The sequence below is a fragment of the Sus scrofa genome, chromosome 1 (assembly GCF_054392235.1).
Source record: "Sus scrofa isolate SSC_HxYL_T2T_F1_AM1 chromosome 1, Sscrofa_HxYL_maternal_Yorkshire_Landrace_v2.0, whole genome shotgun sequence".
Taxonomy (NCBI): Eukaryota; Metazoa; Chordata; class Mammalia; order Artiodactyla; family Suidae; genus Sus; species Sus scrofa.
The window spans coordinates 16,522,936-16,651,955 of record NC_139383.1 but is presented as its reverse complement, the minus strand read 5'-3'; the positions used below and the strand labels follow the sequence as shown (position 1 = coordinate 16,651,955).

Sequence of the window (129,020 nt, the reverse complement as noted above, 5' to 3'; positions counted from 1 at the left end):
TCAAGGCAGAGCCACAAGCAAACATGAGCCGCATCACTGCCCTGCAAGCTCCTTTTCCTCTGGTCCTGCTCATCTCTGGAGCCCCTGAGACAGGAGTGATAAGGGAGAGGGATGTGGTGCTGCCAGTAGAAAAATTAAAGTGCCTTCTCTTCCAGGGGCAAAACCTTTCCAACCCACACTGTTGGAGAAAAAGCGAATTGAATTAGCGAAAACTTTGATTTCTAGCAAACTTGCAGAATGATGCAATTGTATTACTCATGAAGGAACTTGTAATATACTTTGGTTATTAGTACCAAGCAATACTTGATAGTGGGACTTAGATGATATCTGATCATGTGCTGAAAAGAGTATCTTGAACTCGCGACAGTTCTTTGTAAAACGCACACAGCAGCTTGCGTCAATGGTTTCCCTACATCTGCACTTGCATCCCATCGCAGGAACCAAAGGAATTCTTTTTAAGATAGATCATGTATTTCCTCTGCTCAAAGCCATCCAATGGCCACCACCTCATTCAAAATAAAAGCCAGAGAGGGAAACAACTTAAGTCTCTATCCATGGATGAGTGGATAAAGAAAATGTGTGTATATACATAACTTAACCATGAAAAAGGAAATCTTGCCGTTTACCACAGCTTGAACGGACCTTGAGACCATTACGCCAAGTGAAATAAGTCGGACAGAGAAAGACAAACACTGTATGAGCTCACTCATAGGAGCTGGGAAAAAAAAAAAAATGAACTCATAGAAAGAGAACAGATTGATGGTTGCCAGAGGCAGGGGTGGGGAATGAATGAAGGTGGTCAAAAAAGTAGAAACTTCTGGTTACAAGATTTTTTAAAAATGTCCTGGGATATAATGGTGACTATGGTTAACAAGCCTGTATTGTATATTTGAAAGTTGCTAAGAGAATAGATCCTAAAAATTCTCATCACTGGAAAAACAAATTTGTAAACTATGTAAGGTGAGGACATTAACTAGATTTACCATGGTGATCGTTTCACAGTATATACTCACGCTGAATCATTATGTTGTATGCCTTAGACTCATCCAATGTTATTTGTCTATTACATCTCAATAAAACCAGGGGAAAAAATTTTTTTAAAAAGCCCGAGATCTCATATGACCTTCAGTAGATTAGCTGAGGATCCTATGGAACCTAGAGCTTCCTACTTGGGGCCTGAGCCTGAATCCTTCAAGCTCCGCAAGTGTGGAGAACCAGTTCTGCAAGGTCTAAGCAAAGGGTTTTTACTTAATCACCCTCTGTATCCTCTCCGCATCTTCTCTGTCCTCCCTCCTTGATTTATTTTTGGGGGCGCACCTCGGCATATGTGGTTCCAGGACCATAGATCAGATCCATGCCATAGCTGCAACCTACACCACAGCTGCAGCAACACTAGGTCTTTAACTCTGTGCCAGGCTAGGGCTCCAGAGACACCAATCCTGCTGCACCACATCAGGAACTCACTCCAGTAAATGTTTGACAACATGGACTAATTAAGTTCGTTCCCCAGTGCCTTGGACCACAGATTGAACTCCATCACATTAGCATCAAAAAATTGCTCCTTAATCAGAAGTCCATGAGCCCTGAACAAGTCAAGATAAAAAGCACAATTGTAAACTGAGTGACTGATGCAATTAAAGTTATTAGTAAGTAAGGGCTTGCCTACAAAAATAAAGCAGCAAGATTAAACAATGAGACTATGACTGGTAGCAATTCCAGAATTTTTGCTTACTTTAAGAGCATAAAATTAACTAAATAGATTTGTTTAAATAGAAGATGAACCAATTATTGAATTTATTTTTGAAAGAACTGATCTGTGTTTTTGGCAGTGTTCCAATAGATAAATTAAGAAGCCTAAAATTTACATATTAAGAAATCCAGGTGTTCCCGTGTGGCTCAATGGGCTAAGGATCTGGTGTTGTCATCACAGTAGCTCAAGTCGCTGCTGTGGTGCAGGTTTCATCCCTGGCCTGGGGACTTCCACATGCCATGGGTGAAGAAGCCAAAAAAAAAGAAAGAAAGAAATCCAGCATATTTCCATCTTGGAACAAAAGTACCCTTGAAGTTTCTGCAAATCAATATACTTTAATTAAACAACAATAAGCTTATTCAAAGTTAAAGTTATTTCATAGCTAATCATATGACCTATTTCCTTGATATTCTTAATTAAATTCCTCTGTTTTTCTTTAATAAAAATATAGAACTCAAGCTAACTATGAAAGTTTGCATTGTTACTCAATATATGAGGATTGAATTAAACATTTTTTGACCAGATGAGTAAATTAATTTTTCCAGGCATATATCTTCATTAGTTTCCCTGATTGAAAAGCTGACACGCTGGGAGTTTCCAACTGAGTTTTGCTTCCCAATGAAAACGACCCTGTGAATTCCAGAAATTACCTTCTCGGCCAGGCTTTATAACCACAGGCCTCTTGTTAGGGGGCTTACTAATTACAATAGGACATTAGAAAACTTTTGACTTCTCTCTCTTCTTATTTAGAATTAGAGACGAGATGGAGGGGGGGCGATAGAGAGAGGAGAAATTTGTAGTGAACTAAGAACGGAATTAATTTGAAAAATCATTGAGTATAAAATGTTCTGGGGAGTTCCCGTCGTGGCGCAGTGGTTAACGAATCCGACTAGGAACCATGAGGTTGCGGGTTCAGTCCCTGCCCTTGCTCAGTGGGTTAGCGATCCGGCGTTGCCGTGAGCTGTGGTGTAGGTTGCAGACGCAGCTCGGATCCCGCGTTGCTGTGGCTCTGGGCGTAGGCAGGTGGCTACAGCTCCCATTCGACCCCTGGCCTGGGAACCTCCATATGCCGCGGGAGCGGCCCAAAGAAATAGCAAAAAGACAAAAAAATAATAATAATAATAATAAATAAATAAATAAATAAATAAAATGTTCTGAAATATTTTCTTATATTCAATGTAAAATAAATTTGTTTTATGCAAATCTACCATCTCGTTCAAGACGATTAGTCAGCCTTCCCTTTTAATGCTAGAGAGAAGTCTGGAAACTACAATTGAAATTTTGTTCTCTTTGAGTTATTTCAAGCTGTCTTTAATTCACTTCCTATGTGTGTTGCTGTTTGTTTATTTGCATGGGTTTTCTGATTTCAAAACAAAACTGGTCTCAGATGCAGCTGTCCTGGCTTGTTGATTGAATCTTTGCACATTCCAACTGCATTTTCCAGTGGAATGTTGAATTTAATGAATGAAAGACCAGATGTTCCAGGTACATCAGCCTGAGTTGAGAAGGGAATATGTGACAGGGCCCCAGTGCCTTTTAAATTCGTTAATAAATTACAATTCATTCCAACTCTTCAAAATTACCATCCTCTACCTTGTTGTATAGTAGAAAATTGACAGAACACTGTAAACCAGCTATAATGGAAAACAAATAAAATAAAAATCACTTAAAAATAAAATAAAAATTAAAAAGGGGGAAAAAATTACCATCCTTTAAATATAAGCTTAACATGATCTGTTAAGGAGAAAATTATGCTGTCACTCAAAATACTTATAAGATCATTTCACAGACAATATGACTTATTCACATCATCTGATATTAGATGAGTTGTCATAAAAGTGTTTATTTTGTTCTGATAATTTAATTACTGCAAGACCTAAATAATTCAATAGTGTTATAAAAGCAATTGTTTCAACAGTAAAAATGCAGAGAGAGACTAGAGAGTGTCAAATACTCAATAACAAAGCTTTCTTTCCCTGAAACAACTGTAATTAATAGAGTTTTTAAAGCTAGAAGTGAATAGCTGTAAATCTTAAGGATCACTGTACAAACCCAGCATCTGTTACATCTGACTTTTACTCAAGAGGAGTGACATTTATGTATGTATGTACGTATGTCACAAGCTATATTCGTTTACTGGGGTTGCTTTAACAGAGTACCACAGACTGCAGTAACTTAATAGAAATGTGTCTTTACACAACTCCAGAGGCTGTTGAAGGATGATTCTAAGGACCGTGAGAGAAGGATCTATTCCACTGGTCTTTCCTTGGCTTCTAGATGGCCATCTTCTCCTAATATCTTCACAGAGTCTTGCCTCTCTACCAATATGTGCCCAAGTTTCCTCTTCTTATAAGGACAACAGTCATACTGGATTAGGGCCCAAACCTAATGACTTCATTTTCACTTTACCTCTTAAAGACCGTATCTCTAAATACAGTCACATTCTAGGGTACTGAGCATTAAGACTTCAACATATAAATTGGAGGAGGGTATAATTCAACCTATAACATGAGTTCTGTAGGTGGCTTCTGACGTAATTTACCTGCTGGGTTGTTTGGTGTTTTTTTTTTTTTGGCGGGGGGCACTCCCATGGCATGTGGAAGTTCCCAGGCCAGGGATCAAGCCACATGACCTGAGCCACAGCAGTGACAAGCTGAATCCTTAACCTGTTAGGCCACTAGGCAATTCCAGTTTACCTGCTGTTTTGATAAGCCAAGACACTCAGATAAAGCAGGTGTATTGGGTAGGTCATAGCTTCTTTTTCCTATCTAATTCCAAGGTCATGTATTCTTTGGTATCACTTTTTTTTTTTTTTATGGCCATATGTGCAGTATATGGAAGTTCCTGGGCCAGGGATTGAATCTGAGCTGCAGCTGCGACCTACACCACAGCTGCCATAACACAGAATCCCTTAACACACTTTGCCGGGCTGGGGATGGAACCCAGGCCTCTGCACTGACCCACACCACTGCAGTTGGATTCTTAACCCACTGTGCCACAGCGGGTCCTCCTAGTATCACTTTATAACCAATAGCATCCCACATAATATAAATTATGTTCCTGAATAAATATATTACTTTATGGACATTTGTTATGAAAATGTATGCCATAATTAAAATGTCTATAACCCAGAAGGGCTCTTGAAGAGTCAGTAGACTTGGACTCTAGTGTAAGTTCTACCATTGACCAGCTTTGTGATCCAAGCTCTCTGAACTTGAATTTTCTCACAGAATTGTGATGCGCAAATGCAATCATTAATGTAAGAGAGAACTTGAAAACAGAAAAGGGCTCTGCAAATTTTTTCAAAGGTATTTTTAAAACATTTTTAGAGTGAAATATAACACAGATATAGAAAACTACATAATTTTACCACCTAAATTAGTTTTGTTTCTTCCCTTCCAGTCATTATACTTTTATTTTTCCTTCTCACCCTACTGTACTCCCAAATCTCCAGTACAATGTTGAATAGAGTTTTCATTATGAATGGATTTATTGTGGACTCTTAAAACAGACTCAAAATTCTTTGGAAAAAAATTTATGGAAGATCTGATTTATTTATTTTATCAATATTTAGTAGAGCTGCCAGTGAAACCATCTAAGCTTTTACTTAGCCCAATTATCTCTCCTTGGAAGATAATCTGTCATTTTCTCTCTCTCTTGCTTTTTAGGGCTGCACCTGCAGCATATGGAAGTTCCCAGGTTAGGGGTTGAATCAGAGCCACGGCTGCCAGCCTACACTATAGCCACAGCAACGCAGAATCCAAGCTCCATCTGTAACCTACACCACAGCTCACAGCAACACCAGATCCTTAACCCACTGAGTGAGGCCAGGGAATGAACCCACATCCTCATGGATACTAGTTGGGTTTGTAACCACTGAGCCTCAACAAGAACTCTCGCTCTGATTGTTTCTAAGACTTTGTTTTCGCCACTGGTTTTCTGCTGTTTCACTACAATGAGTTTAAGTGAGGGTTTGGTTTGTTCCTTTGTTTTTTAACTTAACTGGCTTGAGAATTATTAATGTGTGGATTGGTATCTTTTATCAGTTCTGGAAAATGCTCAACTGTTAAAAACTTTTCAAATATTACTCTTTCCAATTTTCCCCCTCTCTCTCCTCACATCCTGGTGCTCCAGTTAAACATGTTGGATCATCTCTCAGTATTCTAAGGCAGAATTAAAATATGGAAGACATTTCACAAAGTCTAGAATACACACAAATGCAGAGAGAAACCTGTTTTCTTATTTCAGGAGCAAACCCCGTAAAATGATATTATATTCTCCCACTTGACAGAACCTGTTTGAGAATTTTGAAGATAATCTCAGCTAAAAGGATTAACTCCACAACTGGCTAAGTACATTCCTTCTGCTTATGTTGGTTTTGAATTTTTAAAAATATGCCTAGCTCCATTATTACTATCAATCATAACTTTTCATTGGGGATTTATTTAAAGAATCTTTTTCATGCTAAATAAATATGGAGATTTAAATTTTTTTTCCTTGACTGGACAGCTATGACTATTTGTATATGTTTCAAATACGACAGAAAATGAAAAGTGTTACAGTGGAAGAGAAAAACCATCTTAATAATTTGTCTAATTTTAGTGGAAATTTTCATCTGTGATTAGTGCATCAGTTTGAAATATTTAATTCTGATCAAGAGACTCTAGTAATTACATTAGCGTCTATTGTTGGCTGCCATTATAAGACACACTGGAAAGAAAGTTAACGGTGCCGTGCAATTTGGGGGAAATCTATTTTTCCTACACCTGGGTTTTTGCTAGATAAAAACAAAGCTAGATAAACTAGACAACATTTTTGCTAGATGAAGAGAAAGCTTCTGGATGAAAACAGGGGAATTTTTTTTCTTTTTGTTGTTACCAGAGAATGTTGATCTCAAAGTAGTAACAGTATAGACAGGAGCAGTCATTTATATAGGCCAGTATATATTTACATAAGGTAATAAGCTGAGGATAGACCTTGTGACCATAATCATTTGTGAGTGAATCCAGGTAAAGGGGTTCAGCCTAACAAGTCAATACATTGTCAATAATTACTCTGATTAAATTATAAGCCCTTATTTGTATGTTTGGCTTGATAGACCTAAAACATCCTATTTCTGTCATATAAAGGACCACAGGGGGGTTGGCCAGGGACACATCTCTGTGGGACACAGGGGGCTCTTGACATGGTGGCCACCAACAATAAAACACCACCAGTGACGCAGGTGGCAAATCTCTGGCATTGGAGGCAACCAGAACCGGAAGGCATGGTAAGGAGCCAACAGCTACAGGGTTTAGTCTCAAGGGACATTTGAGTTCCCTATCCTCTAATGGATATTATCAGAGGAATTACAATAACCCTGGGGAAAAAAAAAAAAACAGGGAAGACTGCTAATCAAGTTAGGGGTTCTTGGGGCCATTACAATTCAGAGTATTAAGGTAATTGTAATCGTATTCATATACTGAGGTTGTTGAAGCCTTATATGGATTATGTTTTCAACTATTAAAATTTCTTTTTTTTTTTTTTGTCTCCAGCAAAAATGGGTTTATTTGGGCTCAACAAAGAACTGCAATTTGCATCTGCAACCATAACTGCCACATGCAAGTCCCCTACAGTAAAGAGAAGACAACTCTGTTTTTTTTTTCTTTTGGCCACAGCATGCAGCAGCTTAATGTGGGATTTCAGATTTCAGTTCCCAGACCAGGGATTGAACCCTGGCCACAGCAGTGAAAGTGCTGAATCCGAACCACCAGACCACCCTCAACTATTCAGATTTCTTAAAATGAAGTCTAGCGTGGTGTTAATGAGAGGATGAAATGGTCATTTCTGCATATTACACTTTAACATTCATCAAGAAAATATAGGAGTTCCCGTCGTGGCGCAGTGGTTAACGAATCCGACTAGGAACCATGAGGTTGCGGGTTCGGTCCCTGCCTTTGCTCAGTGGGTTAATGATCCGGCGTTGCCGTGAGCTGTGGTATAGGTCACAGACATGGCTCGGATCCCGCGTTGCTGTGGCTCTGGCATAGGCCGGTGGCTACAGCTCCGATTCAACCCCTAGCCTGGGAACCTCCATATGCCGCGGGAGCGGCCCAAGAAATAGCAACAACAACAAAAGACAAAAGACAAAAAAAAAAAAAAAAAAGAAAATATAGTTAGGAGCAAATAAGATAAGAACCCATGTTTATAAATCCTATCTCAATGAATGCCAATGCACATTTTAAAATTTTCTCTTTTTGTTTATTTATGTGTTTCATCCCCAAGGAAGTTATTTTGTGTCATAAAAGCTGTAGTATCTTCATCCATTATTTCATTATAATATGTCATCTTCAGTCATTTACATTGTGACGAAGACGAGTGCTACGTATTCAAAAAAACGCTTGCCAGAAAGCACTATACTGAACACGTTAACATCCTTTAAAATCTTATTTTTATGATTTCAAAATAAATCACTTTTATGAAGCTGTCAACCCAGTGGTCACTGAGCCACCATTTTGAGAAACAGAAGGAAACTTTGAAGGATTAAGATATATTTACTCGTTACGTTCTCTTATATTATTTAACACAAAGATATATATGCTATTTGTAAAATAGTTTTGACAATGAGGTATAAAAGTAAATTTATTTTCAAATCCAAGAAGAAAATCATCTTGGCATATATAAAGACTTAAATTTCTGCATGTTGAAACCTCTCAATCAGCTCCTATAAATCTACAGCATGTTGTGTTTCACACAGTCATTCAAAAATATGCTCAAGGAGTTCCCGTTGTGGCTCGGCAAGTTACAAACCTAAATAGTATCCATGAGGATGTTGGTTCAGTCCCTGGCCTCACTCAGTGGGTTAAGGATCTGGCATTGCTGTGAGCCATGGTGTAGGTGGCAGACTCAGCTGAGATCTGGCATTGCTGTGGCTGTGGCATAGGCCAGCAGCTGCAGCTCTAATTGGACCCCTAGCCCGGGAACTTCCATATGCTGTAGGTGTGGCCCTAAAAAGCAAAAAAAAAAAAAAAAAAAAAAAAAAATATATATATATATATATATGCCCAAGAAAGACTCAGGAGCAGATCCCATCATTCTCACAAATGCTAGAAAATTATGATCACATGTATGTATGTATATTTTAATGTGTACATGTGGGCTTATATATTTATACATTATACACACAAATATATAATCAAACATTTTATATATATATGCACTTTTTTAACCAGAGAAAGCATATATGAAAATGTTAACAGTAGGTCATTCTAGGCTTATAATTATTAGTAAGTTTTGTATCCTTTCAATTTATTTTGCAGTTTTTTTAAATGGCCATGTATTCCTTGTGAAATAGAAATATTTATTAGAACGTGACAGAGGATGGTTTATGGTTTGGAAAGATGTTCATAATAAAAGGTGGCTACCTGGCAGCAGACTTCCAACTTCAGGGAGTATAACTGACCAAAGGCTTCAGCTGCTCAGTGCTCAGAAATCCATCCAAAGCATTTGTACCAAGGCCATGCTCCCAATGCCTGCTCCCAACCAATGACAGCCTGACAGAGAAAGGCGAGTCTCTTTCTGGGGATCCGGGACTCCTCTTGTAAGTGATTCTTACTCCAGGACTCCCCAGAGACTTGTCCAGCTTTCTCTAGACTACCTGATAGCACATATGCCACCACCCAACCTTCCATCTCTTTATCCTTCTCTTGGGCTCAGACCTAGACTGCGGTCTGACGCCTCTTCAGCCTCTCCCGGCTCCCTCCCTATTTTCTCTCACAAGTGTTTTCCTATTGAAATTCATGTGTATTTAGTCCTATCTTGGCGGCTGCTTCTCAGAGAAGCTGCAAAGCCTGAAATAACGCACAGTATGAAGCAATGATTATACTTTAGTTGGAGAGAAAACATAACTTGTGCATGTGAGTGTATGCCCGTGAACATATGTATATTTACGCTATGTATATACACACAGATCTATGTTTACAATAGGAAAAAAGCATGGAGTGCTCTCTCCCGATAGAAAGAGAATAGGTAATTCATGTTACAGTGTAATAAATAAAAAGTAGCATTTACATGTTACTAATTTAATTCCATCTGTGACAAATGTATTTCTACCTAATTTTATATTTTACCAGATTGGTTAAAAGAATACATCCAGGATCTCCCACTGCGGTTCAGTGAGTTAAGAAGCCAACATAGTCTCTGTGAGGATGTGGGTTCGATCCCCGGTCTTGCTCAGTGGGTTAAGGATCTGGCATCACCGTGAGCTGTGGTGTAGGTGGCAGATGCAGCTCAGATCCCGAGTTTCTATGACTAAAGAAACTCCAATTCGACCCCTGGCCTGGGAACTTCCATGTGCTAATGATGCCACCATAAAAAGAAAAAAAAATACATCCATTCATTCATTTCTTCATGGAAACATTTGCTATGTCTGTTACATGCAAGGGACCATGGCAGACGCAAAGGTAAATATGAATCAGTGAAGTCAAGGAAGCAGGAATCTCAGTGGAGATGCATGGACTGTGGGAAATGCTCTGAGAGAGACACAAAGCCAATGCTGTGAAGGTCCATAAGATGGAAAGAGGACACCTGTTTGGAGGACCAAGGTCTCACATTTCAGTGAGATCCTGAAGGAACAAGTAATTTTTTTTTTTTCTTACCTTAGAATTTTATTGAAACAGCCTCAGCAGTTTGGGTCCCAGTTTGGGAGTGTGTCAGAGTTAGAGACTCTCTCGTTGTTCATGGCACTTTCCTCCATCATTTTCCCATCTACCAACTTTCTCCTTATGGGAGTCTCCCTGCCAGCCCAATCCTGAACTTGAATCAAGGAGTCAAATTCTCTCTGCTTAAAGTTCTCGTGAACTTTAAAGATGCTCTTGGTTTTTATAGTGATCTCATCCTCATGTATATTGATGGGTACAGTAGATTTTGCCAGAGAGCTCAGTTTCCTGCTGGCTCCTCCTATTACTCCAGTAATAGAAGTCTGGGGATCCAGTCTTCAAGTGTCTGTTTTAGTTGGATAAACTCTATTTTTGGAGCTTCAGAAGGGACAGGCATGTTATAAAACAGGTCACACTTTTTGATGGGTAAAGATGGAAAACAATGGGAGGTGCAATAGCAAAAGGATAGGTGCCAATGATCTACCTTCTGTTCACAGTGCAATTGATTCTACAAATTATTAGCACATACCTGGTTCATCGACAGAAAACAGCACAAGTAGAACATGACTAGACTCTCCCAGGATCTCCCATCATTTCGCCTAAAGGACGAGCCTCATTTGCTTGAAAGGGGCTTAGTACGGCAATGTTTCCAAATTTGGAACTATCACTTGAAAACTGTTGAATATGATTTTGTCATGAATAGAACATCTTTCTTCCTGTTCAAATGTCTTACTGAAATGTTGAGTATTAGTATAAGTGGGACAGAGCTGCGGTGGGAGTGTGCATTATTAACATAATCTAACATCAAGTTCTGTTACATCAGCCCATGCTGTTACATGGCTCACTCACCACAAGCCTGAAATTCAAACAACTGCAATAACTTGACACTTTGAATACATTTCCTTTTTCTAAGGGCCTTAGCCAATTCTCACGGGACTGTTCAGACTCAGGAACAATTAAATGTATAAAAGCACCTCACATCATTTTCTTATCTCCAAAGTCCTGCCTGTTCTTTGCTTAATGGATGAGCTCTTAGAAACTAAAAATCCTGACATTATTATGTGGAAAGAAAAGCAGTTCAAAGAAAAAACAATAGAACGCAAAGTTCTTCGACGAAATGCTGACTTTGAGTGTAACAAGGACAAAGCAGTTATTCATAAATCTGAGGTAACATTCTTATTTTATTTAAAGAAATGCTATAGTAGCTGAAACTGGAGTCTAAAGTGTTTCCTTACCATGTCATTTTTTCCTCCAGTTCAGATACATAGACTTATTATTATAAAGTTCTTCAGAATTCATAAGGTTTTCCATTTTATACTAGTGAGAGCAGTTCAACATTTATTTTGGAAAAAAATGTTTAGAAAATTTTGTGAATGTTTCTAGCAAGTAAACCAATAATCAGGTCTAGAAACGTGAAAATTACCCTGTGCTTCTCCTCACTCCTGCCTCCAAACAATCAAAGTTAATTTCCATTTTTTCTTTTGTTGTTGTTGTACTTCTAGAGGAACTTTGCTCTGAGAATTAGGAGGAAGGGTAAGAGGAGAGGGTGCTATTCTGTAGGTCTATAGCATTTGGACTAAATAGTCTACTGAAAACTGACTGCGTGCTGGGCATCAAACTCCTGCTGGCTTCATGGCAAGAAAGTAGGGGTCGGGTGGTGGGTTCTGCACATACAGATATACAAAGGTATGAAAGACCAAACAAAGTCTGTTATCCTAATTTTGTAATTTGTAAACCTTTTGAGAATAAGAACTCCATTTTAGTCTCAGCATCTTAAAATGTGGCTCTCCATATGGCAGCAATCCTTCTTTTGTCTATTCAGTTTTCAGCCTACTTTTGGGACCTATTTGAAGTCACTGATCTCTGACAGTCATCCCATAGTTTGTGAAGTTGGGATCCCTCTCTCTGAGTCCAAGATGTGAGGCTGAGACACAATTCTCTTATGTCATAAGTGAGTAGCATCTATGTCACAAATACGATAAGCATTAGGCCCCTGAGTCCCACAAATGAGTAGGTTGAATGAGGGATTTTCAGCCATTTTTGCCCAATGATGGCTGCAAAGCCAAGAAGACTGAATGTCCAGTTAAGAGTCCAAATAAGAGCAAGTTCAACAAGATGGGAGAAGAGGGACAGGGACAAGGGGAGGAGTTCTCTTGCATCTTAAAGCCTTATATGCATGGACATTTACACAGTTTGGGGGAGAGTAAGGCAAGCTATCCAACCAAGGAAGAGGCAAACTTCCCCTCTCCTCCACTCCCTGCTTACCCCCAACCACCCCCACCAAAGAACCTGCAGCAAACCTAAGGCTGGTCCTGCTCAGATTTATCTACTGTCAAGGTTTCTTTTTCTTTGATTCTTTTAACCATCGTGGAAATGAGGTCAGTACTCTGTGATTGTCATTTCCTTCCAAATTCTTGAAATATTTTATTATTTACAAAAGATTTCCCTACTGACTTAGGACAGGAAAAAAACCTGAATGTGCCAAACCTGAGAGTCCTAATCATAAAAATTTCAATGGTCATGGTTTAAATGAAGATTATTTCTAAAGGACTTTTGAAAGAAAATATTTAAGAAACATAGCTTTATTTTGTTTAATTTTATTGAAGTTTCATTTTGTTAGTTGATGTATAAGTAATGTCTTCATTGATAAAAATTCAGAATACCTCCCCAAAAAAGTATAAAACATAAAATAAAAATGACTGCTCTTATCACCACCCAATGTTATGTTTTGGCATCTATCTTGCAAGAATTTTTTCTCTTCATATGCACCCGCTGTTTCATACGTGATCAGTTTTTTTCTAAATAATCTGTCATGCATTCTGCCTTCTTCACTTAGTATAATATTGTGTCAACGTGTGTAGGACATGAATTACCCTCTTTAATCTTTGCATCCCATTCTATATGAACACAACATAATTTAGCTCATAACTTATTAAGATATATTCCAGTTGTTTTCTACTTTTTTACTATCATAAGGAAGGTGGAAGTAAACATCCTTGAACCTACACCTTCAAATATATGTCCAGTTGTTTCTTCCTGGGAGTGAAATTGGCAGGTCACACAGTTTGCATATTTAAGTTCCAATACATGTTATTAAACAGCCTTTGTGGGAAGCTTATAATATTCTGTTCCCATGCCAGGAAGTACAAATGCCTCTGTCTCTACCATACCAATATTGCAGTTTCACCTTTTTAATTTTTTTACCATTAATAAATTAAAAAACAAATCTCAATGTTTTTGAGTGAAATTGACTATTAAGAATGAATTTATTTTTCTGTGTTTATTGACCATTAGCAATACTTTAAAAAATAACCTCTTTATGTTCTTTGTCCATTTCCTGTTGGCCTGTCAGTTTCCAATTTTATGATTTTTAATAATCTTTGTATATTATAGTCATATCACTCTATATAGACTATAACTCCATGAGGGCCAAGACCATTTTTTTCATCACCGCATAAACAACCTCTGAGTGCAATGCCTCACCCTGGGCAGATACTCAAAAATTATCTGTGGAATACTTACATATATTGTAAGTATAATTTCCCAGTTTAAATTTTACTTAATCTTTTTTCTCCCATCCAAAAGTTTTTAAACGTCCTGTAGTAAAAGAAAAATCTGTCGATATATCCTTTACATACTTGAGTCACATAGTTTCCATCTCAAGATTAAGAAAATAGTATTGACAAATATTTGCATATATACCACCTGTGCCAAGAACTGTTGCAACCACTTTACTAACATTCCTTCATTTAATCCTCGTAACAAGCCTTTTGTCTAGTCATCCCAGTCTCAACCTACTCCCCACCCCAATTATTCTTCCTTAAAAAAACTATTCTAACTATTCCTCTAAATTGATTTCATTGATTTTAATATGTAATGCTTTCGCATTTTCAGAGTCAAGGAAAAAGGGAATAAAATGTCTCGTTCTCTCCTCCTCAGCTCAGCTGCCCTTGTTTTCCTCCCCAGTGTGTATGTTTGTGTGTGTGTGTGTGTGTGATATTTCCCCTTTTCTTTACACAAATTGTAGCATGCTATACACACTGTCCTGCAACTTCCATCTAAAAAAAAATCCAGATGCTCTTTAAAATCACTTTGTCAAACTTTGATTGTAGTTGAGTTAAATTTATAAACTTGAGGACAATTTGGTCTTTAAAGTGTTATCTTCTTGGAATTCCCACTGTGCCACAGTGGGTTAAGAGCCAACTACAGTGGTGTGGGTTTGATCCCCAGCCTAGCGCAATAGGTTAAGGACCAGGTGTTGCTGCTGCTGCAGTGTAGGTCACAGCTGCAGCTCAGATTCAGTCCCTGGCCAGGGAACTTCCATATGCCATGGATACAGTCATAATTTTTTTTTTTAATTATCTTCCTGTACAAACAGATGGAAAAATGTACTGTGTTCTTAGACTGGAAGAATCAGTATTGTTAAAATGACCATACTATCCAAAGCAATCTATGGATTCAATGCAATCCAATGCGATTCAATGCAATCCAGTTTAGTTCAATGCAATCAAGTTACCAATGACATTTTTCACAGAACTGGAACAAAATATTTTAAAATTTGTATGAAAACACAAAAGAGCCTGATTAGCCAAAACAATCTTGAGAAAGAAGAGTGGAGATAGAAGAATCATGCTGTCTGACTTCTGACTACACTACAAAACTGCAGTCATCAAAACAGTACGGTACTGCCACAAAAACAGGCACATAGATCAAGGGAACAGGATGGAAAGCCCAGAAATAAGCCCAGGCATTTTGGTTAATTAATCTCTGATAAAGGAGGCAAGAATATATAATGGAAAGAAGATAGTCTCTTCAAAAACTGGTGCTGGGAAAACTAGACAGCTACATGCAATAGAAATGATATCAGAGCATTGTCTAGCACCTTATACAAAAATAAACTCAAAATGTATGGAAGACCTAAATGTAAGACCAAATACTGTAAAACTCCTATACCATAAAACATAGGCAAAACACTCTTTGACATGAGTTGCAGCACTAGCTTTATTTTGTTTTCTTCAGTAGAGCTTTTCATTTTCTTATAAATTCTACATATTTCTCAAGTTTGTTTCTGAGTAGTTGGTCTTTTCAATCGTTATCTGATAGAGTGGAAGAAAAAATATCTCTTCTATTTTTTTCATTTCATTGACTTTATTACCAATGAAGTAATGCATTTTCATACCCTTACTGGCCACTTGTATTCTTTGTAACTTCAGCCTCTCATCCTTATCCATCTAAATGACAGAGGCTTGGAAAAGTTCACAGCGCAACTAAAACCATTGTTCAATACGTGGAAAATCCAATTCATTATTTCCCCAAAAGCACTTATCTGTTTCTGCTGATAGGATGACAATTCTCCATTTCGGGGACTCAAAATCAGTCTTGTTTGATAAGTTTTTTCTTCCTCGCCCCTTACTTAATTTCATTTGCCTAAAGTGATTTTTTTTTTTTAAATCTACCATTGAAATTTCTCTTGCTCTTGACTCTTCCTTTCCACTGCCACAGGTGTGTTCAGGTTGTCCATACCTTTGCCTAGAAACGACTGGCTTTGTGGTCTTCCCCCTCCACGCTCTTCCTCCTCCACCTGAATAGAGGAGAAATGAAGCACAGATTCGAGGATATTCCTTTGCTCGTAAGACTCGAATGGCACACCACTGCCCACCAAACTTAGGTCACACCGATACTTTTTTAATCTTATCTCCCACTGCTATCTTACACTTTTCCTGCAGTTCAGCAAAACCAAACTACTTAATATTCCCAAAATATGTTCCACGCTTTTCTGACTCTATGGCTTTGGTCCCGCTGTTACATATACCTGGAATGTCTGCCCTTTTTTTGTTTGTTGATTGGTTTCTTTGTTTTGGTTTGGTGGGCGGTTTTGAAGAGGGTTTTTTTGTTGTTGGTTTTTTGGTTTTTTGGTTTTTCAGTCTTTTGCAATCCCTTCCTACAAGGCCCATCTACAATGTCGTCCCTAAGAAATCTTTCCCGTGATTTCCTCCTCTTCTGAATTCCCAGAGTAACTTTCTCCTAAAGTGCCCACCCTATGATTATCACCACTGTAAATTGTTTAAACCAAGATGATGGTGTGGTGAAAGGGACCTGGGATACGTGATCAGAGGATCTGTTCAAAGCCCCACTGCTCACTTAATAATCATCCTAAATTGGGTAAGGCATTTAACCTCTTGAACCTTAACATCTTTCGTTGTGAATTGGTGTGGTCGTAATAATTTATAAATCAAAAGAAACTATGAGGAATAGAGAAATGAAAGAAATACCTTGTAAGTTGTAAAGCACTGTGTCATAAATAGTGGTTTGTAACTGGTAAATTCTGTATGCCCTGGGCTCCTGTCACAATGGTGCATATCACACCAGTGTATCCATGTGCCAAATTCTACATCAGATGCTAGCAGCATTTTTTATTATGGTCGTGCACCATGAACTAGTCTTTCTCAAAAATGAAAATCACCACTCCTGAGAAGGTAAGAGACTTTTTTTTTTTTTTTTTTTTTTTGTCTTTTCTAGGGCTATACTCATGGCATATGGAGCTAACCAGGTTGGGGGTCAAATCGGAGCTGTAGCTACCGGCCTACACCACAGCCACAGCAATACCAGATCTGATCCACATCTGTGACCTACACCACAGCTCATGGCAATGCCAGATCCTTAACCCACTGAGCGAGGCCAGGGATCGAACCCAAAACCTCATGGTTCCTAGTCAGATTCGTTAACCACTGAGTCACGACGGGAACTCTGGTAAAAGACTTTTTAGCAATGGCTTCAGAATTATCCAAAGGCGAGGAAAAGCTTTAAAAGTACCATGCCCAAAGATAGATTTGGATTATAAACAATCACTAATTATGCTGGCAGAAACCATTCTGAATGAAATGGATTTTTTATTAAACTGTTTATAATCTAGGGTGAAAGGGAGAGAAAAAAATGAGAAGATTCACCATTCTAATTCCCTCTGTCTTCCAGTCTAGTCTTGAGGCAAAGCCGAGTAGCTAAAAAGGACCTTTGATTTCTTGGCTCTCTTCGTTATTATTATCTTCCTGGAATAAGTTTTTACAGTATTCATAACAACTTCTGGTGCTTCTACCCACAGCGACATCACATAACACACATATATCATATTTTGTATGCATGAGAGCATGTGACATAAATCACGTTATTTATCCTTGAGAGAAATAAGACAATGAAGAATGAGTGTCCCTCTTCCTTCATTTCACAGCCTGGTTTCCAGAAGTATTTAAGTCCCCCGATAATCTTACTCTGAGCAAAAGACCTTGCTTACCAGGAAAGTCTGAGATCTCCACAACCTCTCTTCTGTCCCTCTTTCTTTCTTTCTTTTTTGTTTTTTTGTTTTTTTGGTTTTTTGGTTTTTTTGGCTGCACCGGTGGCATATGGAAGTTCCTGGGCCAGGGATTGCATCTCAAACTGGAGCCACAGCTGCAGCAACATTGGATCCTTAACTCGTTGCACCACAGTGAGAATTCCTTGTCCCTCTTTCTAAGATTAAATTTCTCTGTGTATCACCCATTGTTCTCCTTTTTCAAAAACGCTTTCATTGAAGTACAAAAATATTCAGTAAAGTGCCTAAATTATACTTAACTTTAGCGTATAGCTTCGTGGATTTTTCCATATGTTTTTTTTGTTTTGTTTTGTTTTTTGTCTTTTTGTTATTTCTTTGGGCCGCTCCCACGGCATATGGAGGTTCCTAGGCTAGGGGTCTAATCGGAGCTGTAGCCACCAGCCTACGCCAGAGCCACAGCAACGCGGGATCCGAGCCACGTCTGCAACCTACACCACAGCTCAGGGCAATGCCGGATCCTTAACCCACTGAGCAAGGGCAGGGACCGAACCTTCAACGTCATGGTTCCTAGTCGGATTCGTTAACCACTGCGCCATGACGGGAACTCCAGATCTTTGCATATGTTTTAATCCAAACAACTACTACCCAGATCAAGATGTAAAATATTTCTAGTACTCCAATAGGCTCCCTCATGACTCCTAATCAAAACTCCTCATCCTGTATCCCCAGGGGTAACCATTATTCTGACTTTTATTATCATCAATTACTTTTCCTGTCCTTGAACTTTACATAGAGGAAGTATGCAATGTGTATTCTTCTCTGTCTGGCTTTTTCTTTCTCCTCTCAGAATGTTTATGAGAGTCAATGATTTTGTTAAGTGTGTGAGTAATTATTTTTAAAATATGTGAGAGTTTAATACGTAATTTACATAACAACATTATCCTTTCAAAGTGCAAAATTCAGTGAGTTTTAGTATATTCATTTATGAACTATCACCAATATATAATCCAATACATAACTTTAGAACATTTTCATCATCCCCAGAAGAAACACTTTACCAGTTAAAGGTCATTCCAGGGAGTTCCTCTGTGCTGCAGTGGGTTAAGGATCCAGCATTATCACTACAGTGGCTTGGGTCTCTGCTACGGCATGAGTTCAATTCCTGGCCCAGGAAATTCCACATGCTATGAGTAGGCCAAAAAACCCTCCCCAAAAAAAACAAAAAAAGCCACTCCATATTCCACCCTTTCCTCCAGCCCCTGGCCACCACGAATCTACTTTCTGTCTCTACGGATTTGCCTATTTGGGACAGTTCATATAAACGGAATCACAGTATGTGGTCCTTTGTGACCGGCTTCTTTCAGTTAGTATAATGTATTCAAGGTTCATTCCTGTTGGGGTGTGTATCAGTGCTTCATTTCTTTTTATTGCTGAATAATATTCCACTGATGTATATACCACCTTTTGTTTATCCATTTATCAGTTGATGGACTCTTGGATTGTTTTCACCTTGGGTTACCATGAATAATGCTGCTATAAATAGTTATGTGTAAGTTTTCTTGTGGACATATGTTCTCATATTTCTTGGTTATATACATAAGTTTTAAATTTTGTTAAAGTCCAATTTATCTATTTTTTCCCTTTGTCACTTATGCTTTTGATATCACAGCTAGGAAACCATTGTCCAACTCAAGGTCATAAAGATTTACTCTATTTCCTTCTAAAACTTCTAAAGTTTTAGCTCTTACATTTAGGTTTATGGTCCATTTTTGGTTTCACTTTTCTATAATGGTGTGAAATCAACATGAACTTTATTTATTTATTTATTTATTTTTACATAGGGAGATCCAATTGTCTCAGTACAATTTTTTGAAACAATTCTTTCTCCTCTTGAATTGTCTTGGCAGTCTTGCTGAAAATCAGTTGACCGTAAGTACAATGGTTAGTTTATTCTTTTTTATTGCTCAGTAATATTCCATTGTATGAACATGCTATAACTTATTCATCCTTCTCTTGATAGCCATTTGGTTTGTGGCCAGTTTGGGGCTATTAAGAATAAAGCTGCTCTGAACACGCAATGTTGGGCTATTATGAATAAATAAGCTATGTATATTCATGTACATGGTTTTTGAAGAACATATGCATTTATTTCTCTTGAGTTTATACCAGGAGGGAAATTGTTAGTATCTATGAATTCTCCAGAGAAATAGAACCAATAGGATATATACAGAGTGAGAATGAGGAAGACCTAAAGAATAGGCTGACATGAGTGTGGAGGGCTGACAAGTCCAAAATCTGCAGGATGAGCTGGCAGCCTGGAGACCCAGGGGGAGTTAATGTTGCAATTTCAGTTCAAAAGTCATCAGGCTGGAGAACCAGGAAGAGCTTTCCTGGAGACTGCAACAGAATCCTGAGACCAGGGCTGAAGAGCAGCCCTCCCAACCATCCCAACTGGTTTCTTATTAAAAGAGGATTTGTTGGGGGTCGGGGGAGGACAGTTCAAGTCAGGGAGCCATCTGCTGGAGAATTCCTCCCGTTTGGGGAAAAGTTGCTCTTTTGTTCTGTCCATGCTTTCAAAGATTGGATAAGGCCTATCCACATTGTAGAGGGCAATTTCCTTTACTCGAACTCTGCCAATTTAAATGTTAATCTCATACAAAAACGCCTCAGAGGAACACCCAGAATAATGTTCAGCTAGCTATCTGCGTACCGTGACCCAGTCAAATTGACACATAAAATAAACTGACATAGTTGAGTCATAGAGTAGGCATGTGTTTAGCTTTAGCAGATACTGTCAAAGAGGTTTCCAATGTGGTTGAACCAATTTACACTCCCACTTGTAGTGTATGAGAGTTCTGGTTGCTCTATACTTTTCTTTGCTAGTACTTGGCACTGTTAGACTTTTTACTGTTAGCTATTCTGGCGGGTAGGTACTGATATGTCGTTACGTTTGTAATTTGCATTTCCCTGATAGGAAATTATGTTGAACACTTTTCCATGAACTTGTTGGCCATTTGGAAATCATCTTTGTAGGGTATTTCTTCAAGAGTTTTTGCTTATTTTAAACATTGTGTTGTTTGGTTTTTCTTATTGATTTATGGAGGTTTTTAAAATATATTTTGAATATGAGTCCACTGTCAGATATATATATTGAAATGGACCCTCTCTTCCTTACCCACTTTCCCAATAGTGTCTTTTGATTAATAAAAGCTTTTCTTAGTTTCCCATTTAGGTCTATGATCCATCTGGAATTAATTTTTGTATATGGTGTGAGGTAGGAGTCAGGTATCCTTTTTTCCATACGAAGGGCCAATTGTTCCAGTGCCATTTTTTTTTTTTTTTTGTCTTTTGTCTTTTGTTGTTGTTGTTGTTGTTATTTCTTGGGCCGCTCCAGCGGCACATGGAGGTTCCCAGGCTAGGGGTTGAATCAGAGCTGTAGCCACCGGCCTACGCCAGAGCCACAGCAACGCGGGATCCGAGCCGCGTCTGCAACCTACACCACAACTCACGGCAACGCTGGATCATTAACCCACTGAGCAAGGGCAGGGACCGAACCCACAACCTCATGGTTCCTAATCGGATTCGTTAACCACTGCGCTGTGAGGGGAACTCCCATTTGTTGAAAATGTATTCTTTCCTCACTGAATTGCAGCACTGCCTTTGTCATAAATCAAGTTCTATTTCTGGATTCTCTATTATGTTCCTTTGGTGTGTTCATCTATCCCTGTGCCAATACCACACTGTCTTAATTACAGAGCCTTTTAATAAGTCTTTAAACTTGCTAGTGTAAGTTTGTTCTTCAAAATTATCTTGGTTATTATAGACCCTTATATTTCCACATAAATTTTGGAATCAACTTTCAATTTGCACGCACACGCATGCACAAACACACAAATATATTTGGGGATATTTTCTTTCTTGTTTGTTTTTGTCTCAGAAAATGTCCCTTCTTCTAAAAAGCTAAACTCTCTTTTTGTGCCTTCCTTGTTATTCCCATAAGCTTCTCGTGAAAGCTCAAGAGTCATCACCTCATTCTCGCACCTTTAATCTTTCCCTCTACTACTTTGAATTTTTCCTTTCAGCCTATAAACACTGTCAAAGGAAAACAGAAAGTGAATGTTTTTCAGGTTACCATCCTCTGTCTTCGCCATCTAATATTTTAAAATATGTACTTTAATTATAAAATTTCTACAACAAAGTTTGGAAAATATATAATCCATTGTTCAACAACTCTAAGACAATTATAATTATGTTCTATATTTTATAGTATCTTTCTGTGCATATGTATATGTACTTTTTGGTGTTATAATCCATGTCTTTAGTTTTTTTTTTTAAGTTTTCTATCTTCTTCCTTTACTTAATAAATATTTTTCCATACTGTTCTGTAATCTTACTAATTATTTTAAATGACTGCATCGCGTACAAATGAGTACAGAAATTCTAATTTTTAAAACAGCAATATATTCATAAATTTCAGTTGCTTCCAATTTTTATTCTTCTAAATAAATACTGCTATAAACATCATTCATATAGCTTTCCCTTTGTGACTACTAAACTTTTTAAAGATTAGTCTAAACTTCAGGCTTCTACCTTCCTATCTGCTTATCCCTTTACTCTTAAAGTATATCTGCTTCTACCTTACTATGAAACAACTCTCTTAAAGATCACAATTGTTAAGGGACCATTGACTGAAACTGCCCACCTTGGCCAAGCATGACGATAGCCGATAGTTGCTTTCATGAGTTGTCTCACAGCAGGAGGCCCTGATAAGGAACACAGTGCTGCCCTGAAGACTAACCAGGAGAATTTGGGAAGGGCCAATAGGAGGGAGGAGATCCTCCCACGATCCTTGGCTGAGAAATGTACACATCACCAAGAAAGACCCTGGGTCAGACCAAGTACAGGCCAAACAAGATGACTGGCCAGAGAAAACCCAGAAACTAACCCCATTCCCATAAAACGGGAGACTGCAAGCCACATGGCAGAGAAGTTCTCCTGGTTTCCCTTATCCTGCTTCTCTTTGCCCAGGAGCCCCTTCCCAATAAAGTCTCTTGCTTTGTCAGCATGTGTGTCTCCTCTGGCAATTCATTTCTGAGCGTTAGACGAGAGCCTATTCTTGGGCCCTTGCAACACAATGACCTAGTTGTCAACCCAATGTTTCTAAGTGTGCATCACCCTGAATCTCTCTCTTTTTTTTTTTTTTTTTTCTGTCTTTTCTAGGGCTGCACCTGTGGCATATGGAGGTTCCCAGGCTAGGGGTCTAATGGGAGCTGTAGCCACCAGCCTACACCAGAGCCACAGCAACGCGGGATCCACACCCTGAATCTCTCCAATAGCACTTAACACTGTTGGCTTCCTTGAAACTCCATCCATTCCTCTTGATTTATGTATAACATATGACCAAGGTTTGCCTACTTCTCTGACCATGCTTTCCTTGCACCCACCCCACCCTCCAGATTGTGTTGTAAACTTTCTCTACCCCTCCTCTCCTATGGCAGTCAAATGGCTTTGTTGATTTCCTCTCTGCAGATGACATCCAAAGCATATCCCCGAATTTGATCTTCATTCTGAACTTCAATCCCATCTTTTCATATGCTGGTCATCTCCACCTAGATACCTCAGATTAGAAGGACTCTCACAAAAATCATCCTCTTTCTGTCCATAATTTCTCTTCTTCCTATGGACCTTAGTCATTTAGGCTTAAACTATAGAGTCATCTTTGACTCTCATCTCTCCATCTTTGACTCTTCAACACTTGTTCCATCATATAAACCTGAGACTGCTTTATGAATAAGCATGTGATTCAACTATGGCCTAGAAGATGGGAAGGAAGTCAGCAAGGCTTGGGGTGGGGGTGGAGAGTAGTTCTGGGAAATGTTTTCCCTCTCTTAAGAAGAACTCTTTTCTTCCTCTGGACATCATGACTTTAGGATATGATACCTGGAACTGCAATTACCATCTTGCTATTATTAGCTGGAGAAGGATGCCAGCACCCAAAGACAATCAGAGCAGAGATGGCAACAACCTGGTTTTTGATATTATCAAGCTCCTGACTTTTTCAAACCTGAAGTTTACTCTGCTTTGTATTTCCAGATTGGTGAGATATAAATTCCCTTATTGCTTAAAGCTACTTTTTCTTTTTCTTTTTCTTGTTACAGCCACACGTGTGGCATATGGAAGTTCCTAGGCTTGGAGGTCAGATCAGAGCTGCAGCTGAGTCTGCCCCAGCCATGGTAACACCAGATCCTAGCTGCATCTGCAACCTACACTGCAGCTTGCAGCAACGCTGGGTTCTTAACTCAATGAGCAACATCCTCATAGAGACAACATCAGGTTCTTAACCCACTGGGCCACAATGGAAACTCTGCTTAAGCTATCCATAGTGATAGACCATTTTATATCAACTCATCTCTCATCTGGACTATGGCAATGCTTTGTGGTCTTTATACCTTCACATCTAATCCATTGCATATATCTGCTGCCAGATTATCCTTCCCAAAGAACAATTTGATATCTTTTTTCTTGTCCAAAGAACTTTTAGTAACTTATTGCCTAGAGAGTAGTCCAAGCTCAACAACTCAGCATTTGTGGTTTTACATAGCCCTACATTCTTTTACATACCTTGTGCTATAGATACATAGAACTAAGTGCTAGCCCTTGAATATGCCTCTCCCTTTCCTGCTGTGTTCACCTTTTCTCTGCTTGGAATACTCTTGCTCCACCTCCACTTGTCTATACACAATCTTCTTGAAACTGTTCCTGATGTTTCCCCTACTGCCACCCCCTGCAAACTGATCTCCCCTTCCTCTAAGCTTTATGGTGCTTATTACCTTCTACTTTGTATTGATGTTATTTATTCTCTTCTACTACAATGCTATTCAATAGAACTTTCTGTGAAGATGGTTAAATGAGCACTGGAAATGTAGCTAGTACAACCAAGGGTCTGATTTTTTTTCATTGCTTAATTAATTTAAATGTAAATAGCCACACAGTACTAGGCTAAAAACCTCTTGAATGTAGTCCAGAGACTACGTCTTGTTTTATCTGTGTAATCATTACAGACAGCATCTGAAAGGCTCTGTTTTGTTCTTTCTTGTTTTCTCCAGAGTCCTGTGGGTAATAGCCACTGAATACTTTTTGGATCACTAAATATGGAAATCACATTTACCAAATATGTAAGTAAGGGTTCCTAACTATTTTGGTTCCAAATTCAAGGAGATTAAATACGGAGAAGGAAAAGCTGAATGACCAACGTTCCTGTTACTGAGAAATAGATGGCTCATTCCATGTCAAAGGATGTATCTATTCCTCTATCTCTACCTGCCCATTCACAACATTCCTTCCCTTGGTTAAGCAGGGGATTGTCTGCAGTATAAAGCTTTTTTTTAAAAAAAAAATGCTTTACTTTGCAATAACTTCACACAGTGAAAAATTACTAAAATAGTACAGAAATTCCCATATTCACCAAGTTTTTAAAAAATATTTAAACATTTAAAAAATTTTAAACAACCATGTTGTTGCCAAGGGCTGGGGGGAAGGGAGAGAGGGGATCAGTGTTTAATGGATATAGAGTTTCAATGTTGCAAGAGGAGAAGGTTCTAGGGTTGTGTTGCACAATAATGCAAATATATTTAACACTGCTGAACTGTACACTTAAAGATAGTTAAGATGGTAAAATTAATGTTATGTTTTTTTACTACAAAAAAAAAAAAACATACTACCCCCTTCCAGCGTGAGAACAGTTAAACCATCCTTGAAAAATAAGCTGTAATTTTGTTATAGACTTCAAAAAAGAAAATATCTTCTCCTTTGTCCTGTGAATTATTCTTCTAGGAATCCATCTGTTCCTGTATTTTGGAAACCTCACTTTTTAGAAGGTTTTTGTTACGGCTCATTTAAAATTCCTTGTTTTATAAGCTAACTTCTTTTAAACCATAGTCCAACCTCAATAGAAATAAAACTGATTCTTCAGAAAAACAATAACCTAGATGCACCAATTTTTCTCAGTCTCTTTCTGTGGATATATATGGGAGATGTGAGAGATATGCATGTATGCATATGTGTGTATAATTTTTTTCTGATCCATCTGGGAGAAAATTGCATACATAAAATTCATTTATCCCTTAATATTTCAGTGTGTTCTCTTATGAATAAGGATATTCTCATACCTAGCTTATTCAGGAAATTGGACACGTGATACTGTACTTTAATCTACAGTTCATATTCAAGCCACATCTATGATCCCAATAATGTCCTTTATAGCGTTTTGTCTCTCCAGTAAAATATCTAGCTCAGGATCACATATTGCATTTAGTTGTAATGTCTTTAGTTTCCTTCCACCTGTAGTTTTGTTTGGTTTATATGAAATTGACAGTGTTTTAAGAACACAGGCCAGTTATTTTGTAGAATTTTCTGCTCTTTGGGTTTTCTGGATACATCATGACAAGATCCAAGTTAAAAGTTCTTCAATGTTGGTGCAAGGATGTGTTGTTATACACACCTTCTCTGTCACCTGCTAGTTCTTAGACTTGAGCTATTCACACTTATTGTATTCATAAGTTTTAAAGCATTATATTTCTATTGAAGTTATGTATCTATACATTTCATTACGTACATTTTATTTATTTTTGTCCTTTTAGGACCGCACCCGCAGCATGTGGAGGTTCCCAGGCTAGGGGTCTAATCAACTGTAGCTTCCCACCTACACCACAGCCACAGCTGCGCCAGATCCAAGCAGTGTCTGCAACCTACACCACAGCTCACAGGCAACACTGGATCCTTGACCCGCTGAGCGAGGCCAGGGATCAAACCCCCAACCTCATGGTTCCTAGTTGGATTTGTTTCTGCTGCACCACGATGGGAACTCCATCGTTACATAAATTTTAAAAATATTTTGTATAAAATACATAATTCTACCATTTCAAAAGCAATTGCTAGCTCTATATTTCATAGCGGTTTCAAAAAAGGAATGAAATTGAACAGATTCAATTTCTTTAAATTTATTTCAGTTAACAGCATGGAAGTAGTTCCTCAGAGAGGACTACTGTAAAGTATTAAGATTCAGTGATTTCCTATTACCTACCATTGATTTGAAACTAGTCTTTCCATTTTTTATATTCTAATTTACTCCTCTTAATGATATTGACAATGGAGAGAAAATACCTAAATTCTGATATAATAAGTAATAAGTGCTTTAGGCTTTAACGTGGTAAAGGTTTTGAATTGGTGATATATCCCAATATTTCAGGTATTTTTAAATGATGAGTAAGGGGAAGAGAACTGGCAAAAGCACTTTAACCTTAGAGAAGCCTGTACTTCTTAAAAGAATCTTAAAAGGGGGCGGGGGGCTCTTGCTGTAACTACAGCGCTCATACTGGAAACAGAAGAATAAAAACGGTCCTTCAGGATTTTTCTGGGGAATAAGAATTGTTTCAAGGAAAAAACTGGCAGGAATATGCACATTTTGGACAGGGACAAAAAAATGCCGTAGTGTTTTGGACAACATTAAAGCGCTAGAACGTTTAAATGAGTATCTTTCATTGTGAGAAATGTGAGTGTTAAACACGGTTTTTTCCAGGGGGAAGTTGAACAAATATATCTTTAAGAAGATAGAAACAGAAGTCTCCCCCCCGCCCCAAGTTAAAGTGCCTTTGGCTCTGCTTCTAGGACTTCTAGGAACGTGCAATTAAAATAAAATCGAAACAACAAAACCCTTGCAACATTAAGACTGGTTTTTCTTTCCAGCACTCCAGAAAACTCAGCGCCCAACACTTTTTTCCAGACGCGAAGCTGCGAGTTCTGAGGCTTCTAGGACGAGTCTCGCACACTCTGGGGACGACTCTGGTCTCCTGCAGCGGTCACCCCCGTCAGCCGGCGGCCTCCGCGCAGCCGCCTCCAAGGGGGTGTGTCCCTCCCTTAGAGCCCGCACTCCCGCCCGCGGCGCAGGCCCACCTGCCGCCCGCGGCCGCCCGGGCTCAGAGCAGGCGCGGGGCGCCGAAGCGCCGCGGCGTCCGGTCCGCCCCCCGCGCGGAGCACGAGGCCCCCGCCCCGCAGGTCCCGCCGGCCGCTTCCGGACTGGCCGAGCGGCGGGGAGCCGAGTGTCTTCCTCCTTTCGACCCAAACTGTTCTCCGCTCCCGCTGAGAGGGAAACCTGCACTTTCTCTGCACACACACACACATCCCGCCCCAAGTAACGGCGACGGGATCCAACTTAAGAAGTGAGATCCCGGGCCGTCGGCCTCGGTGCCCCTCTCGCACGGCCCGGGCGGCGGCCCGCGCCACTTCGCGCGGCCGGGCTGCGTTCTCTCTCCAGCCTTCGCTAGACGGGCGTGGAGGCTGCGAGTGTCAGGGGAGGGGTGCTGGGCGGAGAAAGAGCATCCCCGCGCCGCCGCGGCCGCCGCAGCCGTCGCCGGCCGCTCCCCCGCCGCCCGGCTGGGGGAGGCCTCGTCACAGCCGCCGCCTCAGCAGCGGCCGCAGATCTCGCGGTGTTTGCCGGCGGCCGCGCCGCCATATTGTGTGACAGTATTTTGATTTGCACTGGGCTGGCGGAGCCGCGGCCGGAGCCAGCGAGAGCTGGGGGGGTGGGGGGAGGGCAGGCGAGCGCGAGGGGGGTGGGGGCCGAGGGAGGTAGGGAGGCCGAGCGAGCTGGAGCGGAGGAGCGGGGAGCGGCGACGCCACCCAGCCATCGTTTTTGATCTGCAGCAGCCGCCGGCGGGGCGACCCAGCCCGACCCCCTCCCCTCCCCCTCAGCCACGAGCGGCGGCGGCGGTGGCGGCTGGAGGGAGTTGGCGGCAGCGGCCGATCGGAGGGGCTGAGCGGGGAGGGAGGGAGGGCTGAGGTGTCCCCCCTGCCGGGTGGAATCGGAGGCGGCGGCGGCGCTGGCGGCGGCTGTGGTGGTGGAGGCGGCGGCGGCGACGGTGGAGACGGCTGCCCTAGTGGGAGAGGCGGCGGCGGCCGAGGAGGAGGAGGGGCAAGCTGCGGCGGCGAAGGGTAAGCGGACAGTGCTGCCGGGCCTCGGCGGGATCCCCAGTCCTCGCTCGCCCCTCAGCTCCCCGCACCCCCCCCTTCGTCTGGAAGGGACTCTGCCGACTCGCCAGGCCTTTGCGGGGCGTCCGCTTCTTCCTCTCACTCTTCCTCCCTCCGCCTCCTTCCTTCCCCAGTGGCGAGGCGGAGAGGGAGGCCCCCCAAGTCCCCCAGACCGGGCGGGGGTGGGGAACGCCGGGCCTGGGCTCGGGGGACTAAGTGCGTAGGGGGAGGGGGCATACATTGGAATCGGGCGCCGGGGAGAACCCCGGGTGGGGGAGGGTGCCAGGGGTGGGGAGGGCCCCTGCCTTCACGGGTGCCCCCGGCCCGCCCCTCTGGCATGTGTGAGATGGGGGTGGGGGAAGGAAAACGCCTCTTGGGGAGCCGGAGCCCGAATAAAGATGATTTAGGGGCGGGGGGGGGGAGCCCGAGGGAGTTACGTGGGGGTCGAGGGGAGAATGGCGTTCCCTTTCCAGTGTTGGTTTTCTGCAGCCTTCTTGAAGTGGGGAGCCAGCCCCGCTGTGAATATGTGGCCCCTATATTTCAGAGGATAATTCTAGTTTTCTGTCCGATCAACCTCAGTAAGGTTGTGGTTGTGGCAGGGAGGCGAGAGGGTCTGGGAATCGCTGAACAGGTGACAGGTGTATCTTTCCGTTGCTGATGCTGTGGGATTGCTCGGGCAGAGTAGTACACCAAAGTGTCAGAGACCGTGTGGGTTCGTATTTATGTGTTTGGCCATGTTTCATTCCATATATAGTATATTTGAGATGTTAGGTTTCCATTCTTCAAGTCAGCTTAATTGTTGTGGAGAAATTCTTCAAATGTTTCTGATAAGAGGGGTTTCCAGGAGAGTGCAGGGAATTTGCAGCTTCACGGGGGTTTCTCGGTAGTTCATGAATTTCGGGTCCCCAACGGGAGGCTGTTCTGAGTGCCTTTATTCATTGGAAGGTTCTTGGTCGTATTCGAGGCAACAGTGAAGCAGTATAATTTTGCATCCATTTTGTCTGTTTTAGGTAAGTTTTTAAAGTGTCAGATTTTAAGGTCAGGTTGATTCACATTTTATAAAAAAGAATGAGTCTGTGCTTTAGCTCACTCAGAAGAGTATGTTGCTCCTTATGCAATTTTAGATTTGGCTGGGAAGTTTGATGGGCATGGAATAAAATTTTGCTTTCAGTTTTTTCCCCTACTACTGCTTACCACACTTTTTGTACAGTGGCAAAATATTGACACCTTTTTAAAAATATCTTTGTATTCCTTGTAACAGTGAAATCGTGATTGATTTTAAACCCTGGCAGTTTGAAACTCTAGGTTTTGAAACCATTGCATTTTCTAATAAAGACAAGACATGCTTTTCATCTTATTGTATGCTTTGGCTGGACACTTAAATTAGAAACAATGGGAGCAATTGTTAGATAAATGAGCTACAAATTAAAATAGAGCCAAGTTTAAAAGGGACACTATAGCTTTTCAAAAACGGGTATGGAACGAATATATTGAACATAGCACTATCACTGTGTTAACAGGAAATAGAAAAATTCCAGTGATTCAGAACTTCTGTCGGCTTTTTTTTTTCCCCTTAAATCTAATCAGTTTCTAGTAGACAGTGCTTAAGATTTAAATCTTCAAAGGATCAACTAAAAACCGAATGTGTTAATAGATGACTAAGTCACCCACTGAGTTTACTCTGTTATTTCATTTTTCTCTTGGGCACGTGGACTACCTTTTCCTGAGTTCAGAAGAATTCTCGAGGGATACTGAAATGCAAGCCATTTAGCCCTCTTTAGTGAACCCTCTTTAGTCACATAGTAGAACCTGTGCTTTTGTAACTCATTTAGGAGTAGATGATAAGAGCCTCATCTGATACAAATTTCCTGGAAAATAAATTTTAACTTTATGAAATATTACCTATATTTGGTCCTCTCCCTAGTGGAAAGTAGTGTTTGCCAAAACTTGCATGCAGTTATTGCATCTAGTGAAATCACGTTTTTAAACTGCAGAGTTAAGTAGATCTCCAATTATGTTATTATTGAGTATTGCTTCTTTAGTATTAGTAATATATTACCCTCAGGTAAGTGTCTTAACGTGATTAGTCTTGTGTCTTGACAGAAATAAAAATTTATTCTACTTCTTTAGTTTTCCCTGTAAGGAAAATTCGTTTCTCACAATACTGTTTCGGATGAAATCTATGTATGTATCTGTGAACATATGTCATTCTGAAAAATAGGTGTAATGTAGACCATTTACACGAAACTTTGTGAGTTTCATGTGAAAAGAAAAAAGTCCCATGAGGAATGTGTGAATTTTCTGAAATAGCATTTTTTTAGTTGTATAAATTGATCAAGACTAAAAATTTATTTTTTAATAGTTATCAACGTACTTTAAAAAGCAAAGTTTACCTTGTTATAGATGTTTTGGGGGGAAAAAAAGTTTCTGATAATCTTTACAACATAGGAAGTTTATAAGGTAAACTAGTTCAGAAAAGCTTCAGTTCCATTATATCGCTACCTGGCCAGGCTCCCATGACCCAGAAGAGAACAGGAGTAGACGTTTCCTTTGTTCCCACTTATGTCATTCTAATTTGGTTCATCTAAGATTGGGACTCTATAAAGTAGAAGGATTATGAGGTAATAGAGGCAAATGTGAAAAGGGAGCAAAATAGTAATAAGGAGGAAGAGGATAAGATGCTGGTAGAAGATTAGATGAACAGTTTTAGGCAACTAGGAGTTTGGAGGTGTAGGTAATGTTGGCTGCCACGCGTAGGAAAATGATCAGATTAAGCCTGAGTCTTTTGGAAGACTCACAGTCTAAACAGTCATCTTATTTTAAATCCTCTGTGTTAAGATGGTAAGGATTTGGAGATTTTGAAATTATATGAGATATAAATGTGTGTGTGTGTGTTCACATTTATTTACCTCTGGCTCATATTTCCAAAATACAGTATTTTAACATTTCCTTTTTTTTATGACTCTGACGCTAAAAAAAATCAAGGACCCTTAATCAGAAAACCAAAATCCCTGAGTAGGTACTCAGGGATGGCCGGTACTGTATTTTTAATTGCTGAATTGGACTGTGATCATGATAGAGTCTGAGATTAAGAATGGCGGTCTTTTGGTCTTTTTCTTCGTTTTCTTTCTTTCCTTTTCTTTTTAGGGCTGCACCCACAGCATATGGAGGTTCCCAGGCTAGGGGTCCAATCGGAGATACTGCTGCCGGCCTGCGCCACAGCCATAGCAACTCAGGATCCGAGCCGAATCTTTGACCTATACCACAGCTCATGGCAACGTTGGATCGAGGTCAGAGGTTGAACCCACAACTTCATGGTTCCTAGTCAAATTCCTTTCCACTGTGCCACATGGGAACTCATTTTTCTTTGTTTTCTAAGTATGCCATCCCTCAAAGCACACTGTTTGGTACTAAGTAGTACTTACTACTAGTCTTCTTAGCATTAAAATTAGGCATTTTATGTAGACTTATCTTTTAATGACTTATTTTACAAAGTATGTTTAGTTTCTAATTTCTTAATTCTCAGAATAGGGATGAGCTATTGTTTTCTGGTTTTTTTTTTTTTTTTTTTTTTTTGCTTTTTAGGGCCGCACATGTGGCATATGGAAGTTCCCAGGCTAGAGGTCTAATTGTAGCTGCAGCTGCCAGCCTACCCCACAGCAGCACAGCATCCCAGCCAAGTCTGTGACCTACACCAAGCTCACAGTAATGAACCCCACTAGTATCCAAGAGAATGCAGGTTCAATCCCTGGCCTCACTCAGGCCTTGCCTAACCCACTGAGCGAGGCCAGGGATTGAACCTGCATCCTCATGGATACTAGTCAGGTTCCTTACCACTGAGACACAAAGAATGGGCTACAGTTAAAAGCACACTAAGATATGTTGCCACAAAGTAAATTCCTGATGTTTAATATCAATAAGAGGTCTCTGAAAATTGATTAAAATTTTGGCCCTTGGAGTTCCCGTCTTGGCGCAGTGGTTAACGAATCCGACTAGGAACCATGAGGTTGTGGGTTCGATCCCTGCCCTTGCTCAGTGGGTTAACGATCCGGCGTTGCCGTGAGCTGTGGTGTAGGTCGCAGACGCGGCTCGGATCCTGCGTTGCTGTGGCTCTGGCATAGGCTGGCAGCTATAGCTCCGATTCGACCCCTAGCCTGGGAACCTCCATATGCCGCGAGAGCGGCCCACGAAATAGCAAAAAGACAAAATAAATAAATAAAGTTTTGGCCCTTAAAAATGCTTTGTTCTCGAATCTGACTAGGAACCATGAGGTTGCGGGTTCGATCCCTGCCCTTGCGCAGTGGGTTAAGGATCCACCATTGCTGTGAGCTGTGGTGTAGGTTGCTTGGATCTGGCGTTGCTGTGTCTGTGGTGTAGGCTGGCAGCTGTAGCTCCCATCAGACCCCTACCCTGGGAACTTCCACATGCCATGGGTACGGCCCTAAAAAAAAAAAGCAAAATAATAAATGCTTTGTTTGAAGTATATTTTATGTAGCCCCCTTATCTCCTGACAATGCTTGATAAATGAGGCTTTGCTGAATGTCTTTTTTTCTTCTTAACAATTTGAATGTAAAACTTCAACAAGAGATTGTATTGCATTTCCAGCAATCTATTACAGTTCAAAATTTGGGATCAGGAGTGGTAAATTTCTTTTGACCTTTAATATCTTAACACTAACCCTTTTTAGTGTTTCCTACATAGTAAAAGAAAAAGAAACTAATATTTATGGAATACCTACTGGGTGCCAAGCTTTCACTTGTTTCACGAATATTTATTGAGCACTTAGTGTGCCAGGATCCTTTGAGATGTCCTCGTACAGTTTACATTTTCAGTAGTGGAAGGGACATAATAAAAGAGTAAAATCAAGTGTGTCTGGGAGGAAAAAAGTACTGTGGAGAAAATTAAAATAGAAAGGGGTGATTGAGAAACAAATATTGCATAATTGCTCTTTTAAAACCTGCATAATGTGTATTATCTTTGATTTCAAAACCCAAAATATTCTATACATAAATTTTACTTTGATTAAGAACATACCATATGAAAAAGAGTAGATACATATGTGTAGCTGAATCACTTTGCTGTACACCTGAAATTAACACAACATCGTAAATAACTATATTTCAGTTTTTTAAAAAAGAATATACTTCATAACTTGGAAACAACATTATGTTTGTACTTCAGACTTTCACTGAATAGTGATTTCCTATTAGTGCCTCAAAAAGCTGCTTTGTGGCTCAAGAAAAAATTTGGAGTCTGCTATCCTGGTTTGATGCCTGGTTTTGCCACTTACTGCTGGCTTTGTGTTTGGGGGCTAATTACAATTTCTCAGCATCTGTGAGCTTGTTTTCTTCTCTGTAAAATAAGTATGGTGTCTGTAAGGTTGCTGTGATGGTAAACTACACATTTTGTAATTATCTGATACATAGAAGGGGCTCAGTAAATTACAACTTTTTTGTTGCTTATCTGAAGTTTTGTTGTAAAACAAATGTAGTGAAGTTGATGGTCTTTCCAAAAAGCTCTCCTAGCACTGTGTGGGACATCGTTTAGTATACATTTTATTTGAACAGTTTAACATTCTTCTTTGATAGAATAATGTTAAGACTCAGTTGTAGTTTAGAGTCATTAGTACTTTCTGGGGCGTTTGTAAATGTTGTCTAGTGGATTATACTATCAGGAGTAAACCTAGTCTTCTTATGGTGAAAAAGCATTGTGACATATCTTGTTGATGAGCTGGGGCATTTTGACAAGTAGATATAAATATCATATAAGATCGCAGCTCTTGGAAATATTTGTAAAACATTTAGTGCAGTATAAGTAGTCAACAAATGTTCATTTTGTCATTAATTGTTATGCCTTTATTGTTTGAAGAGGGATAATGCAAAAATTTACAAAGTGTTAAAGAAGTCTTTTACAAAGATAAAATAATGCAAGTTGTGGATAAGATTTTTGAAGAAAAGAGTGGAATAGTCAATCAAATAGCAATATTTGTTTTTCATTTTTAGCCTGGGGAAGCACTAGACTGAGTTTCTCAAGATCAGACAATGTCTTATTTTCCTTTCAGTCTTGACTTTCCCATATCTTCAGTGTCTGGCCTGTCCTTCAGAGTTCAGGAAGTACTGTGTGTTCCATGCAGAATGATTTAGTGATAGTTTTCCTGTGTATCACAATGGTAGTAAGCACCTTCTGAGTTTGAACAGTACTTGCACTGGACTTAAGTCTTTGAATCTCTAATTTTAAGCCCAGACTAAGATATCCTGCATAGTTTTCTGAATGCCATTTTTTTTTAATTTAGCCAAAAGTTTGAAAAAAAATCCTAGAAATTGAAAGAAATCAATTGTTTGCAGCTGGATTAGTATTCAATAACCTATTCCTTTCATGAATGAACAATCATGAAGTCATTAATAGAAACCGCCCCCAAAAAAACCTATTCCTATAGTAGGAAAATAATTCATACATAATTATATGCTTGTAACTAACCTTTAAAAGACAAGTTTCTGTCTTATCTCTTTAAGGCAATTTCAGTGAAACTATAGATTTATACTTACTTTATAAGTTAAATGGCTCAGTCACTTTCTTACAATCCTGTGATGTGGGGAATATTGGTGTTTCCACAGAAAACAGAAAACATCCCACCCCACCCTACTCTACTTTTAACAGTAACCATTTTTCAGGTGTTTAAAGCTTAGCACCAGTCACCTTTTCCTGTTCTGTGGCAGGATAGTCCCTGCCTAATGAATAATAATGTTAATTCTCCTAAAACTGAAGACTTCCTTCAAGTTCTAAGATCTTTAGTCATTTGCTCAAAATATTTCTTGGCTTACATGACACACATTGCTTAATATTCAAATTTGATGTGATACAGTACTGTTTTAGAAATGAGATAGACATACATCCAATTGAATTTTTTTATACTCTTGTGGGTTTTTGTTTGTTTGCTTGTTTTGAACTGTAACAGCCTGCAGTGTATCAGTTTGAGTGGCTTAAGAAAGAAAGAAAGTCTGATTTATCTACTAACAGGTACAATACAGACAAGGGCATTTTAAGAATTTGTAGTATTTTAATTACCTTGTTAAAAAAAATGGCATTCTTGTTTCATTTAAGGAGAAAAAGAAAAACAATCCTGGTATAAACCTCAGAACCCAAATAATAAAGTAGAGATTGAAGTGGCCCTGCAGAGAGAGACAGGAAAAGCAAGGGTTAAAAAAAATAAAATAAAAAAATGTAGAATGTAAAAGACTGGTAGAAATATATGAATGTTGATTGTTTTTAATAAAATGATTCAAAAGAATTAATCTGTTGAAAAAAATGTGTGATCCCTACAACCAGCCCCTGCCCAACCTTGCCACAATAGTCAAAAGCAATGCCACATTCCTAGTTGCATTGCAAAGACCTCAGAGTTTCTGGAGGGTGATTCTGACCATTTAACTTGCCTGTTTGGCTAGTGCAGAAGACAGGTTCTGGGAGAATAACAGATGATAGTGAATTATTGAGGGAAAAAACACACAAAAGTAAATTTTAATTAGTAAATTCTTCTTATTCTTTGGTATTAACTTTTGTCTGAATTATTAAATAGTACTCTTATTTTGAGTTTTAGCCTAAAGTTTTACTCTAACATATATATTAAAGATGACTTATTTTAATCTATAATGCCTTGGTGTTAACTTTTTTAGTGTTAGCAAAATTGACACATCGTGAATTTGCTTCCTGTTAGTTTACCAGGCAGGCCAAAGATATAGCTTGTTTCATTAGTATAGGGCCAATGGCAATTCAATGGAATGACTTTTCCATTCTGTATCAATGAGAGAAAATACTTGTCAGTACAAATGAAAACCCCAAATCAGTGATTTCACCTTGCGGAACACAGTTCTCACATGAGGCAAGTTTTGTTTAGTAAGAGAAATCCATAAAAAATGATCATTCTGATATGAACTGGGAAGATAAGAGTAGAAGGGAATTTACCTAGTTTTTAAAATAAATTTTATTTTGGGAGTTCCCGTCGTGGCGCAGTGGTTAACAAATCCGACTAGGAACCATGAGGTTTCAGGTTCAATCCCTGCTCTTGCTCAGTGGGTCATGCTCAGTGGGTCAGTGATCCAGTGTTGCCGTGAGCTGTGGTGTACGTCACAGACGGGGCTCGGATCCCGCGTTGCTGTGGCTCTGATGTAGGCTGGCAGCTACAGCTCCGATTAGACACCTAGCCTGGGAACCTCCATATGCCGCAGGAGCGGCCCAAGAAATGGCCAAAAAAAAAGACTAAAAATAAAAATAAATTTTATTTTGCTAAATTTCCTAAGGTTCATTACTTGATTACTTGTGGGGGGGGGTTCCTAAATTTTTTAAATCTTTTTTAAGATAAAATAGCATATAGAGGTTCGAATCACAGCTGCAGCTGCAGCCTATGCCACAGCCATAGCACCTTCGGGGTCCAAGTCACGTCTGCAGCCTACACCACAGCTCACGGCAGCCCTGGCTCCTTAACCCTCTGAGCAAGGCCAGGGATCGATCATGCATCCTCATAGATCCTAGTTGGATGCTGAGCCGCAACAGGAACTCCTTTGAAAGTTTCTTATGTTAATTCACTGAGTGACTGTTGTAGAATATTTTGCTCTCCTGAATAGTATTAATTACTGTTTGTATAAATATTTCAACATAATAATAATAGTTTTCTTTACTCATCATTCAGTAGACTTCAGAAATCTTCCTTGCATTATGGTAGTACAGATAACTTATTACTGAAGTAAAAATCCAATTGATCTAGTTACTGTTGAAAGCTTTTTTTAATTGCCTGCATTTTAATAAGTATGTTTAGAGCATTTTGTAGTGTATATGTAAATCTCTAATCCTAGAGGTAATAAATACTCTTTAAACAAGTGCATTTTTTGTTACAGTCTGTAAAATGAAGCCAGAAGCACAAAGAGTGATGGAAATTCAGCCCTTAGTCATCAAATAAATGACATACTATTGTTGCAAAAAGACTTGTGAGGTACATACATATTGGTCTTCTCAGTCTTGTGGTTATAGCTGAATAATTTTGCTGCTAACAAAGTCAGCATGTGTGTATGTAAATGTGTACACAGAAAAGTTTCATCTTTGTTTTCATCAAATCCTCTTTTTTGAAAACAACATATTTTCAAGTCCTTTGAGATGTATCACTTAATGATAGTAATAATCAGGTCAGCAAATTAATTTTCTCTTTTGTCACTTGCAGCAGTTTATCTTATGTAGCAAATAAACCAATGATTAGTTGTATGAAAAATTAAGAAATAAAAATAAAGAAGAAACCTCCCTTTATGGTATAAAGATAGGTACTTGGCCACTATACTATATTCCTGACATTCTATGGGACTATTCTGTCTTTTATTGTTTCCTTTTGTACAGACATTTTCTGATCATAGGTTTTTATTGATGCTAAGTTATCACTAGAAAATAGTTACAGAAAAGATAGCAATATAAGCAGGAAAATTTGCTTTTTAAAAGGAATCAGAACAGAGAGTATGTTCCATTTTAATCCACTGAGTACAAATTGTGGTATAATTGCTTGGTTAATTTTTAAAAGGCTATTTATTAATTACCTGATAAACATGGGCATCTGTTCTTTGGAACTTGAGCAGATGTATGTAAGCACCACAGTTACATAATAGAATTGAAGAGAAAAAGTACTCAAGAAGATACCTGAGGGATCACTGTCAAATAAAAGTTGGTGGAAATACAAATACTGTATATTCGCATTGAGAGTAACTTGCTGTTTGCCTTGTGACCAGCGTATGCCTGAACGGCACGTAAGTATTGTTTGCCACTTTATGATGATTTTCTAAGGAAAAGGAAAAATAAACATGTGGAAATGAGAGTTTCAAATTTTTTTTCCATTTCCTCATAGCCAATTCTGCTTTTTTAGTTATGAAAATGTATTGACATGTATTGGTTGGTCCTGCTTTTTCTTTTTTCCTTTTCTTTTTTTCCCCTCCTTTTCCTTTTTTGAGATTTTTCAGGCTGAGTGAGACATCCTCATTCTCTTCATGAGATTTTCCCCACAGGAACAACGGCATGAATATTATAGGATGACCGTTCAGCGCCGTTGTTGTAACTCTGTGAGTGGAAGAAGTGCTCTTTTGAGGAAGCAACTGGTTCATGGGAAAATTGAACTGGTGATCTTAGCCAGACCAAGCTACAGGATCATTACTTCAGCTTCTGTAGGATATCACATGATCAAAAGAATAGAAAGAAACGCCATAGAATTTGTTTCATATGCCATCTGTGACACACCTGTGCAAAATAGCTGGCTAACACAAGAAATCTTGCCTTACTCATTCTTTCACTATGCCTCATGTCTACTTTCTTTTTTAGTCATCCTAAGTTGCCTATCCACTAGTTTAGAATTAGTTTTGAGTTCCTGCTGTGTGCCAGGTACTTTGCTAGGTGATGGAATTGGAAAGATGAGTGAGATACTGCTCTTAACCCTCTAGGAACAGGTATACCAACTAGTATTCTACTCTGTAGCGAATGCAGTGACAGGCTTAGACATAAAACACTTTAGGAATCTACAGGAGCGAGTGTCTGACTCAGGGAAGAAGGGATATAAAAGGGAATTCTTCATAGGGAAGGTGACACAATCTGTGTGTCAGAAAGGCAAGGAAAAGAAGGACAAGTTGGGAGAAACGAGGCCATTTCTGTCAGAGAGGACAGCATGCATAAAGGAAAGAGCATATAGATATCTTGTACTCTCCGTAAAGATTTGACTTCATCCTGTAAATTATGAAATATTTAAATTAACATTCTAGAAAGACTTCTCTGGCTGCGGTGTAGAGAATACTTAGAAAAAAGCCAGGCTTGGCAGGAAGAGTGGCTAGCCTTATAACCATGTATTTGAAAATTGATAAAGACCTGAGTTAACGCTGTGATTAAGGAAGAGAGTAGGTGATGAATTGGAGAAGAGAATACTGAGTGTGCAGTAGAATAAGGTAAGGATCACACATGCCCTGGCTTGAGGTCCAGGGTGCATGGTGTGGTGCCTGCCATTCACCAATACAGAAACATACCAGGGACAGTAAGTAGCAGGGGAAGAAGATGTTTGAGTTCCCTTTGTTGGTTTTAAGGTTCCTAAGGAGAGAGAAAGAGGTAGAAGATATCACTTTATATTGGGGGCAATATCTTCTTTGATTAAATGACATTTGAGCAGATGTCTGAGTGAAGTAGTAAAGAGAAAGAGCTTTCCAAATGTAGAGGCCTTTAGGTGGGAGCATGCTTGCTGTGCTCCAAGCACAAGAAGACCAGACAAGAGACAGGGAGAAGATAGATGAGATCCGAGTGTGTGTCTGTGTGTGTGCGCATGCATGCATGTGCGCACTTTTCATGTAGTGTTGCAGGGTGGTGGGGGTAGATGGAAGCTCCTGGGCCAGGGATTAAATCCAAGCTGCAGCTGGAACCTTTGCTACAGCTGCGGCAACACCAGATCCGTAACCCACTGTGCCACAGCAGGAACTCCTCATGTAGCATCTTTTGATTGTAGTAAGGATTTTAATAGTCAGGATGAGATTAGACACCACTGAAGGGTTTTAAGATGCGAGCTATTTGCTTTTTTTTCCCCCTCACTTCTTAGAATATGATTTGTTAGTGATTGTGTATAATTCTATATTATCTTCATGTGTCTAGATTTGTGTAACCATCACCATAAGGATATAGAATTAGTACTGTTTCATCACCACAGAGACACTCCTTTGTATTATCCAACCTTAAGCCCTGGCAGCCACTGATCTGTTCTGTATCACTGAAATTTTGTCCCTTAGAAATTTTTTTTTATATGAGTGGAATCGTACACTATGCTATCTTTTGAAGTTGCTTTTTTCATTCAGCATTATGCCTCTGAGATCCCTCCAAGTTGTTTCATGGATTGGTAGTTTGTTACATTTTAATACTAAGAAGTATACCATTGTATGGATGTACCACAGTTTGTTCAGCCATTGACTGAAGGACTTTGTGTTTCTAGTTTGGGACTATAAAAATAAAGCTGCTCTGAACAGTTCTGCACAGGTTGTGATGTGAAACTATGTTTTCACCTTTCTAGGATAAATCCCCAGTAGTGCAGTTGCTGGATTTTATGATAAATATGTTTAACTTTATAAGAAACTGCCACTTTTCCCTAGTGGCTGAACCATTTTGTATTCCCACCAGCAATATGTGAGAGACCTAGTTTCTCTGCATCCTTGTCAGCATGTAGTATTATCAGTGTATTTTTATTTCAGCCATTCTAATAGGTATATGGTAACATCTCATTGTAGCATTAATTTGCGTTTCCCTACTGACTAATGATGTTGAGTATATTTTCATAGCTATGTATTTGCTATCTATACATCCTCTGTGGTGAAGTTTTCAAGTCTTTTGTTCATGTGCTAATGGGATTGTTCATTTTCTTCTTGTTGAGTTTAATAAGTTCTTCGTATATTCTAGGTTTGAACCCTTTGTCAAGTTGTGTGCTTTGCAAATATTTCCCACTGGTCTGTGGCTTATCTTTTCACCCTTTTAATGAGGACTTTTACAGACCAAAAAAAAAAAATATATATATATATATATATGAAATCTAATTTTTCTATTTTTTCTTCTATGGATTGTGCCTTTTTGTGGTCAAGTCTAAATATTCTTTGCTTAACCTTAGGTCGCAAAGATTTTCTCCTGTTTTCTTCTACAGGTTTTCTAAAAAGCTTTATTTACATTTTGCCTGTGTAGTTCTGTGATCTGTTTTGACTTAATTTTCATTTAAAGGTGTGAAGTTTAGATTAAGGTTCATTTCTTATGTGTGGAATATCCAGCTGTTCCAGTACCACTTATTGGAAAAATTTATCTTTACTCCATTGAATTGCTTTTGCACCTTTGTCAAAAATCAGATGGCTCTGCTGTGAGGGCCTGTTTCTAGAGTCTGATCCATTGTGTTTATCCCTATACTGGTACCACACTGTCGTGATAACTGTAGCTATATAATCAGTCTTAAGACCAGGTAGTGAAATTTCCCCAACTTAGTTCTTCTTTTTCATAATTATTTTAACTATTCTGTTTCCTATAAAATTTAGAATCTATAAAAAAAATCATGCTGGGATTTTGGTAGGAAGTACCTTAAACCCATAGATCAACTTAGGGAAAATTAACATTTTTAAGTTTCAATCCATAAACACAGTTTCTCTCTCTTTATATTTAGGTTGTCTTTGATTTCTTTCATCAGTATTTTGTAGCTTTTAACATAAAAATTCTGTACATGTTTTCTTAGATTTATACTTAGTTGCATTTTGGGTGGATCAGTTGTAAATGATGCTCTGTGTTTTAAATTTTGGTTTCCAGTTCATTGCTAGTTTATAGCAGTATGGTTGATGTCTGTGAGTTGACCCTGTATCCTGAGACCCTGCTAAATTACTAAGTTGTAGTAGATTTTTGGTGGATTCTCTGGGTTTTCTGATGGGTCTGTGAATAGAGACAGTTTTATTTCTTGCCTTCCAATTCACATGCCTTTTATTTCCTTTTCTTGCCTTACTGCTCTAGTTAGTAGTTCATGTGGTGTGTAATAGGAGTGGTGAGATCAGGTTTTATTCCTGATCTTAGGGGAACGCATCAAGTCTGTCACTATTAAGTACATGTTAGCTCTAGGTTTTTTGTAGGTACTATTTATCAAATGGAGAAAGTTTCTTTTCTCTTCCTAGTTTAAGAGTTTTTATCATGACTGAGTATTGAATTTTGTCAGATAGTTTTTTATGTCAATTGATATGATCATATGGCTTTTTTTTCTGTTAGCTGATAGTACCTTTCCTTTTTAAAGATTCACTGTGGTAGTTCTATGTGGAATAAACTATAAGAGCAGGGCAAAAATGTCACCAAGGAAGCCATACTGGAAATTGTTGCAGCTATCCAGTTATCCAAATGAGAGATGATAGTGGCTTGGACCAGGGTAACAACAGGAAAGGGTGTGAAGAAGTCAGAATTTGAATATGTTACAAACCCTGGATAGGCAGGAATTTTTGATGAATTGGATATGAGGCATAAAAGAGAAGTCAAAGATGACTCTCTTGATTTTTGGTCCAAACTATTGAAAGTATGGAGTCGCTGTTAACTGAGTTGGGGAAGACAGTGAAGTCACAAATTTGAGCTGAGCAATCAAGAGTTTGTTTTTTGGATGGAGTTCCCATTGTGGCTCAGCGGAAACAGATCTGACCAGTATCCATGAGGACGCAGGTTCGATACCTGACCTCACCCAGTGGATTAAGGATGTGGCATTGTTGTGAGCTGTGGTATAGGTCACAGACACAGCTTGGATCTGGCGTTGCTGTGGTTGTGGAGTAGGCCAGCAGCTGCAGCTCAGAGTCAATCCCTAGCCTAGGAACCTACATATGCCGCGGGTGCGGCCCTAAAAAAAAAAGTTTGTTTTTTGGATGTATTAACTTCGTAAGGCCTACTAGACATTTAACACATTTAACATTTAACTGGACATGTCAGGTAAGTGATTTGATACACAAAATGGAACTTAAGTTAAAGATTCAGGCTAGAAATAGAAACTAGAGAGCCATCAGTTGAGTTGAAGTATAAGAAATTAGTCATATTTATTGAAAATTATACCTGTAATATTTTTCTTTTTAATACACTATTGTTTTAAGATTTATTAACAAAAAGCAAGATTCTCCTAATATGTGAAGTATTTTGTGAAAATTTGGATTAGTTCTGTTTGTGGACACTGTTGTTTATCACACATTAAGTGCACCAGAAATTATGTGATTGGGAGAAAATTTGGGGGATATGTATTGTAATATATATTTAATCATACTTATTTGGTAGGTATGCCTATAATAGTAGTATAGACACACGGACAATTTTTCGAGCTTTATTCTAAACCTTTGTAAATGAAGTAGCTTTATGCATATTGTGAAGAGGGTTTGATACTTATTATTAAGTGCCTGAAAGGCTTTCTGTGACAACATTTCCTTGGTAGATAAATAGACAGCCAGAGAGATCAAAAACAAAAATTAAAAACGGGAATGCAAAATAGCTAGCAAGGAAAGACTTAGATTTTTGACTTAGAGGCGGAATTAAATTGGTGAAGGAAAAATATGAACCTCAGTTTACAGACTTAGTAAAAAGACAGTTCTATTCAAATAAGTTTTCTTCATATTAAGGTATTCTGTTTTTTAAGTGGCATTTTCTGTTGTAACTGATTGACTCTAGTGATATTTTCTTATTTATAATTGGAACATCTCTAGCATTTTGTTTTACTTCCTTTATCGCAGGATTTACCATATTGTATTCTGTTTACTTTTCAGTTTCTCTCACTAAATGTTAAGTTTTTATAGCATTAGTACAATGTCTTGGCACTCAAGCTCTGTAAATATTTGTGAATGAATGAGTGAAGACACACATACTACTAAAGTTTAAAGTTGGTAGACTTGCTTGCTTTTGAAAGTAAATGAGTTTAGATTCCAGAATATAGGTTATGGCCAAATATCTTGCTTTTGAAAGTAAATGAGTTTAGATTCCAGAGTGTAGGTTATGGCCAAATATCTTGCTTTTGAAAGTAAATGAGTTTAGATTCCAGAGTGTAGGTTATGGCCAAATATCTTTTCTTTTTTTAATGGCCATATCCAAGGCATATGGAAGTTCCCAAGCCAGGGATTGAATCCAGGCCACAGCTGTGACCTACACCACAGCTCTGGCAACACCAGATACCTTTAACCCACTGCACCAGGCCTGGGATCAAATCCACGGCAACCTGTGCCCCTGCAGTCAGATTCTTAGCCTCCTGCATCACAGTGGGAACGCCTCAGATACCTTTTCAGAGCAGTACCCTGATGCTTTCAAACAAATTTACACCCCTGAAGAATACACCTGTACACATTACCAACTCAGGGTCACACATTTTGCCTTTTGTTATTTGTTCTTTTTTCATAGTGGTAGTAGTGGCTATATGCAGAATCATCCAGTTCAGATTTAAGCACCAGGAGAAGCTATTTTTAAAAGCCGTAGTATTTTCCTTCCAGATCTCTAGTATGTTTATGTGTCTGTTTATACCTGTATATATTGTGTTTATCTGTGACATGTTAGTAAAAGTTTATAGGAAGAATAGCTTTCCTCTAGTATTTTCGACACCAACATAGAAAGAATGTAAATTGTTGAGTGCTTCATTTTAGGCATCGTGGGGAATAAGGCAGAGAGGACTATATAAAATAATCCTTGCAGTGTATAGTCTGCTGAGTCTGATACAGAGATACCTACCTCTGATTATTGGAAGCATTAAATGAGTGAATACATTTTAAGTCATTTGGCCCACTGCTTAGCACATAAATAAATGCTTAATAAAAGTTATTTCTGGAAAACTTCCTGTTATGAAATTATTTTAAAAATAAGAAACCTAAAACCATATTGTTATACCTCTTTTCGTTTGGCTTTCTTGATCCCATTCTTTCCTGCATTTTATCTAACTTCTCTGACTCTGGGTCTTTAAGTCTCCTCTCTTCCTGCCCAACCTCTTTTCCATTATTCCCTAGGTCTGGGTCATCACTTTCTACTGAAACTCAGTACACTATAATTCTACAAAACCTCTTACCTCTCCAGGGAAGAAAAATGACATGATCCAGCTATGTTTCAGGACCTAGAAAGCTTGTTACCACTGTGAAATACAGCCTAGGAAGGCCTAAGAGTGGAATGAGCCATCATGTAAGAGATTGTCGTGTTACTGGGATTATAGGTATGTTAGGGTGAGAGGCAGTGAGTTGGTCTTGGATGAGATGACTTTAGGTTACTAGCATGGCACCGTCAGGCTGTTAGTTTATCTGTTCCAGTCCCACCTACCCATCCTACCCACTCATTCCTCAGTCTCTGAATTCCGTTGCTATTAGTCTAAGAACTTTTCCTTAAGAAAAGTAATTTCGGTTTGGTCCTCATCAACACTAGAGATTGGAATGTGTGGGGAACAGTTCCTTGTCTTCTACCCACATTTCTGTTGTCCTTCTCTTTCGGACCCTTTCCTCCAACGAGAAAGACTGCTTAGAAGAACATTTGCCACCATTACTGCTACCACCCACCCCACCTCTGGGATATTGGTAGATAAATTTTTTAATTTTTTTATAAAGTAAATAGGGCAATTTGGCAGAGCTCTTTGAAGAAAAATAAAACTTTATGAAGCATTCATGATTAAAATATTAATGAGTAAACACTAATCAGTATTCTACATAAGACAGGGTTTTTTTGAAACTTAAACCTTAAATCTGTTTCTTTATAGATTTTATAGAGGGTTTTAATGTTACTTATATATACTCTGTAATTTTATTTTTTTTCCATAGCGTCAGATCCATAGCTCTCTTTGATGGTTATATGATTTATAACCTTCTGAAATAGAGGACATTATCCTCATTCCAACTCTGCCTATTCTGAAAGACAAACAGTGTTTTGTTTGAGAGCTTTAGAATGAGAATCAGAAGTCACAGGTTCTAGTCTATGGTAAATTCTTGTGTGAGATGTTTTGTGTTTTTTTACCATTGACTCTGTGGAATCTGAAATTGTGCCTGGCATGTAGTAGGTGCTTAGCAAATATTTTTTGAATGAATCATTGTTTTATTCTACTTTAGCACTCCTTTCCTGATTTATTACTTGGACTTTGTTACTACCTAGTAAATAAGTTTCTGATATTTTTTGATATAATAGGAGTATCTAGGTTCTGATTGGGTGAGTTACTAATATTAAGCTTACTTTATAATGTGTTTTTTTTTTTTTTTTTTTTGCTTAGTGGAATTTTCAGCCTTATTTTCTGGTATTTACCAACAAATGATCTTCTAACTCTTGTTTTTTTGAGTCTGTTTCTTTATTAAATACATTTTGTGTGCCTGTATATAGGCAGTGTCCTATATGGAGGCATGTCACCTGTGTCCCTAGGGATCTTATACCTTAGATAAAGAGACACAGAAGTGGAACCATAAGATGTTGGATCATGAAGCATTTACCCACCGGTACATTAGGAGTTCTAGGAATAGAGCGATCCATGTGGACTGAAGCAGTAGGAAAAGACTTCAGAAAGGAGAGAGAATTAGTTTTAAAGAGGTAGTTAAGATTTTGGTAAGCATGCAGGTGGGGAAATGATTCCTGATCTAGAGCAGTAGCATAGTCAGAACGAAAGCAGGGTTGAACATGTTCAGACAAAGCCTGACTGGATTTCTCTGAGTATGGGGACTTGTGGGAAATAAAAGTAGGTGGATTTAGTAGAGTTTTACTCTAAGCTCCATTACCCTGAAGTGGGTCTAAGGATAGAATTTAGAGGAGACCCTGCATTTAGACGAGGAAAAAGAAAGCCCCACATCTTTATATTTTTGCTAACAATAACCTATAACTGAAATTAGGCATTTCCTTCCATTATGGATTTAAGCAGAAAAGCACAGCAGTGTTAGCAATACCTGTGACTTTATTACTAATAGAAAAAGCACAGATATTTTCATATGACTTTACAGCTGTAGCTCTGAAGGTAGTTTATGCAGATCAGCCCTGCTGGATTTTATTGTGTCAAGTGTTAATAAAGAAGCATGTATATACGTGTATCATAAATATGGGTTCTAAAAAACACTTGGTTGCTGTGTTTTTTCAGTATAATTGGTTTTCTTTGTAAGGTATTTTAATTTACTCATGTAAAACTATTCTTTTTTAAAAGTAGTTAACTATATTTCCGTAAAATTGGCTTTCTTTGTAATCCTATGTACTATGTTTTATATATTTAAAATCATTCTGAGAGGGAATATGGAGCTTTATCCAGACTGTCATGGATCCATGACACCAGTCCTAGTGGAACCAAAGTGGAGAAGGCCTTGAAAACCACACTGAGTTTTAGTTGAAGTGTTAAACAGGAGGAACCTAATAAGTTTTTCATTTGTTTGTGTTTTGGTTATAGAATATATGTGTTAATTGAGAAATTTTTAATTTTTTGTTAAGTTTAAAAAGAAGAGAACCTCTTAGGTTACAACTTATAAACTGAGGTTCAAAAGGTAACAAAAATCCATTGCAATCCCACCATCGCTGTCTTTACCTTTTTATTATATATCTGTTCCAGTTTATTAAGCTCTTGTACAAAGGAATAAAATATTTAAAGTGGTTATATAGGAGCCTTTTTAAATCTACTGTACTATACATGATAGGTCAAGTGGGAAGACTTAAATGGCAGGGAGGTAAGCTATGTGTCTGGTCATTTGTAGTTGGATGATTGGGACAGTATAGTAGCCATAGGGGTGGAGTAGAATTGGCAGTTGTGGTATTTGGAAAGGAGAATCTGTGGGACTTGGTAGTAAACATGGAGGTTGAAATGCTTGGAGTGGCGTAAGAGAATAGGGTGCTTAAATTAGGATTCTCTCAGTAATGTACCAGCCCACAATACCTTATCTGAAACCTTGGGGCCAGCTGTTTCAGAATTTAAAATTTTTTGAATTTTGGAAAGGTAACGTGTATATTGTATATTATATAACATCCCCAGCAAGGTTTGAGGCATCACCCCATAATTAAACACTGGTATTTCCACAGTGAAAAAATAGAAATGTTTGCAGTGAGTAGGCTAACTAAAGCTTATAAGTAGCATCACATCAGTTCAAAGCAAATTTTTGCCGCTGCAGGTGAGTTTTGACATGAAACTTCATGAAAAATCTTTTCAGAACTTTTTAAAAAAGTTATTTTGGCCATGCCCATGGCATATGGAAGTTCCCAGGCCAGGGACCCAAGCCACTGCAGTGACAACACCAGATCCTTAACCTACCGCAGCCATAAGAACTCATATCTTTTTAGATTTCAGAACTACGGAAGTGATTGTGGACTGAATGGACTATAAGATCGAGTAAGGAGAGTCTTAGGAGTTGTTTTTTGAGAAATGTTAAGTATTAAATAGGTGAAATTTGAAGGAATTGAGAAAGGTAAAGAAAGGCAGGAGAAGAGTTAAGGTAATTTCAGTTTTTAGGCTAAAGAGAAAATTGCTATTTCTGATAAAAATGGGAAGTTGAAGCAGGGAAGCTCATTTGGAGAAGAGTTTTAGTTTAAACTTAAGCACAATTGAGAGGAAGAAGATCTTCAAGTGAGAGTCCCTTTTATTTTTCATGTGTTCCATATCATGCATAAATGAGCTTGTAAGTTTAGAAGTGTTGGCTTAGAAAATTTCCCTTTAAATGCACTCTTAATTTTCAGAGCCTCTGGGCTCTGATGTTGAGATATTAAAGTACTTCTGGGTTGGGAGTGGTTGGAAAGGTATTCTTAGATAACTAAGGGTTGTGGCCCTGCTTAGGTTGTGGAACAAAACCTCGCCATTAGACCGAAAGGAGTAGAGTGAGGTACGGGTCCTCTAAAAGGATGCTTGTCTGTATGGTTGAATCATTAATATGGCCATATTTATAATAACATGAATATAATCAGAAGTAGTAATTGTTGTAGCTGCAGTCCTAGCTGACATATTTTCCCTGCTTACCACGTGCCAGGCACTGATCTAAGTGGTTTTCAGCAGTCTAGTGGTATCTGTTCCTGCCTTGTAAAGTGGGTCATGATATCAACCTAGGTCAGAAGCATTAGGCTAGGTAGTGGTGTGATTTTGATTCCCAGTTTACTTAAGAAAAATCTGGAAGATAAATAATTAATGCCTGAATATAAAGAATTGACTAGGTTTTAACTTTTTTGACATTCTGTGATTTTCTTAAACTACTTTGATAAATGGAATCATACATTATTGTTGTCATATTAGAAATACGGACAAGTGTCTTTAACAAGAATGTCCAATAATTACTCTTAAAATTCATTTGCTTTCTACTTACTGTACATAAATATGCTGTATATGTATTATTTATTTTATGATTCATAAGTTTAAAAAGGGAAATATCTTAAACGTTTATTCAGATTCTGCTACTGACTTCTATGTGTTGAAATTTATGTTTTTCTTCTATTAAATAAGTATGTTGGACTACATAATCTCTAAGGCCCTTTCAGCATCAAATTCTATGATTCTGAATGTTAAAGTTTCATCAAGTAGAGCAGAAAGTTTAAATTACAATTTAAAGGAGCTTCTTCCTAGATTATGCTGTAAGTGTAGATGAGATGCCAGAGGAAGAAATGAGAGAATGAATGTCATAAGTTTGTTCCTACCTCCTTTTGACTAAGAAGCATGAAAATAAGGAACCTAGGAAACTAGAAGAATGTGCAGTGTTGACCAGAGAAGTTTTCAAGAAGAGAATGATCAGTAAGCATTCAAGTTAGTAATTAATCAATCAAGTTAATAAAATGTAGAGGAAAGAAACCTAGACCTGGAATTAGAAAGCCACAAATTACATTTCTAGCCCTAACTCTGCTGCTTATTGGAGTTTCGATAATCAGTAAAGTACTTAGTTTCCAAACCTTGCAAATGAGAGTAATAACTACCTGGTCCTTCTTGATGATTTTTCATGAGGATCAAATTATATAATGAGGGAGTTCCTATTGTGGCTCAATGGTAATGAACCCGACTAATATCTATGAGGACAGAGGTTCAATCTGTGGCCTTACTCAGTGGGCTAAGGATCCGGCGTTGCCATGAGCTGTGGTGTAGGTCACAGACATGACTTGGATCCCCTGTTGCTGCAATTGTGATGTAGGCTGGCAGCTGTATTTTCTATTTGACCCCTAGCCTGGGTGTGGCCCTAAAGGGGGCAGGGGGAGGATAGATGAATTAGAAAGTAGAAAGTACTTAATAAAACTTACTTTGTGAATGAAAATATTTTGTGACCTTCCTTTTAGAAAACAAAATTTAACTGAGTACATTTGAAGGTCTAATTGGATTTATTAAAAGGTTCATGACTCAAGTAGCAAAGTTATGGAAAAATGGTAGATGAGGATGCTGAAAAGTTGATTGGATTTGGTGATTTGAATAAAACTATTATCAAGGGAGGAAATTTGAAGGCAATTGAAAACAAAGTTGAGGCCATAGCATACACAGTAGAGAAGTTTGGCAAGGCACGCAGTAAGAGAGAGGTGGCCTAGCATAGCCTGTTTATTCCTTGCATCGTTCTTGGCAGTTTTTGTATATTTATTTGTGTTCCTTACTGGATTGGGAATAGGTAGAGCACAGGAACTGCATTTCATTTGCAGTGCCTTGAATAAAGTAGCAATTTTAATACCTTAAAATGTGTGAATAAATACTTACTGAAGACAACTGGTAAGGAAAAATTTTGTGGTACGAGTGTGTACATGGATGTATGTTTAGGATAGTTAAGACTTAAACATGTTCATAGGTTGAAGTGAGAGATTGAAAAGAAAGGGTGTTGGTTTCCTCAAGCAAATGTGAAAGAAAGGATCTGGAGCCACGAATAAAAATGCTGGTCTTACTGGTATGAGAATATTACTGCAAAAAGCACCAGATAATTAATTTCAGAACTTAGAGGGGGAAAAAAGGTAAGCTTCCTGGTTCTTTTTACAAAGCCAGCATAACATAGGTATGTAAAGAAAATTACACACCAGTCTCACAAAAGTTGGTGCAAAGAATGCTTAGTAAAACTATCAAATAGAATGTACATTACATTAACATAATAATACTATAACAGTAGGAATTACTCAGAATGTAATGTACTCTAAGAATGTAAAGATAAATCAAATTAACTCATTAGTAGGTGGGGGCGTATGACTATCCTGAGGGATATCAAAAGAGGGGGAATCAACATTTCTTTTTTTTTTTTTTTTAATAGGGCTACGTCTGGGGCATATGGAAGTTCCCAGGCTAGGGTCAAATCGGAGCCACATCTCCAACCTATACCACAGCTCAGAGCAACACCAGATCCATAACCCACTGAGCGGGTCCAGGGTTCAAACCCACATCCTCATGGATACTAGTCAGGTTCTCTACCCCTGAGCTACAACAGGAACTCTAACATTTATTTCTAATAAGAGTCCTTAGTAAAATAAGAATGAGTTAACTTAGCTAAGGTTTTATATATCTCAGACCAGAAGCCAGCATTTTGTTACTAGAAATGGTAAAATACTAGAATTTCTATTTTAGTATTCAGTGAAATACTAAATTCCTTTTAAAAAGTCATGAATCAGAAAAGGTCTGGCTAGCATTACTGTTACATAACATTGTCTTGGGAATGCTGACCACTATAATTGGACCAAAAAACAAAAAAGGAGGTATAATTATTGAAAGGGAAGAGGCATATTTATTATTTGTAGATGACATTTTATATCTGGAAAAGTCAAAAGAATCAAACATTACTTTGAGTAATGAGATTTTAATATGACAACTAGTTATAAAATGTAAAAACAAAAATGCATGGTTTATCTAAAATATTTTTCTTGAAGGTCTTTTTTTTTTTTTTTTTTTTTTTTTTGTCTTTTCTAGGGCTGTACCCAGGGCATATGGAGGTTCCCAGGCTAGGGGTCTAATCTGAGCTGTAGCCGCCGGCCTATGCCAGGGCCACAGCAGTGTGGGATCTGATCTGAGATCTATACCACAGCTCACGGCAACGCCAGATCCTTAATCCACTGAGCGAGGCCAGGGATCGAACCCAAAACCTCATGGTTCCTAGTCAGGTTCATTAACGGGAACTCCTTTTGATGGTATTTTTGTTAATTAATGAGAATCCTCATTCTTAAGTACCCTTTTTTTTTTTAATCTGGCGAAACTTATTTTACTCTTATCTCTAAGTTAATTGCAATCTATTTTAAGTAAGAAACTTTCCATATTAACTTTTAAAAACTATTGTAAGGAGTTCCTGTCGTGGCTTAGTGAACCTGACTAGTATCCATGAGGACCCAGGTTTGATCCCTGGCCTCACTGAGGTTTAAAGATCTGGCGTGGCTGTGACTGTGGCATAGGCTGGTGACTACAGCTCTGATTTGACCCTTAGCATGGGAACTTCCATATGCTGCAGGTGTGGCCCCCCAAAAAAAGGCAAAATAAATTTTTTAAAAATCTATTTCAAAATAAAGTTATAGCAATGATTGTATTTCAAAGTAACTTTAAGAATTTTTTTTTCTTTTCTAAAATTCCTTGTGGCTTGTGATACTTGCTCTATTACTTGGTAATGCCAGGGAAGGTGTAATCTGATCTTTGAACCATATTTGGTAAATAATAATTTTGTGTGGAACCCACTGTTCTATCAGTAAGAGGAAAATTATTACCCAAACGTAAGGCTTTTCTTTGCCCTTAAAATATTTCCTGACTTAAAGACCAAATTATATATTGATTCCTTTTGTTTTTTAAAAGTCACTGTATTCCAGATCTATAACCTTTTAGCAAGAAGTGTGTTGGCAAAAGTATTTTCTGCTCCGAGTTCCTGTCGTGGCTCAGCAGAAATGAATCTGACTAGCATCCATGAGGATGCAGGTTCAATCCCTGGCCTCTCTCACTAGGTTAAAGGATCCAGAGTTGCTGTGACTGTGGCGTAGGCCAGCAGCTACAGCTCCAAGTTGGCCCCTAGCCTGAGAACCCCCATGTGCCGAGGGTTTGGCCCTAAAAAGATTTTTTTAAAAAAGTATTTTTTGGAGTTCCCGCTGAGGCTCAGTGGTTAATGAATCCGACTAGGAAACATGAGGTTGCGGATTCGATCCCTGGCCTCGCTCAGTGGGTTAAAGATCTGGCATTACCAGGAGCTGTGGTGTAGGTCACAGACATGGCTCGGATCCCGCGTTGGGGTGGCTGTGCTGTAGGCCGGCGGCTATGGCTCCGATTAGACCCCTAGCCTGGGAATCTCCATATGACACGGGGAACAGCCCTAGAAAAGGCAAAAAGACAAAAAAAAAAAAAAAAAAAAAAAAAAAATTCTGCTTAACTTGGAGGAGGAAGAATTACATGTCTGCTTGTTTACCATTAATTCTCTTTATATCCTAATATATCCTAAATGTAAATTGTTATATTTTTATTTATCAACAGTTGTCAGAATTGAGCTCTCTCACATATGCTTTGTTCTGAAATCAAATGTTGACAAATAGGTTATTTCTCTTAGAGTGTGATGTGGTTGGGTTACTTAAACCAAAAGCTATTACATAGCCATGGTTTTAGCATTTATGGGAATGAAAACTTAAGTATACATATATGTTTAGAATAAGAAAATTATGTTCCCTTATGCAGGAAAATTTATGGAATACCTACTGTGTACCAGGCTGTTAGGTGAAGTAGGAGGTGGTATCCTACTTAATAGAATGGAAACTTCTGCAGAGTTTTAGTCCATACTGAAGCCAGATTTGAACCTGGATCTTTCTCTCCCAGAATATTTTCACCTACAGCATGCCATCACAAAAGGTGGAAAACTGACATTTTTCTTAAAAACTACTTTTATTCTATTTTGCTTTGTCGGGTTTCTAGTTACTAGAAATGCAGGGAGTTAAGTTCTTTGAATCCTTGTCTTCACTATTTTCTTGTCCTGTTACATTTCTCAGAGTCTGCCATCGTTTGACAGCAGCAGAGGATTCAGTTTAACTGCCACGGTACTAACTAGTTTCTTAGATACTTCTGAGAGTGTTCACTCACCAAGCATAAGGACATCATTTCCCAGGCCTTAGTAATCTAATTGGTACAGTAGCCTAACATTTTAACATCTCTATAACCTTTGTAGTTGCAAGTTTTGTGCTGTTGTTTTCCTCCGATATTGTGGACCTTAAACCTTCCTCTCCACCCTCCCACCCCCCCCAAGTCATTGAATCTATTTTGGTAATGGAAAAAAGAACTTCCAGTGTGGTTAAGAACCACTAGCCATTCTTTGCCTACCTCTTTAAGAATTACCAAGTATTTTTAAAAACTGGAACTTGAAATTCATTTCATTTCTTAAGAAACCTCTGAGAATTGATTGTAGGAGTTTAGGGGAACAATTAGAAGATGACTGGAAATAAGATAGCAAAAGAGAAAAGTAACCTGAAAATAAGGACCTTAAAATTCCAACTTTACCAGTAAAAATGAATGATTTTTTTTTTTCCCCCTCACTGTTAAGATCTAGTCCCACATTGGGACAATTTGTTGCTAAAAGCCAGTAGAAATTTCATTAGGGCTGCTGTTTCAGTTTCTATGATTGGGAGTTTAGAGTGGTGTTGGGTAGATTAAGACAGTGACTTACTTAATGCAAATAGCATCTTCTAGTAACTTGTAATATAAGAGATTCTTTTCCACCTAAGAATATTTATGTGAGAGACCCTGGGGAGCACTGCTATTAGATCTCAGTGTTATCTGGTCACCTTTCTTGTTCTGCCTACCTCTAGTTTACTCTAGTTTTTCTTCTGCTTTCAAGGCTCCAGACCCAGTTCCTGGACCTGCCCTGGAAAAGAAGTATCCAGTAGAGATGAGCTCACTGCAGTTACTTAATTAAAAATTTGTAAGCTGCAAAAATGGCAATGGGCCAACCAAGAACAGCTACCATTTGAATTTTTCTATTTCCAGGTATGCTAAAGTCCATGGCACCAGTCAAGTTTAGCCTCTGTAATTGCCTTACTATGAAACCTATAATAACCAGAACTTTACTTTTAAAACTTGTCATCTTGCTTTAAAGTTTGGTAACATCCCTAACATCTAGGTAACATGCAGCTAGTATTGACTTTAACATAACTTTTGCCTGAATATTTCTGATTTAACTTGTTTGCTAGTAGTAGCAAACTAATGCAAAAAAATATATAGGAAAAATAAATTTGAAATGCTATTGAGTTAAACCCTGTAAATGTACAAAAAATATTCTAGTCTTCATTGAAAAGTAAACAGTAACAACAAAAAAAAAAAACCTGTTCTCCTTTAAGAGGTTCACATGGTACAAAGTAGTAGAATTAAATAAATGAAACTAGTTCTCTGTCCTGAGGTCCTCAAGTCTTCTGTACTACAAATGCCTTCACATAAAGAGTTAATATATTCTTCATTAATTGGAAGAAGTAAAATTCCTGGCTGGAATCAAATAACATATTATGAGTACTGTTACCTGAAAATTTAATTATATCTTAAGTGTAAGTATATATCTAGTATTTGCTATATTTTTACTGGATTCCTCAAAAAAACATAGATAAGAAAGTTGTAACTGGTTGGAACTAGTTTTGTCATGGAATGTAATGACCAAACTAAAAACTAAGATTTCCTGCTACCTTAGTTTTTAACCAAGAGAAAACTACTTATGAATGGTTAGAGAGCTAAGGTCAGTTGGCTTTTAAGGACATTTATTGTATTTACCAGTTTGTATAGGTACAGAAACAAATATTCCATAAAAGATGACTTTATTTATTAAATGGGTAGATGACCATACATACCTTTTTATTTGAAAGTTCAGTTCAGATAGATTAGAGATTATCCAAAATTGAACAGAGGAATTTTACATCCAATTGTGATTTTTAAAGATGACTCTAATATTCTAGTCTGTGCTTTGGATTCCATCCTTCTATATTAGTGCATAGTGAAGTTAATGTCAGCCAGTCTTGTCAGCATTAGGTCACTGATTATGCGCCATCTCATTTGTTTGATATTGAAATAATTATATCTCACTGAGTGCTGAATTGGGACTGGAAATGGAGTTACAGTCAAGTTATTATAGGGTCATTACCACTGTTAGGTGAATTGAAGGGGGAATTAACGAGAAAATTGCTTCTGCATTTCAAGTCTTAGTTATCACTAGGGCTATGAGTAATGGTGAAAGTTTTCTATATTATTGAATACAAATTGTGTGTAAAACACTGTAATAGGCACAGTAGGAATATAAAAGTGAATAAACTTGCTTTCAGTGAGCTTACAGACGATACAAAAAGTATCATAATATAGGTACAAGCAATGTTCTTGAGAGTACCAGTGACAGGTGACTTTGTAGAGAAAGTAATATTTCTCCTGAGCCTTGAATGGTAGATAGAATTCTTTAGCAAGAGCAGCAAGAGTATTTCTAAGTTATGGAAGTATATAATATGTTCTAAAAATTGTGAGCCAATCCAGCATGCCTAGAGAATAGTAGGGTACAGAAGGATATGGTGGGTGATGGAGCTGTGTCACACTTCTCAGATGCCAGGTCTCAATGAGTTTGGGTTCAGTTCAGCAGGTAATGAGAATCCATTGTGGATTTCTTCTTCTTCTTCTTTTGTCTTTTTAGAGCTGCACCAGTGACATATGGAGGTTCCCAGGCTACGAGTCGAATTTGGATCTGTAGCCACTGGCCTAGGCCACAGCCACAGCAACGTCAGATCTGAGCCTGCGACCTACACTGGATTACGGCATCACCGGATCTTAACCCGCTGAATGAGGCCAGGGATCAAACCTGCATCCTTATGGATGCTAGTCAGATTCGTTTCTGCTGAGCCACGACAGGAACTCCCCATTGCAGACTTCTTAACCATTGGTGCACTAAGCCAGTGAATCTTTTGATAAGCTGGCTTTGGAGAGTGAGGCTGACCTAATGAAGTTAGAGATCAGGCAGTAGTAATGCCTATTAAGGACAGTACTTACTGTTATATGCATTAGGGATTATGTGTGAAGAATTTTACCTGCAGTTTCTCACTTCTTCATAGGAATGTTGTGAGAAGTAGCTGAGGAAACAATACAGGTTAAAAAGTGTTCAGCACAGGACCCAGCCCATAGTAAGTGCTGAACCAAAGTAATTATACTGTAAGCTCACAGAAGAGTGTTCTTGTCCACCTTTATGTATGGACATTTAAATCTTATCTGTCAAGATTCCTGATAATTGAGCATTGTTGCAGTTGTTAACTGTATTGGTGAGAGTTTCAGCATAGATAAGGTAGGCTTTGAATTATTTGAAAATGCACTGAGTTGGCTCACTACAGATACTTTCAAATAGTTCATTCTGTTCTTCTCTTACTTTCCTATCCACATACCAGAATAGAATTAGTGTTATGGAGAAATATATAGGAGATAATTTTATAGGGAAAATATTCTGCTCTAATCTCAATTGTTTACACTTTATTATACAAGTAATACATGAATATATAGTCTTATAAAAATTTAAAACACAGCAGACTAAATCTTAGCCCATCTTCAATCTAGGCCCCCCCCCAAGTAATTAGTGTGTGTCCCTTCAGAACTTTTCCTATGCATTCATATAAAAATATCTGTTTAATAATTTTCGTATCCTTTTTTTTTTAACACAAAGGCTATCGTTATACATGGGGTTTGCATCTTTTTTCATTCAGTAATGCCTTATAGGTCTTTGCATATAATTATTTGGATATCTTACTGCACTTTAAAAAAAAAAGTTGTGGAGTTCCCATCATGGCACATCGGAAACGAATCTGACTGGGAACCATAGGTTGTGGCTTCGATCCCTGGCCTCATTCAGTAGGTTAAGGATCCGCCATTACCGTGAGCTGTGGTGTAGGTCACAGATGCAACTCAGATCCTGTGTTGCTGTGGCTGTGGTATAGGCAGGGAACTGTAGCTCCAATTCCACCCCTAGCCTGGGAACCTCCATATGCCACGAATGCGGCCCTAAAAAGCTAAAAAATAAATAAAAAGTTGCTTAGTAGTCTTTAGTATGGTTATACATTAACTTACATATCCCTTCATGATCATTCAGGTTGTTCTTTTAGTAATATACACTGAAGTGACGTCCTTAGATGGTCCTCTTTGTCTGTCTATAGGTTGGCTACTTTATGAACTTAGAGAGAGTGCTCTGGTACTTAATGATCAACAATAATAGATTTCATTTGGGAGTTCCTGTCGTGGTTCAGCGGGTTACAAACTCAACTAGTATCCATGAGGATGTGGGTTTGATCCCTGGCCTCGCTCAGTGGGTTAAGGATCCAGCGTTGCCCTGAGCTATGGCTCACAGACTTGACTTGTCGAAGACTTGGCTTGGATCTGGCATGGCTGTGGCTATGGCGTAAGCCAGCAGCTGCAGCTCCAGTTAGACCCACTGGCTTGGGAACTTCCATATGCTGTAGGTGAGGCCTTAAAAAGCAAAACAACAACAACAGATTTCATTAAACCCACCCCACAACTGATTGCAGTAGCACTGGATAGTGACACCGCAGCTGACAACTGCTGGCCTAGAATACTTAGAACTGCTGCTGATTTAGTTGGAACTGCGGATGTATCTCTTAGTATGTCTTTCCATGATTTCTTCAGTTAAAAAGAAAAAAAAATGGTGTAGCAGTTGTCCTTTCTGCTTCACAGTGGAGAGGATAAAGTGAGATAACCAATATATGCTATAAGAAGTCCAGTATGAATCTGAATTCTTCTAGTTTATAATCTCAAAAGCAGAGAGGCTGTATCTTATTCATCGTTGCATACCTAGGGCATGTTACCTGGCTTATAGTGGGCAGTGTTTGTGGAATGCATCCAAGATATTAACGTGATCCAGAAAGTAGATCGTATTTATGAAAAAGTTCAGGCCAGTAGAGTTTTCTTTGATCTTTTACATTACCTGGTATCTGTACATTTTTCACTGAGAGCTTCCCATCACTTTAGCCTTATCTCACTTCCGTACTGCACCACAGCAATAATTCTTCAAATTTATCATATTCTTCCATGGCCTTTCCCCCAACACAAACAGTTGTCAGTGATATCCTGTAAGACTTGATTCATCTGTAATGGCTAAGTTTAGGCACTACATTCTTTGTGAAGTTTTTCCTGACATTCCTTAATTCCTAAGTTTTAGGCACTTCTTCCGCTTGATCTCCCCTGCAGCTTTACCCCTCTGAATGGCCCAGAGTGAATGTTGCTGAATGAATGCATGGCTGCCTCTGGCACTTTGTGGAATGTCACAGAACCAGGCAGGGCTTGGAACTTCAGAGATAAATTATCATATCTGTAAAGTGAGGTGCACGTTGTTCTTGCTGACTTGTGGGATTCAGCACATGTGGTGCAGGGGAGAGCAATTAAGATCATCCATGCCTGCCCTCATTCTTTATTGCACTTTCTCCCTGTTAGTCTCACTCCCTGCACTTCACCATTAACCAGCAACGTAACAGTTTCCCAAACTTGCCATGCTGTCTTACTCCTTTAAAATCTTTTTCCAAGCAGCCACTTATGTTTGAAGTATTGTTAGGTGTTGCCTTCTTTAATTCATCTTTCACTTAAATCCTCTCCTCCCCTCAGAATTGACTGGTCCCTCCTTTGTTTCTCCTGAGTACTTCAGCACAACTCAGATATTACATTTGTTGATGTGTTTGTCTTCCTGTACTAAAATGCAAATTTCTTAAGCATAGGCAGCTGTGCTTTTATTATAACATTTTCAGCACCCATTATGGTATAGAGTAAGTAGTAGATGCTCAACAGATGTTTATTGAGTAAGCAGAATATGTATACTATGTATGTATATTATAGTACATATGAAAATACATAAAAATAATATATTAGAAAATGCGTCATTTCATAAATCAAAATGTTGACACTATCACTTTCATATATATTTAGTCATATTTCTTATTATGAAAGTCTTTCTACATTTATGGATCAGTATTGAATAATGGATTTCCGATTCTTTATTCAGTTATACAATTGAAATATTATTAAATTGAATATTCACTAAGGGTATCTATAATTGGAGAACTGCAAAATAGATTTGTATATAATAAATCTGCTGAGATAGAAGTTTCTGTACAGTTCTGAGATTATTCTTGACCATCTAATATAAAGTTAATTCATAACTGTAACAAGATTAATAGCCAACTATTCAACAATTTCACCATGTTAGATTTGAAAGACTGGCACATACTGAACAAATTTATTTTATTTTAGAGATTTGATTCAGTTTAATATTGTTTCACCAGTTTTGACTGCTCATTTTGAATGCTCTATTATTTCTTCTGAATATTATGATAATGATAAGATCTTAGGTTTAAGTGTTTTCCTCTGCACATAGATTTTTATGTATTTTTTCTGTTGGCAGGTTTAGCAGTTTCATGATTCACCACAGTTGTCAATTACCAATCAAGTGTATGTATACATAATTTTAAAATTGCTGATTTAACTTTTTGTTAGTTATTGAAGGTTTTAGAGAGCAGTAATAACTACCCATTTACACTATGTCTAACTCATGAAGTTAATCATCACTCTCTCAGTGCCGTAACATACGCATAACTAGCGGCTGGCCAGCAGTCTCCTGTGGGGGAAAGTCAGCTGAGGGCCATGATAGTAGAAAAAATATGAGAAAGGCTGGATGAACAACAACAAAAAAATAGAGGTCAAGTTGAAACTGCACGGGGATCAGTTGGTGAAATTTTACAACTTTCTCTGAATCTTCATCTTAAAATACCATTTAGATTAATAATTTACCCAAATTATTATAATGTCCACATGTCACTGAGTTTGTGTAAGATGAAGAATAGTTCTTTCAAATGCTTTCATTTTCTTTTCTCCTCTTTTTTCCCCTTTTACCTACAAATAGGAGCTTATTATTATATCACATATTTATGTTTTTTTAAAAGATTATATTTATGTGCAGGATGGATTATCCCAAAAATTACATTAAAGGAGGGCACCGAGAGGCAACTTTGTTTCCATCTTAAAGCCCTAGTGTATTAGAAAACAGTAATGAGGTATGAGTTGGAAAATATATACAAGGTAGTTATAGAATATGTTTTGATGAATTTTAACCATTCTGCCTTAGATTTATTGCACTTTTCTTGATCCTTAGAAAATGGTAGCACGTACCACAAAACCACAATACGTAAATTGCCAAGCACGGCTGACTTGCACATTCCTTTTAGAGGAACTTATAACTAGTAAGCCTTTTAAATGTAAGAATGGTCAACATTTGTGACCTTGAAGTAGTGTATTAAATGAGAAAATTGGAAAGTTTTCTTTGTATGAAGATATAGTATGGCTCATTGTGTTACTTCAGCTATTAATATTTATTGTCTTTAGAAAGACAATAAATATTACAAATTACTGTAGGCTCATCAGGTTGAGAAATAGATTTTATAATATTTTGTTCCCTCTAAGCTTTTAAGTAACACTAAATCTGAACACAGAAGGTAACTTTTAAGTGGCATTCACGTGACTGATTTGGTTTGTTAATGTTATTTTATTTTTGCAAATATCTGTGTAAAGTGATTCAATATTACAGCTGTTTTATGCTAAAGTTTATGTTGAAGATGGATTATACTTCCCCTGTTTTAGTCACAAATGATGATAGTATTTGAATTTTAGATTTTTAATTACCATAGCAACAATTCTTGCGTTTTAACTCTTAGGAAAATAATTTGATACTGTAGAATTTGAAGAGGAAGTTTGCTTTGCTTTAATAAAGATGTAACATCGTGCTCCAGGAAATACAATTCTAATAATTTGCTGTTACAAGTAATTTTGAAATCTTTAACATTCAGTTAATGACATTTGTAAATTAAATTAATCAAATGTGAGGTACATCACCCATTACCTACCTGGCATTTGATGAGATACTCACATACTATGTCAATAATGAAAAAGGTATTTAAAGTAATGTATGTAATTAGGAAGGTGATAATTTTTTGTTTAACTCTGAAATATCTTCACTGAGGCCAAAAAGTTTCAAAACTTGCTTTTAACTTTTAAAAAATTACAGCTAACTCCTGCAAGGTCTGATCATGTCAGCCAGTGCACAGAAGAGGCACAAGGTAAAATTAGTAATAGAAACCATTGGAGTTCCTTCTGTAGCACAGTGGGTTACGAATCTGCAGTGGCTCAGGTCACTGGGGAGGCATGGGTTTGATCTCCTCCCTGGCACAGTGGGTTGAGGGATCTAGCGTTGGTGCAGCTGCAGTGTGGATTGCAGCTTTGCTGGGATTCGATCCCTGGCCCAGGAACTTCCACGTGCTCATGTGTGACCATAAAATTTAAAAAAAAAAATAAACTGTTAACAGCATATTGACAACCAAATAGAGAAGTTGAAACATTCTACCTTCCCATTTGGCATCCTGGGGACCTTAATAACAGGTGTTGAGGTCAGAGGGACTTTGAAGTATAAATAGTTCTGTTAAAATTTGCCATAAGGAGTTCCCATCATGGTTCAGTGGTTAATGAACCCAGCTAATATCCATGAGGACGTGGGTTCGATCCCTGGCCTCACTAAGTGGGTTAAGGATCTGGCGTTGCTGTGAGCTGTGGTGTAGGTCACAGATGCAGCTCTGATCTCTTTTTGCTGTGGCTGTGGCATAGGCCAGCAGCTGTAGCTCCAGTTTGACCCCTAGCCTGGGAACCTCCATGTGCCTCGGGTTTGGCCCTAAAAAGACCAAAAAAAAAAAAAAATCAACATATGTGTTTCTAAAAAGCACCATGCTATGCAAATCTTGTCAAAAAAATAAAAACCCACAGGACTTACAGGGAAATAATTCATTTGGAGTGCAACACTCAAAATGCCATCAGTGAGCATTTAAAAAGATAGGAACCTTTAAAAATATGATAGTATGATTATTATGTATAGTAAATGGCGAAGAAATACATAAATACTTAATACAGTATTTATGCAAGTAAATACTGTATTTTGCTTTTAAACACACCTGAAGTTTGCTTATGGAAGTGAGTATAGATATGGAAGCTTGTTATTGTGAAGTGTTTGAAGAAGCATTTTCTGAAATCAGAAGGAAAATTTGTAACACAGGGTGTAGATGTGTGTGACTGATCCCGCAAAGATGCAGTCCAGTGAGTTGAGGTAGCTGGCAGGTGCTTGAGGTGTGTATTCATATTTAACTCTTTGTATATTCACATGCAGCTTCTTTCAGCTGAGTATGGCTTTGTGCATTCACCTAGTGTTTTTCACAGATGAAATCAAAGCAAAATTCATTTAGTGCTCAAATTATTCCTTAATATATCAATTGTATTAGAACAGATTTGCAATTTCCAGAACAAGTATTACAGTAGCACTGCTACATAGCCGCGGGTGAGGGAAACAGTTTAGTTTGGAAGGATAGCTACCACTTTTTATAGTAGTTTTTAATCCAGATGTATTCTGATGTAACAAATATTAGTAAAAATAGCATCTACTGCTTGTCTTGCTCTTTCTAAGGCTATAGGATACAGCAGTGAACAAGGTAGTCCTTTCCACTGTGAAACTAACATTACTTGTATAAAAAACTTTGTTGTCAAAGGTTGGTTTTTAGTGGTAAAATTGGATAGATGAGTGGAAGGGGAAGTAGTAAAAAGAGTCTACCAGGCAACAAGGCTTTTCTCTAACCTCTTAGATTATATTCTCTTACAAGATAATTTTTTAGAGTTCTGTCCAACTCAGGATTCCATTGTTTATAGAAAAAACCTGTCATCTCTGGAGGTCACTCTGGAAATCAGAGTTAAATTTTAGAATGGTATATGTTAAAACAGAAAGACCTTCCTACCTTCTTGACCATGAGCTTTTGCTAATGCAGTTGAGAAGTGAATTTTAGTTTCATATTATTTCATCCTATTTCTGTGTTATATTCAAGAACTATATTCTTTGCTATAATAATTAAATTTGTTCTAGTAAAACTCAACCATGTACATGTACGGCAAAGATGAAATGATAAGCATATAGGTTTACGCAATAATATTAAAATGTTAGTAGTAGTGTATCTCAAGACCCTCTATACACTTGCACTCAGTGTTAATAAAATGTTAAATAAATGTTAATGAAATGTTAATATTGGTGTATCTCAAGACCACTATACACTTGCAGCCTCACTGGCTTTTCTTGTCTTCACTTCTAGATACTCACCACCCCAGACTCCTCCTAATCCCTTTTCTCCTAACCCTTCTTCTAGCCAGACAGGTGACTGACGTATTATCTCCAGAACCTGCCTAGTATTTGGCTTCCTTGCTTCATACTTTAACCTGCTTATTTAAGTACCTATGATTCAAGGCCCTCCCACACCCTCCCGTAGCCTAGAGAGCCTTTTAAGCACCTATAGCACAGTGTATACCACGTATCTGCCACTTCTATACAACCTAGTATTAGGTTTTCAGGTAGCTTTGTCTGAGTTCCCCTAACAAACAAGTTATTTGTCTATGTACATAGAAAAGAAAGGCCTCAAAGTCTCAATCAACTCCTTCAATATTCTGCAGCCAGAGCAGCACACAGCTCTTGTTTGCTAAGGTTTTGTTCCTTTGTACTTTGCAGCAATTCATGATATTTAAAATAATTATTACTACCAGTGTTTGTAGTTTTTGCTACAGGCCAGGTGAGTGCAATACCATTAATTTTCACCATGCTGTCACTAATCCTTTAAATTCTTGGAGTGTTAATGTTTCGTGTATTACTCATTTAATTCTCAAAATCGTATGCGGTAGCTACTCCCTCATCCCCATTTTATAAATAAAGAAACAGGCATAGAGAGCAGTTTAATGAATTGCCCAAGAAGACACTGCCAGTGGCAGATTAAATTTCATAAATAAATGAGCACTAATTATAAAATCCCAGAATTTTTATAGACTCAACCAGCCATTTGTCTCATCTTATTAAATGAAACAATACCCATTAATATAAATTTGAGATGAAATATTTAGCAATGTTAGGTTATTTGTTTTTAACTATTAACATTCTTTGACTAGAAAGTTTTAGAAACAAATGGTTAAACACTGGCTTTTTAAATTTTCCTGCTTAAGAAAGTTTAAAGCTTATCTGAGAGTAACATCTAATTTTTTCATTGATTTTTTATATGACTTTAATAGTAAAGGCCAACACTATCAAGTTTAAAGTATGTAAATCTGAGTAGTTTAATTCAAGATACATTACCAGTTACTCCTATTTTAAAAGTGGAATCTTTGGGAATTTCACTTTTGCTCCATCATTTACTTTGTATGATACTTCCTCATCAGGAGCAGTTGACTTTAATCTTTCATTGTTTTGAGATTTTATTTGTTTTTTAATCTCTTACCAAGGTTTGCTAAAAAGTATTATGTCTCATCTAAATCTGTAACTTGAGTAGAACAGTGGTGTTTCCCGCCTAGTCCTCCTCCCTCTCTTTGCTCCCCATTTCTCCTGGGGTTAGAATTGCAAGAGCTTCGCTGTTATATTTTTTGATGAAAGGTTAGCTTTTGGTCACACAGGATTAATATTTACAGTTTTTTCCTTAACAACACATATACTTTTCCAAAATGCCAGTGAGAAAGGACCTTGGAATTATAATCCACTGTGCATAATGGGTTAAGTGGCTAGGCTAACAATAATGATAAAACATAAATTATAAAATAAGTAATTGGGCAGATGGACATAAGAGTGATGAAGCATGGTTATATTATGGGATAGGAACTAAGTTATAAAGCTAATTCTTCATTTTCCGCAGTAGGAAATCTATGGAAAATGTGTAAAATTGAAAAATCAAGAAATCATCTTGTGTAGGAATGTGGAGAAGCAGCTTAGAGTTGACAATGGTTGCCTCTATGGAATAGGGTAGAAGTAGAGAGGCATGCATGAGGCAGGGAAATCGCTGGTTTTCCTGATAAACTTTGTAGTAGTATTTGTCTTTTTAAAAGCTGTATACGTGCTCTCTTCTTTAAAATTTCATTTAAGTTTTTTATTATAGGATATATCATATTAAAATATTTCCTAAACAAAAATTTTTTTAAAAGATTTAATCAATTTTTTTATATAATGTTTAGTATTTGGGCTGGAAGGAATGTTGGTCTTTAGGGAAAAATTTTAATAATGACTGTATAATGTTTCACACATAATAAATATAACCAAGAATATTTTTCTTTGGGTGTTCTTAAATTGTATGGTAGGATTATCTCATCTACACTGAAAGGTCTTAATTAATACCAGCACCAAAGACACCTCTCAAATGTTTTATCTGCAGCCCAGAGCTCACCTCTGAGCTCCACATCCATATATCCCAGCTCCCTCTGTGGTATTACTGTTTTGAGATTTTAAAGGTACCCTAGACTTAGCATGTTCAAAACTAAACTTAGAATCCAGCCCTTTGTTTTCTTGGACCTTTTCCACTTTTCCCTAGTTTACATTTGGGACCGCCATCAAATTGAGCAAATAAGAAATCAGCCTTTACACCTCCTTTTTTACCCCATTATCTAATCCATCTCCAAGTTCTGTTAAATTTCACTTCTTAAGTGTCCCTTAAGTTTCTGCTTGTACTCAGATTCCGTTGCTATCACTGCAATTATAAGCTTTTAACCATTTCTTGGCTGGACTACAGCAGTTTTCCAGCTGGTCTTCTCATGTATCCTTGTGCCCTTTTCTCCATACTATAGACATTCATCAGCATACATGATATCTTGATCATGTTACTTTTTCCTGCCTCTGAACTTAAATCTTTCAGTGGCTTCCCATTACCCTGAGGATAAAACCTCCAAATTGTAATGGCCTATTGGGCACTAAATGGTTTGGCCCTTACTTTTTCCTGCTCTCTGCTCTCTAAAGTTTTTCCTCATATACTCCCTTCCAGTCTGATTTTGAATGATGTGAAAGGGATGAAAAAAATTACTGTTAGCAACAAGATAGGCTGGGATAGCAGGCAGCAGATCTGGTAGCAGGAAGCAGACAAGATAAAATAGTGAGCAAGTTGAAATAGTTATCTAAATTATGAGCTTATTTTGATATGCCTTTAATCGAGGAATTTCTGTGACCTGGAGAGCAAGAGTATTGACTCTCATACTTGTATATCCAACATAGTATCTGCTGCATACTGGGCACTTCTTAGATTGGGTTGTGTGGGTGGATGATGATAGTCCAGTTTTAAATATCCAGTTGCCTCATAAATGCTCAAATTTTTATCAGACCTTTAAGTCCTATTTCTTTTCTTTGTTATTATTGTTTTTAATCTGGAAACTATGGTCTTTTCCTGTGAGGACAGTTAAACAGTGATTTGCGTTATACTCTTAGAGTCCTGGAAGAATTTACCATGATGAACAACAGTAAAAATGAAGACTTGATAATTATCGTAGCATGAAGTCTGAGTGAGCCATTAACCAATACTTAGTACTCTGCACTGTCATAATATTGAAAGGTCAGAAGTAAATTGTTTACATACTCTAAGAAAGGAAAGAACATGGCACATTTTATAAATCTTTCCAATTTATTTACAGTTGGGTTTTGTAGTACTGTAAAAACTTGCTGTTGTGTAGAATCCTTAAGAAATTATTCTTGCCAGATCATTTGAGCTGGCAACAGGTTAGTTGCCGGTTTTGCACCCACTGCTATAAGTGTACTTATTATTAGTAATAATTTTCCAGATTAGGTTGTAAGGTATTTCTTGGTTTTCCTTTTGGAGTTAATAAATGCCTGTCTGTTCCCATAATATATTTAGTTATAAAATTTATTTCCTCACCCACAAAGGCTACATTTAAAAATAGTTATCTTGCCTTATCCTTAAAGTTTACTTTTGCTGGATGCAGAATGTGGGTTATTTTCCCTTTCAGCACTTAAATTTTGTCATTTTAGTATCTTCTGACCACCATTATTTCTGATAAGTCAGCATTCATTCGAATTGTTGTTCCCCTCTATTTCACTTTTTGGCTGTTTTCAAGATGTTCTTTTTCTCTGGTTTTCAGCACTTCAAATGTTATGCCTATGTGTGGTTTTCTTTGGCTTTTCCTGTGTAGGGTTTGCTGATCTTGATCAAGATCTTTTTGTTTGTTTTGTTTAATTTTTGTTTTGTTTTTTTGTTTGATTGGTTGGGTTTTTTTTTTTTTTTGTCTTTTGTCTTTTTTTTTAGGGCCGCACCTGTGGCATATGGAGGTTCACAGGCTAGGGGTCTAATCGGAGCTGCTGCTGCCAGCCTACACCAGAGCCACAGCAACGCCAGGTCCGAGCCACATCTGCAACCTATACCACAGCTCATGGCAACACCAGATCCTTAACCCACTGAGCAAGGCCAGGGGTCAAACCTGCAACCTCATGGTTCCTAGTCGGAATTCATTTCCACTGCACCACGACAGGAACTCCTGTTTTGTTTTTAAAATAGTCTTTGACCAGTTTTATTAAAGAAAAATTTTGCAGGATTTATTTTTCACCAGTCTGTTTCAGCATACATCTAATGATGTCAGAATCACCTGGATCAGTGATAGCCAGTTTGCATATTCTGTGGTATTTCCTATATGCTATGCCCAATTCAGCATTATTGCTGCTGTGGATAGATACTGGATTTGGCCAACATAGCATAATACTCTCTTACAGATTTCCTCAAGGCTGAGCAGTTGTTGGTGAGGATGACCAGTTCACTTTGCCTTATCTCATCATTTTTAGAACCTGCATGTGCCTCAGCATGTGCTTTCCAGTTTTTCATAAGGAGTTGGAATCTAGAGTTGATCTGGAGTCTAGAGTTGATTGACTTTGGCAACTTTGTCTTGTTTGTGACCACCACCTTCCTGCCTTCGTTGTGGGATGGGTCCCAACCAAGAGCAACCACCAAGATGGCCAGGGAGCTGCTCGAGATCTTGATGTGTAAATTTACATCCTTATTAACTTGGGGAAATGTTTAGCCACTATTTCATTAAATACTTCTTTCTACCCAATTTTCTCTCCCTTTTCCTTCTGGATTTCCAATTATAGGTATGTTAGAGTTTTTTATACTTTCCCACAGGTCCCCAAGGTTCTGTTCACCCCCTTCACATCTAAATCATTTTATTTCCCTCCATGATTTAGGATAGAATAATTTCTCTTGCTTTGTCTTCAAGTTCACAGACTCTTTCTTTTGTCATTTCCAATCTGTGGTTAAATCTAGCTAGTGACTATTTTAATTTCAGTAATTTTATTTTTCACTTCTTGAATTTAAGGTTTTTTAATAGGTGGATTTTTTTTTCCTGCTGAGAAATCAAGCGTGTTTGCTCCTGCATTCTTGAACATAGTTAAAATAGCTGCTTTAAAAATCCTCATGTGCAATTTCTAGCATCTGGTTCATCTCTTGGGCCTGGTTTCCCCTTATTTGCCTTCCTCTTGAGAATGGGTCAGTTTTTCCTGTTTCTTCTGTGTAATAATTTTAGATTATAACTTGGACATTATGAATGATGTGTTGTGGAGACTCCAGAGTCTATTGTGTTCCTCTAGTGAATATTGATGTTTGGTAGGTTGGTTTAATTGCTTACTTGTTTGTTTTATTAGGCAGTTAACTTGGCTGAACTCAAACTACAAACTGAAATCTCAGTTTGGTTATTTTAGCCTTGGAATCTCTCAAATATGTGTAGTTTGGGGATCGGAGATGTGTGCAGAATTTATACGTAGAATTTGGTGCTTCTCTCCTTACTTTGATTTACTCAGTAGGTGTTCAGCTGTTGTGGTCAAGCCAAAGTCTGTTAATTGGTTCATTAAGTGAGTAAAACTGCAGCTTTACTGTCTGGGTTTTAGCTCCATAAACCAACTGGGGCCTGCTCTCTGGCTAAGAGCCATTTAAAAAATGGAAAGTCACCCTATGCTGTCCCCTTCTTCTAAGTACTGACTCCCTTCTTCTCCCTAACCCTAGCACCACCATTCCTCCTTTTCTGTTTCTGCCTTGAAGCAGTTGATTTTTATATTTTGTCTAGTTGTAGAAGTTGTCTGTGTAAGTTAGTCCAGTAGGAGCTACTTATCCATTACAGGAAGTGAATCCCTAAAATGCAATTGTTCATCTGGACAGTTTTCTTGTTAGTGCATTTATTAATAGTCTTTTTAGAAAAACAAGCGTGATAAGAGTTTTTCATAGAACTTTAGATATTTCTGTATGTTTTAATAATGAAATAAGTTGAAATTTAATTTTTCATCATTCATCCTTTTTTTTAAATAAGAAAGAAGGTTGTCCTGAATTAGCTGAGAATTTATTTGCCTCTCCCTCAAATTTTATGTATAAATCTCCAAATCTAGATTATTTGAAATGTGTTTTGGAAGCCAGAAATATGAAGAAATCATACAGTAAAATCTTTATTTATCCAACAAGTATTGCATGTTTGACCTAGATCCTGGGGATATAGCAGTGAACTTCAGAGTTCTTTATCCTGTGGAGCTAATGTTTGGGTAGGTAGATATGTAGATACTAAAAATATATCAGGTATTGATAAATGCTATGAAGAAAAAGCAGGTTATGAAGATGTGGTAGGGAGTGAGGAGAGACAAGCATGGCATTATTTTAGATAGAGAGACTGGTTGGTCACGGAAGCAGTCTCTGTGAGGAAGTGATATTTGATTGGAAATCTTAATGAAGTAAGAAAGAGAGCCATGCACATGAGGGGAAATATTCCAGGCACAGAAGCAGCAAGGCTGAAATCCCTAAGGGAGGAATGAGATTGGCTTCTCTTTGAGAAATAAGCAGAACTAAGAGGACTCAGTTTGGAACTAAGGAAACAGAGAGAGAGGTAGGAATGAAGTCCAAGGGGTGGTAATTAGCCAGGGCCCTTGTGTGTAGGGTTTTGCACCAGGGAGATGATTGTTCTGATTTGCTTTTCACAAAGATCACTCTGCTCAATATAGTGGAAAGTGGAGGTGGAGCAAAGGGTGAAGGCAGGTTAGAGGCCTTTGCAGTAGTAGTCTGGGTGAACTAGATGGTGACTGGGACAAGAGCATTAACAGGTGGGGGAAGTAGTCAAATTCAGAATATTTCTTGCAGGTAACAGCCAGCAAAACCTGATGAATTCGATCTGGGATGTGAAAAGGACCAACTGAATGACCGGTAGTAGTACACTATACTGAGACAAAAGAGCTGGAAAAGGTTTAGTGTGGATGAGCAGAAACTAATTTTGGACATACTAACTTGGAAGTGAATTTTAGACATCCAAGAGGAGATGTAAGCAGGCTATATTAGTCTGAAACTCACGGGAGAGAGAGCGCTCCCTTAGAATTGAAGAATACAGATTTGCAAAGCCTCTGTTTAAAACCATGTGTTTGGATGAGGTTACCTTGAAGAGGAACATAGACATAATTGAGAAGAAACCCTAGGTCTGAACTCTGTAGCTCACCAATATTTAGACCGGAAAAGGAAGAGGGTCTGACAAAGAAAACTGAGAAGGAGCTGTCAATGGGTAGGAGGAAATCTAGAAGAGTATACATCTCAGAAGCCAAGTGAAGAAATTGTGTAAAAGAATGAGGGAGTGGTTGACTAGTTCATAGGCTGCAGAGTGGTCTGGTGAGATGAGCCTGAGGAGTGACCTTTAACTTTGACAACCTGAAGGTCCAGGACAGCTTTGATAAGTGTAGCTTACATAGAGAAAAACTGTGTAAGCCCGACTGGGGGTGGGTTTAAAAGTGATTAAGAGGGAGGAAACGAGGACACTTAAAGTATAAACAACCCTTTCAAGGAGTTTAGCTCAAAAGAGAGAAGGGGCAGATTAGTGAGCTGATAGGCCTGGTGAAGTCAGGGAGGCTTTCTCAAGATGAGCAGTCTGTCCCGTATTTATATTATGTTTAAATATCAGTTAAAGTAAAAATTAGCCAAATGATAATAAAAACCTGAAAAGCTTTACCAACATGATACTAAATGAGCTTTTATTCTGTTGAGGATTCAGGAGTTCTATAACAATTACATTTACTCAAAAGTATTTTAATATCTACTCATGCTAAAAACTGTCTGCAAAGTGCTAGGTACACAGTAATGGACAAAAGAGACCTAATTCCTTTATTCATGGAGTTTACAGACTTATATTTAAGCCTATGGAAAAGAGAAATACTATGGTTAAGAAATTTGTGGCATTCCCGTCGTGGCGCAGCAGCAAACGAATCCGACTAGGCACCATGAGGTTGGGGGTTCCATCCCTGGCCTCGTTCAGTGGGTTAGGGATCCGGCGTTGCCGTGAGCTGTGGTGTAGGTCGCAAATGCAGCTCGGATCTGGCGTTGCTGTGGCTGTGGCGTAGGCCGGCAGCTGTAGCTCTGATTCGACCCCTAGCCTGGGAACCTCCATATGCTGTGGGTGTGGCCCTAAAAAGACAAAAGACAAAAAAAAAAGGAAAAAAGAAATTTGTTTGTAAGAGATTATATCTTATTGTTAAATTTATACTGAAATGAAATGTATTCTGATACTTTGCAAATGGCATGATTTTAAATATTTTGATGTTATTTATGTTTAACTTACATACTGTTTATATCCCCAAGAGGCAAAATTAGTCATGGTTTACTTTAGGAATGTTATGAATAAATAAAAATAAGTTGGGTGACTTTCAGCTTGGGCCACAGGTTAGAATAACTTTTAAAAATCCTTTTCCACACTGCTTCCAACCAATTAAATCAGAACATCCAGGGTTGGGGCCCAAGTATTAGTTTTGTTTGTTTGTTCTGTTTTGCTTTGTTTTTTGGCCACACCCGTGGCGTACAGAAATTCTCAGGCCAGGGATCGAACCCACGCCATAGCTATAACCAGAGCTGCCACAGCAGTGACAGCACTGGATCCTTAACCCACCGAGCCACCAGAGAACTCCAGCCTTAGTATTTTTTAAATACTGATTTAATAGAATCAGAGGGTTTAAATAAAGTGCTACTAAGCCCCTGAGAATGAATTGACTACATGTTTAAGCATTAAGTACATTTGAAAATTAACACAAAATAGCAAAAAATGTTTTGAGTTATAGATCATTTTTAGACAAAGCTATTTGTAGAACTAAACTTTTTCAGGATCCAGACTTTAAGAATTTTAAGTAAACAAGTTCACTCACTTTAGGCTGTCCTCTGATCATTAAGAAAAAAAAATCAGTAAAGTTACTTCTTTTCCCCCTTAAAACAGCTTTGACAATAATTTCTTATTTGAATGCCTTTTGGCACAGCCATTATAAAGCACTAAAATGAGTAGGGATTAGACAATTTAAAAGTTTGCCTTCAGTAGTTATAAACTGAGAAGAAAGCATTATAGGACTAAATAATATTTTATAGGTTATATTAAATGTTAGGTACTAAAGCACATACCCTTTTGTATTGAAATTTTAAATCCACAACTATTCATTCTATAATCAGTTCTCATTAAAATTTTTTTTCTTTCTTTCACAGAAAATGCTTGGACAGAAGAGATGAGTATTATTTCCACTAAGGCCTAGAATTGCCTACTGTACATATAGTCCTGATCAGGCAATATACGAATGGCCCAAGGAAGCCACCAAATTGATTTTCAGGTTTTACATGACCTGCGACAAAAATTCCCTGAAGTACCTGAAGTTGTTGTATCCAGGTGCATGTTACAGGTCAGTGTTTAATGGTTTCTGAATTTATTAATACAAACTTGGTACTTTTTTAAACATTGGAAGAAAACCCTTTTATCTTCTTTGGCATTAGTGTGCTATGATGGAAAGAGATGAGCTTTGGTGTCTGATAGTCATGTGGCCTTTAACAAGTTATTAAGCTCTGTACCTCATCTGTCATGTGGATAATACTTACCTTGTAAAGTAGATGTGAGGGTTAAATGAGATCTCAGTATAAAGCATTGATACGTGGTCCACACCTACCATGAGCTTGCTTCATTCCCCTTGTCCTCCATTTTGCCAGGAGAACTTTTCAAAATTCAAGATCTTCATGTGAAAGTGAGAAAATCATAAAATAAGGAAGCAGGAAACTTGGGAGCTAATCCTAAATGGGCACCCTAAGTATATTTGACAAAGAATATGCCTTCTTTTGTACTTTAGACAATGCCTGAGGTCCCAGGTCTTGAGAAAGAAGTTTCTTTTTATATTTTTTAAATTTAATCTGTAAGTCTTACAGTTAATAACACTAATAAATTTTTACATTTTTCTTAATATAATTTCAGAAATCCATAATTCTAAATATATAGTGGCAGTTCCTGTTGTTGCTTAGTGGGTTAAGAACCTGACTAGTATCTGTGAGGATGCAAGTTCCATCCCTGGCCTTGCTCACTGGATTAAGGATCTGGCATTGTTGCAAACTACGGAATAGGTCACAGATGCAGCTCAAATCCCACATTGCTAAGGCTGTGGCCTAGGCCAGCAGCTCCAATTTGACCCCTAGCCCAGGAATTTCCATATGCCTCAGGTGCAACCATAAATAAATAAATACATATGTACATACATACATATTTAGTGATAGTGTGCCTTCTTATCTGATTAAACTACTCTATCAAGAACTATTTTTCTGCTTGTTAAGCCTATAGCACAGCTCACAACAACACCGGATCCTTTAATCCATTGAGCAAGCTGGGATCGAACCCAAATCCTCATGGTTACTGCATCCTCATCGATAACTAGTCAGGTTTGTTACTGCTGAGCCACAATGGGACCTCCAGACATAATATAATCTTGGTGAATGATTTTTTAAATTTGAAATTATATGAAACTTTAAAAGGCTCAATATCTGTACTTGATATCAAATGACTACATTTTGTTCAGACCCTATCACCTTTTCTCTGCACATTTAATTGGTCTACCTGCCTTTAGTCTAACCCAGTTTTGGTCTCTCCAACCTATCCTAAAAATGTCGTTCTAAATGGCAGATTTTACCATATGTTTACCTGCTTAAAAACCTTATTTTTGTTCCCCAGACCCTTCAGAATAAAGTTCATATATATATAGACTAGGGTGTAGTAGGGCTGTGATCTAAAATCCTGCCTTCTTCTGCAGCCTGATTTCCTGCCCAGTCCTTCCTCCCTTACACCCAGTGCTTAGTCATCCTCGATTGGAATTCTCCAAACATGTCTAGTTCTCTCTATGGTATATTCCTTAAGAGCATATGTTCTAATTAATGTATGTTAAGAATTCTGTATTGGCTACCCTAAAAAGAAAAAAAAAAAAGTACTATATTGTGTATTTTGAAATTTGTTAAAAGAGTAAGTGTTCTTAAGTATCCTTACCTTCTCCCCCGCCATAGAAAAAGAAAAGTTACAGGAGTTCCCATCGTGGCTCAGCGGTAACGAACCCAACTGATATTCATAAGGACGCAGGTTTGATGCCTGGCCTCGCTCAGTGGGTTAAGGATCTGGTGTTGCTGTGGCTATGGTATAGGCCTGGGAACTTCCATATGCCACAGGTGCAGCCCTAAAAAGACCAAAAAAAAGAAAAGTTGACTATGTAAAGTGGCGAATATGTTGTGGTCATCATTTCACAATGTACATGTATATTAAATCATCACATTTTGTATACTTAAAAAATAATCAACCTAAATTTATACAGCTTTTATTTATCAGTCATACCTCAGTTAAAGCTGGGAGGAAATGAATAAATTAACATTTTTAAATCATAGCAAATAAATAGCATGTTTTAGTGATAAAGAGATTTGAGTTCAAGCTTCGGCAGTTATTAGCAGCAGTTGAATTAGCCTCTCTGGCCCTCATTTCCCTCAGCTGTACCATGGGAATAAAAAAACTTCAGGGAATTGTGATAATGCAGGAAAGCAGTTACTACAATGCCTGATTTATCAATAAATGTAGCAACCAATACAGATAACAGTAATAATAGTGTAAGGCCCATAATATTTGGCAGATGAATTGGTAGTCCCCATTTGATATCAGATGTGCAATAGTATGAAAGGAAAGGTGGAAAAAAATAATAAAAGTGAAGACAGAAGCTGAAGTATGGGAAGCAGAGAGGGGGAAAGTTCTTTTCGTAGAACTCAGGACATCTTCCCTAATTTTTCAGATAGAATTTTCTGATAAGACTATACTGAGAGTATTCAGTGAGTCATTTAAAAAAAAAATAGAAAAATGCTATAGGTTCTTCAAAAAAAATTTATAAGATTTGCTGTTGAAAAAACTATCCAGAACATTGTCCTGATAGCCCAGCTCTAGAGATTTTTTTTTTTTTTTAAATAGGGTTGCACCTGTGACATACGAAAGTTTCCAGGCTGGGGTCGAATCAAAGCTATAGCTGCCAGACTACGCCACAGCCACAAGCAACATGGGATCCGAGCCACGTCTGTGACCTACACCACAGCTCATGGCAATGCCGGATCCTTAACTCACTGAGCAAGGCCAGGGGTTGAACCTGTGTCCTCATGGATACTAGTTGGATTCATTTCACCTGAGCCACAACGGGAACTCCAGGCTTGATCTTGCTTGGAGGAAGTAGCTGGGGCATAACACATACTGGGTGGAAAAAGATTTGCCATATATTAATTACATGTTTAGAATTTTCTAAAATAAAAGGTTTAATAAAAAGTACATTTCCTTTTATCCTGTTGTAGCCTTATAAAATCCCTATAAGTTCTTTTATGTTTTGCTGATAAGACACTAATGTCTGTAGAGAGTAAATAAGCTAAGGGCATGTGAATTATGGCACAGCTGGGACAAGGATGTATTAAATAACGAGAGATTCACAAAGAATGGAAGGGATTTTTGAGAGCTCAAGAGAAGGCTTTGTAAGTATGAGTATCAGCTTTTAAGAGAGAAGTGTGGGATTGGATTTGGTAGGAAATAAACATTTTAATTTGGAAATGTTGGCAGAGAGGAGATGAGAAGATGAGGCCTTTGTGAGCTTTCACTTAGAAAAGAATTTACTGAGAACAGCAATGAAGTTTGCTTGAAGCAAAAAAAACACCAGTTAGGTTTGGCAAAACGTAAGGTATAGCTCTGATAAGGAGTCATCAGTTGATAAAGATTGTGATGAATTTTTAAATGTTACTTGAAAAACTAACATATATCCATTCAGAGTTATGTGTAGGATAAAAGGATGTTTATGGCATAAAAGATTTGAACTCTCGGTTTGGGAAGGGAAAAAGTCAAACCTTGCTCACTAACCTTTTCTTTTGTATTACCTGTTCAAACTGTGGACTGTCGTTTCCTAACAAGACTTTAAGATGCCCTTTAGTTCAGTTTTGTCTAATAAGATTTTATCTCATATCAAACCATCTATAGACATTTTTAACTTGATTATTTATTCTTTTTGTGTCTAAAACTATCCCCTTTCTGTCAGGCTCTTAATCTTCCAGTTCTCTTTGAATTCTCTTTCTCTCTTATAGCCAGATTGTATTGACTATTTGTAGTCTTTCATAATTTGTTTCTGCTACCAAACAGTCTTTATTTCATGTCTTCTAACTGATCTTGTCAAAAAGTTTTTCCTTTCCTGTTTATCTTAAGTATCAGTGGACTTGTCTTCCCCAAACTCCCTTTGTGTCTTCTCTTCTCTGTTAATTTATATGTTCAGTGGCTCTCCCCATTGCCTGTATCAAAATCCAGAAGCTAAAATGTGACTCGTTTTTCAAAACCTCCAATTATTTAATCTCAATCTGTCTTTCCAACAATTTGTTCCACAAAATTTCTAGGGCCACACCTGCAGCACACGGAAGTTCTCAGGCCCGGGGTCAAATTGGAGCTGCAGCTGCCAGCCACAGCCACAGCTATGCCAGATCCGAGCTGCATCTGCGACTTATGCTGCAGCTTGCAGCAATGCCTGAACCTTTACCCACTGAGTCAGGCCAAGGATTGAACCCTATATCCCCATGAATGCTAGTTGGGTTCTTAACCTGCTGAGCCGCAATGGGAACTCACCACAAAATTTCTGATATAAGCCTTTAACTCCAGCCAGATGTGTCTCAGTCACCCAGTTTAGAACATAGTTTTACTCTCACGTTTATGTCTGTCTGTACTCATGCTCTTCCCTTCACTAGGAGTGCTTTTTCCCTGTCTTGGTATTTCTGGACCTTCCTCATTAACACAGTCCTTTCTACAGTAGTCTACAATAGTAACCCTGCTGAACTGTAGTACCACTTACTTGGCGTATATTCATGTTAACCTTTTTGTAAATCTCCCTATTTGCATTGCAAACTCTTCTAGGGAGAAGTTTGTTTCTATACATCATTGAGCTTTCCACAGACTCAAACAGAATGCTGTATATATTGTGCATGTTTAGTAAATTTTTTTATGGATGATTTATGAGTAGTGATTAGTGAGTTTTCAGCATCCTTTAGAAACACTCTGACTTTTTGTTGCTGCTGTTTTCATTTTTCTGGAGTAATATTAGATAGTGCTATCTAAAGACAGAGATGTGAACTCAGTTACTCTGGAAACTACCTCGAGCATATATTACATATGTCTATATATGCGGGGTTTTCTTTTTTTTTTTCTTTTTATGGCCTCACCTGCGGCATATAGAAGTTCTCAGGCTAGAGGTCGAATCAGAGTGGCATCTGCAAACCTGCGCCACAGTCCCAGCAACACAGTATCCGAGGCACATCTGTGATGTAAGCTGCAACTCGTGGCAACACTGGATCCTTAACCCACTGAGGGAGGCTAGCGATCAAACTCTCATCCTCACAGAGACTATGTAGGATTCTCAACCTGCTGAGCCACATCGGGAACTCTGGGTTGTTTTTTTTTTTTTTCAAACACAAGAATAAGCACATAAGGAATTGAGATGCCTTTGTTAAAATTTGAGAACTTTTAAATACTGCAATATAGTTTTTTAAAGGTCATTGATACAAGAGAAATACATAGTACTTGAATCTGTAAAATATTAATTATACAGTATTATGTACTTAAGTGGAATACTTATATTTTGTTCAGCATTCAAATCACATTTTTAATTAAGCTGTAATTTTCCTGTATTTGCATGAATACATTTTACTATAAAAATAGCTCCTAAAACAGAGCAATGACTTGGTTCACTTTTAGCTATTGCTAGTTAGAGAACCTTTGCCTTACATTAGTAGTGAGGATTTTTAATTCAGCAATTTGCATAAATAGTAGTTATTCTTAAGTAAAAAGGGCTCAGATATATCTGTTATAATTACATTAACTAATCACTTGTTGATCGTGTAGTATTTTAATAGGGATGAGAGTGTATGCATTGGCTTCTGATTGTTAACACAAGATGTTTTTGTTTTGTTTTATAGAATAATAATAACCTGGATGCCTGCTGTGCAGTTCTTTCTCAGGAGAGTACAAGGTATCTTTATGGTGAAGGAGACTTGAATTTTTCAGATGATTCTGGAATTTCTGGTCTACGCAATCACATGACTTCTCTCAACTTGGACTTGCAGTCACAGAATGTTTACCACCATGGAAGAGAAGGAAATAGAATGAATGGAAGTAGAACTCTAACGCACAGCATTAGTGATGGACAGCTTCAAGGTGGTCAGTCCAATAATGAACTATTTCAGCAGGAGCCACAGACAGCACCAGCTCAAGTTCCTCAAGGCTTTAATGTTTTTGGAATGTCTAGTACATCAGGTGCTTCAAATTCAGCACCACATCTTGGATTTCACTTAGGCAGCAAAGGAACATCTAACCTTTCTCAACAAACTCCCAGGTTTAATCCCATTATGGTAACTTTAGCCCCAAATATCCAGACTGGTCGTAATACTCCCACATCTTTGCACATACATGGTGTACCTCCACCTGTACTTAACAGTCCACAGGGAAACTCTATCTATATTAGGCCCTACATTACAACTCCTAGTGGTACGGCTCGACAGACACAACAGCATTCTGGCTGGGTATCTCAGTTTAATCCCATGAACCCTCAACAAGTTTATCAACCTTCACAACCTGGTCCCTGGACTACATATCCTGCATCTAATCCTCTGCCACATACCTCAGCCCAGCAGCCAAATCAGCAAGGCCACCAGACCTCTCATGTCTACATGCCCATCAGTTCACCTACTACTCCACAACCACCAACAATTCATTCGTCTGGTAGCTCACAGTCTTCTGCCCATAGCCAATATAACATTCAGAATATTTCAACAGGACCTCGAAAAAACCAGATTGAAATTAAACTTGAACCCCCACAAAGAAACAGTTCTTCAAAATTGCGTTCTTCTGGACCTCGAACCTCCAGCAGTTCTTCGGTCAACAGCCAGACCTTAAATAGAAATCAGCCCACTGTTTACATAGCTGCCAGTCCCCCAAATACTGATGAGGTGATGTCCCGTAGTCAACCTAAGGTCTATATTTCTGCTAATGCCACCACAGGAGATGAGCAGGTCATACGGAATCAGCCCACTCTCTTCATATCCACAAACTCTGGAGCATCTGCTGCTGCCAGGAATATGTCTGGGCAAGTGAGCATGGGTCCTGCCTTTATTCATCACCACCCTCCCAAAAGTCGAGCAATAGGCAGTAACTCTGCAACTTCTCCTCGAGTGGTGGTCACTCAACCCAATACAAAATATACTTTCAAAATTACAGTTTCTCCCAATAAACCCCCTGCAGTTTCACCAGGGGTAGTGTCCCCTACCTTTGAACTTACAAATCTTCTAAACCATCCTGATCATTATGTAGAAACAGAAAATATTCAGCACCTCACGGACCCTACTTTAGCACATGTGGATAGAATAAGTGAAGCACGGAAGTTGAGTATGGGATCTGATGATGCTGCCTACACACAAGGTAATAATAATATTGGAGGTGGGATCATTTTCCATTCTGGGCTTAATTGGTGTGCATTTGATTTCACTGAAGAAATGAGTATCAGTTTTATTATTTTATCTTTTAAATGTTACCTCCCAAAAATACTGTCTTAACCTTGGAGAGTATTCATCATATACATTTTAAATAGCAATTTTATTATTACTTGAAGCTTGAATGATAGTGTTATCAGATTTTCAGAGTAATCAACTGTTATTTGTTAATGTTTATAAAACTCTCTTTGCAGTAGCTCATCCATGGTGATGTTAACTTTCCCTTTAAATTTTCTGCAAATAAAAATTCATAAAAACACAGATTTTAATAAGAAATTAGTGGACTAATATAGTAATTCTTCTTTGACCAGAAGAATCCTCTGGTCTTCATTTTTTAATACAATGTTTTCTGTCTTATTTTATATCAAAGTTTAAAACGCTGTGATTTCTTGAATAACTCTGAAGGAGATATCTGAATCCTTTTCCTGATAGTTGTTTCTTTCTGCCTCCCTTAAAAATCAGTTAATGTTGGAGTTCCCATTGTGGCTCAGTGGGAACAAACCTGACTAGTATCTGTGAGGATACAGGTTTGATCCCTGGCCTCACTCACTGGGTTAAGGATCTGGCGTGGCTGTGGCTGTGGTGTAGGCCAGCAGCTGTAGCTCCAATTTGACCCCTAGCTTGGGAACTTCTGTATGCCACACCTGTGGCCCAAAAAAGAAAAAAAAAAAAAAATCAGTTAATGCAACCTTTCTTTTTATTTGGAATCGTGAATAAATAGTTTTAAATCTGTCTCACTTGGTTATCCTTTTCTGAAATAAACTAGCTAACATTGGCATAATATTAAATTATATCTATATTCAATGAGGATTTCTATCATATATTTTATCTGACCCCTTAAATTATTTAATCTTCAGTAGGAAACTGTTAAACTCATTCAGATTAAAAAAAAGTGAAGTGTTTGTTTTCTTGAATATTGATGTAGGTTAACATAAATTAGCTGGAGTCCTTTAGAGTTAGAATGTATCTTAATCATCTTTGTATCCTCAGTGAATTGTGCCAGGTGTTATAGGTTGGAAAATACTCCGTCATCACCCCCCCGTTGTAGCATGTGGCCTCCTGCTACCACTAGTACCACTTATCCTTTATTTAAGAGTAGTAATTTTACTGCTGAGTATCTTAACAGAGCCTGATTGTTTTGGTTTATTTTATGTTTTAAACAGTTCTAGTGATTCTCAACCTAAGGTGGACTGTGGCGATTTCAAAGTCTATAATCACCTATGAAGCTTTCAAAAAACCAAAATGTCTAATACCAGCCCAGACTTACTCAATTAGATTTCCTGAATGGTAAAATCTAGGTGCACATGTGCAGGTGTACACATGTGTGTTTTAGAAATTCTGCTGAAACTTTTCTGATTTTTCCATATATCTGTGACTAAACTAGAACCATTTTTGTTTAATTTCAGCAGTAAATGGTTTTTAATAATACTCTGATTTTTTTTCCACCGATAGGTAATTCTCCTGTTTTTCCCCCAAAATCCTTTCTTCCACTCTCCTTCCATCAGAGATTTCCTATGTTTGGATAATTGCTGATTCTTAAATGGAGAATAATTTTTTTTCTTCCAGTTTTACTGAAATATAATTAACACACAGCCCTTTTTAAGGTGTACAGCATAATGGTTTGGCTTACATACATCATGAAATGATTACCGCAATAGATTTAGTGAACAACCATCATCTCATAGATACAACACTCTATTATTAATAGATTTTAAAAATGTATTTTCCTTCTGATGAGAACTCTTAGGATTTACTCTTAACAGCCTTTGTTTACAACATACAGCAGTGTTAATTATCTTTACCATGCTGTACATTTTACATCCCTAGTATTTATCTTTTTTTTTTTTTTTTTGGTCTTTTTGCCATTTCTTGGGCCGCTCCCGCGGCATATGGAGGTTCCCAGACTAGGGGTCTAATCGGAGTTGTAGCTGCCAGCCTACATCAGAGCCACAGCAACGCGGGATCCGAGACGTGTCTGCGACCTACACCACAGCTCACGGCAACGCCGGATCGTTAACCCACTGAGCAAGGGCAGGGATCAGACCCGCAACCTCATGGTTCCTAGTCGGATTCGTTAACCACTGCGCCACGACGGGAACTCCCTAGTATTTATCTTCTAACTGGAAGTTGGTACCTTTTGACTGCCTTTGTCTAACCCCCCTCCACCCCTGCTTCTGATAGCCACAAATCTGATCTCTTTTTCTGAGTTTGTCTTTGAAGTATAATTGACCTACAACACTGTTATTTCCTAGTGCACATCGTGATGATTCTATATTTCTGTACCTTTCAAATATTACGTAATTATTGACTGTATTCCCCAGACTATACATTTCATACTTACGACTCAAAATTTTGTAACTGAAGTCTGTACCTCTTTTTTTCTCATTTTTGGCCACCCCACCGCACATGGAGTTCCCTGGCCAGGGATCAGATCCAAGCCACAGTCACAGCTTAAGCCGCAGCTTCGGCAATGCTGGATCCTTAACCCACTGTGCCAGGGATCTAACCTCCGACCCAGGATTCCCAAGATGCCACCAGCAGAAACTCCAAAAGTCTGTGCCTCTTAATCTCCCTCACCTATTTCTCTCCTCCTCCCATCTCCCACCCCAGAGAGTAAATTTTTCTATGAAAATAGTTTGATAGGAAGTTTCCATTGAAGTAGACATAAGATATTCATATTTAACTAGAGTGCGAAAATATGGAGTTGCGTAAAAATTGCTATTTCCCCATTCTGTCTTGCATCTATACTGGTCAGGACTTTTCCCACTGCAGTCCACCGCAGCTCCTTCTGTCAGGGCCATGACAGCATTGTTGCTAAACCCAGGGGTCTTTCAGCCCTTGGCTTCCTTGATCTGGAGCAGTGTTGGCCTCGGTCAGGCACCCTCTTCCCTAGGAAACGTTGTGCTCATTTGACTTACAAAGTAGGATACTAGACCAGGATTCCACCTCTCCTTTCATTCTCTGGTGGCTCTCCCTCATTCTCTGACCTTTCGCCTCCTGGTTCTTCCACTCTTCTAAGAGCTGAAAGCAGAATGCCATCCGTTGGGCTTCCTCTCTCTCATGTCTTGACCATCCCCTAGATGATCCCAGCCTCATAACTTTAAATATTCTATGCTGATGGTTCCAGATTTGTAGCTTTAACCTGAGATTCCCTGAATTTCAAGCAGTTCATTTAACTACCTACGTAACAGCTCCATTTGAATGTTTACCAGGCATCTCAAGTTTATTGTGTCTGAAACAACTTCTGACATTGTCCCCAACTTTACTCTTCCCATCTCAGTTAATGGCAGCTTAATCAGGCCAGAATCCTCAGAAACACCGTTGACTTCTTCTTTCTTTCACATTTCAGAGTAGAAAAGTAAGTTGAGCCAGGTGCCTGAATCATAGGAAAATATTTATCCCATGTTGAGGAGAGAACACACATAATTAATTTGGTAACCAAAATGCATTATTTTTCATATAGTATTTAAAATCTAAGTATATTACAGTAAAAACTTCGAAAATGAGCATTTGTTTGTAAAAGATATATTGTTTGATATGCCCTCTGGTGCAGAATGAGAAAAAGAGGAAAATTAATGCAAATTCTGCTGGGACCCTGTTCATCTCAGTGATGCCAGTTCTATCACCACCACCTCCTCCATAAAGGCAATAAATTATACTCAAGTCCTTAAAGCGTTATAAGACTCAGAGACAAAAATGAGTCCCAAATAAACAAATTCATTTTATAGAGAGATTTAAAGTCTATCAGTATGAAGGAGATTCTTGTTTTACCTGCTAAAGAGAACAAATATTGAAGTGAAGATTATTTACCAATAGTAAGGTTACTGGCCAGATAACATTTCCTCCCTTGAGCCAGGCCACCTGACTCTATATAACTTCTGAACAGTATTAATAAATATTTTCATCGTTCACTGTATTCTGAGATTTTCTAGTGTCCTCTCCCACTTGTAAAAGTGTACTTTTTGTAATACTGACAACTTCTGTAGGTAGGTAGAACAAACTTGACTCATTCAAATCAGTTTTCATCCCAGGGAGGTGGGAGGCGGGGATGACCCATGGTCTGTATTTGGTATAATTACCTGAGCCTCTTAATAATTCATATCACTGGCAAAAATGATTTCTCCTTCTCTGTCTACAGAGGGCATCTATGGTATTGATGTAGCTAAAGTCATAAGCTTTTTCTTTTTTTTTTGTCTTTTTGCCATTTCTTGGGCCGCTCCCATGGCATATGGAGGTTCCCAGGCTAGGGGTCCAATCGGAGCTGTAGCCACCAACCTACACCAGAGCCACAGCAACGTGGGATCTGAGCGTCTGCAACCTACACCACAGCTCACGGCAACGCCGGATCCTTAACCCACTGAGCAAGACCAGGGATTGAACCCTCAACCTCATGGTTCCTAGTCGGATTCGTTAACCACTGCGCCATGATGGGAACTCCAGTCATAAGCGTTTTTAATGATACTTTAATACCTCTTTTTCCCAGGTATATTTGTGGTCCTATCAAAGCTGTAGCTTTGACCTTGAACCTAAAATAGAAATAGAAATACAAATGAAGTGAAAATTAGCTTCTTGGACTTTGTATCTCTCATTCCTTGCCCTTTTTTTTTTTATCAGTACTTCCCTCTAAATCACAATACCTTTCTGTTTAACAAGATTTAATAAAAATGCTAGTCATGGCAAAAATTGAGGGGACTACATATTCTTTTAAAAAGTAGATATCAATTTATATTTTTTAATTTTAATTTACAATTTGACTTCTGTTCATCTGCTGATTGGAAATGCCATTTTTCGGATGTTGACTCACAGTGTTGACATTGAGATTACATTAAATTAACTCAATGATTAAGCTTAACTGACATCAAGCCACTTAAAGAATTTTTTTTTTTCACATCTGCCGTATTTCTCATAAGTTTTTCCCAGTCTTAAGACCTTTTCAATTTGGAATAAATCTCAGGGTTGGAAGAGTCTAGAGACTTGAAAGTTCACCTAGAACTCTGCCAACAGAAGTTATCTAGTCCACTTACCCATCTGACAGTTGGTCCTGCAGGATTCCTTTCAGTTAGAATGGGTTTATACACTTGAATACCTGTGAGAAACAAACTGCCTTCTAAGGTAGCACATTCAGGTTATTTCCTTTGTCAATCTTTTTGTACAAGTATTTTAAAAATAACATCCATATGGTAAGAGAAATTTAACCCCCCAAAATGAAGATACAATAAAAACGGGTCTCTCTTTGATCCCTGACTTGTCCCTTCCCACAACCATCTCAGCATTTAATCATCAGAGGTAGTCTCCATTAGCAGTTCTTTATCCTCCTTCTCTTGATAATTACACACACGTGCACACTTTCTCTCTCTCACATTCCCACTTTTTTTAATGGGAACGCAGTATGCATATATGGGTATACATGAGTACATGTAAGTGGGATTATATAATATATATATTCTCCGCAGTTTGTAACAGAAACATACCCTATGGGAACATATATACACTTTTTGCTTAATATAGCTTAAGATCATTTTACTTCAGCATGTACAAATATTTCATCCTTTTAGTTTACTTTTTAAACCTTTTTAGTCATTATTTTAACATTTATTGAGGTAATGTTTATCACATGCAATTAACTCATTTCCAGTGTACAAGTCAGTGATTCACAGTATAGTCAACATGTGTGCAACCATCACAACTAATATTAGTACATTTTCATCACCTCCCTGTCCCGTCACCCCCACCCTCAGCCTAAGTAGGCACTAATCTACTTTCTGTCTCTGCAGATTTGCATATTCTGGACACTTCATATAAATGGAATTACATAATAAGTTGTCTTTTGTCACTAACTTTTTTCACTTAGCATAATGTTTTAAAACCTAATCCATGTAACTTCATTCCTTTTTATGGCCCATTTTGCATTGTATAGATAGAGATTTTGTTTATTCATTCAGCAGTTAATGGACATTTAGGTTGCTTGCAACTTTTGGATATTATGATGTCGCTGTGAACACCTGTGCACAAGTTTTTGTGTGAATGTATGTTTTCATTTCTCTTGGGTAGAATTGCTGCGTCCTGTGGTAGGTAATTTTATGTTTAACCATTTGAGGAACTGCCAGACTGTTTTCCAAAGTTGGTTGTACTGTTTTGCATTCCTACCAGCAGTGTGTGAGGGTTTTGATTTCTCCATGTCCTCCACCACAGTCACTATTTTCTTTGATTCTTGCCATCCTAGTGGCTATAAAGTGGTATCTCACTGTGGTTTTGACTTATCTTTCTCTGTTGGCTAATGATGTCAAGGATCATTTCATGTACTTACAGACCACTTGTATATTTTCTTCACAGAAATGCATATTCATATCTTTTGCCTTTTTAAAAATTGGGTTGTTTTTGTTACTGACTTGTATGAGTTCTTTGTATATTCTAGATGTAAGTTCCTTTTATGATTTGCAATTATATTCTCCAGCACTGTGAGTTATCCTTTCACTTTCTTGACAGTGTCATTTGAAGCACAGGTTTTAAATTTTGCTCAAGTCCAATTTGTCTGTTTTTCCTTTCACAGTTCATATTTTTGGTGTCATATATATCAATTGCCAGATCCAAGGTCTTGAGGATTTACCCCTCTTATTTTCTCCAGAGTTTTATAGTTTTAGAACTTAAATTTTGGACTTTCATCTATTTTGAGTTAATTTTGTTGTAATCATATGAGATAAGGGTCCAGTTTCATTTTATTGCATGTGGCAATCCAGATGTCCTAGCACCATTGTTGAAAAGACGTTCCTTTCCCTATTGAATGGTCTTGGGGACCTTTGTAGAAAATCAGTTGACCATGAACACATGGGTTTATTTGTAGACTCTCAGTTCTTTTTTCATTATCTATATGTCTATCCTTATGCTATTATTATACTATCTTGTTTATTGTTACTTTGTAGTAAGTTTTTTAATTGGGTCATCATATAAGTTCTACTTTGTTCTTTTTTAAAATTGACTGAGGTTTCCTGCCATTCTATAGATATACGAACAGTGTGTGTGTGTGTGTGTGTGTGTGTGTGTGTGTGTGTGTGTGTGTTACAGTCAGTTTGTCATTTTTTTTCTTTTTTTCTTTTTCGACCTCACCCACAGCATATGGAAGTTCCAGGGCCAGGAATCAAATCTGAGCCGCATCTGTGGCAATAGCCAGATCCTTAATCCACTGTGCTGGGCTGGGGATCGAACGGGCAATGCCAGAGAGATAAGTCAGATCATTAACCCACTGTGCCACAGTGGGAACTCCCAGCTTGTCAATTTCTACAAAGAAGCAGGTGGGATTTTACAGGGATTACATTAAAATATTTTTCTAAATATACTTTATTTTTTTAAAGATGCAAACAGAGCAAGAGGATTTATGGTGGAAAGTTCCCCTCACCATAGACAACCAATAGCTAATCACAAACAGTTCATTGTAGTATTCTTCTAGAAATTCAAGAATATGTGTTATTTAAACCTTTTTTTTAATACAAATGGAAGTAGAATTTTATTTTTTGACTTTATAAGTTTTGTTTTGTTTTTATCTTTCTGAGAGTATTCCATGTCAAGAATTGCAGATCTGCTTCTTTTAAAAATGACTATTTTGTACCATAATCTCTAATCAGTCCTTTGATAGGCCTTAAATTCTTGCTTTTACAAACTACTGCAATAAAAATCTTGTGCACACAAATTTTGCCCACACCCAAGTATGTTGGCAAAAGAGATCACCAGGAGTAGAAAACTGTTGTTATCAAAGGAAATGTGTCTTTCTAATTTTAGTAGATGTATCATTTAGGCTTGTGTATGCTGCTGTAACAAACTAACTGTGTCTTTAAACAACAAAGGTTTATTTCTAGCTCACTTGCCAAATAGATTAACTGATGGACTCTGTTCTGCATCATACTTACTCAGGTACCCAGGCTGAAGGAGGCTCCATCTCCTTCTCCTTGCTTCTATGATTGTTCAGGCAAAACAAAGGAAACACAGCACATCAGCACTGACTTCCTAAGTTTCTGCCCGACACATGTTAATCTTTAGAAAAAACAAGTCCATGTAGCCACTCCTGATTCAGAGCGAATGGGGAGGCACAATTCCACCATATACCTGGAAGGTAGTGAGCCAGAAATACTTGATGAAAGACTGATGACTGACTGCCTCAGTACATGTTGCCAACTTTGAGATTCTCTCTAAAGAGATTCTACTAATGTATATATTCTAACATATTTATAAATGGGGAACATTTTTGGTAACATTTGTGAAAATGTTCTTTTCCTCTTTCCTTCTCCCACCCATCAGTAGGTAGGTGATTGGGGGAAAAAATACATCTTTGGTAGGCAAAAATACATTGTTGCAGTGTTTTTAATTTGTAGGAGTTCCCTGGTGGCCTTGCAGTTAAGAGTTCAGCATTGTCACTGCTGTGGCTTGGGTCACTCCTATGGCTCAGCTTCAGTCCCTGGCCCAGGAACTTCCACGTGCTGCGGGGATAGCCAAAATGAATCAATGAATGATGTGATGTTGAGCATCTTTTAATGTATTATTTTTTTTCTTTTTGCCATTTCTTGGGCCGCTCTCGCAGCATATAGAGGTTTCCAGTCTAGGGATCCAATCAGAGCTGTAGCCACTGGCCTGCGCCAGAGCCACAGCAATGCAGGATCCGAGCCGCATCTGCGACCTACGCCACAGCTCACGGCAACTCCGGATCCTTAACCCACTGAGCAAGGCCGGGGATCAAACCCGCAACCTCATGGTTCCTAGTCGGATTCATTAACCACTGAGCCACGATGGGAACTCCATAATGTATTAATTTTTTAGTCATCTATATTTCTTACTTTGTGAACTTGTTTGTTTTGTGCCTACCTATTTTTCCTAATATGTTATTACTTTTAACTTGGTCAATAAATTTTTTTGTTTTATAATTTGTTTTTTACTTTTATATATTCAGACTTAATAATCATTTTTCCTTCTGGCTTCTGTTTATATCTTATTTAGAAAGCCCTTCTCCATGCCAAGATTTTGAAAAAGGAACAAATCTTGTTTGTATATTCTCTCTCTCTCTCTTTTTTTTTTTTTTTTTTTGTCTTCTTGCCATTTCTTGGGCCGCTCCCGCGACATATGGAGGTTCCCAGGCTAGGGGTCAAATCAGAGCTGTAGCCACCATCCTACACCACAGCCACAGCAACGCGGGATCCAAGCCACGTCTAAGACCTACACCACAGCTCATGGCAACTCTGGATCCCTAACCCACTGAGCGAGGCCAGGGATCGAACCCGCAACCTCATGGTTCCTAGTCGGATTCGTTAACCACTGCGCCACGACGGGAACTCCATACCCCTCCTTTTAAAGTATAAACCTTTCTAAACTATAAACATCCCCAGTTCCTATTATGGTTCACCCAGTTTTATTTCTTTGAGGCTCTTTTGCTGTCTCTAGGCCCCAGTTTTTTCCTCTAAAATGAAGCTTTTAGACAGTATCTAAAATCTTAATTATGTACAAATAAATGCCAGCATCATTGTCTAGCTGGGACCCACATTCATCTCTTATTAATAGTAGTATATAAATTTATTTAAAATAGTCACAAAGGTTAAGCGTCATTCCTCATGGTTCTCTTGTGAAAATGTGTTGCCCAAATTTTAGGCCCATTTGCAGCACTGTTGAAGGATCTGATTTCACACTGTCTTTAGAAGTGGAGAAATTGATTAAAACATCAGCATGCTTTATTTTTAAAGAGTAATTGCCGCCTCTGAATCATTTGTGACTCAATCACCAAATAAGTGACTGTAATTACACAGTGGTATATAAAACATCTAGATATCCCTGCTGTCAATAGTTAAAATCTAGGAGTTCCCATTGTGGCTCAGTGAATTAAGAACCTGACTAATATCCATGGGGATGCAGGTTCAATCCCTGGCCTTGTTCAGTGGATTGATGATCTGGCGTTGATGCAAGCTGCAGTATAGGACACAGATGAGGCTCATATCTGGTGTTGCTGTGGCTGTGGTGTAGGCCAGCAGCTCCAGCTCCAATTCAACCCCTTGCCTGGGAACTTCCATTTGCCACAGGTGCAGCCCTAAAAAAATAAAGTTACAATCTAGAAAAATCTGGATTTATTTTAGGGTGACATTGTGCCTTGTTAGGCACAGTGACTTAGACATCTAAAATGCCCTGACAGACAAAAATTTTAAAGACACTAGAAATGTGTCTTATGTTTCCAGTGGCAAAATTCATCTTTCTCTTAAAAAAAAAAAAAAAAAAAACTAAGCCTAAGATCTTTGTATCCGTAAATGCCTGGTGCTTTTTCCAGTGGCAAAGGCATTTTTTAAAAATACATACATTGTTCTCGCTCTCTTTTTTTTTTTAAACTTCTGGCGAAATCAGATGTCATTTACACTTACAGAATGCCTAGAATTAGTAAAGCTAACACTCTGGAGCTTCAGGTGTGTTTTTCCATTTACAAATAAAAATGCATAACTGAGAAATTATCTCAGTAGTTTATTGGAAGCTGGTAAAAGTTGAGTAAAAACTGAGTTTTCTGTAATTGCTTTATGAAATAACTAGTTTGCCCATAAGGAGTGATTTAAGAGCCCCAGTATGTGTTTGAAGTAACTAATTGACGGTTAGTTTAACAACCACCAGAGGGAGTTGCATGCTTAAATTGCCTTTTATCCATTAAAATTTAATTTTGACTGGAAGATTTAAAAGATACTAAGCATTTTTTCTCTGTTATTCCTACTCCTTGCTTGTCTGTATAAAAAGACAAAGTAGATAGTTAAGTTTGGAAAACTAAAAAGTCATTGTATGATTGAAATATTAAATAGATCCCTTATTTCCTTGGCAGAACTAGCTTATAAAAGAGCCACCTTTCTGCAGTATCATCAACATAAAAGTCTTGCCATGTTTCAAAATCTATTAAAATCTTGCTAAGTAAAACGTATTAATAACATTCAAGGAAACTTTAAAATAAATCTCAATTTTCTGCTTTATCAATATTTCTTGAACACTTCTATTTCATTTTACCATCCATTAAGTCAAATTATTGTTATTATTTTATATTTAATAGGTATTGATCAAGGAATGCCTACAGTTTTCAGGGTTGGAACTAGATACATGGTGATACAAAAATGTTTATCTGCAGGAAGATTGCAGTTTAATTTTGAGAAATGTTCTTGATGAAAAATCTAAAATCCCAAATTTTTCAAAGTGAATAATGAAATGAACTCATCTAACAAAAAAATTCCCCTTTGGTGTGATTACGATTTACAATACAAACTAATAATATGTAAGCTCTTGAAGTAGTCTGTTCCCTTAACTTTGTGGCCTTCTTTCACACGTCATTCATGGTGTGTATTTACTTAATGCCCTTTGAACTAGTACAAAAATTAGCTTCATTACTATTCAAATTATTTTGGATTCTAGAATAGCAAAAATTTAATTAGTATGGTTTTGGCTGAATAACTAAAATATCATGACATATCCTGACAATGCAAATATCACAAATTAAGCTGCAGCACAGTCACACAGTCTTTACCTATACCTTACCATGTTTTAACTACTAGTACATAATTGGGTATTATTTTAGTTTTATCAAGGTGTGTATATTTGTGTGTATATATATATTCCATATGTAACTACTATATAGAGAGCATAGTGATGTGTCTGGTGTGGTTCTTTCTTTGTTTTAATCACCCTTGTTCTACATTCACTGGACCCCTTCAGTTTAAAGGCTTTCCCATCAGACTTGGAAATCTTCTGATTCTCAGTTTCTCATTGTCTCTTTCTAGAGCTTTATAGCTGTCTAACATCCTGGACCAATTTTCTATTTGTTTCTCATTGTCTAATTCTATTGTCTTTCTATTCTGTAGTTCAGGAGATTTCCTTAAATGTTTTTCAACCCATGTATGAAATTTTCATTTCAGCAGTGATGCTTTCAATTTCTAAGAGCTAGTTCTCTGATTCCTTTTTCATAGTAGACTTTTGTTTTATGGATGCTTGTTGTCTGAAATCTCTTAATGATGTTGAGAAAACTCAACTTCTCTCAGTTATATCCACTTAATCTGGATTTGGTCTTTCTCTTTTTTGCTTTTTTTTTTTTTGCTTTTTAGGGCCACAGGTGAGGCATATGAAAGTTCCCAGGCTAGGGGTCAAATTAGAGCTACAGCTGCCAGCCTCCACCACAGCCACAGCAACACCAGATCCAAGCCGAGTCCATGACCTACACCACAGCTCACGGCAACGCCGGATCCCTAACCCACTGAGCAAGGCCAGGGATTGAAACCACATCCTCATGGATACTAGATAGGTTCATTACCGCTGAGCCACAACGGGAATGCCTGGTCTTTCTCTTTTTTTTACCTAGATCTTTCACATGTCAGATGTTCCTCAAATGTGTGGTGATGCTTGGCTATTGCTTCATGTTTAAGAGTGAAGGATGATGAAGGCTAACTAAAAGCCATGTGTAAGAAAATGAAATTGGCTCTTGGTGGACTGCTTTGTGATGAATAAACAAGGAAAACATTCATCAACCACCTGGCATTCTTTGTATACGGGACCAGCTTGAGAAGTGTGTGGTTGGGGGAGCCTTAAGAATAAGCATACTCCTACCTGCCTTCTGCAGGATGAGGCGAGGTTGATTATTTCAGGAACAGATGTCCAATTAGGCCCCTCTTCTGGCCCACTCCTCACTTCTGCCTCCTGTTGTAACCTGCATTCTCCAATATCTGGAGTCTCTCTGTAAGTTTCTACGGGGCAGGTTAGCTGCCTCTTTGCAGTACCCTCTATGAGACTGTAGCTTTCTCCACCCTCTGTCATTAGTCTGTGCCATTTCATCTGCTTTCGTTCTTCCAGAAACTTTTTGAAATCTCTTGTCCACAAATTACCGTTTCCTGTTGTTTCTTGTTGTTGAGTTCTGTCAGTTTTATTCCTCTGTCATTTGCATGGGGTTTCAGGAGACAAAAGATTATATTAATACAGCGCTCAGTCATCTTTAAATAGAAATCCTGTCTAATATAATTGATTCTTCATATTTGGCTATTAAAGTCCATATATGTCTGTATGTAAATAAATGACAGGAGTAGAATTTTTCCTTTACCTTGCCCACTGGTAGCCTATAACAAATAGACTAAGTACATATTCCCAAATTGTGAATGAACCTAATTCGTCTGTATGTGTGGTTATTATTTTGTTTATAATATTTTATTTCTATGCCAAAACAAAGAAAGAAAACTCAAAAAAGCCAGTCTAAGGGATTTCTTGAAAACTTTCTGTTAACAGTCATTTCCCATGACAGAGGTGAAATTTTCAAGCCTTACCCCAGCTGCAGCTTTTCTGACTCTTTCCAAGCTGTTCTCTTCTTTTGGACCCTTGAAGCATAATTGTCATATTTCTTTCTCCCCAACTCTTTTAGTGGAGATTTATCAGAGCAAAAATGTCTGTAAATAAACACTAATTATTTGTTATTATGAGTCTAATAAGGTTTCTTAATGGATATGTATTGTTATGTTGTTTTGAACAGTGAAGGTTAAAATTGCAAATAAAACCACAACTGGAGAAAAAGTTTAGCTGAATTTTCATAGTGATTTTTGGAAATTCATGTTGACACTCCCTTGTAATTCATCTTTCTCAGATTCCTATCTAAAAATCCCAAACCTCAATTGAAAAATAAACTAGACACATAAAAATCCAGGTACTTACTAGAGAAATTGAGATGACATCTCTCTTCTACTATATTCAGAGCATTTTTTAGCTTGTTTGTAATTAACAGACATAATTAAGAGATCCGGAATAGTCTACCGATTACGTGTGTCCTTTCTAATACGGTCATAACTCTGCTTCAAGATCCTGTTTTCACTGGAAAGAAATATCTCTTAAATAAGCTCTTTTTTTTTTTTTCCCTGTCTTTTTAGGGCTGTACCCACAGCATATGGAGGTTCCCAGCTCAGGGCCTTATTGGAGCTGTAGCCACTGGCCTACACCACAGCCACAGCAACCCCAGATCCCAGCTGCGTCGGCAACCTACACCACAGCTCACGGCAGTGCAGGATCCTTAGCCCAGTGATTGAGGCCAGGGATCGATCCTGCATCCTCATGGATACTAGTCAGATTCCTTTCCACTGAGCCACAACAGGAACTCTTTAAATAAGTGCTAAGACAGGGGATTCACAATATTTTACTTTACGGTTTCAATCTGTCATAGAAGATATCTTGCCTTTATTCCCAAAGGCAAGCCACAGTTTCAACCATTGCAGAAACTCCTTTCTTTGTGAATTCCCAGAAATGTAATATTTTTTTCTATTTCAGAAACATTCCAAAGTATTTACTCTTAAACTTTAAAACATCCCCATAATGGTACCTTCAGCAACTGTTACTCCATCTCTCCTAAATCTTTTCTGAATCGGATTTTTATCTCCTGCTAATATTGGCCTTCTGTATAACTCTCAACTTTTTTCCCCAAATAAGTGTTACTACACTGGCTTTATTTCATTTTTATTTGCCCAATATATCAATTTTAAAATATCTCTAGGAGTTCCCATCATGGCGCAGCAGAAACGAATCCGACTAGTATCCATGAAGAAGTAGGTTCGATCCCTGGCTTTGCTCGGTGGGTTAGGGATCTGGCATTACCCTGAGCTGTGGTGTAGGATGGCAGCTGTAGCTCCGATTTGATCCCTAGCCTGGGAACTTTTTGGGGCAAGTGCAGCCCTAAAAAGCAAAAAATTAAAATTAAAAATAAGATATTTCTAGCTGCCCTCAAGACTTTCTCTGTATCATTGCTTTTCAGCAGTTTGACTGTGATGTGTATAGGTTTTATTTTGTTTTTACTTGGAGATCTCTGGGCTTCTTGAATCCATGATTTATTGTCTTTCATAAATTTTGGAAAATATTTAGCCATTGTCTCCTCAAGTATTTCTTCTACCTTGTTTTTCTGTTCTTTCTCACCAGTTACATGTATATCATAAGTTGATGTCGTTGCTCGCCTCTCAGATGCTTTTTTCTTTTTCCCTTTTTGTATGTGTTTAATTTGGGTGATCTTTGTCTTCAGGTTCACTGATTGTTCTGTATCCATCGTGCTGGTAAGCCTGTTGAGGGAATTCTTTATCTCTAATGCCATATTTTATTTCTGGCATTTGATTTTTTAATAATTTCCATCTCTCTTCTCAAATTATTCATCAGTTCCTACATGTTGTCCACATTTTTACCCACATCCTTCGACAGGTTAGTCATAGTTACAGTTCCGTGCTGGGTACTTCCTGCATCTGGGTCATCTTGGCGTATGGTTCTATTGATTGCTTTCTCTCTTGAAGATAGTTGAATTTTTCTCTCACTTTTCTGTGTTGTCTCTCAATTTTTTACTGAATGCCTAATAATGTGTGTAAATAAATAAATAAATAAAAATGAATAAAACAGAGAGATTGAGATATTTATACCTGAAATGAGAATGCTTCTTTTCTGGATATTAGTGTGAAGGGCTGAGTCAGTATAGACAGGAGCAGAGCTGGGTGTGGGCTTTGTTACTGCATTTAGTGCATCAGTCTTCAAATATCTTCAGCAAGCGGCTGCTCTTACTTTGTGTTTCTTAGAGTGCTGCCTACAGTGCAAAAATACTACTTTACTTTAGTCCTTTTATTTTGAATTTAGTCCTTTCTGTGCTGTAATGAGTCTCTATTTATTCAGAGTCTCCACATGAACTGATAAAGGGCCACATAGTAAATTATGTAGAATTTTACAAGCCGCGTGGTTTCTGTTGAACAAAAGCAGACATAGACAGTTGGTAAACAAGTAAACATAGCTATATTCCAGTAAAACTTTATTAACAAAACAGGCAATGGCCAGATGGGCCCCCGGCCCATAGTTTGCTGGCCTCTTGTTTACAGCTTTGTTCTTGGGCCACCCCATCACCACCCCTGACTCTTCTACGTCTGTAGAGCAATGTCTAACACATTGTAGTTTCTCAGTATATCAAAAGAATGGATTTGTGAATTATGTTTTGTGTTTTTTTTAAATGGCATATAGCTGTTGATTTTTTATATGTAAACAAATACATTTAATTAGATTGCAGTTAATTGTGATTACTGATATATTTGGAATTATTCCTATCATGTTTTTTTAATTTGTTTTTATGGCCACACCTGTGACATATGGAAGTTCCCAAACTGGGACTTGAAACAGAGCTGCAGCTGCCAACTTAACACAGCAGCTTGCGGCAATACTGGATCTTTAACCTGCTGAGGGAGGCCAGGGATTGAACCCACGTCCTCATGGACACTGTGTCATGTTCTTAACCCACTGAGCCACAACAGGAATTCCAGAATTCTTATATTTTGGAACTAGAGTGATAAAAATCTGCACTTCAAATAAAATCAAAGTAATAAAAGCCTTACAAAACAAGCTTGGGCGGATAGGGATGTGCAAAGACACACTGAGTTTTCTACCAGGAACATGTGTACCTCCAAAAACACTTTCCCATATTCATAAAATATGTATTAAAATGGGAGAGAGGATACCGAGATATTAGTTTATCGGCATCAGGAGTTCCCGTCATGGCTCAGTGGTTAACACGAATCCAATTAGGAACCATGAGGTTTCAGGTTTGATCCCTGGCCTCGCTCAGTGGGTTAAAGACCTGGCGTCGCCGTGAGCTGTGGTGTGTAGGTCACAGACACAGCTCAGATCCCCATGCTCCTGTGGCTCTGGCATAGGCCTTCAGCTACAGCTCCGATTAGACTCCTAGCCTGGGAACCTCCATATGCCGCAAGTGCGGCCCTAGGAAAAAAAAAGACAAGAAAAGAAAAGAATCAGTGATAGTTTTTAAGACTTGAAACACTATGCCCTAATATTCTTTTCTTCCAATAAGTAAGAAAGGAGACTTACAGGGGGAAATACCTATGGATTTTATTAGTGTCAGATTTTTCTTGGGAAAAATTATCTACTGTCGATCATTAATTTTGAAGTACTTGAGCCAAACTTGACTCCCTGCATCGGTACCCCAATTCTGATTCTAGAATACTACTGGATTGACTGGTCTGAATGTATGCAGCTTTTTCCTTATTTTTTAGGTTCATGGAAATTTGAGTTTGACTATTTAGCATTAATCTAATCTGTTTAATCTACTTGACTTTTAATTACTGCTTTTCACTTTTAGAAGGTATTCCAGATCTACCTGTTTTCTCTTGGTAGAATCATCCCAAGCTGACTTTTAATAGAAGTGCATTCAATTATCTTTATTACCATCCAGTATTCTAAAAAGTGAGCCTCACATTATCCAGAGATGAAAGAACATGTACCAGTTAATAAGTTTTCCCAAGCAGTTCATCATTCATATGACAATATTGATTGCTTATTTTCTTTCTTTGAAAATCTTAGGAAAGTAGGGAGTTCCCATTGTGACTCAGCGGCTTAAGAACCCAACTAGTATCCTTGAGGATACAGATTCGATCCCTGGCCTCACTCAGTGGGTTAAGGATCTGGTATTGCCACAAGCTGCCTTTAAGTTAAAATTTTTCAAATTTTAAATGTTTAAACTCAAAATATTTTGTTTTACTGTTATATTTGGGATTCTTGGCAGCCTGTTGTTTGTCACAGCAATAGTCATTTGTTTTGTTTTCCCAAGGCTGTTTTAAGGTTAATTGACTACAAACTGGGTGGGTCTTGATGTTTACTAATATATATTGCAGCTCTTTTGGTACATCAGAAGGCCAGAATGGAACGACTTCAAAGAGAACTTGAGATTCAAAAGAAAAAGCTGGATAAACTAAAATCTGAGGTCAATGAAATGGAAAATAATTTAACTCGAAGGCGTCTGAAAAGATCAAATTCCATATCCCAAATACCTTCAGTAAGTCTTTCTATAACTGTTGTGACTGCTATGCTTGAACATGAGAATAGGCAATCTGTCATAAGTGTAAAATCTTGATCTAGTTTTTTAGAAATGCTCTTAATTCATACTTGGTTTTATGTCCTTATCTCCTCCCTGCAAAACTCCACTCTTTCTAACTAATAACACAAGAATTCAATGTAAATCCTTCTCACATGGAATTATTTTTCAGCTCGAAGAAATGCAGCAGTTGAGAAGTTGTAATAGACAACTCCAGATTGACATTGACTGCTTAACCAAAGAAATTGATCTTTTTCAAGCCCGAGGTAAAGTTCAGTGCATTCTTAACTGAAATTCATTGTATTAATTTACCATCTCATTTCCTGTAGCTGAAAACAGACTTAACAATTGTAATCTTACTGTTTCAGATTTGACTTTGGAGCCAGATAGTGTTAAATAACTCTTGGATTTTTATTTTCTTTTACCCTCCCCCCAAAAGTTACATATTTGGCTGAGGATTAAGCTGATAAATTTTATATCCTATAGTTACCCTTTGGTCTTATGTTATGGAAAGACAACAATTAGTATATGTCTGGCTGTATTGCCAAAATACAGTATTGCTGTTATGTATGTGTTAATATAATCCGTTACATTATTTATCAAGGTTAAAATGTATGTATTCATATACCTTTTTCCTTTTACCTTTCAAGAATTACCCTTCTAAGAACATAATTAAAAAGGCACCCCCACCCTAATGGCACTATCTTAATTCATTAGAGAAAAAAATTAAAATATGGCTTATATGTATTTTGGGACAGTGATAGTGTATTATGCTTGAGCCATTATTGACAAGCAGTAACTGCTTATTATAGAGTAAAGTATATTTACAATTCAGTTTCATAAACAACTAAAAGGAAATTTTATAACTGAAACCTGATTCTTAAGTTTGAGAAATAATAGAAACATATAAAATGGAAAAAAACAGGAAACGGAAGGAAGCCAAAAAATAAGAAGTCCTTAATCACATTTTTGAGTATGTGCCCAAATCCATTAAACTGAAAGATGATTTGTTTTATTTTCTTTTCGTAAGTAAGCTGTTTATATTGAAACATTCATAGAAAATGCCATAATTTACATTTGGAGAGAAAAAGAAAGTGCTGGTCTACAAACTTCTAGCTCTTGAACTTGTTCCTTTTGTTTAAAATCTGAAACGTTATATTACATTAGTGCAAGGTTTTTATACTTACTTGAGGCCAAGGTATTTAGTTGCTTAAGACCATGTTTCACCACTTAAAATTATATTTTAAATTGTTAAATTTTGGCAGTTCCCTGGTGGCCTAGTGGGTTGGGTTAAGGATCTGGCATTGCCGCTGCTGTGGCTTGGGTCACTGTTGTGGTACCAATCCTGGGCCTAGGAACCTCTGTATGCCACAGGCAGAACCAAAAAAAAAAAAGAAATTGTTAAGTTTTATGTGAACTTGTCATCGGGAACAAGGGTCTAGTCTAATTCTGCTACCGTCTTACAGCATTAATTTGACCTCCCCAGTTGACCTCTGTCACGGGTACTGTGACAGAGTACCTCAGCTGTTGTGAAATTCTTACATGTAATTTGAGATTAGAGGTGCAAAATAAATGAAAAGCATTTCTTCTACTTATACCCTGATGTTAAAATATTTGGTTTTTTTTTAATTAAATATTTTTGAGCTATAAACATTAATATACTTACTTTTTATATATTTCAGGACCACATTTTAATCCCAGCGCTATTCATAACTTTTATGACAATATTGGATTTGTAGGTCCTGTGCCACCAAAACCCAAAGGTTAGTGTATCCAGTAAGTGTGAAAACTGTTGCATTTTCAAAAGCAAGATTTTAGAAAATTTTATTTTTAGAGCAACCTTTCACTCTAGAAGGGTTCAAATGTTAGCTTCCTTGGGTAGATTCATTAGGAAGATATTTATTTTCACTTACATGCTGGAAATTGGGGAGGGTGCAAAAATGTCATGTACTTAGCTCTTTAAAAGTAATACATGTGTCCTTAGGATTCATTATATACTCCCAAAATTCAGGTCTTGGGGAAAAAAATCACCAGGTACAAAAACACATTGTTTGAAATTTTAGACAAATGGGAAGGAAGATGTCTTAGGGAAGTTTATTTTTCATGAGTATCCTGTTTTATTTAGTTTATACATAATTCTGTATAATCAAATATTCTGAATTCCAACCGGATGGTTTTTGAAAATTACCTACTGTCATTTTTATATCATCGATATTTGCAGACTACATACACCAAACTGAGAAATGTCAAAACATTTGTGTAGGTTTTTCTTCCAGGCATTAAAAAATACAGAGAAAAGGAAACAAGAAATAACAAGTATGTTACTAGTTCTTTGGTTTTTTACAAGAATTTTTCACATTCTCATTCAGTATCCTGTTCTCCCCACTCCCTTGTTTTTGTTCAAGTGTAATTTAATTAAGCATCACTGTATTTTCATGTTTTTATTTAAATGTTTTAAACATAGCTGAACTGTTATTACAGAGGAACAAAAGTGAGATTAGGGTATTTGGCACAGTATGTGAGTGAGAAAATGTTCAGACATTGGATGCTATGTAGGTGTTAATCGAACAAAGGAATAAAGAAATGAGTAGTAGCCTAGCTTCTTAAAGTAAGCAAAGTGAGTTTTTAAACTCTGAATGAGTTGCCTTCATGTAATCTTTTTACTCTTTCAAAAACTAAAATTTTTCATATAAAAAGGCCCTGTTTTGTTTCACCATGGAGTACTTACCTGTTGAGAGAAGGAGGGAGGTGGAATATAGAAGATTTTGGTCTCAACAGTTGTTGAGTGAGGGTTTATTTTACTATTCTCCCTACGTCCATATGTGTTTGAAATTTTCCATGATAGAAAGAAAGAAAAGGTCCATTACTTTAAAAACTTTTCACAAAAGATAGAAGCTTGTGTGCTGGCAATTTTTGGAGAAATTAAAGAATCAGTCATGTTTGCCTTAAAGCTAAAAAAAGGGAGTTACTAGTTTCACTTAAGAATTTTCCTTAGTTCTTAAAATCAGTTCTGCTTTACAGTGCAGGGTTTTTAACTGCTAAAATGAGGTGTGGAAATCACAAGTCCTCCTTTGCAATCTGACTTCCTCTTTTTTTTAATTCCGGTGGTTACTTAGTTTCCAAATACCTCTAATAAAGAGAGTCATAATTCTAAGTACTATAGGAGATTGTCCAGAGGTAAGAAAACCATTGGAGATTTTCACGTTAAAAAAAGTTTAGGTCCTGGAGTTCCCGCCTCAATAGATTGAAGTGTTAATATAGATTGAATTTGAATGGCCTCCCTAAAAATCTTTGTTTTGTAGTTAAACAAAAAGGGTGGACAAAATTTTACTAAAAATGTGCCAGATAGGAAAGTTTTCTATCGTGAGTGAGGTCAAAATTCTAGTAAGTAGAATGAATTATCCCCAGATTAAAACAATTATTCTGTAAAATGTTTCCCAAGTATGGGGTGTGAAACAATTTTAGATGGTATAAGTCAAACTTTTAAAACTGCATTTATTTTAATGTGGTGTAGCTGATACTAGTACCAACTTGTGCTGTCAGATCCTTATTTTTCAAATATTTTTTCTTAAACCTTAGGTATTTGTTTTAAATTATTCAGTTTAAATAAAATTACTATATAAGCAGCACTCTCAAGTTGCTCATGCATATGCCAAAAATTGTGATGATGCCTAAAAATTCTGACAATGCCTGAAGTGGGAATTTTGCAATAAAATATTTAAGACTGATCAGTAAATAAAGTGCTGCTAAAGGGGTGCAAAGTGCCAGACATCACTTAATCATTTTAAATTTTTATGTTTTCGTGTATTGTATATAATAGTTTGTTGAAATAGCAGAAAAGGCATCTTGTAGTTACTAGTTCAGGGGAATAGGTGGAATTTGCAAATTAATATCCATTATTTTAACATAGTTTAGAACTACAAACGATATACCTTGACAGGAGAAGTCCAACAATGCGTGCTCCATTTACTTTAAATCTCCCCAAAATAATTTGTAGGAATACTATTATAAATTATAATGAGACCTCCCTCCCCCCAAAAAAAGTTGTTTTGTAAATTTAACTTCGTCTTAGACACAGTCATTGAGGAATGTAATTATTCTTAGATTTAAGATACTTCTGACCATTCAAACATTCTAGAACATTGGCCTCTTAAAGCTGCAGTGGCTTTATTTTTCCTAATTTATTTCATTTTTTTAAAAATTTTTTTCCTTATAGTTGATTTAAAGCTGCAGTGACTTTATAAGTAAGAAAGATTATACCTAGAGGATTCATGATTTATCTAAGATCACAGAGCAAAGAAATCAAGAGTTAGTAGGGAGTTCCCATCCTGGCTCAGTGGAAATGAATCTGACTAGTATCCATGATGACACAGGTTCAATCCCTGCCCTCACTCAATGGATTAAGGATCCAGCGTTGCCGTGAGCTGTGGTATAGGTCAGAGAAGCAGCTCGGATCCCACATTCTGTGGCTGTGGTATAGGCCAGTGGCTAGAGCTCCACTTTGAGGGGACCTCCATATGCCACGCGGCCCTAAAAAGACCAAAAAAAAGGGAGAGAGTTAGTAGCAAAGGCGCAGTTCTCACAATTCTCAACCTCGTATTCTTTCTACCGTTCCATAATAAATACAATTTTAAAATAAAATGAGAAATAGAGTATGGTAAAATTTTACACTGATTAACTTCTCCAGTGTTTATCGCTGATATTTAGTTAAATAGTAAAAAGATTTTAGAAATTAGTTCATCTTTATATCTTACTGGTGTTCAAGCTTAGATTTTTAGCAGATAGAGAACATTTAATAAAAACTTCCATTCCTGGAGTTCCCGTCGTGGCGCAGTGGTTAACGAATCCGACTAGGAACCATGAGGTTGCGGGTTCGATCCCTGCCCTTGCTCAGTGGGTTAAGGATCCGGTGTTGCCGTGAGCTGTGGTGTAGGTTGCAGACGAGGTGAGGCTCGGATCCCGCGTTGCTGTGGCTCTGGCGTAGGCCGGTGGCTACAGCTCCGATTCAACCCCTAGCCTGGGAACCTCCATATGCCGTGGGAGCGGCCCAAGAAATAGCAACAACAACAACAAAAAAGACAAAAAAAAAAAAAAACTTCCATTCCTGGTAGAAAACAGAACTACAAATACTACTTCGGTGGAACATGAGACACAATAAATGCACTTACGAGTATTGCATTGTAGTTGGACACCTTTTTGAGGTCTTGGGTGATTTTGTGGGAATCTTAGCCATTTGCTAATTGATTTCCCTTTTCTCCTGCTGCAAGTTGGGAGAGATGATGCTCTTTTCCCCTTTGAGGTGATTCTGAGCTGATTATGTCATGTCTGTGTTGCGATTTCCCAGCTAAGAAGTGCCAGCCTGATAGAGGCTGCTGAGGATCAAGCATGTGTATCCGTTTCAGCTAGAAGCTTCATTTGGTTAACAAGCTCCTTCATGCTGGGCAGTACAAAGATTGTTTCAAGTTGTCAGTAATTTATGGCTTTGTGATTTTTGCTTCTAAAATAATTCTTTTGCTTCCTTACAGATCAAAGGTCCTCCATCAAAACCCCAAAGTCTCAAGACACAGAAGATGACGAGGGGGCTCAGTGGAATTGTACTGCCTGTACTTTTTTGAACCATCCAGCCTTAATCCGTTGTGAACAGTGTGAGATGCCAAGGCATTTCTGAGCCAAGAGGCCCTGTGTCTTCTCTAAAACCACATCTGAAGTTCAAGAAACCAGTCTGTCATCAGGGGGAGAGTTTCACTGCTTAGGATTTTGTCAAATTGAAGGTGCAGCAAGATGGTGTCGTGCTAGTGTCAAACGTCAGCCCACAGAGCTAATAATACCTCAGTCTAATGTCACAGGCAGTTGAAAGTCATCACATGAAAGGGGATCTGCTGAAAGACTCGGTTGCCCGCTGCCTAACCATGTACAGTGTTACCCGCAGCCCGTTGTGGATAACTCTCAGTATATCCATGCCTGAGTGTTCCCGGTGCCTTTTCCCCTCATGTCACTACTGAATTTTGACAGGAGGAAGGAATAGACAGTAGCTTTTTTTCCTTAAAGCTTTGGTGAAACACTACAAACATGAAGAAAAGGAACAAGGTTTAACTATTTAAAAACTGTGTGCTGCCGCTTAGTGCCAATGGATAGGGGAAGAAGTTCACAAATCTGTGGTACTCTTGGCCTTTGTCTTTGTCTTCCCTGAAAATGTCTCCACTCTGTGAAGCCAGCATCTAGGGTCTAAAGATGAACAGGAAAGCAGCATGCATTGTCTGTACAAACATGGAGTGAAATATCCCCAGAGCTTTTCCTACTGTACAGATCTCTTGAGTCTGCTTTAAGTGATTTCTTTTCTTCCTTATTATTTTCTTATATTTCTATATGTATAGTGTAATAGTCTTTTGTTAACTAATTTTCTTTTTTCCTTTTAGTGATTAAGCACGATCATGTCCCTTTTTAAGCCTTACCTGAGCGAAGCAATGCCTTAAAAGAAAAAAGCATTAATGAAATGAAACCATGCACAAAATAACTTTCCTCTCCTTCCTCTGTACTTTGCCCTCATAAGTGCCGATGTTCTGTGAAGACATACGATGCTGCACAGTGAACTGCAAACAATATTACAAGACTTATGTCTGTAGGTCACACTATATACTGACCTTCTCAGTGGGTAGCACAATTCAGTATTTTATCTTCCACAAGGAAGCCTAAAACAAAAGATATTTTTAACCCACTGACAGCAACAAGGTTAAGCTTGCTTTACCTGCCGGTGTCCCACAGAACTTTCACCAGAGATTACTGTTGGGAAAGTACAGTTTCAAAACCAGCAACAATAGCAGTACCTACAGCCCTTTTTTTGGAGAGAAATTTATATGCTTTACTGTTGGGGCAGTCCATTTCTAAACCTGACTTGGTGGCAGTATCTTCTGTATTTATAAACAAGGCTAGTCATATTTAGGACAACTGAAGAAAAGCTGGAAAAAAGAAAAACAAGCAGACTTGAACACTGAAGCAACCTCAAGCATCTCTTTATTTTGATGATATATTTTTATAAGGAAAATAAGTATTCAGATGATCAGGAATGTATATAACTAAATGAAATCAAGAAAAAGAAATAACAGTATGCATTTAAACAAACAGAATTATGAAATTATATATCAATGCTTAGAACGGGGCTAAAGGAAGTGCTGTAATGTAGCAAGAGATAGATAATGTAGACTGTCACCCACTGTAAATGTTTGCAAATGAATATTTTTTAAATAAATGAAATTATTACAGGTGATTCTATATGAATGTCAAAGCCTTAACTTCTAGGCTTTACATCTTGTATATGGGAAGAACTATGACAATCCTAGTTAATTAGACAATAAGCCCAAAGCCCTTACATTTGATGCATTTTGTTTTAAAAATAGGCCTTGTTTTTCAGCTTCATCTGCAGTTCTATGTGAAGATTGATAAATCAGTTTTTACTTGTTTTATTAATAAAACGTAATTTGGATATCTTGAGTTGATGGTTTTGTGATTTAGCTGGGTAAACTATCTTTGTAACAGATAAGTTATTTATAAAAATTAAAAAACTTATATTCTAATGTGGATTTTGTGACTTGTTTTTAAAGTTTGTGGGACAGGAGATAATTTATCCCCTGGCAGAATATTTGTTTATTAATTGAAGTCAGAGAAAACTCATTTTCTAGTCATTTCATTTCTTTTGGGTTTTTTTAAGTTTACCCCATTGTTGAAAACGTGATTTCCTGGGCCATTTAGCCTGAGTAGTCACTTAGTTAATATTGGCTCCATCAGACTGGGTATCAGTGCTGAGGATAGTAGTGCTTCTCTTGAAGAGAACCTTTCCGTTAAGAGTTCTCAGAAAATTATAACTCAGGTTTTCTGAGCTTGAAAAGAGCAAAGCAACACTTACTGATCTTGTTATGACATTACTTATAGAAAGCCCTGCCTTGATTGGTCTTTTAAACTTAGTAGGACATAAATATTCTTTGCGGGGGACTGTGAGGCCTGGACATGGAGACCACCTTCAGAAAGTCTTGCACCAAAATAGAATTACAGTTACTCAGCAGCTCAGATGGAAAGATGGACTTTGTTTCTCATTGCTAATCATCCTCAGGTACTGATATTCTCTGTATTTAAAGAGGAGGTGGGCAATTAGTGGTGCATGGAAATTGGACTTCTCAGGGAAACTTTCTTTTCTCGCTTTTTCTTTTTTGGCCACCCCTCAGCATATGGAGTTCCCAGGCCAGGGATCAGATCTGAGCCACAGTTGCGACCTGTACTGCAGCTGTGACAATGCCAGATCCTTTGACCCACTTCACTGGGCCAGGGATCGAACCTATGCCCTGGCGCTACAGAGGTGCTGCCAATACCATTGTGCCACTTTTCACAAAATCTTGGCCAGTATCTACTCTCATAATTAGTACATTATACAAAGATGCATGTTGTACTGAAAATTTTTGTGAAAAATTTATTTCTCTTTTAAAATTTCCATTTACTTTTTTTTTTTTTTTTTGTCTTTTTGTTGTTGTTGTTGTTATTGTTGCTATTTATTGGGCCGCTCCCGCGGCATATGGAGATTCCCAGGCTAGGGGTTGAATCGGAGCTGTAGCCACCAGCCTACGCCAGAGCCACAGCAACGCGGGATCCGAGCCTCACCTCGTCTGCAACCTACACCACAGCTCACGGCAACGCCGGATCCTTAACCCACTGAGCAAGGGCAGGGACCAAACCCGCAACCTCATGGTTCCTAGTCGGATTCGTTAACCACTGCGCCACGACGGGAACTCCCCATTTACTTTTTTAAATGACCAGGCTGGATCAAACCACAGGCTAATATCAATGGGCTTTATATATTGAAGAATTGAAGTTCCGCATAAAATCATATCTATTGATAGTCCAAAATGATATTAACTATTAACTTTCAACTTAAATTGTTTTTTGGGTTTTTTTTTTTTTTTTTTTTTTTTTTTTGTCTTTTTGCCTTTTCTAGGGCTGCTTCTGTGGCACATGGAAGTTCCCAGGCTAGGGTTCCAATTGGAGCTATAGCCGCCGGCCTACGCCAGAGCCACAGCACCTCGGGATCTGAGCCTCATCTGGAACCCACACCACAGCTCACGGCAATGCCGGATCCTCAACCCACTAAGCGAGGCCAGGGATCAAACCCTAAAACCTCATGGTTCTTAGATTCGTTAACCACTGAGCCACGATGGGAACTCCTCACATTTTAATGAAGGCATTTAAAAATAGCAAGGTTAACTGACATTTCATCAGGTTCCTTTATCCCAGTTTAACATTGATGGGAAATTACAGTGAGCAATGATAAGTTTAAGAAGTAAGTGGTGTTAAGATATATTCGGTCTATGAGTAATTGGAGTTAGCAGTGTTGCCTTAGAAAATAATACTAAGTGTGTTGGCACCAAAGGCCATCCCAGATTTAATATCTGCATGCTGAGAATTAGCATAGTTTCCTATATAATAACTAAAGAATATTTCTATTTCCCCATGACAAGTGAACATATTTTTTGGCTCCAGTTTTTAGAAGCTGTAATTATATCCATTTTACTTGAAGATGAAATAACTCAGGGCTGCATTTTAGTTTTTATTGTTTCCATCTGAAAATATAATTAGGTAGCTAAAAGAAATGCTTCTCAAAAAATTGTAATTTTTTAGCTTTATATTTGTTAAATTGGATTTTCCCCCCTCAATATGTAGTAGGTGGTTCAGTGGTTTTCGTTTTTCGGTTTTTTTAAGGGAGTATAGTTAATCATGAAAAATGCTTGGTAATGGAGTTCCCGCTATGGTGCAGTGGGTTAAGACTCCAACTGCAGTGGCTCTGGTCACTGAGGAAGTGGGGGTTTGACCCCCCCAGCCCGGCATGGTGGGTTAAAGGATCCAGCATTGCTGCAGCTGCAACATAGGTCACGGCTGTGGCTCAGATGCAGCCCCTGGTCCAGAAATTTTCATATGCTGCAAGTGCAGCCATTTAAAAAATAATAAAATAATGCATTGTCTTTGCAACTATAAATTTCTTTCTATATTACAGTTTCAAAAATAGAATTGCGGAGTTCCGGTCGTGGCGCAGTGGTTAACGAATCCGACTAGGAACCATGAGGTTGCGGGTTCGATCCCTGCCCTTGCTCAGTGGGTTAACGGTCCGGCGTTGCCGTGAGCTGTGGTGTAGGTTGCAGACGCGGCTCGGATCCTGCGTTGCTGTGGCTCTGGCGTAGGCCGGTGTCTATGGCTCCGATTCAACCCCTAGCCTGGGAACCTCCATGTGCCTCGGGAGCGGCCCAAGAAATAGCAACAATAACAACAACAACAACAACAAAAAGACAAAAATAGAATTGCCATGTTACGAGAGTTCATTGATGTACCTAGTTGCTTAAGAAAGTTATGAAAGTAGTTGCATTAACACTGTGCCATCTTATTCCCCAGATAGACCTCTCAGATCTTAAAAGAGTCAATCCAGTTGGGATCCAATTGAGGCACCTACCCAGATTTACCCTGTAACCTGGGATAGTCCTTTGCTTTGCTTTCCTTGCCTTGTTAAATGAAGATAATAATATGAGCCCCTCTTGTCAGGAGTGTTAAGGGGCTTAATGTGAAACTCCTCCAGTCAACCTCTTCTCTCCCTAGGAACCAGCTTACCCTAAAACAGTAGGTTATGTTTCTGTGTGAATGGGTTTTGAGGCATTTTTCTCAACAATGTTAACGAACAAAATGGTAAGTTTGCTTTTTATTTCTCAGAATTGGTCTAGGGAATTCTCAGGGGGTCCCTAGTCTTTCATTCTCCGCAATTGAGTTCTTTCCTTCTTTTAATGCCAAAAGGCTGCTTGCTTTGCAGAAGTTATAAGGCCAACCTGAAGATCAATTGTGTTTATATTGCTGTTGCATGTCCAGCTCTCTAAAGTGTGTACATTTTATGATGGGGAATAACAGATTATTTCTCCAGGAAAATAAACACTTGTCTTCGAAGGACTTACTACTGTGTTTGCACATCTGCATATTTGTTTTAAGCCTAGAATTGACCCAAGGTTGCTTCATTCTAGCCTCTCTTTATTTCCTTTTTCCTTTTTTTTTTTTTTTTTTTTTTTTAATCTTTTCTGAGGACAGGAATACATCCTTCTGATCCTGGCTGTAGTTGGCTCTCCATATCTGCTGCATCCTCATATTCAACCAACCATAGATAGAAATACTCAGGGAAAAAAATTCCGAAGTTATAAAAAGGGAGTTCCCATTATGGCTCAGTGATTAACGAACCCACCTAGCAACCATGAGGAGGCAGGTTTTGATCCCTGGCCTCATTCAGTGGGTTAAGGATCTGGCGTTGCCGTGAGCTGTGGTGTAGGTTGCAGATGCAGCTCAGATCCCGAGTTACTGTGGTTGTGGTGTAGGCCGGCGGCTACAGCTCCGATATGACTCCTAGCCTGGGAACCTCCATAAGTCATGGGTGTGGCCCTAAAAAGAAAAAAAAAAATTATAAAAAGCAAAACTTGAATTTTCTGGGAGTTGTCATTGTGGCTTAGCGGAAAGGAACACAACTCTTATCCAAGAGGATGCAGTTGCAGTCATTCCCTGGGCCTACTCAGTGGCTTAAGGATCCAGTGTTGCCATGAACTATAGCACAGGTCACAGACTTGGCTCGGACCTGGCATTGCTGTGGCTGTGGCATAGGCCTGCATCTGCAGCTCTGATTCATCCCCTAACCTGGGAACTTCATATGCCTCAGGTGTGGCCCAGAAAAAATTGCTGTGTGCCATAGCACTTACATTGTATATACGACTATTTACATTTTATTAGGTATTATAAGTAACCTAGAGATGATTTAAAGCATACTAAATAGCTACACCTTTTTATATAAGGGACTTGATCATCCATGGGCTTTGGCATCTCAGGGGGGCTCCTGGAAATGATCCCCCATGGACAGCAAGGGATGACTCTACATAGCAGAACCACAACAGCTTACTGATCTATGCTCCAAAAATGCTTATTGATCCTCATAGCACAGTGGACAAATACTATAGTATCTTCACCGCGGAAATGCTTTCCAGAGATGTTAAAAAAAACTTTCTTTTTAAGAAACCACCTATCAGATTGGTTCTGCCTCCGGCTTCTTGTGCACCGCACCTCTTGCCGTGCTCCCAGGAATTTCCAGTTTCCCCACTGTGGACTGGGCTTGCTCACAAGTTTCCCTAGTCTCTTTAGAAGGGTTTGTTACTTTCCAACAGGATGTGCTTACAACTAAATTGGCGTAATCACTTCCCTTAATAGATCCTGCACCTTCCTCTGGAGTACACTGTCCATCCCAGGTCGAGGGTCAAGGTCGTGAGAACTTCCAAACTTCAGCTTCTCTTAATGCTTGCTGTCTTTTCTGCCCACTTGGCATTCATTGCTACTTTGAACTCTGCATTTTATACACTGACAGGAGGTATTGTGACATATCCCTTTATAGCCCCACAGTAAGTGCCCTTATGCATAGTGAGAGGGCAGCAGTTGTGGGCCAGGTTAATTTCTAACATTTAGTTCCAAGTTAAACAGTGGATACAGTCACTTTGATATATATTTTCTCATAGAACCAATGCCGTGATAGGTTCCCAGGCCAGATTACTAATTAAGCTGGGATGTTTTGCCTTTGAAATACTGAAATAAAGCACAGTACTCTTTGGGTTAAATGTAATAGTGATATTAACTGAGAATGTTTCCACTCTCTTATGTGCAGTTCTGGAAGGAAAATAGAAACCTTCCTTTGTGGATATTATGGAAAATTCGGATATTTGGCATTTGAAATTGAGTCTCCTGATTCTCTTACATCTGATTTCACTTTCTAGTTTAAATTTTACCTTTTCTTAGATAAACACAGTTGTGTGGCCTGCCCTTAGACATAATAAGGATCAAAAAAAAATTTTTTTAATTCACAATTGAAGCAGAGAGGGACACAGAAGAATATTTTTCCTGAGCAAACTGGTCAAGGAAAGAGGAAAGAAAGAAGAAAGCTGAGTGCAAACTGATTAAGAACTCTGTCCCCTGTCCCAAGAAGGGGGCAGAATATATATATATATATATATATATTTCTCAATCTTTATGCCGGCACCTGCTGCATGTGGAAATTCCTGGGCCAGGGATCAAACCTGCACCACAGCTGTAACCAGAGCCACAGCAGTGACAACGCTGGATCCTTAACCCACTGAGCCACGAGGAAACTCTCTACTTCTCTCTTTATTAACCACAAATATTTCTCTTTTCTACTGTTCACTACCATTAACATGCTATCGTTAAAGGCACTAGCTTCACATCGCATGAAACAAATGGCGCCCATGTTCTAAGACAAGTGAAATAAAGAATAAGCAGAACTCACTAAAAACCTTTGGCCAACTGTCATTGTTTTCCTCTGAGCATGAGCGCTCTGGCATCTACATTTGCTTCAGTGCAGGAGTCTTTTTTTTTTTTTGCTTTTCAGGGCTCCATCTGCAGCATGCGGAAGTTCCCAGGCTAGAGGTTGAATTGAAGTTACAGCTGCCAGCCTATGCCATCACAGCCATAGCCACGCCAGATCTGAGCCATGTCTGCGACCTATACCACAGGCAACGCCAGATCCTTAACCCACTCAGCAAGACCAGGGATCGAACCTTGTCCTCATGGATACTAGTCGGATTCATTTCCCCTGCCCCCCAATGAGAACTTGAGTGCAGAAATCTTGCAGTCCCCTTAGAGCTGTCCAAAGCTTTCATTTTCATAGCATTTTTACATAAGCATGAGTCCACAAGTAAGAGGGATTTATCACTATATTAATAAATTGATTCTATTATTTGATAGAATTGATTCTATTTTCTCAGGTTTCTATAAGCCTGATTCAGAGAGGGAAGTTCCTTTCCATTCTCAAAAGAATACAATTTAGTAACACTTCAACATTCTCTTGCTGGCAGAATAAGGACCTTCAGTCTTTCCTCCTACAATCTGTTTTCCTCTCCGTAGGGCCCAGTCTCCTTGACCACATTTTATGAACTATAATTGGACATAAAACTTTGGCATCTTATTCAGAAAATGGGCTTCATGCTTGTTTTCTGGTGCTTGCATGTGCTTTTGGCCACATGCTAGTGTCATGTTTGCTTGTGCTCTTTAGGGTGATTTCATGGATCAGTTGCCCTCAGAATTGTGCCATCCAGGTGCTCACTCTGGTTTTTGGTTTTGTTCTGTCAATCAATCCATCACTGCCTTTACTTCATGGCTATTGCCTTTATGCTATTTTTATAGAATCTTTTTTTCTAATGTTTTAGATTAAATTTTATCCTTTTTTTTTTTTTTTTTTTTTTTTTTTTTTTGTCTTTTTGCTATTTCTTTGGGCCGCTCCCGCGGCATATGGAGGTTCCCAGGCTAGGGGTTGAATCGGAGCCATAGACACCGGCCTACGCCAGAGCCACAGCAACATGGGATCCGAGCCGCGTCTGCAACCTACACCACAGCTCACGGCAACGCCGGATCCTTAACCCACTGAGCAAGGGCAGGGGCCGAACCCGCAACCTCATGGTTCCTAGTCGGATTCGTTAACCACTGCACCACGGCGGGAACTCCTAGATTAAATTTTAACTTCTCCTTCAGGGTTAACAATCTAGCCTAAATTAATCCTCCCCATACGGAGCATTTTCTCAGTAGGTTTGTATGTGACCCACAAGGAGACAGCAGGATGGGGTGGTGGGTTTTAGCCTCAGGACCAGCTGTGACTGGGTTTTGCTTAAGTGTCAGAACATCTCTACTCAGCACGTCCTTGAACTAGACCTGTCACCAGAGTGGCCAAAACTTCATTTCCTAGCTTGATGCTGAGAATGCCAGGTAGAAGTACCCCCTCACCCTCCACTAACCCTTTCTCTTAAAAAGATAGTCACATCGATCTGACAAGGTTTGCTTCTTCAGCAGATAAACTGGGCAAAAAAGTATTTTTTTAATAGGATTTTTTTTTTATGGCCGCACCTGTCCCATATGCAAGGTCCCTGGCCAGGGACGGCACCCGAGCCACAGCTGCAACCTATGCCACAGCCTGACTCTTGAACCCACTGCACCAGGCCAGGGATTGAACCCGTACCTCTGCAGCAACTGGAGCCAATGTAGTTGGATTCTTAACTCACTGCCCCACAGCAGGAACTTCTTTGGGAGGGGGGGATATATGTTTTTATTTCTTTGTATGCTATTAAAATGGGACGCGATTATCTTAATAGAGGCAAAACGCAGGGAAATATATTAATAGGATGATTCTTTAGCCTATATATGTTACATGCTTTTCAGTACAACCAAATATGTTTCCTTTCTTCAGTTATCACTTGAAGTCAGCTTGTGGTCAGCTGTCACCCTCCAGGCGCTTATGTAGAGCTAATCATCCTCTCTTGTTCCTCTCAGCAAACTGCTTTTTTAACATGACTAACATGTGCTTGTTGCTATGTTAGGCACCGTTCTAAACGCTTTAAAAATATCAACTCATGTGCTACCTCATAACCACTCGAGAGGTAGATGATATGATATTCCCACTTACAAAAGAAGAACTGAAGCAAAGAGAGGTTGAGTAACTCTCCCAAGGTCACACAGCTACTAGGACTCAGGGCCAGAATTAAAAACCGAGCAGTCCTGAGTTCCCGTCTTGGTGCAGCGGAAATGAATCCGACTAGGAACCATGAAGTTGCGGGTTCGATCCCTGGCCTCACTCATGCCTTGGATGCAACCCTAAAAAGACAAAAGACCAAAAAAAAAAAAAAAAAAAAAAGCAGTCTTGCTAAAAAAAAAAAACACCAGTCATACATTTCTGTTGTTTTTTGCTTTTTTTTTCCTTTTTAGGGCCGCACCCAAAGCAAATTGAAGTTCCCAGATTAGGGGCTGAATCGGAACTGCAGCTGCCGGCCTACACCACCACAGCCACAGCACAACCAACACCACAGTTCACAGCAATGCTGGATCCTCAACCCACTGAGTGAGGCCAGGATTGAACCCACATCCCCAAGGATACTAGTCGATTCATCACTGCTGAGCCACGACGGGAACGCCTCCAGCAGGCAGTGTGCCGCCTTCAAGCTGTCCTGGGGGGCTGCAGATTTTTCTTCCTATTTATTCTGAGGTAACCATAGTAAGGTGATCAGTCTCAGTCTCTGGAATCTTCTTCTTTTTTCCTAAAGGGCCACCCGATCTTTAACCCACTGAGTCACAACAGGAACGCCTACAGTTCAGCTTTTGCTAGCCTGCCTTGTCGTATCCCTACGTGTGAGGACAGGGTTTCTTGCTCACCAGGGTCCACTCTGCTCCCTGGCATAACACATTTTTTAAGTTGCCTTATAAATTTGGTGACCTAGAGTAGCTTGATGTTTCCATCATTCCCCCCCACATGCTTCTCAATGTCCCTTTCCTCCCAGAGGCCAGGCAGTGTGGTAGATAACATGGGAAATCAAGCCACCACCTTAGAGCTCATAAAAGGGAGGTAGGGACGCGAGGACAGCCAGGCCTTGTAATTCTCAGAATTCCATAAAGTGTGTGGATCTGCCCACGCACCTCGGTCATGGACAGGCACAGGACGGTGGAAATGTTGAGTCTCCTGACACTCGGGCTCCCAGCTGAGGTCAGACGAGGTGACGAAGGACCCTGTCTTCCTGCTTCAGCTTTCACGTAAACACGCGTCCTCCTGTATGGTCTATTTAGTGCCTTTTTTTTTTTTTTTTTTTTTTGGCATTTTAATTGGTGATCTTGCTGTTTAAAATGACCCCCAAGCCTAGTGCTGAAGTGTGTCCAGTGTTCCCAAGTTCAAGGCACCCATGATAAGCCTACGGGGGAGATGGTGTGTCAGGTAAGCCTCTTTCAGGCATGAGTCACAGCACTGCTGTGGGTAGTTCAAGGTCAATGAGTCAACAATATACAGGAAACAAGGTATCTTTAAAGTAACCAGCACAAAACAAGGTCAGGTATTGATTAGTTGATGAAAATATTGTGGCCAGAGGCTCATGATGGGAAGCTAACCCTGTATTTCCCTAGGAGCGGTGGTTTAGTAGTCACTAATTCAATGTTTGTGGAGACTTTATAGAACACAGTTACCGTAAATAACAAGAATCGACTGTAATTATACAGCAAGTGTGGTGCAGAGAGGGACGAAGTTCATTGACAGGTGGGAAGACTTCTAATGGTTGAGTCAGAGACGATTATCAGAGGGAGGCATCCGAAGTGGGATCCGACAGAGGTGGGAAGACATTTGAGATGCAGGAAACAGTGGGAGCCGGGGTGGAGTGTAGAAGCCACGGGGCTGTGTGGAGACCTGCAGGGACCTGAAAGGTGAATACGATGGGGAAGATAAGACCGGAAAGGTGATTCAAACCATTCTGTGGAAGATGATTAAGAGCATACTCAGGAGTTCCCTTCGTGGCTCAGCGATTAACGAACCAGACTAGGATCCATGAGGTGGCGGGTTCAATCCCTGGCCTCACGCAGGGGGTTAAGGATCCGGCGTTGCCGTGAGCCATGGTGTAGCTGTGAACTCGCAGGCTCCGATCCTGCATTGCTGTGGCTGTGGCATCGTAGGCCGGCAGCTGTAGCTCTGATTCGACCCCAGCCTGGGAACTTCCATATGCCGCAGAGGCAGCCCCAAGAAGCAAATAAATAAATAAATAAAAATTTTAAAGAGGGCATACGTAATTTGACGGACAATAACAAGCTATGAAAGGTGTGAAGGTCACTTGCCCAAAAGTCATGAAAATGGAAGTCCAAATAAAGACTTGAACATGAACAGTGATATCAGCTTTACCCATAGGAGCCAAAACTGGAAGCAACCCTCACGGCCATTAGTAGGTAGCGGGATAAGCTACTTGGAACACTACTCAGCACTGAAAAGGAACACGTACCGACACAACAGAGACGACGCTCACATGCATTAGGCTGAGTGAAAGAAGCGGGACAGAGGAGTGGGTTCTGTATGATGCCTTTCATGTGAAAGTGCAGAATCAGCAAAACTAAAGTGACACAACAGGGCAATGGGATAGAATTCACTGCAAAGGGCACCAGGGAGCCTGTGAGGTAATGGACGTGTTCTTTTTTTTTTTTTTTTTTTTGCTATTTCTTGGGCCGCTCCTGCGGCATATGGAGGTTCCCAGGCTAGGGGTCTAATCAGAGCTGTAGCCACCGGCCTACGCCAGAGCCACAGCAACGCTGGATCCGAGCCGCGTCTGCAACCTACACCACAGCTCACGGCAACGCCAGATAGTTAACCCACTGAGCAAGGGCAGGGACCGAACCCGCAACCTCATGGTTCCTAGTCGGACTCGTTAACCACTGCGCCACGACGGGAACTCCTGGACGTGTTCTTGATTGTGGCGAGGTTACCTGGGTGCATCCATTTGTCTAAACTTATTTAAAAACGGGAATTTCTGGGAGTTTCCATTGTGGCCCAGTGAGTTAAGAACACAACTAGTATCCATGAGGATGCAAGCTCAATTCCTGGCCTCACTCAGTGGGTTAAGGATCTGGCATTGCTGCAAGCTGCAGCGCAGGCTGCAGATGCGGCTCCAGTCTGGCATGGTATGGCTGTGGTGTAGGCTGGCAGCGACAGCTCCCATTTGACCCCTTGCCTGGGAACTTCCACATACTGCAGTGGCAGCCCTGAAATGAAAATAAAAAATTAAAAACTTAAATAAAAATAAAAATAGGAACTTTTTGGAGTTCCCTGGTGACCTAGTGGTTAAGGACTCAGCATTGTCACTGTTGGGACAGGGTTGGCTCCCTGGCCCAGGGACTGCCACATGCCACAGGCGTGGCCAAAAAAAAAAGAAAAGAAAGGAAATTAAAATACTAAATTTGTTTTAAAAGAAACTTTAGGGGAGGAAGTGTCTAATATGTTCCAACCCTTCGAAGGAAAATTGATGAACACCCATGAGAAAGACAAGGGGCAAAGCAGAAACACAAAATGAGTTGCCAGCTAGATGCCCTCTTTTTTTTTTTTTTTTTGGTCTTTTTTTTGTTGTTGTTGTTGTTGCTATTTCTTGGGCCGCTCCCGCGGCATATGGAGGTTCCCAGGCTAGGGGTCAAATCGGAGCTGTAGCCACCGGCCTATGCCAGAGCCACAGCAACGTGGGATCCGAGCCGCGTCTGCAACCTACACCACAGCTCACGGCAACGCCGGATCGTTAACCCACTGAGCAAGGGCAGGGACCGAACCCGCAACCTCATGGTTCCTAGTCGGATTCGTTAACCACTGCGCCACGACAGGAACTCCTAGATGCCCTCTTAGTAATGAACAGGTATAAGAGGGAATTTTGTCGCATTTAAAGCTAAAGATGCACAGGCATCCTCCTCTCTGAGACCTTCCATTGTCTCTACTGCCACTAATTTGTGCTCCATTTCCACGTCCCCAGCAGCGTGTACACCAATTCCTCTGGAAGAGCCCACCACTTTCCAGCAGGTGACAAGTACGCCTGGTCGGTTTTCTTCTCAGACCATCAACACCGTGGAATGCATGCTAAGAAAGATGAGGCCACCCCGTGTGGTCATCTGTTCTAGGGAGCTCAGTGTGAGACCAGTGCACCCGAGGAGGCAAAGCGGCCAGGTAAGCTGTGTCCCACATTCGCCAGGATCAGTGCTGTCCTAGGACCTTGGTTCCTCTGGTCCTTCTGGGGGAGGGAAGAGCTCGCTCCCATGCAGGTACCACCTGATGTTCCATAAAGCCACACAGCATCAGGGGTTGACATGCCCAGGGCCTTGCCCCTGGCCTTCTGGCAGCTTGAATTCTGCGGTACAAACAGGTGTTCTGGGAGTTCCCGTTGTGTCTCGGTTAACGAATCCGACTAGGAACCATGAGGTTGCAGGTTCGATCCCTGGCCTCACTCAGTGTGTTAAGGATCCAGCATTGCCGTGAGCTGTGGTGTAGGTCGCAGATGCAGCTCGGATCTGGCCTTGCTGTGGCTCTGGTGTAGGTTGGCAGCTACAGCTCCGATTAGACGCTGAGCCTGGGAACTTCCGTATGCCGCAGGTGCAGCCCTAAAAAGACAAAAAAACTAAACAAAACAGACAGTTGTTCTGCAGGGAGCGACCCATGTTTGGTTTTCTCAGTTGTGAGTGCCTTTTCATCGAAATATCTGCTTAATTCTAGTAATTCTCTTGTATACAAAATTAATATCCCTGGTTGACTCACTATGTAACGTCTAACGTTGTCTGACAAATCCCAAACAGCTAGCAGACACTTCTACTCTCTAGAGTTAAACCTTGATTTAGAATTTCATTTCCTTTTTTATTCATTCAAAAAACATGCTCCTATGTGCCAAGCGCTCTTCTCGTTCTGGAGACACAGACCCAGCCTTACCCCTGGTGCCCGTCTGGCCTGCCTGTCATGCGGTCTGCCGGTCACGCCCCTTCTCTAAGTGTCAGCTGGTTGCTTTGAGAGTGGTCTTTCCTAGCTTGGTTTCAGTTTCTCTTCTTAGTGGCATGTGCTCAAATGCAAAAGAATACAATTCCTTTTTTTTTTTTTTTTTTTTTTAATTTTGCTTCTTAGGGCAGCACTTGCGGCATATGGAGCTTCCCAGGCGAGGGGTCTAGTCAGAGCTACAGCTGCCAGCCTATACCACAGCCACAGCAACGCGGGATCCGAGCCACATCTGCAACCTACACCACAGCTCAGTGGATCCTTAACCCACTGAGCAGGGCCAGGGATTGAACCCGCATCCTCATGGATACCAGTCAGGTTCATTACCACAGAGCCCCCACGGGAACCCCCCGGGTCCCCTTTCTTGTCTCCAAGTGCATCATGAGGACATCGATAGGTGAAGCCCTGTGTCCCGTGGCCCCTAACTGCTGAATAAACAGACGGGAAATCAAACAGAAGATGAGCACGAATACACACAGAGGCATAATTACAAGGGAACGTTTCGCCGTTGAAAGCATGGCTCACCCGGAAAAAACTTTACCCAGAGAAGCTTAAGCTGTTTTCAGTTTTCCCTTCAGAAATCTTTTCTGACAAGGTTGGTATTTCCATAGTTCAAAAGAAACGTCTTGAGCAGAGGATTAAAGTTTTGATTAATTCCAAAAGACAGCACCAGCGTGGTCCAGCAGGCTTCAAAAGCCCCGGGCGCTGAAGCACAGGAAATGGACACGGAGCAGAGGAAGCGATGACTCCACAGAGGGGTGTGGGTCCGAGGGGTGCGGCCAGCGGCCAGGCCCTCCGCACTGTCACCTCCAACCCCGTCCCAGAAGGGGAGCCATCACCTCCACCACCTGAGAGCCACGTGCTTCCCACGAGGGTCTTTACCGAGCACCTGCGTTGGCTGTCAGGGCATTTAAGCTTCAGTGAGACGCGTGCCCAGCCTTCTTCTCAAGGCACTGATGGAAAACACAGAGGCGCTACCACAACGTGCGCACAGTTAGTGCCCGGCTCATCCGAGGGACAGCAGCGGAGCCAGGGGAAGCCAGGACAGCCCTGAGGGTGACTTTTATTCCTGTGGCTCCCAAATGCCAGGCTTCGGGCCACTCCCAGTCTACACGGATTCCTTCACCGATCCGCAGCAAGTAAGAAAAATGAGAACAGTGGGCTGCGGTTTCCGAGCTGATTTTGTTTCAAAGGCTGCCTTCGGTTCTAAATGTTTTTAAACTTCTCCATAGACCCTCAGCCCCTTGAGAAGTGGCCCAGCGTGAGTTTTTTGTTTTTCTTTTTTGGCCGCCCCATGGCATATGGAGCTCCCCGGCCAGGGATCAGATCTGAGCGGCAGTTGTGATCTATACCGCAGCTGTGGCAACGCTGGATCCTTAACCCACCGGGCCGGGCCTGGACCAGACCCACACCTTTGCGCTGCAAAGACACTGCTCATCCCGTTATGCCACTGCAGGAGCTCCAGCTGTGAGCTTTTAAATCCAAAGAGTCTGTTCACAGCATCCAAGAAGCAGGCATGAGGTGAGGTGGGATTAGAGATGCAAGAATCGAAGGGGCGGGACCTGCAGGGGACGATGGGGGTCTGAGCCTGAGAAAGGCTGGGATGGAAGGATGGGCAGACAGACTCAGGCTGCGGCACAGACCTAGGCCAGTTCCAGCCAGGGCGGTGCGAGGTCCTCGAGCCTCAGCAGCCTGTCCCAGGGGCTGTGTCTTCACGGAATAGGCCTCACCTGGGACCCCCCGGGCTCCACCAGTGGCGGGAAACAGCCTCAGCACAGATTAGGGATGAATCCATTAGCGCAGCAGCTGGGCCCCGATCCCAGCACTTCTCAGCCATCGCAGGCCAGCCCCGCACCTCCTGGTCTGCGTTCCTGCTTCACGTCGGTCTAGGGAGCAGCGCCTCCACAGTTCCCACAGGCCTTTTCCTGACGAGGGAGGTTGGTGGACAAACCCCGGCTCCATCACTGCAGCTGCTCTCAGGCTAAACTGAGGCTCACCCTCTGCCTCTTCTACCAGCCGTTCTAAGTCCCCTCTCGCTCAGCTGGCACCTTGGCAGGCCTTTGGGGTGTCCCTGGAGTTATGCAAACCTCCTTCCCTGAGGGCCGAGTCCTGGCAACCCCGGTGTGCACAGCCCAGGGGCTGCAGGTGCCTACTGAGAGCTGCGGTGTGACAGGCAGCGGGAGGCGGCCCCAAGGATCAGCCGGGGGCCACACATAGTCCTCTCTGTCTCCATTTATTTATTTATTTATTTTCTTTTTTGGCCGCCCCATGGCATATGGAGCTCCCCGGCCAGGGATCAGATCCAAGCTTCAACCTAAGCTGCAGCTGTAGGAACACTGGATCCTTATCCCACTGTGCCCCGGGTGGGATCAAACCTGCATCCCAGAGCTCCCAAGACTCCGCCTATCCCATTGCGCCACAGCCGGAGCTCCCATTTATTTTTAAAAGCTATAAATGCTCTTTCATTTCTTTTCTTTTTAGGACCACACCCATGGCATATGGAAGTTCCCAGGCTAGGGGTCCAATCGGAGCTGTAGATGCCAGCCTATGCCACAACCACAGCAACACTGGATCCTCAACCCACTGAGCAAGGGCAGAGATCGAACCCGCAACCTCATGGTTCCTGGTCGGATTCGTTAACCCCTGCACCGCGACGGGAACTCCTCATGCCCCATTTTTAAAAGGCAGCCTAGCCTTCTGGGGGCTTTATCATCCCTCTGCAGTGCTGACAGCTTAGCCGTGACCAACAGCGCCCTCCTCTCTTAAACATTGTCTTCCCATCTTCGCCTTTGAAGGGCAGTTTCCACCAGCAGAACCTTCTGCTTGGCTCACCACTGACGACATCTTTTTGGTTTGTTTTTTGCTTTTTAATTTTTGAATTTGTATTGAAATATAGCTGATTTACCATGTAGTGTTAGTTTCAGTGAACCGTCAAGTGATTCAGTTACACATGCATATATCTGTATCGCTATTCTTTTTTTTTACATTCTCTTCCATTACAGGACATTACAAGAGTATAGTTCCTAGGGTGCTATCACTAGGTTCTTGTTGGTTATCTATTTTATATACAGCAGTGTGTGTATATGTTAATCCCAAACTCCTCATTTAGCCCTCTCCCCTTTGGTAACCGTAAGTTTGTCTTCTGTGTCTGCATCACTGACTTTAGCAGCCGGGCTGCCACCATGTGTCAGGGGCGCTCTGTGGTCACTGAGAATGGTGCCATCCAGGCCTTCACCCCGTTCTGGGACCCCTCCTGGCACCACTTGTGTCAGCTCAGGTGTTTGGTGAAGTAGGTACGAAGATGGGTTAGACGGTGAGATGCTGGGAGGAGGGAGGAAGGAGCAGGAGATGGCGGCGGAGAATCTTGGCCCTCGATGCAAACAGACCTCATCCTGTTGGGAGGGAGAGCGATGGAGAGAGGGGGAAAGAGATGCCCAAGAGAAGGAGCCTGCCCAGCAGGGGGCGCTCTCAGACAGCTGGGCGGGGCCGAGGGCGTGTTTGAAAGAAGTTGTCTACGCAGGAGACGTGGACCTCCGGAAGGGGTTTGAACCCGCGCCCCGCCTGTGTCATGGGGGCAGTGCGTGGGACAAGTGGCCTCAGCAGAGACAAGGAGATGAAGCCAGAGCGAGGAGCTGGGGCTGGCTGGCTGGCTGCCGTCTGCCCACAGGGAGAACGCCGGGGCCTGCATCCCCATGGCTGACAAGTCAAAATCCCAGGACCGTGGGCTCCAGGGAAAAGGAGGTTCAGACAGCTCCCCGAGGTGCTCCCAGCGCTCAGGGATGGGCCTCCTCCAGGCCAGCGGGAAGCAAGGCCCTGACCAAGAGAGCCGGCCAAGCGCCACATGTCAGAGAAAGAGCCGTAGGATCCCACTTAGCTGTGGGATGGAAACAAGCTGAACTCAGAAACAGGGTAGAAAGGTGCTTGTCAGGATGGGCAGGTGAGAAATAGCGAGACGTCGGTCAAGGGTATGGACTTCCAGGGATAAGATGAGTGAGTTCTGAGTGCTAATACACAGCGTGGTGACTGAGTTTACAGCACTTTACTGCATCCTTGAAAGGTGCTAAAAGCATAGTTCTTAAATGGTCTCACCCCCCCCTCCACACACACACACACACACACACACACACACACACACGCGCGGTAAATAGATGAGAGGATGGAGGTGTTAACTAACCCCACTGTAATCATTTCACGCGGTAAATAGGCGAGAGGATGGAGGTGTTAACTAACCCCACTATAATCATTTCACAATATAGTCACGTATGGAAGCATCACATTGCACACCTGAAACTTACACGTTTACAATATCTCAGGAAACCCGGAGAAAAAGCCCCGTCGTCACAGCTACACATTTTCAGGTTCTCTTGGTCCGGTGTTAATGAGGCAGCACTTTGTTTGGGTTTTTTTTTTTTTTTTTTTTTTTTTCTGATGTGAAAGCTCAAGTGTGCATGAGATTTAATTACATCCTGAGGAAAGCCTTCGTTAGACGCGAAGGAGCAAGCTCAGCGGCAAGTGTGCATCCTCATATGAGTTTGTAAATCTCATGATAGTTACAGCCTTGATTTATGTAGAAAATGTGTCTTTTCCTCCCAACTCTTACCATGTGTATCCAGCAGAGGCTGGAGAAGATGGGGCAGATGTGGCAGGAGGTGAATGAGGAGAGTGGAGTGGAAAGATCTAGCACCTGCCCATCCGGTGTCTTGATTCCAGGGGCTGGGGCTTGGCAGAGGTGGGGGGGCCTCGGGAGCAGGGAGGGAGCACGTCCATTCAGCTCCTGAGACTTCCCTGAAGGGACTCTGAGGCCCCACACTGTTTTGGGCTTGGAGAGTTTCAGGAGTTGGGAGAGGAGGAGGGGAGAAAATCGTGCCTCCAGTGCCCCGAGGCAGGAAAAAGCCTGGCGCGTCTGAGAATCTAAGGAGAGTCCAGGCAGCCGGGCATCTGGAGAGACGGAGGATCAGGGCCTGAACGGAGGCTCTGGTGGGTGGGATGTCTGGACAATGCAGAGCAGAGGCCCCGTGATGAGTCTGAGGCTTTGAGAAGCCCAGGGGCGGCGGGGGCGGGGTGGGGGGGGGGAGGCGGGGGAGTTAAATAGAGCTGGTGCCTGGTCAGGGCCACCTTTTCTAGAAGCTCTGGCAGCAACTGTAGAGAGTAGATTGGAGGAGGCAGGAGGCAGTTGTAGGGGCCAAGGTCATGAACAGGCAGTTCATTGACGGGAAAACACAACAGCCAGCGCCCCAGGGCAAAGACACTGAGCCTCGCTTGTAAACAGGAAAGTGCAAATGAAAACCACAGTGAAATGTGAATCACACCCATCAAGTTAGCAACAGTGGAGCAGCTGTCAATACCTTTTTGGTGAGAATGTGGGAAAACGAGCTCTCCAAGCCGGCAGGAGGACAGTTTAGCAGAATCTAATGAAGTTGCAGATGCGTCATGTCAGCAGTTCTGCTTGCAGGGATAAGGCGGCGTATGAAGGTTTATTAGAGCATGGTTTGTAATGCAGAAAACGGGGCTGGGCTGGGGTAACCTCGACATCCACCGATAGGGAAATAGCTGTGTGAATTGGGGTAAGTTCATACCATGGAATTTATATAGCAATGAAAATGAACCTGGGCCACTCATGCTAAAGAGAGACATCTGAAAACATAATGTTAAGTGAAAAAAGGAAGTTGCAAGCAGAAGGATTATATAGCATTTGGTATCACTTATATAACACTTTTTTTTTTTGGCTGTGCCTGCAGCATGTAGACGTTCCCAGGACAGGTACTGAACCTGCACCACAGCAGTGACCTGGGCCATTGCAGTGCCAATGCCGGAAGCTTAACCTCCTATGCCACAAGAGAACTCCTTATATAATATTTGAAATGCAAAATACGTGTATTTGCAGACTTATATGTATGTGCTGAAAGGAAAAAAAAAAAAAAAAGAGAGAAAGAAAGAAAGGAGAAGTTCCCGTTGTGGCTCATCAGCTTAAAAACCCCAACACAGTGTCCATGAGGACGCAAGTTTGATTCCTGGCCTCGCTCAGTGGGTTAAGAATCCAACATTGCCACAAGCTCTGGTGTAGTTCACAAATGTGGCTCGGATCTGCCGTTGCTGTGGCTGTGGCGTAGGCCAGGAGTTGCAACTCCAATTTGACCTCTAGCTCCGGAACTTCCATATGCTGCAGGCGCAGCCACCTTAAAAAGAAAAAAAATAACAATAAGAAGGAAAGAGGACATCAGCTTTAGAACAGTGGTTACCCCAAGGGAGAAAAGATGAGTGATGGGATTTAGAGTCATAAAGAGAATTTCAATTATATCTCATATTGTCATCCTTTTAAAAATGCGATACATTTGGGAGTTTCTGTCGTGGAGCAGTGGAAACGAATCCGACTAGGAACCACGACGTTGCAGGTTCCATCCCTGGGCTCCATCAGTGGGTTAAAGATCCAGCGTGAGCTGTGGTGTAGGTCACAGATGCAGCTTGGATCCTGCCTTGCTATGGCTGTGGTGTGGGTGGGCCGGCAGCTGTAGCTCTGACTGACCCCTAGCCTGCGGCGGGTGTGGCCCTAAAAAGCAAAAAAAGAAAAAAAAAGGGATAGGTTTCACGGCTTATGTTAGCATTTATAAAGTCTGAGTAGTAGGTTGCTTACGTATATGTTATAACATTTTCTCTACTTTTGTATGTTGAAAATTCTTTATTAAGAAAGCTTGGAGGGGAGTTCCCTGGTGGCCTAGAGGTTAGGGATCTGGTGTTGTCTCTGCTGTGGCAGATCCTGGGAACTTCCACCTGCTGCAGTCCCTGGAAAGAAGGAAAGAAAGAAAGAAGGAAGGAAGGAAGGAAAGAAAGAAGGAAGGAAGGAAGGAAGGAAGGAAGGAAGAGAAAGAAAGAGAGAGAGAGGAAGGGGGGAAAGGAGGGAGGGAGGAAAGAGAGAAAGAGAAAAGAAAGAGTGGGAGGCTGGCCGCGGGTGGGGGTGATTCCAGCACCCAGGAGAGAATTCATAGGAGAAATTTCGGTGGCAATGAAGAAAGGGCAGGTAGAAAGCAGAAGGGGCTGATACTTGCTGTTATAAAGCGGAGAAGGAAGAGTCAAGGAAGGCCTCCAGCCTCTGGCGGGAGCAGCCAGGTAGACGGAGACAGAGAACAAGGAAAGAGGTGGGTGTGAGAGAGTCACAACATCGGGCCTGAGCGTGTGACGTCCCAGCGCCACTGGATCAGGGGGGCATTGATCCCTGAGGTGTGTTCCAGGCTGGAGAGGCAGCTGCTATCCGTGATGATTCAAGCCTGGGTAAGATCGCCAATGGAAGGGCTGTCACGTGGGAAAAGGACGGTGTGCGTGGTACCCCTGCCCATCACTGCCAGGCAGAGCAGGAGAAGGGGGTGGTGTGATGAAGGGCAGGGTCCCCTGTGTTATGGGTGAGGACCCGGACCTGCACGCCTTTGGGAAAAGCAGTTGGGCCACAGGTATCAGAGGCCTAAAAATATCAGTGGCTTTGCTTGCACCTAACGATCGACTTGAGGGAAATTCAGGACTAGGGAAAGAGCTTTAGGCCAAAGATATTTCTATTCATCATAGTGAAAGAGAAAAATAAATAATGCACTATAACTATAACATATCATCTGCCCACTGTGAAACAAAAGAAGTTCTAACAGATGATGTTTACAAAGCTTGTAATAAGGTGAGGAAATGCAATAATATTAAAGGGGAAAAAATCAGGATTCCACATACTATCTGGAGAACGAGCGTAACTGCACACGTGCAAATCAACAACAGCAGCAGAAACTTATATGTTGAAAGCATATTAGAAGGAAATACACCAAAACGTTATTTGGTTGATTTGCTTTTTTCCCTTGTCATTTTTCTGTATCTCCTGTGTTTTGTTTTGTTTTTTTTTTTTTGGTTTTTGGTTCTTTTTTTTTTTTTTTGTCTTTTTGCTTTTTCTTAGGGCTGCTTCCACAGCATATGGAGGTTCCCAGGCTAGGGGTCCATCAGAGCTGCAGTCACCACAGCCACAGCAACACAGGATCCAAGCCACATCTGTAAACGATGCTGCAGCTTGTGGCAAAGCTAGATCCTTAACCCACTGAGCAAGGCCAGGGATTGAACCCACAACCTCATGGTTCCTAGTTGGATTCGTTAACCACTGCGCCATGGCGGGAACTCCTCCTGTGTTTTCTAGGATGAATATATCTCCTTAAGAGTGGAATACACATGCACATTCTTTTCCAAAGAAAAATTCGTCTTAAAGCATTGCACTCAGAGTTCCCATTGTGGCTCAGCAGGCTAAGAACCTGACTAGAATCAATGAGGATGTGGGTTCGACCCTGTCCTCACTCAGTGGGTTAAGGATCTAGCTTTGCCACAAGCTGCTGCATCGTTTACAGATGTGGCTTGGATCCTGTGTTGCTGTGGCTGTGGTGACTGCAGCTCTGATTCGACCCCTAGCCTGGGAACACCCATGTGCTGCAGGTGTGGCCTTAAAAAGAAAAAAAAAAAAAAATGCGTTGCACTCCAGGTGTGGAAGTGTGCCTTGTTTGGTAAATCAAGGTAGGGTACAGTCCCCCTGCTTATGAGAAGGAGCACAAACCGGAAAACCCTGGGACAGTGCCAGCCCCGGTGGTCACGTGACTTTCTACTGCATCATGGTTGGGGTTCCGCTTCGGTAGCCTTTTTATTTTTCCCCAGAGAAAGCAATCATCTTGCATTCTTTATCATATTTCCCAAAAAGCTTCAAGTGAGGAGAACACAGGCGATAAACCCCAAAGGGCACCACAGATTGGCCAGCTCCAGGCACACAGCGGGACTTCACGCAGTACAGCAGCCATGAGCCACGTGTGGCTATTTAAATGTAGAGTTAAATGAAGGAAATGAAGTCAAATATAAAGTTCAGTTTCTCAGTCACACTAGTCACATTTCAAACGCTCAGTAGCCGCACACGTGTAGCAGCTACATGTGGACAGAGCAGAATATTTCCAGCACTGCAGAAACCTCTCCCGGTCAGCACCAAAGGAGAGAATCAACTGGTTTGCCCCCCATGCAAAGATGGCTCAACATTAGCACATGATCAAAGAAATGCACATTAGCAGATTAAAGGGGAAATTGCAATCCTCTCAGTAGATGTCAACAGGAATTCCCATAGTAGCTCAGCACAAACCAATCTGACTTGTATCCATGAGGTTGCGGGTTCGATCCCTGGCCTCCTCAGTGGGTTAAGGATCTGGTGTTGCTTGAGCTGTGGTGTAGATCACAGATGCGGCTCAGATCCCACGTTGCTGTGAACTGTGGTGTAGGCCAGCGGCTGCAGCTCCAGATCGACCGCTAGCCTGGGAACTTCCACATGCCAAGGGTGCCGCCCTAAAAAGACAAAAAAAAAAAAAAAAAGAGATGTAAACAAATATTCAGGGACGTCAAGATTTATTTATACAAGAACACATCAAGAACAGACTATGGGAAAGTGTAAAGAAAAAAGAATCCATTTATGATAACAATAAAAACCACAAGGTGTCCAGGGATAATTTCAATAACATATATACCCATAACTTTGTAGAAAAAGAATTGCAAATGATTATTAAAGGAAAGAAAAGACAACTTAAATAAATCTAGATAAAGGCCATGATCCTAGATGGGAAGATAACGTATTATAAAGATGTCAGTTCTCCTTAAACTAATCTATAAATCTATAAATTCAAAGCAATCATAATAAAATTTCCAGTAAGGGTTTTGTGGGACTTGACAAGCTGATCCTAACAATCCTAATCCAGAAGAATTAAAGACCAAAAATAATTGAGACACTCTTAGAGAAAAAGGAAAAAAAGAGAAAGAGACTTGCCCTACCCCTTATTCATTCATTCAACAAATACTTATGGAACCCCTACTGTGTGCTCTATCTTTAGATGCTGGGAATATAGCAGTTAACAAAATGGTCATGGATGCCCTCGTAGAGCTTAGTAATGTTGCAGATATCAGGACTTGCTCTAAAGCTACAAGAATTGAGATGCTGTGTGTGG

At 39.4% G+C, this 129,020-nt stretch overlaps 1 protein-coding gene and 1 long non-coding RNA gene across 9 annotated transcripts; one reads left to right on the top strand and one right to left on the bottom strand.

Annotated features, from left to right (window-relative positions):
• The first annotated feature begins 28,311 nt into the window (after positions 1-28,311).
• On the top strand, positions 28,312-106,243 carry TAB2 (TGF-beta activated kinase 1 (MAP3K7) binding protein 2). 8 transcript variants are annotated; one of them, XM_085024055.1, is made up of 10 exons: positions 28,312-28,681; positions 54,937-55,085; positions 60,511-60,557; positions 73,463-73,653; positions 79,244-79,296; positions 79,391-80,741; positions 98,473-98,633; positions 98,845-98,938; positions 100,355-100,435; positions 104,198-106,243. In XM_085024055.1, the coding sequence occupies exons 6-10, from the start codon at positions 79,430-79,432 to the stop codon at positions 104,338-104,340; spliced, it is 1,791 nt and encodes a 596-aa protein (XP_084880181.1). In that variant the 5' UTR covers positions 28,312-28,681; positions 54,937-55,085; positions 60,511-60,557; positions 73,463-73,653; positions 79,244-79,296; positions 79,391-79,429; the 3' UTR covers positions 104,341-106,243. The 8 variants fall into 8 exon arrangements, with proteins under 8 accessions (XP_084880181.1, XP_020942627.1, XP_020942604.1 ...); XM_021086968.2 differs by lacking the exon at positions 60,511-60,557; XM_021086945.2 differs by having other exon boundaries at positions 79,244-80,741.
• LOC146405943 (uncharacterized) lies at positions 47,638-53,137 on the bottom strand. Its single transcript, XR_014844834.1, has 2 exons — positions 52,229-53,137; positions 47,638-51,536 (listed from the first exon to the last, which is right to left on the bottom strand). It is a non-coding gene; the product is annotated as an uncharacterized LOC146405943 (long non-coding RNA).
• Positions 106,244-129,020: the final 22,777 nt, after the last annotated feature.

Coding starts and splice junctions, on each gene's coding strand:
- TAB2 (XM_021086951.2), top strand. CDS start 73,552: ATGGCCCAAGGAAGCCACCAAATTGATTTTCAGGTTTTACATGACCTG. Junction 73,654..79,243: donor TATCCAGGTGCATGTTACAG/GTCAGTGTTTAA, acceptor TTTGTTTTATAG/AATAATAATAACCTGGATGC. Junction 98,939..100,354: donor TGATCTTTTTCAAGCCCGAG/GTAAAGTTCAGT, acceptor TATATATTTCAG/GACCACATTTTAATCCCAGC.